This window comes from Oryx dammah, unplaced genomic scaffold (genome assembly GCF_014754425.2).
Source record: "Oryx dammah isolate SB20612 unplaced genomic scaffold, SCBI_Odam_1.1 HiC_scaffold_26, whole genome shotgun sequence".
In the NCBI taxonomy this organism is placed as follows: Eukaryota; Metazoa; Chordata; class Mammalia; order Artiodactyla; family Bovidae; genus Oryx; species Oryx dammah.
The window spans coordinates 2,557,677-2,701,855 of record NW_024070210.1 but is presented as its reverse complement, the minus strand read 5'-3'; the positions used below and the strand labels follow the sequence as shown (position 1 = coordinate 2,701,855).

The 144,179-nt window shown below is 43.2% G+C and overlaps 1 protein-coding gene across 3 annotated transcripts; it reads left to right on the top strand.

Moving 5' to 3' along the window:
- The first annotated feature begins 29,360 nt into the window (after positions 1-29,360).
- On the top strand, positions 29,361-93,913 carry TTC8 (tetratricopeptide repeat domain 8). Of its 3 annotated transcripts, XM_040227494.1 has the most exons (14): positions 29,361-29,485; positions 48,787-48,907; positions 50,206-50,269; positions 50,396-50,555; positions 50,774-50,863; positions 53,341-53,385; positions 58,724-58,809; positions 69,709-69,796; positions 72,718-72,828; positions 86,246-86,385; positions 87,695-87,869; positions 88,188-88,310; positions 91,003-91,086; positions 93,277-93,913. In XM_040227494.1, the coding sequence occupies exons 1-14, from the start codon at positions 29,384-29,386 to the stop codon at positions 93,391-93,393; spliced, it is 1,506 nt and encodes a 501-aa protein (XP_040083428.1). In that variant the 5' UTR covers positions 29,361-29,383; the 3' UTR covers positions 93,394-93,913. The 3 variants fall into 3 exon arrangements, with proteins under 3 accessions (XP_040083428.1, XP_040083430.1, XP_040083429.1); XM_040227496.1 differs by lacking the exon at positions 50,774-50,863 and having other exon boundaries at positions 29,364-29,485; XM_040227495.1 differs by lacking the exon at positions 91,003-91,086 and having other exon boundaries at positions 29,364-29,485.
- The last annotated feature ends 50,266 nt before the right edge of the window (positions 93,914-144,179 follow it).

Below are 144,179 nucleotides of genomic sequence, written 5' to 3'. Positions count from 1 at the left end.
TTCACAATAATCATCTAACAAAGCAGTGAGGAACTACAATGCAGGAAAGCTGTCAGCCCTTCATAAAATTTCCCAGCGTTCAGACATTTTAAATTCTGCTGCCCCGGGGGCTCAGACGGTAAAGCGTCTGCCTGCAATGCGGGAGACGCGGGTTCGATTCCGGGGCCGGGAAGATCCCCTGGAGAAGGAAATGGCAATCCACTCCAGCACTCTTGCCTGGAAAATCCCATGGACGGAGGAGCCTGATAGGCTACAGTCCATGGGGTCGAAAAGAGTCAGACATGACTGAGCGACTTCACTTTCAATTTTTACTATTCCTAGGTGATTAGCTATAAAACTATCAATGGAAATAATCAATATACCTATCTATACCTGGAGAAGGAAATGACAACCCACTCCAGTGTTCCTGCCTGTCTCCAGGACGGAGGAGCCTGATAGGCTACAGTCTATGGGGTCTCAGGGGTCAGACACGACTTAGCCACCAAACCAATCTATAATAGAAATAGAAAAGTTTTGAGCCAAACGGAGGACGATAGCCTGGGATACACAGATCCAAGAAGCACTTGAACTGTACTCCCCTGGACTACAGGGCTTCCCTGGGGGTTCAGCGGTAAGGAATCTGCTTGCAGTGCAGAAGATGCAGGTTCAGTCCCTGGGGTGGGAAGATCCCCTGGAGAAGAAGATGGCTACTACCCACTCCAATGGTTTTGCCAGGATAATCCCATGGACAGAGGAGCTAAGCGGGCTACTACAAAATGGAGGAGGCTTATACAGGCAAAAACTAAAATTACATAAATTGTCAGGGACTAGGATTGGCACTGGGAAGGAGTAAGGGTTCTTGGCAAGCATGGATTGATTGGGTTCAAAATGGTTGCTTGGTTACGAGGGGAGACCTTGGGAACATAGGGTTCTGGCTGGCAGTTGCTAGCAGATATTGTTTTGAGACTGATTGGCGGTGTCCTTGAAACTGATACAGTTCAGAAAATTCAAGTTCTCAGGGATGGAGGAACATATCTGAAACCACATCCACACTGGCCACCCAGCTCCACTTTGGATGCTTGAACCACAATTATTCATGTTTATTTTCAAACATTTTAATTGTGATAGAAGTCGCATAATGTAAACAATTTTAACCACAGTTAACTGTCCGGTTCAGGGGCACCAAGTACGCTCACACTGTGCAACTCCCGCCATCATCCATCTCTGGAGTTTTTTACTCTCCTGAACTGAAACTTTGTTCCCATTTAAAACTAAGTCCCTATCCCCACTCCCCACCCCTGCCTCTGGCATCTATGAATGTACTTTCTGACTCTATGAATATGACTATTCTAGTTACCTCATATAAGTGGAGTCAAATGGTGTTTGTATGCACCTACTGTATACTGAAGGGGCTCCCCTGGTGGCTCAGTGGTAAAGAATCTGCCTGCAGTGCAGAAGACCGCCTGCAATGCAGGAGACACAGATTCAATCCCTGAGTCAGGAAGAACCCCTAGAGAGGAAACAGCAACCCACTCCAGTATTCTTGCCTGGGAAATCCCATGGACAGAGGAGCCTTTCGGGCTACAGTCCATGGTTTCAAGAGAGTTGGCCACGACTTAGGGATGACTAAACCACCACCACCGTATATTGAAATGTGTTCTTAAGGTTAACTTAATATATGCCCTAAAAACAGACTGTGCCTTTTTTCCCCCGTGCCATTCATTAATCACCCATCTTATACAGAGTAGTGTATATACGGCAGTCCCAATCTCCCAGTTCACCTCCCCCCCCCCACTTTTCTCTTGGTGTCCATAAGTTTGTTCTCTACACCTCGGTCTGTTTCTGCTTTGCAAATAGGTTCGGCTGTACTATTTTTCTAGATTCCACACATATGCATTAGGTACAATATTTTTTTTTCCTTTCTGGCATACTTTATAGGACAGTCTCTATGTCCATCCACATCCCTGCAAATGGCACCGTTTTGTTCCTTTTTATGGCTGAGTAAGGAAATGGCAACCCACTCTCTTGCCTAGAGAATCCCAGGGATGGGGGAGCCTCGTGGGCCACAGTCCATGGGGTTGCAAAGAGTCAGACATGACTTAGGCAACTTAGCATGCAAGCACGAATGGTCATTCTATTTTTAGTCTTTTAAAGAACCTCCACTTTATTCTCCATAAAAAATTCTTTCCTTTAATGGTTAAAGCAGATGTACAACGCATGTTTCACTTCAGTTCAGTCACTCAGTCATGTCTGACTTTTTGTGACCCCATGAACTTCAGTATACCAGGCTTCCCTGTCCATCACCAACTCTTAGAGCCTACCCAAACTCATGTCCACTGAGTCAGTGATGCACAAAACAGACTGCTCTAGTTAGCATAAGGTTTAAGTTAAATCATATATAAGCCAGAATAATTTTTCCATACTTCAGTATGTGAAAAATATCTTCTATCAAAACTCTTGTAATGAGGGCAGCCAAAAATTAGAAGGGGAAGGTGAGCAAGCCTGGGGGAAATGTGTCACACTCAACAGCTTGTCTTTGGCTTGGGATGACAAGATCGAAGAGAAGGGGCCTGCAGAGTAGGCTTCTGACACCTGCGAAGAAGAAAGAACTCAGGCTTGAGAAGTCGCTCTGAAGACATAAAACAACCTGTGTGGGGTTCCCTGGACAAGGGCATACCCAATTTCTTTTTGTCACAAGTATTTGTTTTTTGTTTTTTTTTTTTTAAATAAGAATATGTTTCCTAACTCACTACTGAGTCCCCTGAAAATCCCTGGTGGGAAAAAGGAAGTGTCGTTGGTTATTTAAATTTAAGCAGTGAACCTAGAAAAGATGAAATATTTTGTTACGGTATACTTGTGGCACATTCATTGCTGGTTACGTGTAGTTTTTATGAGATGTAGGATGGTGAGGAATAAGATATTTTTTTCCATGTTTCAGATTTTTTCAGTACACTCTCTTATGGATCCCATGATATATATTTAAGCATCATATTAATAACAGATTTAAATAATCTTTCCATTATTATATTTTCCATTGCAATCTTTAATGACACAAGGGTGGAGTGTGAAGCGAAAACATTCTTAATTAAACAATCCTCAACTGACAACTCAAGACCAAAAGAGACAGCTGAGGCAGAAGGGTGGCTAAAGAGTAAAACATTCCTGAATAACAGAGAGAAAAAACCCAGATTAGTTCTTACCCTTACTTTTAATATAATGGTTTTACTGGTGTCACATCAGAAAGCTTAATCAACCTTTTATTGCTAGGTATGCTTTCATATCCGTACGTTTTGAAAGAATGCAAATAAGGATGCAGGAGAAAGACCCCTAAATTCTACATGTCAACAGGTGCACATTTGTTAGGCATTTTAAATTATAAGCTACAACACCTTTTGGTAATCTATATCTTGAAACTTGAGTTCCTAGTGTGGTATATTCCAGACATTTGAAATATTAAAATGCAAGCAAATTTTTTTTGTTGTTGCCTACCAATTTTAGTTACCCTCAGGTCTTTACAAAAAGAAATAAAAGACAAAGTATATAAAGCTTGGAAGGCAAAATTCATACTACTAATTCTAGCTAGCTCATTCAGCCAACTTACGGAGTATAACGATTTGATTTTTAATATGCTGTGCATAAAGTGTTTCTGTAACCATAGCTTTAACCTGTTTTATGTACAGACCCTAACATAGTGCCTGGCACTACAGTAGGTATTTCATACATATTTGTCAACCATTAAATATTAAAAAGAATACTTGTGTAGTCACAACAGAATTCCTTTTAGTTTTGTCTTTGAATAGTTGAAGCTTTTGAAAACTCGAACCTTCTTCTGATTTCCAATACTGTATTGCTAAGTCGCTTCAGTCGTGTCCAACTCTGTGCGACCCCAGAGAAAACAGCCCACCAGGCGCCCCCATCCCTGGGATTCTGTGTCAGTAAGAACTTTTTCAGTTATATGTGACCGAAACCTACTCAAAATGGCTTTAGATAAAAATGGGATTTTAATGTCAAAAAGGACTGAAAACTAGAACTGGCATCAAAGCACTTGGACCTTAGGGGCTCAAGATGCCATCAGAACCAGGTCATCAGAATAAACCCAGTTCGAATTTCTTTTGAGTTGACGCCATTGCCAGAAGGCAAGAGAGGGGCCAGCAGGTCCAGTTCTACCATCTTCTCTTAGAAATCCCCATGGGAGTTCATGCAGCTCAATACCAGCAAAATGACCCAACCAAAAAGTGGACCAAAGAACCAAATGGACATTTCTCCAGAGAAGACATGCAGATGGCTAATACACTCATGAGAAATGCTCAGGATCACTCACTATCAGAGAAATGCAAATCAAAACCACAATAAGGTACCACCTCACGCTGGTCAGAATGGCAGCCATCCAAAAGTCTACACGCAATAAATGCTGGAGAGGGTGTGGAGCAAAGGGACCCTCTTACACTGTTGGTGGGAATGCAAACTAGTACAGCCACTATGGAGAACAGTGTGGAGAGTCCTTAAAAAACTGGAAATAGAACTGCCTTATGACCTAGCAATCCCACTGCTGGGCATACACACCGAGGACACCAGAATTGAAAGAGACACGTGTACCCCAATGTTCATCGCAGCACTGTTTATAATAGCCAGGACATGGAAGCAACCTAGATGTCCATCAGCAGATGAATGGATAAGAAAGCTGTGGTACATATACACAATGGAGTATTACTCAGCCGTTAAAAAGAATACATTTGAATCAGTTCTAATGAGGTGGATGAAACTGGAGCCTATTATACAGAGTGAAGTAAGCCAGAAAGAAAAACACCAATACAGTATACTAATGCGTATATATGGAATTTAGAAAGACAGTAACAATGATCCTTTATGCAAGGCAACAAAAGAGACAGAGATGTAAAGAACAGACTTTTGGACTCTGGGAGAAGGCGAGGGTGGGAAGATTTGAGAGCACAGCGTGGAAACCTGTGTGTTACCATATGTAAAATAGATGAGCAGTGCAAGTTCAATGCATGAAGCAGGGCACTCAAAGCCTGTGTTTGGAGACAAGCCAGAGGGATGGGATGGGGAGGGAGGTGGGGGGGGTTCAGGATGGGGGACACACGTGCACCCATGGCTGATTCCTGTTGGCAAAAACCATCGCAGTATTGTAAACTAATTATCCTCCAATAAAGATAAATTTCATTTTTTGAAAAAAGACACCGCTGTGGAAAGAGTTTTTCAGCCGTTCTCCTGGAAACTCCTTGACTTCAACAGCATTGACACTGATTGGCTGCCCACCCTTGGCACCACAGAGTAGGGCTAGGTGCACTAAAACCACAGGAAGGGAGAGTAGAAGAGGCGTGATTCTTCCAAGGAAAACTGGAGTTACAGCGCTCGAATGAGAAGGAATGGATGCCAGCAGTAGCTATCCAGGGCTGACTTGGAATCTTTAATATTCTCCAACCTCTGTTTACGTAACTAAATCTGCACACAATCTAAATTAAAGCAAAAACAAAAACAGGTGTTTGCTTTAAAAAAAAATATGCAGCATTAAGACAAGACTCCTTTTAACCAGGCTGCCACCCCAATGCCCTTTTTTTTATAAGAATTCTAAAGCTAGCTGCATATTTTGGGCAAGAAAAATTACAGATTTTTCCTCCCACCAATAAACATCATCCCGAATGTCTGTTAGAGGGCACTGAAAGCCATTAAAAATGAGTATGTTATTCAAACAAAAAAAGCTGCAAGCCAAACTATCCTCTTCTACATATCTATACACCTTGCTATTGAGTCTTTTTCTGTATTAGAAACATCAGTATACTCCCTGGCAGTATTCCACGCTGTCGAGTTGGAAAGCTAGGTGGTTTTCTTTGGTTCTTCAACTGTTTCTCTTCTCCCATAAGCAGTTAGCAAGTCCTTTTGACTATTTTTGGAAATATCCCTGAACTGCCTCCCTGTCTCTGTAGCCACACCCTCCCGAACTCCGTTCGCCATAGTTCGGTTCAGCCTCTACTTGTCTTTCCCCTAGATTCTGCAACACGAGTAATCTGTGAAGATCATGTCTGAGCATGTTACTCTCCTGTGTCAAGAAATTTTCCAGAAGCAATGGGGGCCTCTTGAGTCTTAATATATTCTTATCATTTGACTCAATAACTTCTCATTCAGTTATCTGTCATACTGTAATAATTTAAAAGGTAGATCAAGATTCATGCACCAAAACATTTACGATGGCCTAATTTACAACAATAAAAATCCGGAAACCTAACTGTTCGACCTCAGGGAAACTTTAAGTAAATTGATTCGACTCATGTGAAAATATAAAACCATTGAAAATTAGGTTTCAAAATTCATTTTGGCAACATCAGAAATTTCCCTTAATATCAAAAAATGTTTAATCTAGTTACAAAGAAGTGTGTATATAGAATGAGCCCAGTTATGAAATATATTAAAGACTGGAACAAAAGATACCAAGTATTAACAGTTTATGATACAGTGGGTGATTTGTACACTTTTATTGGTGTATTCATATGTATACATTTATTGGTGTATTTATTGGTGATACAACTCCAATATTCTAAGTTCTTTTTAAAAATAGAGACTTTTACCCCTCAATTCCTCATGGGAAGAGAATGATATTTGTTTGGGAAAAGATACTCAAATGGGTGCTTGGCACAGAAAATGAGACCCCACAGGAGCTGAATGTTGCAGAACTCTTCCGCGTGAGGAGCGAGAAGCGATTTCTTGCTCCAGGAAGACGACGGAGTGGAGTCACAGAGGCAGGAAGCTGCGAGTTTTGCCGTGCCACCCTCTCCAAAGCCTCTCAGATCTTAAAAGTTTCCAAATACAGAAAGTGTTCGTTTTTCTTCTTAATGGAAGCTAGAGAAGCAGGGCTTCTTTTCTGGGTTGATGTCGTCAGAACCAGCGCTCCATGGAGAGAATTATAAAGTCTCTGGCAGGGAGCAGGGGAAGCCCAGGATGGTGCGCAAATGGTGGACGTGGGGGTTCAGCCCTCGAAAAGCCTCCAAGTGGTAGGGAAGTCCCAGCTGATACGACAGTTACACACACCAATTGCTACTGTAATTAGGAAGAAGTAAGGACAGTCAGTTCAACAAACACTGGGTAGTTTCCAGTGGGCTCCAGAAAAAAGGACCACCTCCTCCCTGGGACACATGAAGCCTCTGGCCTGCTTGCCACAGCCATCTTCAGTCACTTCCTTCCTACCTTGACCTAGCCCTACCATCCAACCATACTAGACTCCAGTCTTTCCCAAAATGAACCAGACAGTTCCCAAACTCCACGCACCCATGTGTCATTCACGATGTATGTAATATCAACTCTCGTTGGCCTGGCAAACTCCTGAACATTTGAGGTCCAGCTCAAATGTACCATCTTCTTATGGGTTGAACTGTGTCCCCCCAAATTATATGTTGAAGTCCTAATCCCCAGTACCTAAGAATGTGACCTCATTTGGAAATAGAATCATTGCAGATGTAATTAGTTAAGATGAAGTCACACTGGAATAGGGTGGGATGCTAGTCCAGTATGACTGGTGTCTTTATCTTAAAAAGGATGTTTAAAAAAAGACAAATACCACATGGTCTCACTTAAATGTGGAATCTAATAGAAATGATGCAAATGAACTTATTTGTAAAACAGAAACTGGTTCGCAGACCTCAAAATCAAACTTATGGTTACCAAAGAGGAAATGTGGGGGAAAGTGATAAATGAGGAGGTTGAGACTGACACATATACACTGCTGTAAATAAAATAAAGATCTACTGTACAGCACAGGGAACTCGACTCCACGTTCTGTAATGACTTATAAGGGGAAAGAATCTGAAAAAGAAGAGAGATATATAGCTATAGATAGATATAGTGGATCGGCCAAAAAGTTTGTTGGTTAATACAAAATAAATAGGTTTAAAAAAAAAAAGTTTGGGTTTTTCTGTAACATCTTACAGAAAACCCAAATGAACTTTTTTGGCCAATGTATGTATCTGATTGACTTTGCTGTGCACCAGTAACTAACACAACTTTGTGAGTCAACTATAGTCCAACAAAAATTAGAAAGGGAGATCCGGACCCAGGCACTCACACAGGGAAAATGTCACGTAAAGATGAAAGCAGAGATTTACACACCAAGGAAGGATCACCGCAGCCACTAGAAGCTTGGAGAAAGGTGCAGAACGCACCCCTCCCTCATGGCCCTCAGAGAGAACCAGGCCTAGCAACACTTTGATCTTGAACTTCTTGCCTTCAGAACTATGAGACAATAAGTTGCTATTGTTTAAGCCGCTTGGTTTGTGTAACTTTGTTTCAGCGAACCAGACAAACCAATACACACCACTTCTCTATGGTTTGCTGTGACATCCCCGCCCACTCTTCAGAAGTAATCAGCTTTGGTTTATGTCCCTAGTACATTTTGTAAAATCATACATATTTCTATAGTAGCACTAATCATATTGAATTTGGGGGAATCGTTTATTTATGCTTCTAGAATATGTATCCCCGAGAGCATATTTTTTTGCCTGTTTAACCTTTTACAATCTGTAGTCCTTCCTTTTTACTTAGCCACTACCTTAGCCTGGATTCTCAAAAAATACTGAGGCAAAGACTGAGGCGTGGCTGTCTGACAAGCCAGGGTAGTGAGGGAGAGGAAAAGAAAGTGAGGTAAGGAAAGCTGTGAGACGGTGTGTGGTGCACGAGTGCCTGGCTGCAGCCACACAGCAGATGCGCCCACCGGGCGCACAGAGTTCCCCTTAATGGGCTGCAAGGGCAAAATGTGGCCCGGAGTGGCCTCTGGGAAGGCGAAAGGGAGGGGGGAATTTACATGTCCAGGCCCCCTCCCGTCTCCTCTTTGGCACTGGTGAAAGACAACCCATAGTGAGGTGGAGTTTATGCCCACACTTCCAGGGTGCATCATCCCGTTTCTCCATGATCTCCGAGCCACTGGCTCCTGGAGCCTCGATTCCCACAGGCTCATACACAGGGCCATGTAGTAACCACACACACACTCACACATGCGTACGTAGTAAGCTGCATCACAGGAGAAGAACCTCTGCAAAAGTCAGGGAACCTACATCATTTATAACGGGCAGTAAGCCCTTTTTCCAGTGGTCATGTATGGATGTGAGAGTTGGACTGTGAAGAAGGCTGAGCGCCGAAGAATTGATGCTTTTGAACTGTGGTGTTGGGGAAGACTCTTGAGAGTTCCTTGGACTGCAAGGAGATCCAACCAGTCCATTCTGAAGGAGATCAGCCCTGGGATTTCTTTGGAAGAAATGATGCTAAAGCTGAAATGCCAATACTTTGGCCATCTCATGCGAAGAGTTGACTCATTGGAAAAGACTGATGCTGGGAGGGATTGGGGGCAGGAGGAGAAGGGGATGACAGAGGATGAGATGGCTGGATGGCATCACTGACTCGATGGATGTGAGTCTGAGTGAACTCCGGGAGTTGGTGATGGACAGGGAGGCCTGGTGTGCTGCGATTCATGGGGTGGCAAAGAGTCGGACACGACTGAGCGACTGAACTGAACAGAACTGAACTGAAGCCCATTTGACTTTTGCCCTGAAGGGAGATATCATGTTTATTATACTGGACAAGAAATAGACTTTTGCTCCAAAGGGAGACACTAACTTTATCTTCCAAGGTTGTTTGCTACACAAACATCCTTGAGAAGACAGTCTGGAACAAAGGCCAAGTCAGTGCTTCTGTAGACAAGATGTGTGGAAACACAGGAGACCCTGGAGCATTGTTTCCGAACACAGATCAAACAGGCAGCTGCCCGATGCTTATTTCCTGAGTGGAAATGCTACCAAACTGGGATCAACATGTAAAATACATTTCCGCAGCAACTGCATGTTATGCAATATCACAATACAAAACAATATTGTCAAAGACAAAGCTGTTCAGTAGTCAAAGCTGTGAGGACAGTGTATATTTAGCAGTACTATTGCAATAGGGGTGAGGGTCTGCTGTGAGCTGAACTCAACTTCCCTGAAACAAAGGGCTGGAGACTTTTAAAAGTCTGGGTGTGTTTAGGGAAAGGCACTGCAGGAGGATTAAGGGGCCTTTCTGTGACTGAGACACCTGGAGGTGTTCATGGGAGTGTATCCAGAGGACAAATAAACTCTCCTATCCTCATGACAGGAGGCAGTGGTGCAAGTTGAGGCAAGTTAGGTCTTCACCCACTTAGCTGTTACTGTATTGAATTTTAGAAAATTGTTTACTCATGCATATGCAGGGACTGAGGGTGAGAGACTTATCTCCCTGGATGTTTGAAATTCAAAGAGACAGCTCTCAAGTTCTTGATGAAACAGTTTCGGATGGTAGATTTACATCTCAAAGGGCAAAGAAAGGATTTATCACCGCAGGCATTCTCTAGTAAACTCTAGGAGCGAGTTCAGGAATCTATCACCAGTTTTGGGCTGGAACAAACAGTAAATTCTCCTGGACGCATGGAACTTTCTCAGGCAAGCGTTTTAAGAGGGGCTGGGGTCCTTCCCAGGTGGTGCTCAGTTCAGTTCAGTTCAGTCACTCAGTCGTGTCTGATTCTTTGTGACCCCATGGACTGTAGCATGCCAGGCTTCCCTGTCCATCACCAACTCCTGAAGCTTGCTCAAACTCATGTCCATCGAATCAGTGATGCCATCCAACCATCTCATCCTCTGTCGTCCCCTTCTCCTCCCACCTTCAATCTTTCCCAGCATCAGGGTCTTTACTAGTGAGTCAGTTCTTCACATCAGGTGGCCAAAGTATTGGAGTTTCAGCATCAGCATCAGTCCTTTGGACGAATATTCAGAACTGATTTGCTTTAGGATGGACTGGTTTGACCTCCTTGCAGTCCAAGGGACTCTCAAGAGTCTTCTCCAGCACCTCAGTTCAAAACCATCAATTCTTTGGCACAAGGCTTTCTTTATGGTCCACTCTCACATCCATACATGACCACTGGAAAAGCCATAGCCTTGACTAGACGGACCTTTGTGGGCAAAGTAATGTCTCTGCTTTTAATATGCTATCTAGGTTGGTCATAATTTTCTTCCAAGGAGCAAGCGTCTTTGAATTTCATGGCTGCAGTCACCATCTGCAGTGATTTTGGACCTCCCAAAAATCAAGTCTCTCACGATTTTCACAATTTCCCAATCTATTTGCCGTGAAGTGATGGGAGCAGATGCCATGATCTTAGTTTTTTGAGTGTTGAGTTTCAAGTCAGCTTTTCACACTCCTCTTTCACTTTCATCGAGAGGCTCTTTAGTCCATTTTCTGCCATAAGGGTGGTGTCATCTGCATATCTGAGGTTATTGCTATTTCTCCCGTCAATCTTGATTCCAGCTTGTATTTCACCCAGCCCAGCATTTCTCATGATCGACTCTGCATATAAGTTAAATAAGCAGGATGACAATATACAGCCTTGACGCACTCCTTTTCCTATTCGGAACCAGTCTGTTGTTCCATATCCAGTTCTAACTGTTGCTTCTTGACCTGCATACAGACTTCTCAGGAGGCAGGTCAGGTGGTCTGGTATTCCCATCTCTTTCAGAATTTTCCACAGTTTATTGTGATCCACACAGTCAAAGGCTTTGGCATAGTCAATAAAGTGGAAATAGATGTTGTTCTGAAACTCTCTTGCTTTCTCTATGATCCAATGGATGTTGGCAATTTGATCTCTGGTTCCTCTGCCTTTTCTAAAACCAGCTTGAACATCTGGAAGTTCATGGTTCACGTATTGCTGAAGCCTGGCTTGGAGAATTTTGAGCATTACTTTGCTAGTGTGTGAGATGAGTGTAATTGTTCGGTATTTTGAACATTCTTTGGCATTGCCTTTCTTTGGGATTGGAATGAAAACTGACCTCTTCCAGTCCTGTGGCCACTGCTGAGTTTTCCAAATTTGCTGGCATATTGAGTGCAGCACTTTCACAGCATCATCTTTCAGGATTTGAAATAGCTCAACTGGAATGCCATCACCTCCACTAGCTTTGTTCGTAGTGATGCTTCCTAAGGCCCACTTGACTTCACATTCCAGGATGTCTGGCTCTAGATGAGTGATTACACCATCATGATTATTTGAGTCGTGAAGATCTTTTTTGTATCGTTCTTCTGTGTATTCTTGCCACCTCTTCTTAATATCTTCTGCTTAGATCCATACCATTTCTGTCCTTTATTGAGCCCGTCTTAGCATGAAATATTCCCTTGGTATCTCTAATTTTCTTGAAGAGATCTCTAGTCTTTCCCATTCTATTGTTTGCCTCTATTTCTTTGCATTGATCACTGAGGAAGACTTTCTTATGTCTCCTTGCTATTTAGAACTCTGCATTCAGATGGGTATATCTTTCCTTTTCTCCTTTGCCTTTAGCTTCTCTTCTTTCCTCAGTTATTTGTAAGGCCTCCTCAGACAGCCATTAAGCCTTTTTGCATTTTTTTTCTTGGGGATGGTCTAGATTCCTGTCTCCTGTAGAATGTCACGAGCCTTGTCCCTAGTTCTTCAGGCACTCTGTCAGATCTAATCCCTTGAATTTGTCATTTCCATTATATAATGGTAAGGGATTTAATTTAGATCATACCGGAATGGTCTGGAGGTATTCCCTACTTTCTTCAATTTCAGTCTGAATTTGGCAATAAGAAGTTCATGATCTGAGCCACAGTCAGCTCCTGGTCTTGTTTTTGCTAACTGTATAGAGCTTCTCCATCTTTGGCTGCAAAGAATATAATCAATCTGATTTCGGTGTTGACCATCTGGTGATGTCCATGTGTAGAGTCTTCTCTTGTGTTGTTAGAAGAGGGTGTTTGCTATGACCAGTGCGTTCTTTTAACCAGACTCTGTTAGCCTTTGCCCTGCTTCATTCTGTACTCCAAGGCCAAATGTGCCTGTTACCCCAGGTGTCTCTTGACTTCCTACTTTTGCATTCTCTTCCCCCATAATGAAAAGGACATCTTTTTGGGGTGTTAGTTCTAGAAGGTCTTCATAGAACCCTTCAACTTCAGCTTCTTCAGCATTACTGGTCGGGGCATAGACTTGGATTACTGTGATATTGAATGATTTGCCTTGGAATTGAACAGAGACCATTCTGTCGTTTTTGAGATTGCATCCAAGTACTGCATTTCGGACTCTTTTGTTGACTATGAGGTGCCGGGGTCCAGCCCCAGTGGATCCAGGGTAATTCAAAGGTGGGGACGGAATCGTCGTCCTGGAAAAAACTTATTTAATTACAGATATAGAGGGAGATTAGAAACAGATAGTGTAGTAGGAGAATTAGTGGAGAAAAGAGGCTGAATAACTGGTTTACACGGAATACCAATCACCACCTACGTAGGCCACAGGCGTCTTTCCATTCTCCCGAAGAAGAGGAGGCACTGAGGCCTCCCCCGTCTGATCTCAGAAGCCCAGGCAGAATCAGCAGGCTTGGTGAGTCCCCACATTTCAGATGGGAATTCAGCCAGGAAAGCGGGGACCAAGAAAGGAACAACACGGGGGAGTCAGTCTTTCCAGAAACTGATCCGATATCTTTATTTTTCAGGTTTGTTTATATACCTACTTGTTATACATAGGGATGAATACAGAGTCACGCGGGGGTCAGCAGACCTGACCCTTGTCACAATCAGGTGCTTCATATAAAATTATACAGAGGTCTTATGAGTTTCATCATCTTGTGGCCATGAGGTCTGCTGACATTTTATGGCCCTTTCTGATACCGGTCAGTTAATCAGAAAACTTATTTTTCCAGGGGTGATTTTTTCTTAAATCAGGCGCCACTCTCCAAATAAAGTTGCATTCCTATAGGGTGAGGGTGTAGTGAGTTACAATCAAGAAAGGAATTTACTTAACCTAAGGTTTAACATGATTAATCTTAAAGGTTAATACTTATTTCTCTTATATGCTAGTTATATTCATTATAAGGGCAGGAATATAGAGATTTAGCAGCAAATATTGGCTCAACAAATGTTCCCCTTAAGATCTATTTTGTCTTAAGATAGTGATAAAGTTACATTTTTACATAGCATAGTGATTTATAGTGATTTATAACAAAGTACAGTGATCTATAACAAAAGAGAAGATTCATTAACTCAAAAAGTCTAGTATTGCTAAAATCAAAAAACTACTATATTTCCTTTCCTATATTTCAAATACATTGATTAATATATTCCCAGGTGCCTAAGGATATGGAGGCCTGATGGCAATCATTGACTCATCAATGAAAAAAGCCCTATGCTGATACTCCAAACTCTCTGTGCTGTTTATGGTTGAGAGGCTGTCACACAAGCTAGTCTGTCAGCAGAGAGGTTTGACCTGAGACATCCTTGTCAGACCCAGGGCAGGAAATTAGCAGTAATTATCGGCACGACAAATGAAAAAACCCTTCACCAATATAATTTCTAATCAACCCACTATACTATACTAATAATTTTCTAACTTCTCAAGAGAGCCTGTATTTAGAAAGTTTTAAAGCATCTCATGCCTCTTAAGGTTGGGAGGCTGTAAACAATCACATGCGGCCGGACGAGCCTGATCAGGCAGGCCAGAGAACCTTCAGAGTTCGTAAGTTGAAACACTCTTATCACGCCCAGGAATTTTTATTAACTGGAGCTGCAAGTTAACTCCTTCTCTGAGAGAAATGGTTATGGGGGAGAGCTCCCCGTAAAGTACTCTGGTTTTGGGGGTAGATGCTCGGGAACAGGGGGTTTCCTGAGGCTTGATCACGCCTTTGCGTATGCCAAGCTTCCTTCCTCATGACCTTTGCCATGGGCGGAGTTCCTCACGCTGGCTCCCAATATCAAGGACTACTCTACTTCTTCTAAGGGATTCTTGCCCACAGTAGTAGATATAATGGTCATCTGACTTAAATTCATCCATTTCAGTCCATTTTAGTTCACTGATTTCTAAAATGTCAATGTTTAGTCTTGTCATCTTCTGTTTGACCACTTCCAATTTGCTTTGATTCATGGACCTAACATTCCAGGTTCCTTTGCAATATTGTTCTTTACACCATCGGACTTTAATTCCATCACCAGTGACATCCACCACTGAGCACTGTTTTCGCTTTGGCTTCATTCTTTCTGGAGCTATTTCTCTGCTCTTCTCCAGTCGCATATTGGGCACCTACTGACCTGGGGACTTCATCTTCCAGTGTCCTATCTTTTTGCCTTTTCATACTGTTCATGGGGTTCTCAGGGCAAGAATACTGAAGTGTTTGCCATTCCCTTCCCGAGTGGAACTTATGGTTCAGAGGGTAAAGCATCTGCCTGTAGTTCAGGAGACCTGAGTTTGATCCCTGGGTCAGGAAGATCCCCTGGAGAAGGAAATGGCAACCCACTCCAGTACTCTTGCTTGGAGAATCTCAAGAACGGAGGAGCCTGGTGGGCTACAGTCCATGGAGTCACAAAGAGTCAGACATGACTGAGCAACTTCACTTTCACTTTCTTTTCTCCAGTGGACCACGTTTTGTCAGAACTCTCCACCATGATCCGTCCGTCTTGGGTGGTCCTACATGGCGTGGCTTATAGTTTCAATGAGTTAGACAAGGCTGTGGTCCATGTGGTCAGTTTGATTAGTTTTCTGTGATTGTGGTTTTCATTCTTTCCCCCCTCTGACAGATAAGGATAAGAGGCTAATGGAAGCTTCCTGATGGGAGAGACCACTGTGGGAAAAACTGGGCCTTGTTCTGATGGGCGGGGCCATGCTCAGTAAACCTTTAATCCTACTTTCTGTTGTGGGCGGGGCTGTGTTCCTCCCTGTTGTTTGACCTGAGACCAAACTATGGTGGAGGTGATGAAGATAATGGCGACCTCCTTTAACAGGTCACGTGCACACCCTGGCATACTCAGTGCCCCCAGCCCTGCAGCAGCCACGGCCCACCCACACCCTGCCGGAGACTGCTGGACGCTGCTGGGCAAGTCAGGGTCAGTCTCTGGTCGGGGAACTGCTCCCTTCTCCTGGGTCAGGTGGTGCTAGTGGTAAAGAATCTGCCTGCCAGTGCAGGGGACGCAAGAGGCATGGGTTTGATCCCTGGGTCCAGAAGATCCCCGGAGCAGGGAGTGCCATCCCACTCCAATACACTTGCCTGGAAATTCATGGGAGGAGTCTGATGGGCTATAGTCCATGGGGCCACAGAGACATAACTGAGCATGAACACACATTCTGGGGCCCCTTTATTCATATGGCCTCAGCTGCTAGAGACAAGCTAGAGTTTGTGACGCTTTGTTGGCGGCACCTCGAGGTATGCAGGACCTCAGTTCTCTGATCAGGGATCAAAACTGTGCTGGACCACCAGGGAAATCCTCCTGGAGTTTGTCAGGTCTGTGAATGCGTAGGTTTGCATGGAATTACTAACAGCCTAGGATTCTGCAGTTTTCAGTACAGCAGTTGCATAGCTAGCTACCAGGAAGAAGTACGAAGCATATCTCGACATCAGTCTAACAACAGAAAACACGAGAATTTTTTGTTTGATGAACTTTTAACAAAACACTTTCAGGACGATAAATACTTCTATTTGGAGAGGTCATTGTAAATGCTTGCACAGATACTGAAGACCTTCGTACATACTGTAGTAGCAATTACTCTGTAATTATTGTTGACTTGTCTCAAGTTGCTTCATGTTCCTAGTGCCTTCTAATACGTCACCCAAAATTCTACTATTCGAAAGCATGCCAAAGAAAGAAAAAGCTTAAGAACCACCACCACAATCATAAATAGAGCAAATAAATCAATAAATAAATCAAACATAAATAGAGCACCCACGTGTGAACACTGGGCTTGGTTATATGAGGGAGTAATCAAGGAAAATGAACTCAGAGTCTGTGCTTTGAAGAATTTACGTTCAAGAGAAGAAAACAAGATAAAGCCATAAGGACCTTTAACAACAAGTAAAAAGTGGAACTTCCTCGGTAGTCCAGTGGTTAGGATTTTCTGCTTTTAATACAAGAGGGTTTGATTCCTGCTTGGGGAGCTACCATGCCACGCAGCACAGCTAAAAAATAAAATATAAAATAGCGATAAGAATAACAAAATAATTTTTAAAAGAAATATTTTTAAAAATAAAAACAAGTGAATTATAGATACATATTTTAATATAATTAAGTGCCATATCTAAAAAATTACAAAAGAATTATAGGATAAACATACTCATCAAATGAGACTTTATTAAATTCTACCCTTCATTAACAACTACTACATTTAACAGATGGATGTAGGGAAGATAAAGAAAAGCAGATTTATCATAGGTTGTTCAAAAAAGCAAACTTAGGTGCAAAGTATTAAGTCTTAAGCTAATTTTAATATAGGAGGACATTTCTTAGGTAAATACAGCCTGTTATATCAGTTTTAGAATCAGTAGATATGATCATGGAAGCTAAGAGAAGATAAAACTGGGATGTATAAAAGACAGGACAGTAATAAAATGCCGTATATATTTTAAATTTAGAAAGTTTACTATACTGGGAAAAGTATTTTGGTCAACAAATGCGACACCATGTATAAGTAAAATCTTAACATTGCACCTCCACTTCAAGGATTAGTGATCTTGAAACTGAAGCATTAGAAAGTGTCCGAAATGAAGCATGAAGAGAAAGAACAGTAGAGAAGAGAACGGAGAATGTAAGAGCTGTGAGGCAATATCAAATTGTTGGGCATGCATGAAATTGGAGTCTTATAAGGAAAAAGGCAATGGCACCCCACTCCAGTACTCTTGCCTGGAAAATCCCATGGACGGAGGAGCCTGGTAGGCTGCAGTCCATGGGGTCACGAAGAGTCAGACACGACTGAATGACTTCACTTTCACTTTTCACTTTCATGCATTGGAGAAGGAAGTGGCAACCCACTCCAGTGTTCTTGCCTGGAGAATCCCAGGGACGGGGAGCCTGGTGGGCTGCTGTCTATGGGGTCACACAGAGTCGGACACGACTGAAGTGACTTAGCAGCAGCAGAAGGAAAAAAGAGCGAAAACAGGGATGAAGACTCATTTGAAGAAACAATTTTCATAATTAATGAAAAATTACAAACTGTCTATCCAAGAAACTCAGAGAATCTCAAGAAGAGTATTAGAACTTACACACACGTACTCCTGGACATATCACAGACAAACGACCAAAAAGAGAAAAGGCAAAGAGAAAATTTCTGGAAAAAAATGACCTTCAGAAGAACAAAGATCCTAAAGAGTCCACCCCCCAAAACTACCAGAGCTAATAAGTGAATTTAGAAGAGTTACATAAACAAGGTCAATACCTCAGCATTCTTTTTTACTAATGGCTATTGTAATTCAACAGAGAAGGCTATGGCACCCCACTCCAGTACTTTTGCCTGGAAAATCCCATGGGCAGAGGAGCCTGGTGGGCTGCAGTCCATGGGGTCACGAAGAGTCAGACATGACTGAGCGACTTCACTTTCACTTTTCACTTTCATGCATTGGAGAAGGAAGTGGCAACCCACTCCAGTGTTCTTGCCTGGAGAATCCCAGGGATGGTGGAGCCTGGTGGGCTGCCGTCTATGGGTCACACAGAGTCCGACACGACTGAATCGACTTAGCAGCAGCAGCATTGCAATTCAAAAAGGGTTTGTTAAACTTCTTTGATGAAACATTAAAAGCAATGTGCAAGCAAATAGTCAACTTTGCAGAGGCATAATTCCTCTAAGACACTATAAAAGTTTTCAGTTCAGTTCAGTTCAGTCGCTCAGTCATGTCCGACTCTTTGCGACCCCATGAATCACAGTACGCCAGGCCTCCCCGTCCATCACCAACTCCCGGAGTTCACTCAGACTCACGTCCATCCAGTCAGTGATGCCATCCAGCCATCTCATTCTCTGTCGTCCCCTTCTCCTCCTGCCCCCAATCCCTCCCAGCATCAGACTCTTTTCCAATAAGTCAAATCTTCGCATGAGGTGGCCAAAGTACTGGAGTTTCAGCTTTAGCATCATTCCTTCCAAAGAACACCCAGGGCTGATCTCCTTTAGGATGGACCGGTTGGACCTCCTTGCAGTCCAAGGGACTCTCAAGAGTCTTCTCCAACACCACAGTTCAAAAGCATCAATTCTTCGGCACTCAGCCTTCTTCACAGTCCAACTCTCACATCCGTACATGACAACTGGAAAAACCATAGCCTTGACTAGACAGACCTTAGTCGGCAAAGTAATGTCTCTGCTTTTCAATATACTATCTAGGATGGTCATAACTTTTCTTCCAAGGAGTAAGTGTCTTTTAATTTCATGGCTGCAATCACCATCTGCAGTGATTTTGGAGCCCAAAAAAATAAAGTCTGACACTGTTTCCACTGTTTCCCCATCTATTTCCCATGAAGTGATGGGACCAGATGCCATGATCTTCATTTTCTGAATGTTGAGCTTTAAGCCAACTTTTTCACTCTCTACTTTCACTTTCATCAAGAGGCTTTTTAGTTCCTCTTCACTTTCTCCCATAAGGGTGGTGTCATCTGCATATCTGAGGTTATTGATATTTCTTCTGGCAATCTTGATTCCAGCTTGTGCTTCTTCCAGTCCAGCATTTCTCATGATGTACTCTGCACAGAAGTTAAATAAGCAGGGTGACAATATACAGCCTTGACGTACTCCTTTTCCTATTTGGAACCAGTCTGTTGTTCCATGTCCAGTTCTAATTGTTGCTTGTTGCTTCCTGACCTGCATATAGGTTTCTCAAGAGGCAGGTCAGGTGGTCTGGTATTCCCATCTCTTTTAGAATTTTCCACAGTTTATTGTGATCCACACAGTCAAAGGCTTTGGTATAGTCAATAAAGCAGAAATAGATGTTTTTCTGGAACTCTCTTGCTTTTTCCATGATCCAGCGGATGTTGGCAATTTGATCTCTGGTTCCTCTGCCTTTTCTAAAAACCAACTTGAAATCTGGATGACAATAATAATGATTTAAAGCAGTATTTCTCATTCTGGGGCCTTTGGATCATGAGAAGCCTGTGAAAGTAATACAATTTCAATTATAGAAAGGCAATTGTATACTTTCCAGCACAAGCTAAAATATCAGCTCATTTTGAACTAGTCCTCACCTTGTATACAATGGTTACTTAATTTCAATGTGAAGTTTTTGTGTTCTTCTGATTTTTAATTTTAACCTTGAGATAATTTTAGACGGTTAGAAATGATTAAAGAATTTCTGTATATTTTAACCTTTACCCATATTCCTGATGCCCTGAATATTAGCACTTATATTTTTCCTTACCATTCTCTCTCCCCGTATGTGTGTATGGAAATATGTATATACACATACAGGTATATATATATGCATATGTGTGTGTGTAAACTCTCTCAGAGTAATTTGCAGACATAATTCCCTTTTTTAGTGTGTATTGTTTTCCAAAATGACATTCTCTTCCATAATTATAGGATAATTATTAAAATCACCAAATAAACATTGATACAATATTATTGTTTAAACTATGAATCTTATTTGAATTTTGCCTATTGTCCAATTAATAGCCTTTATAGGAAAATTTTTAGAATCTGACCCAGGATTCTATTTACATGCTGTATTAAATTTTCAAGTCTCTTCAAATCAAATCTCTTTGAAATCTCATCTTGACACTGTGAAGAATACAGATCATTTATTTTGCTCCGTTGGTTTTATCTGATGTTTTCTCTTTACTAGATTCAGGTTATACATTTTTGGGAGTAAAACAAAAAACAATGTTGTATCCATCTCAGTACATAGTATGCAGAGGAAAAATGCTAACTATGTGTTTCATTACTGGTTAACTTTGATGGCTTGGTTAAGGTGGTGCCTGCTGGGTTTCTCCTCTTTAAAGTTACAATTAATTAATTCCCAAGATATTAGTATCTTGGGAATACTAAAGAAATTTTAACATAAAATGTTTATTCATAAGCATTGACAAATAAATAGAAAACTAATAACTATAGTTTGGTACACATAATTTCTCAAGGCATGCCTTTGATGAGGGGTGATTGGGGGGGTAATAAAAAGATTACACACTATTGCCTTAGAATGTTATTTTAATCTTTGATTAACAAATGCTTGTGGCAACATCTTTAGTCTGTTTATGATGTTTATTAAATTCTGTAGAGCATTCTCTATGAATGCTCAGAATAAAAATCTCATTCATAGTAATCAACTTTGTTCAAAGGACAATCAGCTAATCTGTTACAGGTTGAAAAATTTTTTAAAAGGTCACAATGAAGTATTTTGAATACTTGCACATCTTAAAAGACATTTATTCCTGCAAATTAATTTTTGTTGCTGAAAGGTTGTTTTTTTAATCCTTTTGTATTAAATTTTTAAAAATCAGGCAATATGCAGGACTGTAAATAAAAATTTGGCTATAAAAAGTAACCATTAAGAATATCTGATCGTTTCTGTTGACAAATATTTCAACAGGGTTCACACAGCGGAAGCTGTAGAGTCACAGGAGTTTTAGACGTCGACAGGGTAAACAGGCTCATTGAATTCATCATTCAGTGAGTCCTTTTTTGTTTTTCCCTTTCTTTCCTGAGCAGGTCTGTGAAGAGGAAACTTTTTATGTTGTTGTTTTTTCTGATTGGAGGATGACAGCTTTACCATGCTGTGTTGGTTTCCGCCATACATCACCAGGAATCCGTGGTGAACGTATACACGCCCGCACCTCCCCGGGCCTCCGTCCCACTCTACACCTCTAGGTCGTCACAAAGCACGTGGCTGAGCTCCCTGCTACAAGGCTGCGAAGAAATTTCAAGTTACAACTTGAAAAAGTTTAACAGTTACTCAGAGCATTAGCCTAAAAGCGGGGCTTCCCAGGCGGCTCAGCTGTAAAGAATGGAACACACCAGCCGCAGCCTAAAGAAACGGGCCCAGACTAGAGCCCAGGGTGTGCAGCAGTGTTGAAGCTGTTGTTCAGTTGCTCAGTCGTGTCTATTTTTTGACCCCACGGACTGAAGCCCGCCAAGCTGCTCTGCCCATGGGATTCTCCAGGCAAGAAGACTGGAGTGGCTTGCCATTCCCTTCTCCCGGGGATCTTCCGGACCCGGGGATCAAGCCCCTGTCTCATGCATTGCAGGCGGATTCTTCATCACAGAGCCACCTGGGAAGCCCAGGGTTAAATTTGGGATATGAAAAATGTTGTGTAAGGTAGGGCCACAAGTATCCTCTAAAGGAATGTTAAAATTTAGTGAGTAGAAAGAGTTTAAGCTGGGCCTAAATTTTGGTAGGTAGATGACTCGTAAAGGAGGAGGGGGACATTCCTGGAGCGAGTAAGGCTGTTAAAAAGAATAGAGGTGCACGTGGCGTGGAGACTGGAAGGGTGATACTAAATTTTTAAATTTATATTGTAAAATTAGTACATTGATTTTCACTAGAAAAATTGAAGATATATTAAGGGCGTGCTCTTTTTCTCCTCGAAAGCTAAGTTTCTAAAAGTGAGATAAAAAAAAAAAAAAAGTAAAAGTGAGATCAAAGGTTTTTTGTATTTCAATCTTTAGATTATTTTCTAAAGAAATTGTCAGAATCCCCAATAAGCCTACAGGGCATGAAAGGGTTTCTTTGTATTCTAACCAACACAATTTTTTATCTTTCTAACTTTTCCTAACCTACTGAGTGAAAAATAAGTGCTGCTTTTCATGTTTATTTCTCTGATTAATAGGGAGGTGGATCGACTCCAAATATGTTTATATAAATGTTATTCTTAGTTTCTTTTGTTTTATAGGAGTTTAAAATGGGTTTTATAGTCAAATAAGCCTACCTTTTCAATGGCAACTTTTGGGTTTTGGGGTCTGTTTGGTAAAGATTCCTTCTACCCAAGATTAAAAAAAAAAAAAAGTCTTCCTAACTTTTTTTCTTTTACTTTTGGAGTTTGTTTTAACCAAGAGATCTTTATTTTCGTACACTGGTGAGTTGACTCATTTTTTCCCCAAACGGAAAGCTAACTATCCCCTACACAATCTGCCAGAAAGGCTATCTTTTCCTTACTGTTTTGAAATACCACGTTTGTCATATGTTAAGCTGTCACATATCTGTAACCATATCTGGCTTCTCTATTCTATTCCATTGATCTCTTTGTGAACCTGTTCAGATACCTCCTTGCTGTGATTACTATAGCTTTATTGTAGGATTTTGATGTCTTGTAAGGCAAATCCCCCCTTATAATTATTCTTTCTCACTTTTAGGGGTGGGAAGATACTCTTCCTGATGATTGTCAGATTCAACTATTCTAGTTATTAAAAAAACACAGAATTTACAGGGTAATTTGAAGAGAACTGAAACATCAGTATCTGATCTTTCAATCTAGGACCAGGGTATTTATGTATGTTTCTTTTTTTATATGACTTTCAGTAACATTTAGTAGTGTCATTCATGTGGGAGTTAGCGACGTCTTGCTAGTTAGTATAAGTAGATGTCCAAAATCTAACTATGGGAGACAAAGAAATGATGATGAAGGTATTAGTGTTTGTCAGCTTTGCTGCGGTAACAAATGATCCAAACGTCTCAGTAACTCTCAGCAATCACCTTTCCTTCTGGTTCACGTTGCACGTTGGCAGTTGTGCAGAGCTGTGGCTTGGCTGCGCTTGGCTCCATCCATCTTTTCATCCTAAAACTCAGGCTGAAGAAGCAGAGGAGAAAAAGCAAGAGACAACCATAAAGGCTCTAGAAGATTCTGTGGTTTTTTTCTGCTCATAATCCATTGACCACGGCAAGTCATGTGGCCAATTCCAATGTCAATGGGGCCAGGGCAGTCACGTGGTGGGTGGATGTTTAACCTTCCTGTAGAGGAGGGGATAAGTGGATAACCGGGGACATAACACAGTCTGCCACAGTATCCTCAGGAAAAGGAATTATGTAAGGGAATTCAAAACTCTATACTTGCTTAAAACTTTGGAACGTCCAGAGTAAAGTGGAAAATTTTTCAGAATATGAGGGAGGGAAAAGGGGAACGCCAGGAAGTATAAATATGGGACTTTCACGAGAAGACAAAAATATGTTCCACTGTGCAGGGAAAAGTTAACCCTCACTGTTCGACCTTCTCAGGTTCCACCAGGGATTCAGGGATGGGCGGTCAGGCTGGGAATGAGAGTGGGTGTGCCGGGCAGACGATTCCTCTGGATTCCCTTTCATCGCCTTTCTCTCCAATTCCATCTGGGAAGGACGCCATAGGGTAGCACTCTGTTACTGACTCTAACAGGGCCAAGGCCAGGCATTGTGAAGAGATTGGAATAAAGGTGCAGAAATTCTTGAGATGACTGTTTTATGTTTGGTTTGATGATAAGGTATTATGTTCAGTTAAATAATCTATACTACCAAGTCTTAACATTTATCAAGATGCTAATTAATAGTTAGATCTTAAAACTTAAATAGTAAACCAGAACTTGCATTACTCAGTATAATATTATTGGAAGGAAAGCTATTTATTCAGATTTTTTTTTTTTTTTGAGCCCGTATTATGTCCAAACACTATTCTAGGCACTGAGGATGCAGTCAGCTTTCTACTTTTGGTGCTTGCTTTCTGGGGAAGCGTGGGTAAGGGTAGAGAGAGAGGTAAATATATATAATATATTTAAATTATATCAGGTGGTTACAGATGCTACGGAGAAAAAAGTGGCAGGGAAAGGAGATGGGAATGGTTTTCAGGGAGGACCTCTTTAATCAAGTGATATATCAGTGGGGAGTTTATGAACGGACAGAGTGATGGAGGTGGCTACCTCGAGGCAGAGTGTGGCTGTCAGCAAACACTACCCTAAGCCCAGACAAGCACCAGCAAGGAGGCCGGTGAACCGAGTAAGCGAGTCAGAGGGGCTGAGATACGGCCGGAGAAGCCGGCAGGAGCTAGGACCTGCAGGACCTTCAGATCTTGGTAGAGAGTTTGGATGGTGGCGTTAGAGCCTTTCAGAACTTATTATTTTTTTAAAGAGCAGTACTCTAGCCAAATCAAAGATACTGCCTTACTCACTGCCCTTCTGTCGTAAGTGTACCTAAGTGTCCTTGTGGTAGACCAAAGTAGCAAGCAGGGATGTAAGAATACAGTGCATATCACACTTTGAAAACCACTACTTTCAGGTTGCATTTAAACTTTTTATACCAGGATTCCTTGTATATACATGCCATATGATAGGTAGATTTTGGTTCGATCAAAATGCCATTATTTTAGCTAAAAAAAGAGACTAGGTTTATTTTTCTTTTTATTTAAAAAGGATCCTCATGACCCCTTCCCAGTGAGTAGAAATAAGGCACTCTTTCAGATCATGTTCAATTGAATGAGGATGAGATGGAGCCAGAAGTGGTTGTCACATAAATAGAATTTATACCAACAGAGTTCTAAGCTTACTTCAATTGTTGAAATTAATTCGTTTTCAGACTTCAGAATCTGATTTTCAGAGTACAAGAAGCTTGATGGAAAAAGCAATTGAATGCAATCAGCCTCTCTTTATGTGCTTAGTTTAAACCTGTTTAGGCTGTCGTGTGTGATATGAATCAGACTCGATAAACGTTCCTAAGAACACCTAGAGGCTCTCCTTCAGGGATGTGTAATTGCCTGTGAAATTCAGACTGAAACAGGCAAATGTAGAATAAAAGGGAACGTTGAACCATTGTATTTTCACGTTTCTGAGTCTTTGGCCAAAATACCAGGTGACGACTTCATTGGAGAGTCACGAGAGAGAAGAAAATGGGTCTTGGCCGATGGTCAGTTATTTGAGGTCAATGTAAGGTAGCTCATGTACAGAAATTGAGAGGCATTTTATTATTTTCAGAGAAGTCACTAGTTTTACAGCGTTTTTCAACTTGGACATTATAATGGTAATAACAGAGTGAGAAGAGAATACATCCCATCAATTTAGGAAAAATTATTGTTCAAGTATTTGAAATGCCAGTAATATTTGGTTGTGACTAACTTTATGGCATAAAATAGCTTTTCTGTGAATAAAGGCTTACATAGGCTTGAAGACTTGAGAAAATGTGAAGATTTATAAAGAGAGCTATAGTAATTAAAGCTGTGATATACTTTCTTAAATATTGACCTTCATATCACTAGCCTTGAATAGACAGTCCAGAAACAGCATTCATTCTATGCTATAATTTGCAATACAATTAAGGTAGCATTCAAAAATCACTGAATCTGGAATACAAAATACACATTAAAAAAAAAAAACACACCAAGAGCTTTCCTGCATAACAAAATTTTCTAGAAAGACAGTTATCTGCATTTGGCAAATAATAACTTTGGCTCTGCCCTTCCAATAACCAAATGTATTATGATGTTCATGGCATTGACTATAATTTTCTGCACAATCTTAAATAATAGTGGTGCTAGCCTGTCTTGTCCCACATTCTAATGGAGATGTGTCTAAGGTTGTACTGTGGAGTGTGGTTTAAGATAGGATACTCTGACAAGCCAAGGGGACTTCCTGGTGGCTCAGATGGTAAAGAATCTGCCTGCAATGCAGGAGACATGGGACCTCTGAGTTGGGAAGATCCCCTGGAGAAGGGAACACCGACTCATTCCAGTATTCTTGCCCGGACAAGACCATGGACAGAGGAGCCTGGCAAGCTATAGTCTATGGGACTCCAAAGAGTCGGCCACGACTGAGCAACTAACACTTCCACTTTCACAACATGCTAAGGGAAAATCCTTATATTGCCAGTTTGTGGTGGTGGTTTGGTTGCTTAGTCATGTCGAACCTTGTCATCTTATGGTGGGTAGACCTCCAGGCTCCTCTATCCAAGTTTACCAAGAGCTATAACTTTCTCTCCCTTCCATGAGAGAGGAGAGTCTTTGCTACATCCGCATAGTTTAGAAAGTGTCTGGTACAGGTGGGCACTCAATAAATGCTTGGTGAGTACAAAGAAGTTATTAAGAGGATTGAGTTAAGAAGGTATGTGATGTGTCTATAAAATTATCTGGAAAAGTTTGAGATCTTAAGAATAATTTATCTAACAATATTGGAATTATACATATATTAAAGTTGTATTAGAAAAATGTAGGTTCCTTCTTTGTGTCATATGAGCCATCGGTTCAGTTTAGTCACTCAGCTGTGACCGACTCTTTGTGACCCCATGGACTGCAGCACGCCAGGCCTCTCTGTCCATCACCAACTCCTGGAGCTTGCTCAAACTCATGTCCATTGAGTCTGTGATGCTATCCAACCATTTCACCCTCTGTCGACCCCTTCTCCTGCCTTCAATCTTTCCCAGCAACAGGGTCTTTTCCAATGAATCAGTTCTTTGCATCAGGTGGCCAAAATATTGGAGTTTCAGCTTCAGTATAAGTCCCTCCAATGAATATTCAGGATTGATTTCTTTTAGGATTGACTGGTTTGATCTTGCAGTCCAAGGGATCTAGTTTCCTCACCAGCTATTGAACCAGGGTGCCCTGTATTAGGAGTACGGAATCTTAGCCACTGGACTGCCAGGGAAGTTCCCATATGAGCCATAGTAATGTCCTTAACGGCAGGGAAACCTGAGTGAAGAGGATACAGGAACTCTCTGTATTATCTTTGTAACTTTTCCATGAATCTGAATGTATCCTAAGGAAAAATTGAAGGTGGGAGGAGAAGGAGATGACAGAGGATGAGATGGTTGGATGGCATCACCGACTCAATGGACATGAGTTTGAGTAAACTCCAGGAGTTGTTGATGGACAGGGAGGCCTGGTGCACAGCAGTCCATGGGGTCGAAAAGAATCAGACATGACTGAGTGACTGAACTGAACTGAGTGTTTAGAAAATCTGTCTAATATGAAACAGGGGTTGGGAATCAGTTCTATAGAAACCACTTACATTGCACCAGAAAAAAAAGTGCCCCATGAAATATTGAGTCCAACTGCCAATTCCAGCATGCACAGCCCTAAAAACCTGAACCCTAGAAGCAACGGGCTGCTGCTTTGGAACAGGCTACATTTCTAGAAGCACTTCCAGGGAAACAAAAATGGAGTAATTGCAGTAAACATAACTGGAATAATCACAGTTCTGATAATTAATTGCCTCTAAGATACAGAAATTCAAGAAAGACTGCTTAGTAAAGGAGAAAAAACTACGCACAACCCATTTCTGAGTTTAGAAAGGTGTCATTTTGATATATATGAAAGGTATATATATCTGGATTCAATATAATGTCATTGTGGTACCCTTGTGATTTGAGAAAATTATCATTTATCTTTGCTAAAAGCTGTTGTCAGTTTGCTTTTGATCTCTAAAGGAGATTTAGACCTGATCAGAAAGTTCTTCAATGTTGAGTTACTATTTCTTCTCCTGCCTCACCCACTGTGGTAGGAAGAAGGCAAGGAAAAAAGATCCCCTGGCTCTACATAATGAAGTTAACCTGGATTTAGCTTGATCTCACGTCTCTTTTCCTAATTATTAAAGATATTTGTCATCTGTGTAAATCTCCAGAGGAAAGTTAGAACTGTATAAAGAAATCACTGTGCACAAGTGAACATTTGACAAACAAGTGCTTGGAAATGGCGTTTCTAAAAGCTCCTTAAAAAAACTTATTTTTTGCTTACATTATTTTGTTCAGTAAAAATATCTGATTTATAAATCCAGAACCCCAAGGCATCTTCAAGTTAACAAATGGTATTAGCAGTTTGTAATGATCCAGGTAACAATCCAGCTCCTTAACTCCATGTGACAGCACATTAATAATTTCTCTGGGCCTATCTCAGTTTCTCATCTGTAAAATGAAGGATTTGAGAATATACTGAATACATTTGAGAATAAGCCGTTCTCAATGTACCTTTTCATTGGGACACAGAGACTCGGCGAGAAGGACTTAAGAGAAACAGACTGGAGTGTTTGCGGATTTAGGGCTTGGAGTTCCGGTGGGTGGGATGGTGCTGAAGAAAGGTGTCCCCTGTGTTTCTGAAGTCGGAGGGGTAAGTGACAGGGGTATAGGAATGTCTGAAGTGGAAGAGCAGCACGGCTACTGCTGGAGGACCAGCTCCCGGGACTTTTCTGGCACTGGCGGAGGACGCGCGTTCGGTTGCTAGGCAACCGGGGGTCCTCGGGGCGGGTGGAGGACCCCAGTAGAGGTGTCTCAGTCAGTGCCTGCCCGCTTGGGTGCGGTACCGGCCTCGAAACGAACGAAGTAGGTCGCCTTTTCAAAGGTGCACAGTTTCTGGAGCCAAGGCTTGGCGAGCCCCAGAGCCGAGCTCCGCCCGCGGCGCGTTTCCCTGTCCCAGTCCTCGGGCGCGAGGCGGGGCGCCTTTCGGGCGAGGCCCCCGCCGCCGAGCGTTGCTGGGCGGGACCGGACGCCGCCGCCCGCGCCCCCCGCGCCCCCCGCCCGCCCCGGCCGGCCCGAGCCCCCCGCGCTCCTCACGGCCGCCTCAGTCCCGGCGCCCCCAGCGCCTGCCGCCGGCCCGAGCACTGCGCTCGCTGGCCCGTCCCCCACCAGCCCGCAGCACCCCTCGCCCGCCGGGCCCGCGCCCCGCACCCGCCCTGGCCCCTGGCCCCGGCCCCGGCCCCGCGCCCCCGCCCGCGGGCGCGCCGGGCTCGGACATGGAGCCGCTGCTCCTGGCCTGGAGCTACTTCAGGCGCAGGAGGTTCCAGCTCTGCGCTGATCTGTGCACGCAGATGCTGGAGAAGTCCCCTTGTGACCAGGTACCGGCCGGACCCCGCCGGGCCTGCGGGTCTTGGCAAGAGGGCTCCGGGGGCTCCCCGGGACCCCACCGGGAGGGGGCAGCAGGGAGGAGGACGCAGGGCGAGGGTGACCCTGTGGTCAGCACGGACGCGTGGAGCCCAGATCCTCCGGGACCGCGGCCGCGCCCTCCGCTAACTTCAGCTGCTGAAAGACAACAGCTAGGAGACCACCCTCAGATGTCGCTGAAAAGATGATGAACTCTGTTAGGTCCTGTATTCTTGCGTATCAGTTCAGTCCAGTCGCTTAGTCGTGTCCGACTCTTTGCGACCCCATGGACTGCAGCACGTCAGGCCTCCCTGTCCATCCCCAACTCCCGGAGCTTATTCACACTCAGGTCCATCGAGTCGGTGATGCATAGATTCTTGCGTAGAGGTGGGCTTTTAAGCTCGCTGCCTGTTACCTCTTAATTTCCAAAACAGTTAATGTATAAACTTAAAAATCTGTAACTCCCCGCCCCACCCCACCCCCGAATGTAATAGCTGCCTTTTTTTCTTTTGGATCAAACGTATAATCCTTCCAGTTCCTCTTTAAGATGGTTGTCCAAAAGTGGGGAGCTTTGGATTCTGGGCCTTGAGTGCAGCTTGAGGCAAACAATTCAAGTTAGGGGAATGAGAACCTAGGAAGGGAAAAGATACATTTATTATTAGGAGGGTGGGGTGAGAAAAATAATCCCTCTAAAAGAAGGAGATGATGGCATTGATTGTAGTTTACTCTTAAGTAAAGTACAGTGTTAAATAAGTGAGTGAAAACGGTTATATGCCGCTTGTGAGAGGGGCACCACTGCGGTGGTCAGGTAGTTCTGGAGGAGGCCAGAAAAGGAGAAAAGTGCCTCTAGTAAATGCGAAATGTGCGTATGGAGCTCGAGTTCCCCAGCTTTTCCTCTAGTGGTGTTGGCTTGGGGATGTTAGAGAAAAAAGGAAAATTGATAAGAGTTACATTCACGAAGTGTGGGTTGTTGCTCCGCTCTGCCTTAGCTCCTAGCAAGTGGATAGTGGATAGCCTGTCAGGGAGAATAGTTTGGCCTTCAGACAGACAGCCCATCTCCCTTAGAACAATCTTCCTTAGTGGGAATGCTAAACTAGGTTCTCTTTGGGTTAGTTCCTATTGGTTAATAAGACTCTTATTTCCATAGGCAAGCATTTTTCCGAGTGTGTTTCTTGGCACAAGTCGTCCCAGAAATACTGCTAAAAAAAAAAAAAAAGATTCCACCCTCAGGTTTGTTTGGGAACCATGACAAAATATGGACCCCTTTACAGTTTGTACAACCAGAGTTTGTTACACACCAGTGATGTACCAGACATTGTTTTTCCGTTGAGTCAGGGTAGTTTCCATTCTGCAGAACAGTCCCCGGAGGAAGAAAATTTCCTCATTAAATGCATTTGGGAAACGTATGTTCCCTACTTAGAGATTCATACTAAAGGCTCTGAGAATTTCTGCAAAAAGGAACTTAACTTTGCCTGATTTTGATGACTACAATAGTTATGAAACTTAATTGACCACTGATTCCTTTTGATTCCTTTTGTGGCTGTGGGTGAGGGTCAGATCACCCTAGAGAGAAATGTGTTATAGGCAAAGCAGCAGTGTTTTCTATTAATAGTTAAGACACTGTAATCTTTATAAAAACCATTTTTGTGTTAGTTTTCAGGTGTTAGAGTGAAGTGGTTCATATATATATATATATTCATATATATATTTTTTTCAGCTTCTTTCCTATATAGCTTGTTATAAGATATTGAATATAGTTCCCTGTGCTATATGGAAGGTCTTTGTTGGTTCTTTATCTGTAGCAGTGGGTATATGTTACTGCCTAAATCCTGACTTATCCAACTCCCAGCCCACTTTCCCCTTTGGTAACCATAGTTTGCTTTCTGTGTCTGTCGTCTTAATGGTGTAGTCACAGTGACATTCAGTATTGCAATTCAGGTTTCGTTTGTGCTGGGCACTGTGGTTAGGTCTTTAGTGTTGAGTGACCTTTTATAGAGTGCTTATTACTTGCCAGGGATTAATTCTATAAATTATGTGTATTTCTTTGCTGAGAATAGCCTTGCAAAGTAGGTAACAAATCGCTAACATTTATTGAGTATCCATTGAGCCTCTGTCAGGCTTGATTTGGAGGGTTTTCTGTTATCTCATTTAATCCTCAGCTAGTTTAGGAAGTTGGCGCTATTTGCACCATTTTGCAGGTTGAGCCCAGTGAAGCACAAGGTGAAACAATTGTCTGAGGTTACAGAGCCGGTAAGCCTGTTTCCTTTGTCTATACGATGCAGCTTCTTTGGTGCTTATGGAACCTCATTTTTCAAAATCCATGTCTCCAGACTTTTCCTAGTACATTTTCTCACCTACTGTTCCTTTTTTCAAGATTTTGGCTAAACGGTAAGGAAGTTGACATACCTGTGTACTTGGGTTAAGGGCTCTGAGAAGTCCGGAAGGAAGGTAACCTGCCTAATTTTGATTAAGGCAGCATTCTAAAACTTATTTGTCGCCTGGTTTCTTGTTTGGGGGAGAGGTACAAATTTTTCCCGGGGAGGTGTTGTCACTTTGGGAACGCATAGGCAAAATCTTGGCGTTGTTATTGGTTAAGACCCAGCTGTAGAGGAGACCGTGACTCCTTTCCTCGTACCTAGGGAGAACAGGATGAAGAAATTAAGAACTTCCTTTAAAATCTCCTGAATTGAGAGCTAAACCAGTAATAACTGGAATCTCTTCACTTGGTCTCTTATGTGGGTTCCTTTAGGCTTTGCTGGCCCTCTTGGAAAATTAAGACTCGTTACCAGGAATGTTTAGTGGTTCTAATTTTGATAATGGCAACGGAGAAAAGGAGAGACAACCTCATGCTGGGAAATAGCGCTGTTGTCTTCGGTTAACCGTCTGGCGTGGTTTACATCGTTATGGCAGAAGGTCTTGTTACTTCTTGTTACTTCTTGCCACTGTCCTGTTCGTTGTAGATTTGAGATAATGCTTCAAAATGTGCTGTGAGTGGAAGTGTTAGTCGCTCAGTTGTGTCTGACTCTTTGGGACCCATGGACTGTAGCCCACCAGTTTCCTCTGCCCGTGGAATTTCCCAGGCAAGAATACCGGTGTGGGATGCCACACCCTCCTTCAAGGGATCTTCCCGCCCCAGGGGTCGAACCCAGGTCTCCTGCCATTGCTGGCAGATTGCTTACCATCGGAGCCACTGAGAAAGCTTGGTGACACATAATTTTAATATCCTAGAAATGTTTTTAAAAATGTGATTCTTTGCTCCTGATTTTTTGTTATGAGCAGCGGTTGATATGTTTAGCTGCTATGAGTGTCGGAGATGGCCTGGGAGAATCAGTACCAGATTCTGAGATTGAGGACGTGCTTTTCCTCTCGAATCCTTTTGTTATGCCGAGGTGGTTTATTTCTTTATTTGTGTTGTCAGAACGGTGAGCAGCTCTTTGCCGGGAACAGAAGTTTGAAGATGATGTTACCTTACCTACCTGGCCCTCGGATGCCCGGCTTGGGCCTCTGTAGAGTTGGCACGGCTCACTGCTGCTGGTTATCCTTGAGCCGGCCTTTCAGTGCCGAGCTCTCTCTCTCTGCGCTTTCCTTAGCCTGGATTTGTGCGTGTTGTATCCAATTGTTGCTTTGTTTTGGAAATATGTTCCAGTATGATTTTCCCCACGCTTAAAGAAGCCGTGCTTTTTCTTCTTAATTAAAAAGAATTTCAATATTTATGTTAGAGTGCTGATGGAATTAATGAAGAGCTTTAGGAAGCTTAAGGAGGTTTTCCTATGATTAAAAGCCCCCAAATTCTTCTTTCCTCTTAGCATGTGAGTCCGGGATGGCAGGTCTGTGTGGGATGGCAAGGCGTCTGGCACACGGGTGCCCTCATTACTGATTAATATTTGCTGAATGAGTGCAGCAGTCACATCCACAGGCGCATTGGGAGGGTGTTCTTTATGTGTGCCGGCTTCCGCTCTGTTTACCAGGATCCCCCTAGTTGTCTGATGGCCTCTGCCGCTGCCTGCCCCTATCTTAATTCTCGGCACCATAGGTTCTTTTTATCTTTTTTCCTTAATACTTATTTTTACTTCTTTAATTATTTGGCTGCATCGAGTCTCAGTTGCGGCACATGGGATCTAGTTTCCCGACCAGGGATCGAACCGAGGCCCCCTACATCGGGAGCTTGGAGCCTTAGCCACCGGACCACCAGGGAAGCCCCACCGTAGTTTCTTTAAATGGATTCACCTTTCAAATAAGTGTGATTGCATTGTGGGGCATTCTTACTTCCTTTCTTGTTTCAAGGAGGAATTTTTTTTTTTAAACCAGTTGAGCAGTTTCTTCCTGGATCCTTCCAGGAGAGTATTTCTGGTAGTAATTATCATCACTGGTATTTCTTATGACGCTCTTGTTGTTCCACTGGAGGAAGTTTGGAGACTGGCAGTCAATGAAGAGCTAACAGAAATACATGATCAGAGCAGAAGCAGATGGTCCTCAGCCCGCAGTTAGCTGGTTTATCTTCACATGTCTCTTTAGCCTCATGGGCTTTGGTTGGTTGTTTTTTGAGGCATCTGTATTTTAGACTATCTTTCCCCTGCAGCTCTTTGAAGTACCATTTCTATGCCACCCAGCTGATTTCAGTACAAACGAGTGACTCTGAGTGCCTGGCCACATGGAAGAGAAAGGAAATGAAACTCTTTCTCCTGAGTGCTGAATGGATTCATTTTTGCTCTTGCTTTTTTTTTCCCCTCCCAGAACAAAAATAGCTTTTGTTTTTTATGTTAATTTTCACTTTTTAGCTTTGCTTATTTTTCTCCCAGATGAGGAAAACCTCTCTAAAGTGATTTGCTCTTTGTTAATCTTTTTATAAGCTGGTCCAGGGAGCTTCATGAAGATAACATTTCAGTCGTTGATACATTATTAACCTTGGGAGATGAAGCCCACCTCTAAGACTATTTCTTCTACATTTAGTTCTCCTTTAAGAGATAACATTTTGGCGTCATATCAAAAATAATGAGTACTTTGTACTTTTTATTAGGGCTTTCCACGTACTCAGTGGTAAAGATTCCACCTGCCAATGCAGGAGACATGGGTTCGATCCCTGGTTCAGGAATATCCCCTGGAGGAGGAAATGGCAACCCACTCCAGTATTCCCGCCTGTGAAATCCCGTGGACAGAGGAGCCTGGTGGGCTAAGGTTCATGGGGTCACAACGAGTTGGACACGACTGAGCGGCTGAGCGCACCCTTTCTACTAGGATGTGTGAATTTTAGTTTGATTCTTGCCAATGTCAGAGTAGTCAGGTTGGCTGGAGAGAGCGGTATGATATGCTATGGACTAGCTTGTTTCCTTAGAGTAAAACGTTTGTATTTGGGTACAGAAGGCCTGACGGGTAGGTTGAAGATGATAACGTGATGTTTGGCAGTGTGGAAGGGCTCCTGAAAAAGATGGATTCTGAACTGCTTTTCCAGATGCAGAGTGGTAAGGGATAAGTATGAAGGACTAAGGTGCTGACCAGTTAAGAATAAAGGACAACCGATGAATTCATCAGAGTTTTCCCATTTGGCAAAACACAGTAAGAACAATCAGTTCATAGAAAAGTGTTGTCTTTTTTGAGAGTTTTTTCTAAATCGTAACTGGGAAAGTGGTTAAAAGTTGTAAGATATAAAAAAGAGAAATGCAGAATGGCCTTCTGTGCAGCAGTATGACCTAGAGGGGATGCTTGCATTCACAGCTCATGTCGGTCATCCTGATTAGTCGCTTAATCTGATTACTGTTCTTTGTGTTCCATATGTCAGATTCATGGTTTTAAAAAAAAGCGGCCCCAATTTTAGCTCCAGTATAATTTACCAGTTCATGAAACATACAGGGTTTTCAGGTGGTGTGTGTTTTTTTTTTTTTAAAGATAATATACTTTTCTTAATGGGGTAGATTTCCAATAAATTTTTAAAGCACTAGAATCAGTGATTCTGGGAGTGGGAGGGTGAGCTGTGTATCAGAATGGGGGTAATTCACATTTTCCTTCCCCACCACCAATCTCTGCTTATAACGAGAGATGTTGCAGCGGAGAGTTACGACTGTAAATGGTCTGAATGTGGAGAAAAGGCCGGAAGCCGCTGGCTTAGATGAACGGTAGGGAAGCAGGGGTCCCCAGTGAGATGTATGTTAGTAGTTGGTTGAGACAAGGATCTGGTGCTGCAAGCCAAATAAACATCTTTCTGTGTGATTACCTAATTTATTTCCTCACTGGGGCCATGGAGACTTACAGCCAGACAATCTTTTGATTCGAGACACTGCAGAGCAGTTCACTTTGCTGAATTTTACAGATACATTCCCACTTGGCTCCCTGGTCACTAAACCTCGCTAAACCTTCTGAAATCCGTCATTTCTTTCTCACATTCTTTCCCTTCCTGTTATTGCTAAATTCTGAGTCATGACCCCGTGGTTTATGAGCAGAGCTGGTTGGACTCATTAGCCAGAGTAAGTATTGATGGCAATTAGGAAGTCACATTCAGAACTAGCTGGAGATTTTAATTCCCTAAAGTAATAGCAACAACCTAGGGAAAGCTGTACCCTCGGGAGGAAGGAAGCCTGCTGCTGTGAATTGAGGTTTATGCTCATCAGTTTGTGCTGGTTCTAGGCAGTGCCCCTCTATTCTCTGTCTTCTTACTCACTCACTTCAAAGGAGATTCAAAGGGAAGTTTTGATTTGATGCGCCATAATTGGGAGTCAGTTCTGAGTTCTGAAGAAGGAAGTAATAGCTGGATGCTTTGCTGCTCATTAGATACATGTTTTTATAAGGAAATTCTGTGTGGTTGATACTTGTTGAAAGTGCTACTACTTTATACCTCATGAACTAAGACAGTGTATGTAAAAGAACTCTGAAAATTATGAAATGGTCTTTAAGGTGCCGGGTTTTATTTTTAAAGCTCTCCTGTAAAGTAGGCACTAGGGCTCTTGAGTTGAGAGGGGGATGGGGCCATGGAGGTGGCCTGACTTGTTCAAGGTCCTGCAGCTGAGTGGCCCCCTGGGGGGTCAAGCCCAGGTCTTCTGACGCTGGCGCTGCTGCTTTCTGCTCATCTGTGCTGATGCCCCTGGGAATAATCCACTAGACCAGGTGAACCTAACTTGTGGTTCCTCATGTGCGTGGGTTAATTTAAATCATAAAACTATAATTGACAGAGACCCAAAGGTCAAGGTCTCAGTGATTTAAAAAGAGTTTTGCCCTATCTCTAGATTAAAATATCCTGACTCTTTCCCTGTGTTGTCCTGCCATTCGTGATGGGTCTGCAGACCAGCCTTGGTCTTCCAGACCCTACAGCAGTCTGCCTTCCAGCCTTGCTAAGATCTCAATACAAACCTAAGTGCATGCTCTTGACTGAGAGTGTCTAGGCTCAAATCTTCCCTGTACACTTTGATCTCTGAGTTTCCTCATCCATCAAATGGCCATGTTAATATGCCTGTCTCAGAGGACTGTTGTGCGGGCTGAGTTCATCAACACTTGTAAATGAGCTCTTTTTGTCTCTATATAGCTAGAGATAGGGAGAAGGAGATGGCAACCCACTCCTGTATTCTTGCCTAGAGACTTCTATGGACAGAGGAGCCTGGTGGGCTGCTGTCCATAGGGTCGCACAGAGTCGGCTGCAACTGAAGTGACTTAGCATGCATGCATGCATTGGAGAAGGAAATTGCAACCCACTCCAGTTTCTTGCCTGGAGAATCCTAGGGATGGAGGAGCCTGGTGGGCTGCCGTCTATGGGGTCGCAGAGAATCAGACACGACTGAAGCGATTTAGCAGCAGCAGCTAGAGATATTTGCAGGCAGGATTCCGCCATTTGTATTTTTCTTAAAGGATTGTTGGTAATCTGGAAAACATCTATGAGGAAAGTGTTCAGTGAAATGGTGATAAAATGATGAATGTAGTTCATAGGTCATTGGCGCTCAGCAAACTTCCAGAATCATCTCTCTCTTCTCTGATCTGCTGGTCTCTCTCGTTGTGCTTCTCTCGTCCCTCTAAGTCATCGATAATTGGTTCAGGCTTGAGCATAGCATTTACCACATTGTACTGTAATCTATTTAATTATGTGCCTTCCCCCATAGAAAGTTTTCAGTGCCTGTCCAGGGAAGCCAGGAGAATGTGGTGGAATTAATGTCTTCTCTGCCTCCCTTGTGGTTCAGCCTCGTCTCCATCTTCAGCCACATCACCTGGACCAGCTCTGCGCCTGTCCAGCCTCTGATTTTCTTCTCCTTTCGTGTCATTTCCCCAATGTCCTTTACTCATATAGGAAGTCGTCCTTGTGATCCCCAGAGACACAGAGACCGAGGAGGCCTTCATCAGTGAGCAGAGGGCGCAGGCTGGGCTGCTGGTGTCAGTTTGGGCCGCTGGAGGAATCTTTGTGCCCGTGGCCGAATAGCAGGATCCCACATTTATTTCCTCTCTGTGGCCCTTTTTCCTTTAACTTTTCTTTTCCTTGTCAGACGTTGTCTGCAATCACCTCTAGTGAACATTTTTACCCCTTTCTGTACGGAACTTATCTTGTACCTCTCCTTCACTTTATCTTTCAATCCTGCCTTGTTATATCCAGCTCGTTTTTTATCTCCAAGGTAGACTGGCAAGAATGAGCTCTGGCTTCTTTGTGAGCCCTTGAGCAAATTACATGACATCTCTGAATTTGTTTCCTTATCTGTAAAATGGATAATAACACTTACCCGCCTCCCTGAGATGGTTGTTGTGGGACTCAAATGAGATAATGGGTCATTTAGACATGTACACCAATAAATGAAAGGAAGAACAGAGGGGTTATTTCTTCTGTCATCTCACTGCCTGTATTGGTATCTTTCTCTAAACATGGACTGTGAGATCTAGGAGATCTGTTCTTTTTCCAGCTCTTTCTTATGCACACTGGCATTCAGTTCAGTCGCACAGTCGTGTCCGACTCTTTGTCGCCCCATGGACTGCAGCACGCCAGGCTTCCCTGTGCTTCACTGTCTCCCGGTGTCTGCTCAAACTCATGTCCATCGAGTCGGTGATGCCATCCAACCATCTCACCCTCTGTCGTCCCCTTCTCCTCCCGCCTTCAGTCTTCCCCAGCATCAGGGTCTTTCCCAGTGAGTCAGTTCTTCGCATCAGGTGTCCAAAGTGTTGGAGTATGAAACAGTGTGAAAGGCACTGGCATTGAAAAACTGCAGTTGCTGTGTCTTATAAGTTGCTGTTTTGTGTTTGGTTCAGCTAATTGGCAGAGTTAGTTGCTCAGTCGTGCCCGACTCTGCGACCCCATGGGCGGTAGCCCACCAGGCTCTTCTGTCCATGGAATTCTCCGGGCAAGAATACTGGAGTAGGTTGTCATTTCCTTCTCCAGGGGATCTTCCTGACCCAAGGATCGCACCAAGGTCTCCTGCGTCGCAGGTAGATTCTTTACCATCTGAGCCACCAGGGCCTCACTGGACTCTCCCTTTCTGGCTTAGTTTAGCATTTTCCTCTCATGTTGCTGTGGCGTGTCATGCTAAAGAAATTGCTTATCCTTGCCTGGTGACCAGATGGTTTACATATTGCTTCCACACATATTCTTAAACAAATATTTTAGGGTATTCTTTTTGGATTTTAGAACTGTAGAAAGCAAGGATCTTTTTTTTCCCTTTCTTCCCTTTTTCTGTTTCTTAGTAACTTTCCTAGTAAAACATGCTGCAGACTGAGTGTTCAGAGGTTGCTGACTATAAACATGTGAGTGTAGATCTTTTATAAATAAATTTGTTATGAATCTGTTTTTTTTTAAACCAGTGGACTTCCATTTAATTTGGGATAGGAAAAACCCAGAGTTTATCAGCACCTAGCACCAATAAATATTACATAGTCTGTTTACAAACATTTCTCAGAGGATATTACAGTCAGAATTAATTTTTTATCTTCAATCACTAATCCCATTATGTTTATGCAGAGCAGAAGGGTTTATAGTATGTGGATTTTCCTCCTCCCCAAGTGATTAAAGTCTGAATGTTTTAACCACCACCAACTTATTTTTGAATATAAAAAAAAATTTCCTTGGTATAGTTGTAAAATTATTTTTAATTCCTGAGATACTGCGACTTCATAAATACATAGCTATCTTCTCTGTGCTCTAAGTGAGGTTGGAGTAATTAGAATTTTCTGATAATAGAAAACTTAGCACTCTTCCCTGGATATTAGTTATACAGAAGTCTTGAGTGCACTTTTGGGGAAGGATTAGAGTTAATGTTTGGGTTGCTATTGAATGATTTTTAGTCTGCCTACAAATACTCGGTTAATCATTAAGACTTTTTATTTTAGAAACTGTGTTATCCTAAAGATGTTTACTACCTTCTTAATGCTTTCCAGGAACCAGATCCTGCACTGCCAGTGTCTCAGGTAAAGGTTTAGCTGCAATCTTTAGTTTAGAGAATGGTTTAATTACTAACTATTACTTAGTAGTTGCTATAGATTAGTAAGTTTGCTGCCTATCTACTGTGCTGTTATGAAATTAGCTAAATCTACCAGGCATTCTGTACCTTTGTACATAAACTATTATATTTCCAATACTTTTGTGTCTATAGGTGTAAAACTAGGTGAAGACTTGGAGCTTAAATAGAAATAACCAATACTGACCCGGAGGATGAGATACAAAGGAGGGGGCCAGGGGAGCCAGGGGCTTAGAAGGGGAGCCAGAGCATCTGCAGGGCCAGGAGCATCCGGAAAGACTGCGGTGGACGGGATTGTCGGTCCTGAGTGAGGAGGAGGCTGACTCTGCTTGGAAAGATCTTGTCTTTAGAGAGAGCTGCCTGCCACCCTGAGGAGGAAAGGAGGACTCGGCCAGACAGCCACATCTCCCAAAGCAGCTTTGTTAGAAGGGGAGAGGCAGCCAGAAAGAGCTGCCGACTGGGTGAGTCGGTGGGTGGGTCAGAAGGGAACCGAGGAAGACGAAGCCTGGGTCAGGGGGGCTCCTGGCCAGTGAAGTTTTTAGCCCAAGAGGGTATCTAGTAAGTCTGGGAATAAGGAGAGGGGATGAGAGAGCTGTAAATCAGAGAACTTAAATATTACCAGGTGTTTGCCCTGCCAAGCAAGAGAAAACTCTTTTTTAGGTAAATAAACAGTTTGAATCTCATGGGGTTCAAATGTGTAGTCATCAGACCTTTATTGAAGGAGGACTGTGTGGTATCAAACAAAGATGGTAAATAGGTTAAACTGTAGAACTCTCTTCTTTAAAAGGATGACATTTGTCATTAGAATATTCATTATAGTTTCTGTATTGATAGATGTGCAAAACTATTTTTTTGCATAATATATGTACAAGTCGTAAGAAGGACCTAAAGTGTGATAAGCAGAGTAAGTAATGTGCCTTTTGTTTTCAGTAATTTTGCAAGATTTTGATTAAAATTAAGATTAAATTAAAACATCAACAATTTGCATTGTTGGTCTGGTTTTAAAACTTTGCATGGAATTTGAAAGTTTCAAAACCAGCACAAGGACTTCGTGAAGGACCTACATTTGGTATGTCCTGTCCTGTTCCTGTTGACTTAATTGGACCATGATCTAAAAGAATCAGAAGGGAGCAGGGCTGACTGGATTATTTTGAGCTCACCATTCAGACTTTGCGCTCTCTCAGGTATTAACCACTTCAAAGTAAATAAGGCTTTACAATAACAACTCTACATTTTGTGCCTGAGTTTTCATTCTCATAGAGTAGGCAGTGTCAATTGTTACTGATTCTCGTGATGTCTAAGTGAGGTTAGACAGACCATTCTTTTGGTGGCTTTATTCTAAGAATAACTTGGGAGAATTGTTTGTCACCAGCCTTAGGCCTTACATGGCTTTGCGTTCTGTTTGAAGAGGAACAGAACAATTTAAACATGTTTTACTCAGTCAGTAGAGTTTTAACCTTTCCATTTGTCTATTTTTATCACTAAAATTGGGTTAACTTCCCAGAAGGTAGTACAAGTAAGTCAATATTTTCCTGATGTTAGCAGGCAGATATTTGCCTCTAGAGTAATGTCCTATAGACTCACTCAGTAGGTGAATGAGTTGGGATTATGTTTCACAGATAAAAAAGGAAATTGATGTGATAATTACTCATTTATCAAGGAGAATCTCTGTTTTTCTATGAAAAAACTCCTCAGCATTATTATTTTATCAATTTCACAGTACTTCCAATTTATCATCAGTATTCAAAATTATTTGCATAAACCACACGACCCTGTCATTTATTAACAAGTGTATTTGATAAAAACAATTTGCAATTTTGTTTAGAGTCTAGTGGCAGTGTAGGATTACCAATTTGCTTTGTTATACATTTTATTTCACCAATTAGTTTTGAACTTAAAAATTTAAACAGGCAGAGGAATTTAGGGTTGTAAGGAGGCTTTCCTCCAAAATAAGATGTTTTCATTAAAATTCCAAGAATTGTTCCTGTTGCCCAGAGCAATTCCTTGAATACAATCTGATGTTTAATCAAGCAGTGATATGTATGATTTTCAAGGGTATTTTTGTCACGATAGAAGTAAAGTTAGGAATATTATATTCTCAAATACTGATAAAATTTAAAATTAAATAATTGTGTAAGATTTTATTGCAGATATTTAAATATCAAGAATTCACATGATTATTTCTACTTAAGAGTGAGATTTTAGAAATTGAAACATATGAATCTATTTACTTTTTTGAAAAAATGAATTCTTATGGAACATAATTAAAAAAAATAAATCTTCCTATTTGGCTTCTGAAGCATACATTCATTTGGTGAGGAGGGGAATAGTGGATTTACTTTCCTATCCTGATATTAAAAAAAGCTGCCCTTCCTTAATATTTGAGTTTAGGAGGAGGATGGAAGTCAAGAAGCCTGATGGACTGGACTCTGAGGTGACAGTATGGGTATGAAAATGGTTTTACAAAGTATGTGCATTGATAATTAATTAATATCCAACTGTCTAAATGATACTATACTAATAAAAGCTTGACTTTTAGAAAGTTAATTTAACTAGGTTTCCAAATCATATGTAAGTCCCCTACACACGAGCCTTCGGGTTGTGAACCTGCAGACATGCCATCAGACGCATGGGTTCGGTCGCGTGAGCGTGAGTGACGCTGCGTGAGCATGAGTGACGTCAGCGTGAGTGACGCTGCGTGAGCGTGAGTGACGTCAGCGTGAGTGACGCTGCATGAGCGTGAGTGACGTCGGCGTGAGTGAGGCTGCGTGAACGTGAGTGACGTCGGCGTGAGTGACGCTGCGTGAGCGACGCTGCGTGAGCGTGAGTGACGTCGGCGTGAGTGACGTCGGCGTGAGTGAGGCTGCGCTGCCGTGGCTCCCGCCCTGACGGGCCTTCGGGTCCGCCCTCTCCCACGTCTTTCTCCGCCGGCGGTAACCCCACTCGCTTGTTTACTCGATGGCGGCCCCTGAGTGCCAGCTGCTGTACTACCGTCCTTTCCAAGGTCCTGTACTGTAAGATTAAAGCTGTTCTGTGTTTTTTTTTTTTTACGTGTTATTTGTGTGAAAAGCATCATAAAGCTACATAACAGCGCAGTATTCTATAGCGGTTGTGTTAGCTGGGTACCTAGGCTAACTTTGTTGGACGTAGGAACAAATTGGACCTCTGTGCTCTTGGGACTAAACTCGTTCGTCCGTAGGAGACTCCCTGTCCTCCTGAAACTTTACTAGCTCCTCCTCCTCAGAGGGGAAGTCCACACCCCTCTCCGGGGCAGACAGGGTCCCGCGTTTGCCCCTGACTCTCTCTCCAGCTTCTTCCCAAGCAGCTTCTCAGCCGAGCCCCGCCGTTTAGTCTCTCCAGATCAGCTCCAAAGTGGAGCTTCCTCCTCCTCCTCACGTCCCCTGGCACTCGCTCTCCTGTCTTCGCCTGGGTGCCGAAGTCTTCACCTTTCCCTCCACCCCAAGGCCTCCGGTCCCATCACTTCATGGCAAATAGATGGGGAAACAGTGGCAGACTTCGTTTTGGGGGCTCGAAAATCACTGCAGATGGTGACTATAGCCATGACATTGAAAGACACTTGCTCCTTGGAAGAGAAGTTATGACCAACCTAGACAGCATATTCAAAAGCAGAGACATTACTTTGCCAACAAAGGCCCGTCTAGTCAATGCTGTGGTTTTTCCAGTAGTTACGTATGGATGTGAGAGTTGGACTATAAAGAAAGCTGAGCACCAAAGAATTGATGCTTTTGAACTGTGGTGTTGGAGAAGACTTGAGAATCTCTTGGACTGCAAGGAGATCCAACCAGTCCATCCTAAAGGAAATCAAGCCTGGGTGTTCATTGGAAGGACTGATGTTGAAGCTGAAGCTCCAATATTTTGGCCACCTGATGTGAACAACGAACTCATTTGAAAAGACCCTGATGGTGGGAAAGACTGAAGGCAGGAGGAGAGGGTGACAACGGAGGATGAGGTGGTTGGATGGCATCACCGACTCAATGGACATGAGTTTGAGTAAACTCTGGGAGTTGGTGATGGACAGGGAGGCCTGTCCTGGAGCGATTCATGGGGTCGCAAAGAGTCGGACGTGACTGAGTGAACTGAACTGACAAGGCATTTGGGTGCCTTTCTCTGCTATGTTCCAGATTTTTGTTTTTACACCCTTCCTGTAACACTGATATCAATAACCTCAGATATGCAGATGACACCACCCTTATGGCAGAAAGTGAAGAGGAACTAAAGAGCCTCTTGATGAAAGAGAAAGAGGAGAGTGAAAAAGTTGGCTTCAAGTTCAACATTCAGAAAACGAAGATCATGGCATCTGGTCCCATCACTTCATGGGAAATAGATGGGGAAACAGTGGAAACAGTGTCAGACTTTATTGTTTTGGGCTCCAGAGTCACTGCAGATGGTGATTGCAGCCATGAAATTAAAAGATGCTCACTCCTTGGAAGAAAAGTTATGACCAACCTAGATAGCATATTAAAAAGCATCATATTACTTTGCAGCTATAACAAGATAGAATATTACTTTGCCAACAAAGGTCTGTCTACTCAAGGCTATGGTTTTCCCAGTGGTCATGTATGGATGTGAGAGTTGGACTATAAAGAAAGCTGAGTGCAGAAGAATTGATGCTTTTGAACTGTGGTGTTGGAGAAGACTCTTGAGAATCCCTTGGACTGCAAGGAGATCCAACCAGTCCATCCTGAAGGAGATCAGTCCTGGGTGTTCATTGGAAGGACTGATGATGAAGCTGAAACTCCAGTATTTTGGCCACCTCATGTGAAGAGTTGACTCATTGGAAAAGACTTTGATGCTGGGAGGGATTATGGGTAGGAGGAGAAGGGGACGACAGAGGATGAGATGGTTGGATGGCATCACCAACTCAATGGACATGAGTTTGAATGAACTCCGGGAGTTGGTGATGGACAGGGAGGCCTGGCATGCTGTGATTCATGGGGTTGCAAAGAGTCGGACACGACTGGGCGACTGACCTGAACTGAACTGTAACACTGAAATTCTTAGAAGCTAGAACCTGGGCTGTGTCTTACCCAGCTCTGTTCTCAGGACCTGGGGTGCAGTGTGTGCCCCCTGGGAATGTGAGAAGGAACCAGTGAGGCCCATGTCTTGCTTTCCTGTGTGAACAAAAAGTGCCGCAGTCCTTCCTGTCCGCCAGAGGGTTCAGAGCAAAGAATACCCTTTTGAAAAAAAGCCTTCTGATACTTGCAGGGCAGCATAAACTGTGAGGACTTAAAGATAAATCAGGATTACTTACTTTCATTCTCAAAGTTAAACCGTAAGTCCAAGCCATTGACAACTTCTGTGACCCCTGAGGACAGCTGTATAGATCTGGCAGTTTTCCTCATATTTTTTGTGAGTGAAAATCTCAGGTTTCTACCCTTTGGTGGCTCTCACAGTCAGATGCAGCTCCAACTGAAACTGACTTTTTCTAAGAAACAAATCAGTTCTTTGGGCCCATGTTCTGCCCATTCAGTTGTGCTGAATTTGCACATAACATTTGAAATATTTTATTCTAAGTTGTTTGATAAGAATGCAGTAAACCTCAGCCAGAAAAGTACAAGCCCCACATCCCACAATCTAGTCAAATGTAATTTCACTCGAGGAGCCTAAATATGTTGTGAAGTCAGCCTTCTTTGTTCCCATTAAAACGAAAGCCTGAGGACTTTCTTTTATTCTTTAAAAATTAAAAAAAATAGACATTCTAGTTAATTCAGCCCACAGGAGGAGCTCTGCTTTCTGATTCTTGTAAAACTATTTCTCATGTCGCACATTCGCCACGTGTCGCGTGCTCCTTGGTCCTGTCGTTTAATCCAGTAGGTGTTACATTCAGGGAAATTAGGATCCATGTTTTAATGTGCTTGTGTTTCCTTCTCAGAACCTATAGCGCAACGCTATGTAATGAGGTCCTCCGTCAGTACAGGCTGATGACTGAGCTCATCTCGAGAGCTTGATAAGCCCTTTGGACATCTTATTACCTCTGTCTGTTCCTCTCTGTCCCTTTGTCCACCTGCAGCATGCTTCATAGCCCAGTTCCTAGGGCGATGAGGACTAACCTCTCTCCTTGCTGCTACCTCCTCTCCACTTTATTTATTTATTTATTTATTTGCAAAATAGATAATATGGTATTTATTTCTTAGCAATAGAAGAATGCAATGTTTTTTCAATATACTGTTTCATCTAAAACCTGTGATATCTATCTTCTTACCTATCTATCTAGAATTTTACTGTAATAAATTTCATTAGCTGAAAATTAATTTTTACATGATAAAATAGAAGTTAAAAAACCATGACATTATATAAGTGAGGATATGATAAGATTTATAAAGTCTTTTGGTCTCTTTATACTTTTGATGAACTTAGTACAAGGTATATCTATAAAGGCAAAGTATAGATTAAGTAAAACAATTAAGTTTGTTATGTATGTGATAAAGAACAAAATTTAAATTACGAAATAATGGTAAACGCAGGTAGTTGGAAGAGAAATTATTCTAAGTCACAAGAACTGGAAAGTAAAAGTTTCTGAAAACTTAAAGTGTACTAGTCAAGAAATAGCATCATGAGAAAAAAAATCAAATCATCTCCAAGTTCATTGAATATATTGCCACGGATATAAAAAACACGTCTTTGAATACCGAAAACTCTGAGCATTAAATTACTATTTGATTTTAACTCACTAGTGCTTTCACATCATGCTTATTTTTAATGCTAGCACCTTAATCCCTATTTAAGGGATCATTTAAATTTTTTCCTGAAGATAAGCAGTGATCTTGTGATTTGGGTTTTTTTTGAAGTATAATTGACCTACATCACTAGGTTATTTCCTAGTGATTCATAGTGAATCAATAGCATAGTGATTCAATATTTCTGTACCTTACAAAATGATCATAAGAAGCCTACTTACCATCTATCATGGTGCAACGTTATTACAATATTATTGACTATGTTCCCTCATGGTGTACGTTTCATCCCCATGACTATTTTTTTTATAACTCTGTTTTGTGTTTGTTCACTTGTTTTGTTTTTTTAGGATCCACATATAAATCATCTGGTATTTGTTTTTTTCTATGTGACTTGTTTCACTTAGTATAATACTCTCTAGGTCCATCCATGATGTTGCAAATGGTAAGATTACATTCTTTATTCCTTTGTCTATTGATGGACACTTAAGTTGCAATGATGTCTTTACTATTGTGAATAATGCTACAATAAAACATAGGGTTGCAGGTATCTTTTCAGGTTAGTGTTTTTTTTTCCTTTGGAAAATAAATCTGGGATTTTTAAACATCAGGTTCACTGAGGAATAACTTACAAAGAGTTAGGTTCACTCTTTTAGGTATACAGCTCCAAGAATTTTGATAAATATATATAAATATATAACTGCCACCACAATCAAGATGTTGAACGTTTCCATCATCCCATAAAATTCCCTTACACCTCTTTGAAGGAATCCCTTTTGCCCCTCTCATGGCTGCTGCTGCTGCTGCTAAGTCGCTTCAGTCGTGTCCGACTCTGTGTGACCCCATAGACGGCAGCCCACCAGGCTCCGCTGTCCCTGGGAGTCTCCAGGCAAGAACACTGGAGTGGGTTGCCATTTCCTTCTCCATATTTTTTCTTCTAAAAAATTTTTCCTCTCCACTTGACAGTTGGTCCTGTACTGCTGCTTCAAGGGTGCGCTTCTCCCCACAAGCACCAAGCTTTACTGCTCTCTGCTTCTATTGGGGCAGAAAGGCAAACTTTTCTGTTCAAGCAGTTTTAAATGTTTAATAAATGTTTGGGCTTATCCTGGTGGCTCAGACGGTAAAGAATCTTCTCACAGTACAGGAGACCCGGGTTCGATCCCTGGGTCAGGAAGATCCTCTGGAGGATGGCATGGCAACCCACTACAGTATTCTTGCCTGGAGAATCCCATGGACAGAGGAGCCTGGTGGGCTACAGTCCATGGGGGCACCAAAGAGTCGGACACGACTGAGCGACTTTCACTTTTCTTTTGAGGCAGAAAGATAAACTTTTCTGTTCAAGCAGTTTTAAATGTTTAATAAGGTATTCAGTTGTGCACAGCTTTACATCTAATTTCTCAAGGTAAAGCAAAGATGGTAAGATATTTTCTAGACTCCTTAATTATCTTTTCCATTTTTTTTTCTTCCACTCTAGCAGGGTTTCTACTGACTAGATCACAAAGCAACTGAGATTGTGTTGATTAGTTACTAAAAAGTGGCAAAAATTGATCTTAGTTCAAGTCAACAGTTTTGAAACAGCTATTGTGTACAAAAACCATAGGGGTTAAGGAAAATTCAAAGTGAACAAGGTAAAAAAGCTTGTGTTCTGGGGGAAGGGAGGGCAAACAGACGCCCAGGGAATTACAGTGTTTGTCAAATGTGGTACATACATAATAACATAAGTATAAAGAGGGCTGCTTTATGAGTAAGATAAGAGGGAAGTAGGTTTAGAGTTCAACCATCAGGAAAGTTTTCGTGAAGGACTTGGCTCTGGAGGGGGAAGACAGAACACTGTGGTTTAGCTTTATTTATTTGTTCTCAAGGTACTATTCTAGTAAAACTTTCTATAAAGCTCTTCTTTCACTTATAAAAAGGCGTGTTAGAAGAGCGCTAGGCAGTCGCCACACTGTTGTGTCCTAGGTGGTTGATACATATAGGTTGTTTCTTGGTTAATAATGAATGACCCTGTCTTCTTGTATTAGTTTCTAGACATAGCCCTTTAAATCAGTATTATGCACTGTGTGGTAAATATGCTTGATAAAAATTAGATAATGATAAAGGATGGTTAGCTTTTCAGGCTTTGCACTACTTCCAGTGTGAGTTGATATGCTTTATCTTATCCACGCTTATTAGGCAGCCTGGATTTTGAAAGCACGAGCACTGACTGAAATGGTGTACGTGGATGAAATTGACGTAGATCAGGAAGGAATCGCAGAAATGATACTGGATGAGAATGCTATTGCTCAAGTTCCCCGTAAGTATTGATTTTTCAGTTAAGTAAATGAAATGCCATTAGGAGGCGGAAAATGCTTTCTATATACTTTTTTTTTTGGTAATAAAAATAAGACATAATATACATGAAACGTGTATATGTGAAAAAATATTAGCTCAAGTAAATGGCCTCTATTCTGCCTAAATAGTACGAAAGCACAATTCAATTATATTATCTCAAAGTATGAGATTGATGTATAACTATTTTTCAATAGAAATTATACGTTTTAAAAATGTTTTATAAAAATGCATTCAGTCTGATCTAATATAATGAAAGATTGTTTATCCAAGAGTCTGTAAAACACAGGAAAGCATCCAAACAACAGAAGTGTTCTAAAAGGACTTTTAAAAGTTGACCATTTGAAAGCATCACTTGCTTGTAGTAACTGAAGATGCTTTGCTGTGATGCATGATGTGGGGTGGTGGAGTGAGTGAGTGGCTTGGCAGAGGATGCCCATCACGACTGTCACAGTGGCCTAGCCCAAGCCTGCCAGTGTGCTGCTGTGAATGGCATTGGGGGATTACCATGACATATGGTGGTCTTGCTGGTAATTTCTTAGTTGTGACAGTGGTCAGTCATTTATACATGTTTGGAAGGTAATAGCTGTTTTAAAGTGTCTCTTTTCCCTATCATGTGGTCTTTTGGAGTTAAAATATCTAAATTCTAGATATTGGGGGTAAATGATCTTTTCCTGGGAGAAGTTTCTGTGAAAAATAAACTATGAGTATGCTGCTGAGTCACTTCAGTCATGTCCGGCTCCATGCGACCCTGTGGACTTCAGCCCACTAGGCTTCTCTGTCCATGGGCTTCTCCAGGCAAGAATGTTGGAGTAGGTTGCTATTTCCTTCTCCAGGGGATCTTCCCAACCCAGGGATCGAAGCTGGGTCTCTTACGTCTTACCTTCTTTGTCAGGCGGGATCTGTACCACGAGCGCCACCTGGGAGTGTAGAACTCTCATTTTGATGCGTCAGAGCTTTGGAGCCTGTCTTGTCTTGAGTGTGAATGCTGGCTCTGCTAACAGGTTGACCTGTTTACCTAAGTCTCTAAGCCTTTGCTAAATGGGTTAGTACTATCTACCGTACAGAATTAGTGTGAAGATTAAATGTGATAGCAAAAGTAACTTAGGTACTCAATAAATATTAATCAAACACATTTTACTAGGTTCAGTTCTTGTTATTAAGGTCTTTTCCGTCAGGCCAGCGCACTCGTGAAAATTGCGTTAGCGGGCAGTTTTTACAGATTAATAACATATGCGCTGAGCTTGCCATCTGATCTCCTAGGCCCTGGAACATCTCTGAAACCCCCTGGGACTAATCAGAGAGGAGGGCCCAGCCCCGCTGCCAGGTACGTCGGTACACTCCTGTTTCCTTCCCCACCCCCTCCACCACCGCTGCTAGATACCGACCAGACTGTGTGAGAGCCTTCCTTTCTTGATCTTCGTCGGACACTAACGATTTACAGTCTTCGCAGGCCGATCACTCAAGCTGGAAGGCCCATTACAGGTTTCCTGAGGCCCAGCACACAAAGTGAAAGGCCAGGCACTATGGAGCAGGCCATCAGAACGCCGAGGACCGCCTATACCGCCCGCCCCATCTCCAGCTCGTCCGGGAGATTTGTCAGGCTGGGAACGGTAAGTTCTGGCAGCTGCACCGAAGCCTTGGATGACCAAAGTAATTTATGTAATGTTACATCATTTTCCACTCTTTTTATAGTAGGGAATTATATGGAGGATTTTTGAAGGTGATTCTTTTTTACCTGTGTGGGCTTTATAATTTTATGCACATTAAATTCAATTCTTGTTTCAGGAGAAGGTTTCAGTCTTTCTTGTTCTGTCATTTCTCCCTACAGGCCTCCACGCTTACAAGTCCTGATGGACCTTTTATAAATTTATCTAGACTGAATTTAGCAAAATATGCCCAGAAACCTAAATTGGCAAAGGTATGTACTTAAAGTTATTTTATGTTATGAAGTGATGTTGCGAGTGAAAGTGAAAGTCGCTTCGCTCAGTCGTGTCCGACTCTTTGCAGCCCCATGCACTACGCAGTCCGTAATTCTCCAGGCAGAGCACTGGGGTGGGCAGCCTTTCCCTTCTCCAGCAGATCTTCCCAACCCAGAGACTGAACCCAGGTCTCCCGCTTTGCAGACGGATTCTTTACCAGTTGAGCCACAAGGACACCCCAAGAATACTGGAGTGGGTATAGCCTATCTATCCCTTCTCCAGCAGATCTTCCTGGCCCAGGAATCGAACCAGGGTCTCCTGCATTGCAGGTGGATTCTTTACCAACTGAGCTGTGAGGGACTTATCATAATAGCATTGCAGGAAATGGATAAAAATTTGTGAAGAAAAAAGACTTTGACTTGATTGAAATGGAAATGTTTAATTACTCTGATATCTAAACTTTATTTCTTAAGGAAAGTCAATCAGAAATAAAGCATATATACTATCATAATAGGAAGTTTGTTTTCTCCTAATAAAGAATAGCAATTCATAACAAAGGAAGCAGATACACAGCACCATCTTTGGGTAATGACATTTAGGGTGTGTCATCTGTATGTGTGTGTATTTTTCTTTTTTAGCTTGGACTATTCTCAGAAAAATAATTTTCTATTCTCGTAGGATTTTAGAACTATCAAAAAGAAGATAGAAAAATGTTCTTTTTCTTATTGGTAATTAATCCAGCATCTCAATAAAGATTACTTAAGCCAGACAATGACAAGCCAACTAACTATTAAATTCTTTTCTAAATTAAAGAGGAAGAGTGATAGAAAGAGAGAGAGAAGAGGGAGGGGGAGGAAAAGAAAGAAGGATGTTCCTGACCTTTCCAGTAGAAAAGAATTTGAAGGTGAGCATAGAATAATACAGAGCCAGGAGCAGTTAGCTTCCAGAAACTGGTATAAGCCTAGCTCAGGTTTTTAGCTGTAATTCTGTGAATTCTGTGCATGAGTGCTGAGCTCGTTCCTATTATCAGTTCTACTGGCGTTTAACATTTACTAAATGTTAAACATTCTAGGGACTTTCCTTGTGGCTCAGCTGGTAAAGAATCTGCCTGCAAAGCGGGAGACCTGGGTTCGATCCCTGGGTTGGGAAGATCCCCTGGAGAAGGGAAAAGCTACCCACTCCAGTGTTCTGCCTGGAGAATTCCATAGACTGCATAGTCCATGGGGTCACAAAGAGTTGGACACAACTGAGCGACTTTCACACCCAAACATTCTAGGGAAGGCAAAAAAGAACTCTAGCCATACAGACTTGAAACTTAAGTCAGAAAAAGGAATGCTAGCTGGTAAACAGGAAATCAGACAGTGACAATGCCGATGACGTTTTTCTTCATTCCTTATTTGGTAGTGGCCTAGTCAACTTGATTTAGCAGAGTCATGAAGTTTTACTTATTTCTTTTACCTTTATGAGGAATATCAGATTATTTATGTTTTCAGGCCATTTATTAGAGGTGGCTCATTGCTGTTTTCTAACCAGGGATTGTAGTCAGTGGAGGCATTTTCCTCAATTAAATTAGGATGCTTCTAGGACAGACCTGGTTTATGTTATGAAATTCAAACTGAACTAGATTTTGCACTAATTTAATGTGTTGTGGAAATAATGCCAAGTTTCTCTGTCTTTGGTCTCCAACTTGCCTTGACTTAACTTCTCAGGACATGAACTGTACTCATAACTTTTTAAAAAATAACTGAACAAATGGAGAATTAGGAGTAGATTTTTTTTAAAGAGGGCTTTATCTTGATTTATTCCTTTTTTGGTTGCTTCCAAGTGATCTCTTTTAATAACCTTAATATCTTCCGGGGGTAGAAGTGTACACTTTGCAAGTGTAAAATAATGGTATTTATGGATAAATGTAGTACCACCAAGAGGCAGTCCAGTAGATGCTTATTTATCCAGGTGAGTTGGGGGCAGTATTAGAATAATGGTTCTCAGCCTTGCTGCACATAGAGACATCTGCATATTAGGAAAAACATCTTACTTTGCAGTTAAACTCTACTTTGTTTCAGAAAGAGCTTCCAGATTTTCCCATGTCTGAGATGTCATTATTAATATCATAATTACTGTATAATACATGCAATTTTATGACAGTCCTAAGGTTGGTCTTTTCATTTGTTTCTTTCTGATAAAATAGCATGTGTAATATGAAAAAAAAACCCGTTGAGCCTTCCAGTTCGTATTCTTGAACTTTGCAGTTCATATTTTTAAAAACAGGCATCAGTTAAGTAGCCTTGTTTTAACATGAGTGATTGTAACAAATGCATGGATATACCCTATACTTATAAATTCCAGGCACTTTAGAGGACTTTGTTATTTTGGTTCAATCCAGCTGCTGTCAAAATAGCCTTTGGGTTTTGCTATAACAATAGAGCACCTTCGTTAAAATAAAATGTAATGTATTTTTTGTATTTTTGTTTCACAGGCTCTGTTTGAGTATATCTTTCATCATGAAAATGATGTTAAGACTGTAAGTTTTGAATTTGCACTATTTTTTAATGTAAATTTTCTGATTTGGGGGATTTCGATTTGGAAATGTCCTATTTATTACCTTATAAACAGCTGGAATTAAAAATTGGAGAATTACTCATACTTTCAAATCCACTGTTTGTTTCAGTAGGAAAGTTTGTATAACTGTAGAAGTAGTAAGACTTGTGCCTGATCCATGGAGTAATCGATCTCCATTAAAGGGCAAGGTATGGGTAATTGAGAATGCTGCATAATGTGTTTTCATTAAAGTTTATTTTTTGTACTAATAGCATGGTGGATCCATTTTCTTTTTTGGTTTGTATAGTGATTATAAGTTTACTGACACCTGTATTGGACTTCCCTGGTGGCATAGTGGTAAAGAATCTGCTTATTAATGCAGTATTTCTGGGGTTTTTTGGTAAAGTTCCCATCTCTTCCCTTCAACATTTTGTGATAGAAAATTTCAAACATGTGCAGATAGAATGTATAATGAGAGTATAATGAACCTGCATCAATCATCATCCAAATTCAACAGCAATCAAGAATCAATCATCTTGGTAGCCTTTTAACAGAGAATTTTAAGGTTACGTGCATATGACTTCTCCATGTGTGGTAATTGTTACATGCTAATATGCAAACGAGTAGTAACTTCACAGATTTTGTCAGATCAAATGTAGTTAATTCTACAGTGTCTAATGATAGTATTTTCTGTCATTCTTTTAGTCACAGAAAAAGCTTTATACCTATGTATTAAGTATGCAGGGAGACAAAAACATTTTTCTCAGTTGTGTTTTCTATGTGTCAACCATTATGCTATATAAAAATACATTTTTTCCTGCCTCTGTAAGCCATGTAATCTAGCTGAGGAAATAAAATTAACACAATGAAACAGTTAGAAAGGTAATTGCCAGGTTGTGATATTATTACCAGATATCAAGGGGAAAAATCAGGGGATGATATTAGTAAAAATCCAGTAAGATTTTTTTTGGAAAGGGAGGGAGAAAATGTAAAAGAAGCGTAAAAACATGAAGAGGATATGGAAAGAGAAATAAAAAAGCCATATCCTAAATAGTGGGAGCATTTTGAGGCATTGTCAGAAAGAAGTGACAAAATGTGATCCTGGATTTGGTGTGGCAGACAAAGGAGAGAGCCAGGTCAGACCTGCCTCCTGAAGATGCTGTGAGAGCCGTTGTTTTACTAACGGACATGGGATTGTTAGGGAAGGAGGTTAGAGTGTAAAGAAGCTGAATAACTCACTGGAAGGCATTTTCAGTTTGAAATTGTGAAAGCCGATCCAAGTGGAGATGCCGCTGCATGTATCAGAAGCTGTTCCCCTAAAATGTAGATGAGAGCCTGGGCCAGATATACTGAGTGTGGTAGTTATCTGTAAGGAAGTGATGGTGGGTGTGGTCACATAGAGAAAAGAGAAACTAAGGCTGGAATGACTGAGAAACCAGGCTGCTGCTGCTGCTGCTAAGTCGCTTCAGCCGTGTCCAACTCTGTGCAACCCCATAGACAGCCCACCAGGCTCCCCCATCCCTGGGATTCTCCAGGAAAGAACACTGGAGTGGGTTGCCATTTCCTTCTCCAATGCATGAGAGTGAAAAGTGAAAGTGAAGTTGCTTAGTCATATCTGATTCCTAGCGACCCCATGGACAGCAGCCTACTAGGCTCCTCTGTCCATGGGATTTGCCAGGCAAGAGTACTGGAGTGGGTTGCCATTGCCTTCACGTTGCTGTAAATAAAAGTAAGTGCAGTACATGTCATTTTCACTTAATATAAAGCTGGTCAGAGCATTATAAGGTGATACATGAAGTCACATAGTTATATTGTCATTAAAAAGAAACATTCAAATACCATCCCCTTTTATAAATGAGTAAATGTTTGTAATTATTAGATCATAGATTTCTTGACTTGTTGAAGATTGATTGATTTATTGCAGAGATGTTTATTCTTTCTTCCTACACATTCTGAGCTACCACAGTGTGCCAGGCACTGTTCCAGGCCCTGAGACTACAGGGTGAAGCAAAATCTCTGCTCTTTAGGAAATTACGTTCTGGTTGGGCAAGGAATGGAGACAGTTAGCAAATTAAAAAAATAGATAAAATGTCATGGGATAAGTAGTATAAAAATAAAGCAGGGAAACCAGGGAAGGGGATAGATAATGACATGGAGGATGGTGTTATTTTAGATGAAGTAGAAGGCGGCTGCTTCCCTGGTGGCTCAGATGGTAAAGCATCTGCCTGCAATGTGGGAGGCCCAGGTTCGATCCCTGGGTTGGGAAGACCCTCCTGGAGAAGGAAATGGCAACCCACTCCAGTATTATTGCCTGGAAAAATCCCATGGATGGAGGAGCCTGCTGCGCTACAGTCCATGGGGTCTCAAAGAGTCGGACACAACTGAGCAACTTCACTGTCACTTAGAAGGCGGTTGATAAAGTTCACTTCGAAAAGACATATAAACAGAGGCCTGAAGGAAGGAAGACGAGCCAGATGGTTCCGTGGAAGAAGAGCACGTTAAGTCAGAAAGACTGACTGCAGAGGCCCTGGGTATCAGCATCCTTGGATCGTTTAAGGAACGTTGAGGAGGCCAGTGTGGCTGGAGTGAAGTCTAAGGGGGGTAGGTTGTAGGCGTTGGGTTCAGGAAACTGACAGATCGCACGCTGGTTATGGGTCATGATGATGCCGTCCTTGTTAATAGCTTCATCTTGAGTATGCTCTGCATCTTGGCATTTACATAATAGTGAGAAAAGGAGCTACACGGAAAAACCATTCGGTTGATAGAAAAATGCGTTTCTGCTTTTGGGTTCTTAATAAGTCTCTCTCTTCCTCTCCCTTTCTGGGGCAATGTTGGCAATATTGACAGAACTGAAGTGGCATGTGGATTGGTGATTCTGGGGTCTTTATTTCCATAAGCTGTTTAATTTCATCATGCTGACGTCACAGCTCTCACAATAGTGAATGCAAGACTGTCTGTTTAAACTTGGGTCGTTGGGGGCCCTGTTTCCAACTGTTACTTAGCAGAGTCTCTGGGACACCGAGTTGGACGTATTCATAAGTGTTTTGCTGTCTAGATCTGCCGAGGCTCCCTGTTCAGAGGGACTTTTATAAACTTATTTATAACCTTGTAGGTCTTTATTTAGAAGCTAGATATTGGATTGATTCGTTCATTCAAAGATCCGAAAATACAGGTATCTAGTCATTTATTTTAAAAAGTTGGCAAAGACTTTAAGGAAATATAGCTTTAAAATTTAAAAATGTTAATAGCTTTTAATTGTGCATCTTATTACGATGACAGTTTTGTTTGATTCCTAAGCTATTTTCAGCATAAATCAGAAGTAAAGAATGAAATTAATTCTTGAAGGTCTCAACAGCATGGCACCATTCGAGAACAGCAAAGATGTGTAAGAAGCGGGCGCCTGTTCTCAGGGGATGCAGGGTCCATTTGAAATCATAATGGTGGTTTTGTCTAGTGCAGCCTCAGTCATCAAATGAAGAGCGATCATTAACATGTAATTTTTGCCATTTTTATTCTATATCTGTAATTCATATTAATTTCCTTGACTGGCTTAGACAAATATGTGGGCATGTGAGTCCTATATGGGAACCATATCTGAAAGCAAAATCAACAGCCTGTAGTCAGCACTAAATCTAATCTTGGAAAATTAGAATATGTGAAAAAAATTTAGAATGACATATTTTTATGAAAAATAGAATGTTACATTAAGTCTGAAAGTGAATCTGATCTGTTTGCTTTAACAGGTCTAAAAGATTAAGTTAAAAGGAATATGATTCAGATATTTACAATGTACTCCTGAACTGAGCTGATTGAAATACGGTTTTCTGGTATTTCTAGAGATAATGATAATTGAAATGATGCCTTTTTTCCCCTCATTTTTCACTTCCACTTTTATCTCTGGATTCTTTTTAATTTCCATAGCTTTCAAGTAGAGATGTTGATTTTTCAAGTCCATTAGAACCTCAGCGTGTGACACCATTCCTTTATAAATAGTTTGCATATTTAGAAGTCTCCCCTGGAGTGAGGGAAGATGGGGAACACAAGGAAAGTTATTAATTTTGCAGCAGGAGCTTCAAGGAACTCTTTTGGCGTTCATTTCAGATAAGAGTTAATATGAAGAAATGAACAATAATACGGGATACATTCTGAGATTATGGGCTTCCCTGGTGGCTCAGATGGTAAAGAATCTGCCTGCAATGCGGGAGACCTGGGTTCGATCCCTGGGTTGGGAAGACTCCCTGGAGAAGGGAACAGCTACCCACTCCAGTATTCTGGCCTGGAGAATTCCATGGACAAGAATTCCATGGACAGAGGAGCCTGGCAGGCTACAGTCCATGGGGTCACAAAGAGTTGGATATGACTGAGGGACTTTGATTTCCCTTCTGATATTATAGAACTGAAAATATAAGAGTTACTGTAACTGAGCTATTGGATATTGTGATGATGTTAACACTGACTAAAGAATAAAAGGTTTTCAATCTTAATAGAAAGGATACTAAGTATTATAAAAAATTAGAATTTTTTTAAAACTAATAACCAAATCTTTACATGAGCTTCAGATTCCTGTGAACTATACATTTGTATAAAGATTGATTTGCTTCCTCTCTATCCAGATGGTTTCTGCTTTTGGGGTGTAGAATCCTAATTCTTAATTAGGTATTTTTGTCTGATCTTGAATAATCACTAGAAGGGACAAACTAGAAGACATTAGAGAGAAAGGGGTGAGCACACAGAAAATGCGGAAGCAGTTAGCTCTTTCTCAGTCCATCGCAGGCAAAGCCTGACCTTTAGGATTCCTGGAACGTAAGGTGATGTCAGAATAACGGAACAATGATTGTTAAAGATGGTAGTCACCAATCCAGCTCTTCTTCATGACCGTTTTTAAACCTTTTTCTGTCTCCATACTTGATCTTTCCCTGTTTCTCGACCTCTGTCTTTAAAGTGGGGCCTGCACTTGGGCCTACTTTACACAGTAAAGGCTTGACTGCCACTAAGTTTGGAAGCATTTTGGTGGGGTAAAACCTTACAAGTTTTTAATACCAGTTTTGTACCTTGTATATTAAAGCTGTATTCAGATAGACTGTACATCTGCTTCCCTTTGATCAGTGTTTCCTTCTCATCTGCTGTCAGCCCTCTGGTCTGGAACTGATTATTTAGGGAAAATTGGTGGGGCCATCTGGAGACATGAGCAACTCGAGTTTCTGTCTGATTTCTAATGCATGTTTTGATTGATGCTAATTATATGGTTTATTTCATTATTTATTGTTTCTGCTTATTGTCAGAAGAGAAAATCCTAATTGAAAATGAATTGTTTTTCAAAGGCTTTGGATTTGGCTGCCCTTTCCACGGAACATTCTCAGTACAAGGACTGGTGGTGGAAAGTGCAGATTGGAAAATGTTACTACAGGTAAAATTCAGATTCTTTTCAAAGGCTGAGAAACGGCAACATATTTTAGGGCCTCAAATCCAGTAACTCTTTCTGGGGGATGGATTTCCTCATGAAGAAGTGAGCAAGGTGTTGCTGGCTTACTTGAGAGAGCATTTGCTTATCAATCACGTGATGGCTTCCCGCAAGTGGTAAAGAATCCGCCTGCCAGTGCAGGAGACTCAAGAGACACGTGTTCGATCCCTGGGTTGGGAAGATCCCCTGGAGTAGGAAATGGCAACTCATTCCAGTATCCTTGCCTGGAAAATTCCATAGACTGAGGAGCCTGGAGGGCTACAGTCCATGGGGCCACAGAGAGTTGGACACGACTGAGTGACTGGCTACACACATACGTGAAGGCACTAAGACACTGTTAGAATAGTGAAATTTTAGACCTGGGAAGGAGAAGCTTTGAGACCATCACACGCTTTTCAGATGAAGAAGCCAAGGCCAGAGAAACTGATTTGTATCGGGAACCAGTTAGTAACAGACCTGGGATTAGAATCGAGTCTGTTGGTTCTCTGCTCCTCTTGACTCTCACGTCTTTATTTCTTCTTCTGCCTCACATCTGTAAAGTGCTTTACAGTTAAGAGAGAACTGGTCCATACATCACCTTATCTCAGTTAAATCTTACAGCATTTTGGAGGTAGTTGCTATTAGTAGCCCTTTGTCCAGATGAGAAAACGTGAGCCTCAGAAGGATAAAGTGACTTTCCCAACTCCATGTAGCCTATAAGTGGCAGAACTAGACTTTGAGCTCAGCTTTCTGATGCCAGTTCTTTTACTGTCTGCACAATCTCATAGTGTTTCCCTAGGATCTGGACATTCTTACAGTAGTTCACGTAACCTTTAAACACATTTTTAAGCCAGTTGAGAGATCAAAAAAGTTATAATGAATATTATGAATATTACACAACAACTGGTAAACAGGATCTGAAATGATTGCTTAATACCGACATGCACTTGGAGCATTTGAAAAATAGAAACAAAAGAATAGTTATATTTTATAAAGATAAATGTATCTTATTCAGAAACAAGGTAGACTAGTCACTGTGAACATCATTCAATAGTTACTAACTTCAGTTACTGAACGCTGAGGAAAAGGAAATATAAGTAGAATTAAAAGGATGCTTATTTTTCTACTGTTGAAATTAAGACTGTTTTCCACTTAGATATTTCACATAGAACTCTGAAGTATTTTTTCCTACTGTTAGATTGAGGAAGTATTTTCTGCTAAAAGGTAGTTTTGGATCATTATAACATTACGCTCTTATGAATATAATTTCTGAGGACAAGCTTGGAATCTTGAGATTCTAAGCAAACCTCTCAGAAATCTGTAATAATGAAAGAAAAGCATAACTTGATTCCTTCTTTCCTTCATGTAAGGTGGTATTTAAATGAATGTACTTTGTTATGTTAATTATTATTCTTCTCTGTTTCCTTGATTGCTTCTCATCTTCATGTATTGAGCATTCATTCATTTCTTCATTCACTCACAGTAAAATGTTTAATGAGAAGCTCCTTTAAACGGTTTACAGCTGAACGGAAGAGAGAGAACAGGAATCATTTGCAAATGTGGTTCCCGTTCTGATAGAAGCAAGTGCAGGACGCAGGGGGAGCCCAGAGGAAGAGCCCCTTCCTCTCGGTGACAGTCAGGGAAGGGTGCCAGCGGGAGCACCCAGGGTGACGTTGCTCTCTCTGCTCCTGACAGTTAAGTCCTCCTGGTTCTCCCCGCGCAGTGGCTTTCAAGTTGCTCCCTTACCAGCCACCACCCCCCCCGCCAGTGCCCCGTCCCTGGCTTTTCCTGTCATTTGTTTGAATTGCTACGTTAATTTCTTACCTAGGTTTTCTGCCTCCATTTTCTTGTCTGATCAATCCTTCCTAGTACTACTGTCAGAGTGACTGTTGCAAATATTCTGTGGCTGATCTCCATTGCCTGTAAAATGAGATCTGTATTTTACCTGTGGCATCCACGAGCCTGTCCAAGTCTATAGCTTTGCCCACGTTTCTCACTTCTTGCATTCTGTCTCGTGTTTTGCTTTTTGGTTAAACCTAATGACTCAGCATTCCCCTGACATGCTGGGGACTTGCCTTCTTGTGTGCTTGTGTGGATAGTTTGTGTCCGTCAGAGAGGTCCCTTCATCCCCACCCCACCCTATCTCACTATCGAAATCCTGCCCATTCCTGCCTCGCTGGAACTTAGTTTGTTCCTCCTTTGTGCTCTCAAAGTACTTTTTTTTCTCATTGGCCATAATACAATTAGATCTCTTTTAAAATATGTTTTGTTTCAATCTTAATTGGTGCCTTCAGTACACAGTTGGTATCTTCATTTTTGCAGCTCCTTAACATCATTAAATGCATATGCAGTTGGTCCTTGACAATGTTTATTGAATTAAATTGGAGAAAAAAACTTGGCAGTTGGTGGAGATTATCTCTGGACTCTGACTCTTTGATATTGTCCTATGTTTATGAACTTGACTGATATTTTTATTATTCCTAGATGTTCTTTATACATGGCGCCCACTCAATTTCCTTTGCACAAGAACCCATGTGGTGAATTCCTTTTTGATAGGATCAGAGGAAATGATCTCTTAAGGGTATAGTAATAAAACACATGACTCATCCTTCTTTCCTTTCTTTGGTTTCCAGGTACTTCAGTAGCTCTGATTGCTTGTTGGTTTTTTAATTTCTTTATTCTTCATTGTTTTTTCTAAAATCTAGTTCTGTTTTCATATTTTTTATATGTATCTTTTTATTGTAATCCCTATAAAATTATTTTTTGCAAGAGACATCTTATTAGTTAAAAATATACAAACTAAATTGGTGTTCATGGAATTCAGTGATTCAACTTCAGCCTTGTGTTTAAGACTTAAACGTTCAGTTGAAACTCTGTATAAATATGCTGTTCTTTCAGAACTTCAGTGTTCTCTGATAACCTTTTATGAACATTCCTTGTAAAAGTTGCAGGGCTTTTGAAGCAGTAGGGGCTTCTACCACATCATACATCTGCTAACTTTAGGCCAGATTGTGGGGTCACTTTAGCTTCTTTTTCCCACATTGTCCAGCATCTCTTTGGGTATAGTTACACCAGTGCTTGAGGTTTATGTTAGGAAAAAAGGACACAGCCGTTCTTTAAAGCCTTTAAATGAAAATAACATAATGGACTATATTGTATACTGTTTTGTCTTTATTTCATAAATAAAAGCATTATGATAAAGTGCCTAAGTAGCTCTCACATGTCTGGGATTAGTAGTTATGAGAAAGCCCCACAGATCTATTAAGGACAGGCTGAAGTGGGCTTTAGCAATTGATTTCATGGTTAATAAAATGTTCCCTGGGCAGAATTGGGTGTTGACATCAGGACAGTTGTATTTAAGCAAGGAACAAATCTCAGATTCATAGACTAGGACAATCAGTATTAGATACAAAAAAGGGGAAAGAAAATGTTGTGGAATAATAAAATGGTATAGCTGTATTACTCAAGTGGCAGTTAACTGTTTACCTTAAAATTGTTTAGAGTTTAAAAATGGGCTTATGCAGAGTCAAAAAAGGTAACTTGAAACAAGTGAAAATTGGAATTACAACACATCAAAACTTACGGAATTCAGCAAAAGCTGCATCCTAAGAGAGAAGTTCTGAGCAATAAATGCCTATTCAAGAAACAAGAAAATTCTCAAATAAGCAACCTAACTTCACACCTCAAGTAACTAGAAAAAGAAGAACAGATAAAGCTCAAAGTTAGTGGAAGGAAGGAAATAACAAAGATCAGAATAGAAATAAATGAAATAGGAACATGAGAAGGATCATGACTATGAGTAAGTGGGATTTATTCCAGGAATGTAAGGATGGTTCAGTATATGCAAATCAATGTAATATATCACATTAACAAAATGAAGTATAAAAATCATCTGATTATCTCAATAGATGTAGAGAGAGCATTTGACAAAGTCCAACATCCATTTATGATAAAAAAAACTCCTAACAAAGTGGGTGTAGAAGGAATGTACCTCCACACAGTAAAGGCCATGAATGACAAGCCTGCAGCTGAAGTCACACTCACTGGTGTTGAAAGCTTTTGCTCTGTAAGATGAAGGGTAAGATAAGGATGCCCACTGGCTCCGTTTTTACTCAACATACTATTGGAAGTCCTAGCCAGAGGAGTTAGGCAAGAAGAAGAAATAAAAGGCATCCACATCAGAAAAGAAGTAAAACCGTTTCTGTTTATAGTGGATGTGATGCTATATATAGAATATCCTAAAGACTCCACCACAAAACTGTTGGAAATAATAAGTGAATTCAGTAAACTTGCAGGATACAAAATCTGTTGCTTTCTATACATTAATAACGAGAGCAGTTCTCCTGGGTTCCCTTACCCTCCTGCTCTCCACCCGGGCGCCCTTTCCCAATAAAATCTCTCGCTTTGTCAGCACATGTGTCTCCTCGGACAATTCATTTCCGAGTGTTAGACAAAAGCCCAGTTTCGGGCCCTGGAAGGGGTCTGCCTTCCTGCAACAAATGGTGACTCTGGTGGGGACTCTTCTTCGCTGAGACTGACATCCTGACCACTCAGGGTACTCAGGGGCCAGCTTGCCTGCCAATGGACCAGACCCGGCAGCCGCAACTGGGACCCTTTTATCCCTGGTCTCCTGACACGGACAACTGGCCAGAGTGCCCCAACCGGTAAGGAACAAGAGACTTTATTGACCTTTCTCCTTAACCCTTCCTATTCCCCGTTTTTCTAGTCCCCTGGTCCTGGACGCAGGAATCTGGTCTAAGGGCCCTCAGCCTGAGCTGAGGATTGGAAACTGATCACCTCCTCTTGGCAGAGAACTTAAATTCTGGTTCTGGTCTGCTCTGATTTCTGGTAGGGCCAAGTTCCAGTCCTTCCTTCTCTGGAGGTCCAGGGGAAAGTCTCATAATGCCGGGGTATCTGTAGGTGGCAAGAGACATCTTTAAGGCCACCCCTTTCGCCCCCCTCTCCTGCCTCCTCCCCCTTCTTTGAACCTGGCTTCCTTTCCTCCCTTGAAATCTTTGATGTTAGTACTTGGATCTGAAGTTCTGTGTCTGTATAGGAGGTTTTCTGAGAGACTGTATTCTTGTATTTAATGGCTTCCCTGGTGGTGCACAGGTTAAAGCATCTGCCTGCAATGTGAGAGATGTGGGTTTGATCCCTGGGTTGGGAAGATCCCCTGGAGAAGGAAATGGCAACCCACTCCAGTATTCTTGCCTGGAGAATCCCATGGATGTAGGAGCTTGGTGGGCTACAGTCCACAGGTCACAAAGAGTGAGACTGAGCGACTTCACTTTCACTTACGTAAATAACAAAGAAGTTAAGAAAACAGGCCCATTTACAATTCCATCAAAAAATGAAACACCTAGGAATAAATTTAACCAAAGAGTTGAAAATACCTGTACACCAAAAACTGTAAGATATTAATGAAAGAAACTGATGAAGGCGCAACTAAATTGAAAGATATTTCACATTCTTGGATTAGAAAAATTATTATTATTAAAATGCCCATAGTGCCTGAAGCAATCTACAGATTCAGTGCAATCACTATCAAAATTATAGTGGCATTTTTCACAGAAGTAGAGCAAGCAGTTCTAAAACTTGTATGGAACCACAGCAGACCCCAAAGAGCCAAAACAATCTTGAGAAAGAAAAACAAAGCAAGAGGCATTACATTTCCTGATTTCAAACCAAATTACAGAGCTATAGGGACCAAAACATCACTACGAACAAAGCTAGTGGAGGTGATGGAATTGCAGTTGAGCTATTTCAAATCCTGAAAGATGATGCTATGAAAGTGCTGCACTCAATATGCCAGCAAATTTGGAAAACTCAGCAGTGGCCACAGGACTGGAAAAGGTCAGTTTTCATTCCAGTCCCAAAGAAAGGCAATGCCAAAGAATGCTCAAACTACCACACAATTGCACTCATCTCACACGCTAGTAAAGTAATGCTCAACATTCTCCAAGCCAGGCTTCAGCAATACGTGAACCATGAACTTCTGATGTTCAAGCTGGTTTTAGAAAAGGCAGAGGAACCAGAGATCAAATTGCCAGCATCTGCTGGATCATAGAAAAATCAAGAGAATTCCAGAAAAACATCTGCTTTATTGACTATGCCAAAGCCTTTTTGTGTAGATCACAATCAACTGTGGAAAATTCTGAAGGAGATGGGAATACCAGACCACCTGACCTGCCTCTTGAGAAACCTATATGCAGGTCAGGAAGCAACAGTTAGAACTGGATATGGAACAACAGACTGGTTCCAAATAGGAAAAGGAGTATGTCAAGGCTGTATATTGTCACCCTGCTTATTTAACTTCTATGCAGAGTACATCATGAGAAACATTGGGCTGGAAGAAGCACAAGCTGGAATCAAGATTGCCAGGAGAAATATCAATAACCTCAGATATGCAGATGACACCACCCTTATGGGAGAAAGTGAAGAGGAATTAAAAAGCCTCTTGATGAAAGTAAAAGTTCAGTTCAGTTCAGTCGCTCAGTTGTGTCCGACTCTTTACGACCCCATGAATCGCAGCACGCCAGGCCTCCCTGTCCATCACCAACTCCCGGAGTTTACCCAGACTCATGTCCATCAAGTCCGTGATGCCATCCAGCCATCTCATCCTCGGTCGTCCCCTTCTCCTCCTGCCCCCAATCCCTCCCAGCATCAGAGTCTTTTCCAGTGAGTCAACTCTTCGCATGAGGTGGCCAAAGTACTGGAGTTTCAGCTTTAGCATCATTCCTTGCAAAGAAATCCCAGGGTTGATCTCCTTCAGAATGGACTGGTTGGATCTCCTTGCAGTCCAAGGGACTCTCAACAGTCTTCTCCAACACCACAGTTCAAAAGCATCAATTCTTCGGCGCTCAGCCTTCTTCACAGTCCAACTCTCACAGCCATACATGACCACAGGAAAAACCATAGCCTTGACTAGATGGACCTTAGTCGGCAAAGTAATGTCTCTGCTTTTGAATATACTCTCTAGGTTGGTCATCACTTTTCTTCCAAGGAGCAAGCATCTTTTAATTTCATGGCTGCAGTCACCATCTGCAGTCATTTTGGAGCCCCCCAAAATAAAGTCTGACACTGTTTCTACTGTTTCCCCATCTATTTCCCATGAAGTGATGGGACCGGATGCCATGATCTTTGTTTTCTGAATGTTGAGTTTTAAGCCAACTTTTTCACTCTCCTCTTTCACTTTCATCAAGAGACTTTGTAGCTCCTTTTCACTTTCTGCGATAAGGGTGGTGTCATCTGCATATCTGAGGTTATTGATATTTCTCCCGGCAATCTTGATTCCAGCTTGTGTTTCTTCCAGTCCAGCGTTTCTCATGATGTACTCTGCATAGAAGTTAAATAAGCAGGGTGACAATATACAGCCTTGACATACTCCTTTTCCTATTTGGAACCAGTCTGTTGTTCCATGTCCAGTTCTAACTGCTGCTTCCTGACCTGCATACAGATTTCTCAAGAGGCAGGTTACAAGCTCAACATTCAGAAAACGAAGATCATGGCAACTGGTCCCATCACTTCATGGGAAATGGATGGGGAAACAGTGGAAACAGTGTCAGACTTTATTTTCTTGGACTCCAGAGTCACTGCAGATGGTGATTGTAGTCATGAAATTAAAAGACGGTTACTCCTTGGAAGGAAAGTTATGACCAACCTAAACAGTGTATTAAAATGCAGAGACATTACTTTGTCAACAAAGGTCCGTCTAGTCAAGGCTATGGTTTTTCCTGTGGTCATGTATGGATGTGAGAGTTGGACTGTGAAGAAAGCTGAGCGTCGAAGAATTGATGCTTTTGAACTGTGGTGTTGGAGAAGACTCCTGAGAGTCCCTTGGACTGCAAGGAGATCCAACCAGTCCATTCTAAAGGAGATCAGTCCTGGGTGTTCATTGGAAGGACTGATGTTGAACCTGAAACTCCAGTACTTTGGCCACTTCATGTGAAGAGTTAACTCACTGGAGAAGACCCTGATGCTGGGAGGGATTGGGGGCAGGAGGAGAAGGGGATGACAGAGGATGAGATGGCTGGATAGCATCACTGACTCGATGGACATGAGTTTGGGTAAACTCCGGCAGTTGGTGATGGACAGGGAGGCCTGGCGTGCTGCAATTCATGGGGTGGCAAAGAATCGGACATGACTGAGCAACTGATTAAAACATATATCAAGAATTCATGAAATTTAACAGAAAATAAAACGAGCAATCTCATTAAAAAATGGGCAGAGGCTCTGAAAAGCCTTTTTTTCTAAAAAAGACATACAGAGGCCCAACATGAAAAGGTGCTCCACATCACTAATCCTCAGGGAAACACAAGTCAAAACCACAGTGAGATTGTCATCTTAACGTCTGTTAGAATGACTATTATTGAGAAGATTAGAAATCACAAGTGTTGGTAGGATGTGAGGGAAAGAGAGCCCTCATGAACTGTTGATGAAAATGTAAATTAGTGTAGCCACAGGGAAAACAGTATGGAGGTTCCTGAAAACATTAAAAATGTGCTTTAAATTAAAATTTTAAATTAATTAAATTTTAAAATTAATTTTAAGTTAATTAAAAATTGCTGTACCCTGTGCTTCAGCAATCCTTGTTCTGGATATCTGTCTGAATAAATGAAAACACTGACTTGAATAAAAGATATCCTCATCACCATGTTCACTGCAGCATTAATAGCCAAGATATGGAGACAGTCTAAAGCCCGTGAAATCTTGCTGTTCGAGATGGCATGGATGGGCTTGGAGGGCATTATGCTAAGTAAACTAAGTCTCATAGAGAAAGACAAATATCTTATGATCTCCCTTATATGAGGAATCTAAAAAAAAAAAAGTTAACAAAGTTCATAGATACAGAGAACAGATTTGTAGTTGCCTGAGGTTGAGACTAGAGGTGGGCAGATTGGTAGAGGGAGTCAAAAGGTTCAAATGTCAGTTATAAAATAAGTAAGTTGTGGGAATGTCACATAGAGCCATGGTTAATAATGCTGTATTGTGTGTGCGAAATTTTCTAACAAAGTAAAACTTAAAGGTTCTTATCACAAGAAAAAATTCTGTAACGGAGTATGGTGATGGATGTTAATTAGACTTATTGTGGTCATCTGGCAATATATACAAATATCAGATGATTATGTTACATGCCTGAAGTTGATATAATGTTGTATGGCAATTATATTGAGTTGGCCAAAAAGTTCCTTCTGTTTTTTAAATTAAAAACAAAAGACATATTTTTCATTTTCACCAAGAACTTTATTCACCATTCTGTTCCACTACCTTCTGCCAGTTTTCAGGCATAATTCCATCTTCTCAAAACTTTTTATTTTTTTGAGCAAAGAACTATTTCAGATGTCTGTTACAATCTCCCAGGGGACTGAAATTTTTTTCCATTAAGAGAATTTTGTAAAGACCAAAATAAAAGGGAATCTGAAGGTGGAATGTCTGGTGAATATGGCAGAGAAATCAGAACTACTCAGCCACGCTGTAACAATTTTTGCCTGGTCATCAAACGTGGTCTTGCACAATCTTGATGGAAGACTGCGTTTTCTGTTGACTAATTCCAGACGCTTTTTGTCGAGTGCTGCTTTTAGTTGGTCTAACTGGGAGCAGTACTTGTTGGAATTAATCGTTAGGTTTTCCAGAAACAGCTCATAATAGAGGACTCCTTTCCAATCCCAGCGTATCCACAAGATCAGCTTCTTTGGATGAAGACCGGCCTTTGGTGTGGTTGGTGGTGGTACATTTCACTCGCCCCACAATCTCTATCATTCCACACAATTGTACAGTATCCACTTTTCATCACCTGCCACAATTTGTTTTAAAAATGGAGCATTTCCCTTATGTGTAAGTAGAGAAACGCATCAGAAATCCAGTCAAGAAGATTTTTTTCTGCTCAACTTATGTGGAACCCAAACATCAAAATGATTAGCATACCACACTGGTGTAAAAGATTTTCAGCACTTGGTTTAGATATTTTGAGCATGCCAGCTATCTCCTGCATGGTATAACATAGATTGTTCTCCATGGATGTCTCAGTTTGATCGCTGTCAACTTCAACAGGTCTATGTGACCGTGGAGCGACCATGGAGCACGGTCCAGTGAGAAATCTCCAGCACGTAACTTCACAAACCACTTTGACTCATTTGATCAGTTGCAGTACCTTCTCCATACACTGCTTTTTTTTTTTTTTTTTTGCATTTCAGTTACATTTTTTTTATCTTTCTTGAGATAATAAAGCATAGTATTCTGAAAATGTTGCTTTTTTTCCTTCTATCTTCAGTGTTAAAATGACTACACAAAAATTCAACAGTTTTAATGTTTTTTTTTTTAAGGCACACTGATATGACTGCTGTCACAATACAACCTAACAAAACTGTTTTGAATGAAGTTAAAGACTATTAAGCACTACTAGAACCATCTTAATGAAAAAAAAAAACAAAACTGAATGAACCTTTTGGCCAACCCAGTACCTCAGTTTTTAAAAACGGGCTTTTATCTCTAAGTAGAAGATGTTTTTCAAAGAAATGTCATCTTCAGTTCTTCCAATAAAATGGAGGCTCTGAGCATTTCTTGAGGTCATGTGACATGTCAGCTGACACAAGCAATTTGGTTGGTGACTCACTGACATCCTGCTGTGATTAGGCTTCAGACAGACTCTACACCCCATTTAAGTGTTCAGACAGTGAATATGGGAATGCCAGCATCTTTTTCCTAAACTGTATGAATATGCATGTGTGCATATAACATCGCCTTCTTGCTACATGCTTATTCTTAACAGATGCAATTTTTCTCTAATTCATATCCTCAGAGTATGAATGAATGCTGGTCGTATTTGTTTTAAATCGAATGTCTAATTTTTAAAATGGTTGTTCTTAGGTTAGGATTGTATCGAGAAGCAGAGAAACAGTTTAAATCAGCCCTGAAGCAGCAGGAAATGGTAGATACATTTCTCTACTTGGCAAAAGTAAGTATTCTTAGATTGAGTGGAATTTGTCTTCTCTGGATAAATGTTTAAATTCCAGCCAGCGCATGGGGAGAGTTGCAAGTTTCTTTAAGAACAGTTGGCAAGTTAATGTGTTCGGACTTAACTTTTTTTTTTTTAACGGTAAGGGAAAAGGTAAGAACATTCGGAGGATAACCATCTCAGGAAAAATCGGTTGCCAGGGAAAGTAAGACAGCCTCTTTGAAATATTGCCTTAGATTGGAAGAACATGCTACAGGCTTACTGTCCCCAGGGGTCACAAGCCCCAGAGAGGTGTTTTTCTACAACACATTTGTTTCTCATGTCAGCAGAGTATAGAGAACAGGATTGTTTTTATGTAGGTCCTTCACTTTTTGGCTCCGCCATTATAACAAAAACAGTATTTCCTCTTTATTGGGCACCTACTCAGTGTAAGGCATTTTATCAAGTCTTTTCCACATGTAATTTAATTAAACTTTTTTAGCAACACTGCAAAGCGGATTTTAACATTTCCTTTGTGCTGTTGAGGAAAAGGAGACTTAAGAGAATAAGAGCAGATTCTCAGTCTCACTTGCCCAGGGGTTTCCCTGGTGGCTCAGCAGTGAAGAATCCGCCTGTCATTGCTAGAGACTCAGGAGATGGGGGTTCAGTCCCTGAGTCGGGAAGATCCCCTGGAGATGGAAATGGCAACTCACTCCAGTATTCTTGCCAGGAAAATCCCATGGACAGAGGAGCCTGGCGGGCTACAGTCCATGGAGTCACAGAAAAGTCAGACACGACTGAGAGACTAAACAACAACAATTCAGCCCAGGACTTTCTGATTCTAGAGCCGCCTGAGTGCCACCCACAGCCACGACAGAAGTGAAGGGCCACCTGTAATTTTCAGTGTTGGATTAGTGACGACTTTACCCTCACCAAGGCTACTTTAAAAGAAGCATTTGATGAAGTGGTGGTTAGGATATCATTTTGTATTAATATTTCTTTAAGAATTTCTTAAATTTAAAAAGTGTTGTAAAGGAGGCTGAAAAGAAGATAAGACAGAAAAGGAAGTGTGTCTGCTGCTGCTGCTGCTAAGTCGCCTCAGTCGTGTCCGACTCTGTGCGGCCCCGTAGACGGCAGCCCACCAGGCTCCCCTGTCCATGGGATTCTCCAGGCAAGAACACTGGAGTGGCTTGCCATTTCCTTCTCCAAAAAGAAGTGCTGCTGCTGCTGCTGCTAAGTTGCTTCAGTCGTGTCCGACTGTGTGGCCCGATAGACGGCAGCCCACCAGGCTCCCCCATCCCTGGGATTCTCCAGGCAAGAACACTGGAGTGGGTTGCTATTTCCTTCTCCAATACATGAAAGTGGAAAACAAAAGTGAAGTTGCTCAGTTGTCGGACCCCTAGCAACCCCACGGACTGCAGCCCACCAGGCTCCTCGGTCCATGGGATTTTCCAGGCAAGAGCACTGGAGTGTGGTGCCATTGCCTTCTCCAAAGGAAGTGCTACTACGTTCTAAATATGGTATTAATGTTAGCATACCAACAGAATCAAATGGAAGTTCTGCCATATAAACTTACTGTGCTAACTTAGTATGTTTATAGTAGTTTTTAAAAAATGTTTGAAGCTAATATCCAAGTGTCTTTATACATTATATGTTAAATTCTAAAAAGGTTCTAAACATCACAGTAAAGTTTTCTGACAGCTTGAAATTATAATTCAGGTTACAGTATTTGACTATTATCTTCTTAATTGATAATTACTTGCCATGTGGTTAAAAATGTACTTTTTCTTTTAACTATTGTTAAATAAATACATGGTTTGATTATTTTTTCATAAATTAATTTAACTCTATTGTTGCCTATGTGACTATATAGGGTTACGATTTACTTTTTTTTTTAATATGTGAAGGATTTATTGCTAAGTAGAGACCAAGCAGATTTTAGGAACCACATTATCTCTTATAATTTAAGCTTGTTAATTTAAGAATTATTAAATATTTTATATTACTTCACATATGGAATTATTTTTATTATATTTTAAAAAGCAATTCAGAAGCATGTAAGGTAAAAATTGAAAAGTTTTCATCCATACCCTTTCCTCTAGTCTCATTATTTATCAGTAAACACTGCAGGCAGTTTTGTGTGTCTCCATTTGGGCTTCTTCAAAGCACAGTCTAAATGTTTAGGAAGAAACGGAGGATCCAAGATCATGAAGGGAAAAAAAATGTCATAATCTTATGTTTCTATACATAGAACTGTAGTTCTCCTTCTAGAAATTCCTAATAGGTTATGGTTTATCCACGCTGAATGTTCTCATTGCTACAAGTGGCGGAAACTGTTAAATGGGAGTATCGAGTGCTAACCCTCTCAACTCCCTGACCCTCTACCCTACACATGTGGTTCCTTCTATTTCTCAGGGTCCTTCTCCCCAACCACCCCTCCAGAGGCTTCCCCAGCTGCTCCTTCTCAGACTTTCCCATGGGGCATGCCCTCTTTCTCCAGCATCTTCAAAAGCAGCCTCACAATTGGTCCTTCGTGCCCGCCTGTAGACACACTTATATCTGTTCCATCCTAAAAAAGATTTTCCCTTGATCCTCTGTTTTTTAAAAATAAATTTATTTTACTTGGAGGATAATTGTGTTATAGCATGTGATAGTTTTTGGCGTACATCAGCATCCTTTTCTAGTTACTCTCTAGTCTGTGTGACAGTAGTAAGCCCACAATAAGTGTTTGCTGAAGGAATAAATGAATAAATGTGTCACATACAGCATGAGGAGATAAAACTATAACATCATTATTGGAAATTAATCCTACACATTTCTGAAAAATGTTTACTGTAATATCTAGGAGATAATTTGTTACTAAGCAATAATTTTAAATTTGTCATAACAAATACTGTTATTTTAAGAAGCAGTGCTTTTGTTAAAGTGTATCCTGGTTTTAGGTTTACATCTCATTGGATCAACCCATGACTGCTTTAAATCTTTTCAAACAAGGCTTAGACAAGTTTCCAGGAGAGGTAACTCTACTTTGTGGAATTGCCAGGATCTATGAGGTAAGGTTCCTATCTTTCAAAAAGTTGATATAAGATTGAGGTTATATGCTACTTAAGTAAGTTCATACATAGTCCCTTGGGGTCTTATAAAATGTAACAGTTTGCAAAATTATGATTGTTGGCCATTGATTTACCAACAGAGGAAGAGATTTAGGTGTATACATTAAACAAACTTCAGTTTTTATGATGAAGTATTTCAAACACACAGAAGGCTATAGAGAATGGTATGAGATAGGAATTCGAATTAGTTCTTCCTTCGGCATGGCCGGCTGCCCCGGCACATTAACTGATCCTTCTCTCAGGTCTGTAATGTCAAGCAGCAGGTTGTTTTCTGTGTATATGGTAGATATGTTTTGGCTTTGCTATTCTGTTCTGTTGGTCTGCTTGTCTATCCTTACACCAATATTATACCATCTCAGCTCCTGTAGCTTTATTATACTTACTCTTTGGGAGGGCGCTTTGTTCATCTTCATTAGGAATGTCTTGGCTATTTTGGACTTTTGCTTATTCTAATAAATTTTAGAGCCATTTTTGTCAAATTTCATGAAAAGCCCCATTGAGTTGTTCTCCCTGCTGCCTAATTAAGATAGCTCCATAATAATTCTTGATATCAGGTTGGGAAAATTCTACCACCTGTTCTTCACGGTTGGTTATTCTTGGCCCTTTGCTCTTCCACATTAAAAAACCCTGTCGGCATGTGGCTTGGAATTGCATTGAATGCAAGAATGATGGGGGTGGAGGGCCTGCCTGTCTTCCCACTGGGGATCATGATGTAACTCTCCATTTACTTAGGTCTTTTTGTTGTTGTTGTCTTTCAATGAATATCTTGTAATTATCTTCATGAATGTTTTGTTGAGAGTCCCCAAAACCACTGTGAGGTTCAGTGATTTAGGTCTCAGGACTCGGCACACAGTTGTACTCATAGCCACAATTTTTTGTAGCAAAATCAGTAAAGGGAAAAGGCATGTGGGGCAAAGTTCAGAGGAAACCAGACACAGGCTTTCCAGAATTCCCCTGCCACCCACCCAGACCCCTGGTGGAGTCACAGAGGACACATTTGATTCTTCCTGCAAGGTGTGGCAACATGTGTGAAGCACTGTCTGCCAGGGAAGCTCATCAGAGACCTGGTATCCATCACATAAAGAAGGCTGAGTGCTGAAGAACTGATGCTTTTGAACTGTGGTGCTGCAGAAGACTTGAGAGGCCCTTGGACTGCAAGGAGATCAAACCAGTCCATCCTAAAGGGAATCAGCCCTGAATATTCACTAGAAGGGCTGATACTGAAGCTCCACCTGATGTGAAGACCTGACTCATTGCAAAAGTCCCTGATGCTGAGAAAGATTGTGGCAGGAGGAGAAAGGGATGACAGAGGATGAGAAGGTAGGGTGGCATCACCACCTCAATGGACATGAGTTTGAGCAAACTCCAGGAGATAGTGAAGAACAGGGAAGCCTGGTGTGCTGCAGTTCTTGGCGTCTCAGACAGTCGGACACGACCTAGCAACTGAACAACAACAACGATCTGTTGCCGGGTCCGGCCATAGAGGGCGGCACTGCCTGCCTCTCATGTACCAGGACCCCAGACTCCAAGAGGTGAAGCAGGTGCTCGTCCACTACATGCACTGCACTTTGTACGGTTCAGGTGTAGCGAGCCGCGCCATCATCTGGGGGAAGTTTAGATAAGGGTAGGGCACTAGCTGGGCTTCCCAGGTGGCGCCAACGGTGAAGAATCCGTGTGCCAATGCAGGAGACGGAAGAGACGCGGGTTCAATCCCTGGGTCGGGAAGATCCCATGGAGGAGGGCATGACGACCCAGTCTACGTTCTTGCCCGGAAGATCCCATGGACTGAGGAGCCTGTTGGGCTGTAGTCCATAGGGTTGCAAAGAGTCAGACACGATTGAAGCGACTTAGCACTCACGCACGCACACACACAAGCCAAGTTCTAAGTTACTCACCAAGGGCGAGCCTTTCACAGGCCTTTCTAAGAGTAGCAGTCCCAGGCTTACTATGTAAACTCTTTTCTGCACAGATGTATTTGTAGGTAAAATTGTGAATGAACTGCTTTTTTTTTTCTCTTGTGTTTCCTATGGTCATTTCTGGTGAGTTGGAATGTATTAATTTATGTTGATTTGATACTAAAACTTGGCTAAATAGACTTTTTAATAACATCATAGATTCTCTTAGATTTTCTAAGTAAAACTATCATCATATGTGAATGTAGACAGTTTTATCTCTTAATTTCAATTATTTTACTTAAAAAACCTTACTGTCTAGGGCTTCCAATACAGTATTGAACAGAAGCATCTTTCTTCTCTTTTAAATTCCTTGAAATGCTCGATATGATCTTTTAAAATTATTTTGTTAGAAAAAAGAATGGAAAGTATTAATAGTTGCCATACCTGAGTAGTAGTGTGTGAATGGTTTTTATTTTCCAGATTTTATGTAATCAACATGTATTACTTGTAATATGAAAACAACAACCCTTAAATTGTTTAGAAATAGCTTTACCTTGTGAAATGTAATTTTGATAAGCATATAAATAGAAACCTTTGACCATTGTCTAAAAAAGCAATGCAGAGTTCCAAAGAATAGCAAGAAGAGATAAGAAAGCCTTCCTCAGCGATCAGTGCAAAGAAATAGAGGAAAACAACAGAATGGGAAGGACTAGCGATCTCTTCAAGAAAATTAGAGATACCAAGGGAACATTTCATGCAAAGATGGGCTCGATAAAGGACAGAAATGGTATGGACCTAACAGAAGCAGAAGATATTAAGAAGAGGTAGCAAGAATACACTGTACAAAAAAGATCTTCATGACTCAGATAATCATAATGGTATGATCACTCACCTAGAGCCAGACATCCTGGAATGTGAAGTCAAGTGGGCCTTAGAAAGCATTACTACGAACAAAATTGTGGAGGTGATGGAATTCCAGTTGAGCTATTTCAAATCCTGAAAGATGATGCTGTGAAAGTGCTGCACTCAATATGCCAGCAAATTTGGAAAACTCAGCAGTGGCCACAGGACTGGAAGAGGTCAGTTTTCATTCCAATCCCAAAGAAAGGCAATGCCAAAGAATGCTCAAACTACCACACAATTGCACTCATCTCACATGCTGGTAAAGTAATGCTCAAAATTCTCCAAGCCAGGCTTCAGCAATACATGAACCATGAACTTCCTGATGTTCAAGCTGGTTTTAGAAAAGGCAGAGGAAGCAGGTATCATAATTGCCAACATCTGCTGGATCATGGAAAAAGCAAGAGAGTTCCAGAAAAACATCTATTTCTGCTTTATTGACTATGCCAAAGCCTTTGACTGTGTGGATCACAAGAGACTGTGGAAAATCCTGAAAGAGATGGGAATACCAGACCACCTGACCTGCCTCTTGAGAAATCTATATGCAGGTCAGGAAGCAACAGTTAGAACTGGACATGGAACAACAGACTGATTCCAAATAGGACAAGGAGTATGTCAAGGCTATATATTGTCATCCTGCTTATTTAACTTCTATGGAGAGTGCATCATGAGAAACGCTGGGCTGGGTGAAGTACAAGCTGGAATCAAGATTGCTGGGAGAAATAGCAATAACCTCAGATATGCAGATGACACCACCCTTATGGCAGCAAATGAAGAGGAACTAAAAATCCTCTTGATAAAAGTGAAAGAGGAGAGTGAAAAAGTTGGCTTCAAGCTCATCATTCAGAAAACGAAGATCATGGCATCCAGTCCCATCACTTCATGGGAAATAGGTAGGGAAACAGTGGAAACAGTGGCAAACTTTATTTTGGGGGGCTCCAAAATCACTGCAGATGGTGACTGCAGCCATGAAATTAAAAGACGCTTACTCCTTGGAAGAAAAGTTATGACCAACCTGGATAGCATATTGAAAAGCAGAGACATTACTTTGCCAACAAAGGTCCGTCTAATCGAGGCTATGGTTTTTTCAGTAGTCATGTATGGATGTGAGAGTTGGACTGTCAAGAAAGCTGAGTGCCGAAGAATTGATGCTTTTGAACTGAGGTGTTGGAGAAGACTCTTGAGAGTCCCTTGGACTGCAAGGAGATCCAACCAGTCCATTCTGAAGGAGATCATCCCTAGGTGTTCTTTGGAAGGAATGATGCTAAAGCTGAAACTCCAGTACTTTGGCCACCTCATGTGAAGAGTTGACTCATTGGAAAAGACTCTGATGCTGGGAGGGATTGGGGGCAGGAGGAGAAGGGGACAACAGAGGATGAGATGGCTGGATGGCATCACTGACTCGAAGGATGTGAGTTTGAGTGAACTCAGGGATTTGGTGATGGACAGGGAGGCCTGGCGTGCTGCGATTCTTGGGGTCACAGAGAGTCAGACACGACTGAGCGACTGAACTGAACTGAACTGAAAAGAGCAGTGTCAGTATCTCTCTCTCTCTAGTTGTATGACCTTAAATTGAACATGGACAAAATTTTGACCAAGAAGCTTAGGAAGGAAATAAAATAGAATCCATTTTGAAAGCTGTGAAATTTATAGTGGTGACTGTCTTGATGTGGTTGGAATTGTTTGTGCGTTTTGTTCCTTTTGCCCTTCTCAGGTAGGAGCTGCTGTTATGAGGAACTGGTAGGAAGGATTCCTTCCATGCTCTCATTACAGTGATCGTTGCTATGGCTGGGACAGGGAGTGGGCCTGGAGTGGATTCTTTTAATCAGCTGCCTTCTTCCTTCCCCTGCTGTGGGTCTGGCCAGGACTTGGAGGAGCACATTCTTTTGTAAGGGTGACAGGGGAAGGCTTTGAATTTTTACTCGAAGAAAGAAGTGAAAAGAGAGCATCCTAGTTTTGAGGACGATGTCGTGTACAAACAGGGTGTCCGAGGGCTGAGCACAGACTGGGAACAGCTGTATGCAGCGTTTCCCCTTGAATTTGCATGGTTAATTTCACTTACGGCAAAGTCTGCCTTACAAAGGTTTCCCCCGTGTTCCTTTTCTCTTTCTGTGACAGTGGATTGAGGGTGAGTTAGTAAAGTTTGGGTCTTAGCCTTGGAGCTTACGTAGCATATGCCTGTAGGAATTTTGTACGTATATCATACTTTTCTCTGGAGGGATTCTTTTCCTTTATGTTCTTTTTTTTTCAAATCACTTTCATTTTGATCTTCTTTGTTTTAAATGAACATGTTGTGCTGCCTGTTATTTATTGCTTGTTGTGTACAGAATCTTGTTTTAAATGATGTATCCTTGCTAAATTTATTTGGTTGTGGTTTTACTTTTTCTTGGGGCCTTTTGTTTATTCATTTGAAGGGTAGGCTTTTATTTGAACTATTCTGTGGTAAAAGGTTCAAATAAAGGCCGGTATTGCTTCCCTGGTGGCTCAGATGGTAACGAATCCGCCTGCAGTGCTGGAGACCTGGGTTTGATCCCTGGGTTGGGAAGATCCCCTGGAGGAGGGCATGGCAACCCACTCCAGTATTATTGCCTAGAGAATTCAATGGACAGAGGAGCCTGGCGGGTTACAGTTCAAAGAGTCGCAGAGTTGGACACGACTGAGTGTCTAAGCACAGCACACTGCAAATGTTAAAAGGTGTTTGAAACTGAATAATTACCCTAGGAAATATTGTTCTCATGGTCCCTGAACTTTACTTTGTGTAGAAATGACTTTGGGAGTGTTTGAGTGCCGGGGTCCTGCCCCAGTGGATCCAGGGAATTTGAAGTGGGGACGGAGTCGGTGATTAGGAAAGAATTATTTAATTAGAGATACAAAGAGAGATTAGGAAAGAATGGTGTAGTGGAGAAAATAGAGGAGAAAAGAGGCTGAAATTCCTTGGTTTACATAGAAAGCCAATAAAGTTCTGAAACAAGGAACTTGCACCGTCTATGTAGGCCACAGACGCCCGCTTGAATAGCGGGTGGTGCCCCACCTCGGGCTCCCTCTTGCGTGGGTCTTAGAAGCCCAGGCAAATAAGTAGACATGGTGAGCCTCTATGCTCCAGATGGGAATTTAGCCTGAAAAGGAAGAATAAGAAAAGAACAACATGGGGGAGCCAAGCATTGGTGCAAGACCCACAGCTTTATTTTCAAAGGCAGCTTATATACCCCAAGTTATACATAATGAAATAATGGAATATGCAGAGTTATGCAGGGGCAGCAGTCCTGACCCTTATTGAGACCAGGCTTTCTTTTTGCATACCTTCCCATATACAAAAGGTTTTAGGTGGTTTTATATCATCTTCTGGCCAGGGGGCCTGTTAACATTTTTACGGTTCTTTTCCTAGATAAATGTCTATCAACCAGAAAACTCATTTTCCCTTAAAGTGTTTTTTCTTTAATCTGCATTACCCTCAAAGTACTAAATAAAGTTACATTCCTGTAGAACAAAGGTGCAGTGAGTTATAACAAAGAAAGTACTTAACTCAAAGGTCTAATGTTGCTAATGCCAGGGCTATTACCTGTTTTTTTCTACATACCAACTATATCAACAAATAAAATATATGAAAACTTGGCAGCAAATATTGGCTCAACAATGAAACCCTTATTCAGTTCTATTCTAATGATTTTGACTCCTCGGAAGCCCCTACATTCCTAGGATGTTTTAAGCTTCCTGTGCCTCTCACAGTTGGGAGGCCGCAAACAATCACATGCGTAGCTGTAAGAGTCCAGACAAACCTGTCAGGCAGGCTAGAAAGCCATCAGAGGGGTTTTTGGATTGAAACACTCTTATTATGCCTAGGAGACTTACTACCTAAAAGCTATAAATTAACTTTTTCCAGAAAAAAGTGGTGGGGGGACAGCCCCCTGTTAATGTCAGAAGAGTAGGTGGAAAGCATAACACAGTAAAGCAGGCAGACTGCGGTTTTGGGGGTAGATGCTTGAGAAAATCCAGGGGGACCCTTGAGGCCTGATCCCACCTTTGCGTTTGTCACGCCCCTTTCCTCATGACCTTTGCCACGGGCAGGATTCCCCATGCTGGCTCCCGGTAGTTTGAGAGTGAGGCCCATCTTCCTCCTCCTGACTCACATGTCCTGGAAAGTGGGATACAGGCTTTTGTCTGCTGAGCAAGCTCACAAGGTGATTCTGATATATAACAGAGTTTGAGAATCATAGCAAAATTCACTTCCCTAAGTTACTTACAGTTTTGTTTTAAATAACTAAAACCCAGTGTTGATATTCTGTTCAGTTCAATTGCTCAGTTGTGTCTGACTCTTTGTGGCCCCATGGACTGCAGCACGTCAGGCCTGCCTGTCCGTCACCAACTCCCAGAGTTGACTCAAACTCATGTCCATTGAGTCAGTGATGCCATCCAACCATCTCATCCTCTGTTGTCCTCTTCTCCTCCTGCCTTCAATCTTTCCCAGCATCAGGGTCTTTTCAAATGAGTCAGTTCTTTAATTTAACTCAGATGATATTCTGAAGATTAGTTCAAAAAATAACCCCTAATAACGACTGTAATAATCACGTAAATGATGGTTGAAGTGATATTTGTGTGTTTGAAAATATTATTTTAAATCTACATTCATAAAATTTATTCTTGAGCTGCTATAAGTAGTTCTAATGCTGGAATAGATTAAAGAAAGCACAGAAATAGAATCTGTATGTATTCATACATATGAAAATTTATGTGATAAAGACGGTCTATTAAACCAACTGGATTATTGGATTGTTTAATAACTTCAAAATAGAGCTGGATGAGTAATGATTTCTTATACTGAAAGAACACATTGCTGGGACTTCCCTGGAGATCCCGTGGCTAAGACTCCATGCTCCCAATGCAGGGGGCCCGCGTTTGATCCCTGGTCAGGGAACTAGATTCCACATGCCTCCACTGAAGAGCTCAGGTGCCACAACCAAAGACTGCATATCACAAGGAAGACCTGGGGCAGCCAAATAAATAAATACTAAAAAAAAAAAAAAAAAAAAAGGAACCCATTGCTACCAGGTGACTTGAAGATTTAAAACCATGAATGTTCCAGAAGAAAATACAGATGAATTATTTATATAAACTTGGATTGGGGGAGACCGTTCTAAACATGATATTAGTTCAGAAAGCCATAATAGAAAAAAATTGATCAATATGAGAACATAAAGGTTAAATTTTCTATACTGTAAAATCAAAAATACAAATGAAATCAAACCCTAACAAAACAGGTAAAAATATCAAACAGGGAACACATTTGCCAAACCTGGGACAGGGGAAAAAGGCCACTTTTACTGTCTTCACTTTATATGTTGCTCAACAATTGCTGGGTTTCAGGTGGTCTGTAGATTGATGGGAGAATTACACACCGACACGTAAATGTGCATATCCACGCTTATAAATTCTCATTTTGGTCAAGAACATAAACATGGAAACCGCAACAGCTATTTCCTCAGAGCACTGGTGGGGGTAAAACCATGGTTTGGCCCTTGTCCTTGCAGCCCACACAGTGACGGTGGCCCCTCTCCGTGCAAGCAGTCGCTCCAGAGCTGAGACAGAAGCCAAACTTCAGCCGCAGTTCAGCAGCACCTCCGCCCTCTCGTCCTGGTGCTGGTTGACACACGTCTGCAAGGACTCAAGCAAACCACCTGTGCTTTCCCCGTGAAGGGAATGTTCACAAATGCATGGCTTTCCTGGGTTGTGAGTGGAAGTCTGCGTCAGCACGCATCCATTGTGTCAGGGAGGAGAAAGCAGGCAGTGCCCAGACCTTGGAGCCACAGCTGCGTCTCCAGCTCTCCTGAGCCCGGAGGGTGGTTCCCTACCCAAACTCACACACACAAACCAACGAAAAGAGCATGAGAGCTGGGATAGCAAAACTGATGAAAGGCATGAATCCACAGTTTGCAGGAAAAGAAACGTGTAGTGTGTTGAGTGTCTAACCTCAGTAATAATTATGGAAACGAAAATTGAAACAACAGTGTCACTTTTTATTTAAAGATGACTTAAGTTTCATGGCATTTAAGGTTGTCAAGGGTGTAGAGGAACAAATGTCACATATGAACATTATTGATGGGAGCATATACTGGTACAACCCATTTGGAGGCTATTTGCAGTTACTTATGAGATTTTTAAATGTACATTTAAGTTTATTTAATATCAGCACATATTTTATAATAACAACTTTGAAAAACTTCATATAAGGTTGCCAAAGACATGCTGTGTGTCTGTTCATTAGCTCAGTCGTGTCCAGCACTCTTGCAAGCCCATCGACTGCAGCCCACCAGGCTCCTCTGTCCATGGGACTCTCCAGGCAAGAGTACTGGAGTGGATTGCCATGTCCTTCTTCAGATTTTCCTGACCCAGGGATCGAACCCTCATCTCCTACACTGGCAGGGAGATATTCTTCACCACTAAGCCGGTGGGGAAGCCCCAAAGACATGTGAGTTTCAGTCTAAAATTCCTAGAGATTACATAAATTAAGTCCATGACCTTCAATCAAGTATGCAGACATTCTAAGGCATTTTTTAAAAACTGGAGTATAATTATTTGTAGAAGTGTCTTAATTTCAGGTATGCAGAGTGGAAACAGACCTACAGACATAGGAGACAAACTTAATGGTTACCAGAGGGGAGAGGGAGTGGTGTGGGTGACAGGTTAGGAGTACGAGGTTAACAGATACTAACTTCTAAGGTAATTTTGTAGAACCAAAAGCCTTGAAACAACTGACCACTCAGGCTGGAGTCTTCTTTGAATTGGGTGTTACCACCTGTGGCAGACTGAATTTTCTGCCTCCCTACCCATGCACATTCTTATGTTGAAGCTCACCCCCCTGTGGAGGCTATCTAGAGGCAGGGCCTTGGGGAGATAATTAAGGTTAGATGAGCTCATGAGGGTGGGCCCTTGTGATGGGATTGAGGTGAGGTGAAGTCGCTCAGTCATGTCTGTGTCCGACTCTGCGACCCTGTGGACTGTAACCTACTAGGCTTCTCTGTCCATGGGATTCTCCAGGCAAGAATACTGGATTGGATTGCCATTTCCTTCTCCAGGGGATCTTCCCGACCCAGGGATCGAACCCGGGTCTCCCGCATTGGAGGCAGACGCTTTAACCTCTGAGCCACCAGGGAAGCATTCAAAGCAAGATTAGGTGAGATTAGTGCCCCTATAAGGCAAGACACCATTCCTGCCCCGCAAGTAGGTTCTAATGAACCATTTTCTGGATTCCATATATATGTGTTAATATATGAGATTTGTTTTTCTGACTTACTTCACTCTGTATAACAGGCTCTAGGTTTATATACCTCACTAGAAGTGACTCAAACTTGTTCTTTTTTATGCTGAGTAATACTCCATTGTGTGTATATATATACACACACACACACATACCGCAGATGTAGAGAATGGACTGTGGACGCAGTGGGGAGGGAGAGAGTGGGACGAATCCGGAGGTGGCATCAACATTTATACACTACCACGTGTAAAGTGGGTAGCTGGTGAGAGGTTGCTGTACGACACAGGAAGCCGAGCCTGAGGCTCTGTGATGACCTAGAGGGCTGGGATGAGGGGAGGGGCGGAAGGTTTGGGAGGGAGGGGACAGATATATAATTATGGCTGATTCGTGTTGTTGTATGGCCAAAACCAACACAACATTGTAAAAATATTTTTTGAAAGACCCCAGAAAGCACTTGAGTGCTTTCTCGTTCTCTGTCTCTCTCTCTCATGCAAGGATGGTGAGAAGGTGACCCTCTGTAGCCAGGAAGAAAGTCCTCACTAAAGCGCTGTGATGTCAGCTCTGTGACCTTGAGGGCAGAAGTTTCTGTTGTCTAGGCCGCTCAGCCCGTGGTGTTCCGTTACGGCAGCCTGAGTAGATGAGTACACCTCGTTTGGCGCCTGTGATGCTGAATGAAGCCCTGCGCTTTGCTGTCTGAATGTCCTCTTTGGAAAAAAGCCTATTCAGGTCTTCTGTCTGTTTTTTAATTGGATTATTTGTTTTTTGATATTGTGTTGTATGAGCTGTTTATGTATTTTGGATACTAACCACTCCTGAGTCATGTAATTTGCATATATTTTCACCCATTCATTAGGTTGTTTCATTCTGTCAATGGTTTTCTTTGCTGTGCAGAAGCTTTTCAGTCTAGGTCCCGTTTGGTTATTTTTGCTTTCTTTCCTTTGCTTTAGGAGACAGATCCAGAAAAAGTAGTGTTGTGATATATGTCAGAGAGTGTCCTGCCTGTGTTTTCTTCCAGGAGTTTTACAGTTTCTGGTCTTACGTTTTGGTCTTTAGTCTGTTTTGAGTTGCAGCCAGCAGGGGCTGCTCGTCATCACTGTGTACAGGCTCCTCCCACGGTGGCTTCTCTTGCTGTGGAGCACAGGCCCCTGGCATGTGGGCTCAGTGATGGTGACACACGGGCTTAGTTGCCCTGAAGCATGTGGAATCTTCCCAGACCAGGGATCGACCCCCTGTCCTCTGTATAAGTAGGCAGAGTCTTAACCGCTGGACCACCAGTGGTTAAATCCTTGACTTTATTTTTGAATATAGTGTGAGAAAATTTTCCAACTTCATTCTTTTACATGTAGCGCAGCAGTTATTGAAGACACTGTCTTTTCTCCATTGTATATTCTTGCCTCCTTTGTGGTAGATTAATTGACCATAATAAGTATGTGGTTTTATTTCTGGGCTCTCTGTTCCAATGATCTATTAATATATGTCTCTTTTTGTGCCAGCACCATACTGTTTTGATTATTGTAGCTTTGTAGTGCAGTCTCAAATCAGGAAGCTCGATTCCTCCAGCTCCTTCTTCTTTCTTCATATTGTTTTGACTATTCAGGGTCTTTCTTGTCTCCATATAAATTTTAAAATTATTTGTTCCAGTTCTGTGAAAAATGCCATTGCTATTTTGATAGAGATTGAATTGAATCTATAGATTGGTTTAGTCATTTTAACTATATTGATTCTTCGAATATAAGGATATGCTGTATCTTTCCATCTGTTTGTTTTGTCTTCAGTTTCTTTCATTAATGTCTTAAAGTTTTCCAAGTATAGGTCTTTTACCTCCTAAGGTAGGTTTATTCCTAGTATTTTGTTCTTTTTTATGTGATGGTAAATAGGATTTTCCTTAATTTCTCTTTCTGATAGTTTGTTGTTAATGCATAGAAATGCAACAGATTTCTATATATACTTTTTTATCCTGAAGTGTTACCAACTTCATTGATGAGCTCCGGTAGTTTTCTAGTGGTATCTTTAGGCATTTCTATTTATAATATCCTGTCATCTGTAAATAATGATAGTTTTACTTCTTCCTTTCCAATTTGGATTCCTTTTATTTCTTTTTCTTGTCTGGTTGCTGTGGCTAGGACTTCCAATACTAAGTTGAATAAAAGTGGTGAGAGTGGGCCTCCTTGTCTTATTCCTGATCTTAGAAAAAATGCAGAAATCCTCAACAAAATATTAACTAACTGAATCCAATAACACATTAAAAGGATCATACACCATCATCAAGTGGGATTTATCTCAGGGATGCAAGGATTTTTCAGTATTTGCAGATCAATCAATGTGATATCCATATTTACAAATTGAAGAATAAAAACCATATCTCAATAGATGCAGAAAAGCTTTTGAGAAAATTCAACATCCATTTATGATAAGAATTCTCCAGAAAGAGGTCGTAGAGGGATCATACCTCAACATAATAAAGTCCACATATGACAGACCCACAGCTGACATCAGACTTAATGATGAAAAGCTGAAAGGCTTTCCTCTAAGACGGGAAGTGTCCACGTGCTTATCTTCCTACCAGATGTAACCTCCTCGAGGACAGTGCCGCCGTCTTTCTGTGTCCAAGGGGGATTGGTCCCAGGATACCAATGTGGCAGAGTATTTGCATATAACCTGCCCACATCTATCTGTATACTTCACTTATTTAAAAATTTTTATCTGTCTGTGTTGGGTTAGTTACTTCATGTGGGACCTTTCATTGTGGTGCGTGGGCTCTCTTGTTGCAGCACATGGGCGTTGTTGCTCCACAGCCTGTGGGGTCTTAGTTCCCCAACCAGGAACTGAACCTGCATTCCCTGCATTGCAAGGAGGACTCAGCCCCTGGACCTCTGGGAAGTCCCCACGTGTATACTTTAAATCACCTCTAGATAGCTTATGATGCCTAATGCAATACTAATGCTATGTAAATAGCTGGAGATGTGAAATAAATGGTATATAAAGAATTTCCAGTGCATCAAATTCAAGTTTTTCTTTTTGGAACTTTCTGGAATTTTTTTTTCTAAATATTTTTGATCTGTGGCAGACCGAACTCATGAATGCGAAACTACAGATGGGAGGGTGCAGTGGGGTGGTGACTATAATTTTATCTTTTTGTTCACATTGTGACCCCAGGACCTAGAACAGAGTCTGGCTGTGGTAGGCTCTTAATAAATACTGGATTGGAAAAAATACTGAACTGAATAAAATAATGTAAACCAGTCATCATTGTAACAATTTCTTGTTGAGTATTAATACAGTATTGCTCTTCCCTCTTGATGGAGACTAGGAGATGAACAATATTTCATCAGCCACTGAATACTACAAAGAGGTTTTGAAACAAGACAATACTCATGTGGAAGCCATTGCGTGCATTGGAAGCAACCACTTCTACTCTGATCAGCCAGAAGTAGCTCTCCGGTTTTACAGGTACACTACGTTCAATTTGTAAAACTGCTTTCCTGTGAAATAGTGATGCAAAAAGTGATAAAGACGGAACAAAGGTGCAGGGAAACAATGTATGGGCCATGTCTATATGAGACCAAAAATTCAAGCACCCGGATATTTTATGACTATTGAAGCTATTTCTAAATAATTTGGAAATGCAGAAGTAGTTAGCATCTTGCAGAAACACACCTGGATAAATGCCTACTTTTAACACCATGTCGGTGTATGTGAATTGGCCATTTTGTCATCAACCAATAACAACAGTTACTAGAAGCTTCCACGTCACGGCCTCCATTAATACTGCTGTACATAGTGTCAAAACCTTAAAGGTAAAATGATAATGTGATTTGTAAAGAGCAGTGGACCCCAGGCTCTAAAGTTGTGAGGAGGACCTTAAAACAGAATCCCACAAATATGTTTGCAAAATCTATATAAGTTATTTTCACTGGTTCTTTGAGCACATACTTATTTTATGCTATAGATGGTTCCTGAGATTAATTTTTTAAATTATGACTTCCTCTTAAGCCCTTGGGTAATAATCAGGGAGATAACTGGCAGCTGACAGGAGTTCTTTCTAAGTATATGTTGGAGCACAAAAGGCAATAATGTGAATGCCAGCCTGTGTCCACACAGCTGTCTCTACTCCCCTACCCCTGAAGTGGGCCATGGGTTCCTCGGGGCAGCTGGGGTGATTTTCACATGCTTGTCTGAACTCTCTCATCCTTCGGGATTAATGATGAATAGAAGCAAAATAGGGTTCTTGAGCTGCAGTGTGAAAGCTAAATGGGGAACATCGGGATCCCCTGACAGTCTTGTCTTCCTGAGTAGAAGCTCACTGGCGGTCACTGGATGTAGCTGAACCACACAACACAACCAGAATCCAACTCAGCCGAAACCTTGGGAGGCTAAACAAAGGTCTCGAACTCGGTTAGAAGGGCTTAGAAATTTCCCTTCCGAGCCCCAAAGTTGCATGAGGCCAAAGTGTGTAGGGGTTTTACTTTATGTGACTATTTATTTATTATTTTGATACTATAGCAAAGCTTTTTTGGGGAAAAAAAGTTAGATAAGTTATTTCTGACTTTGCCTCTGGACCCATTTCTCATGACTGGAACCATTACAAAAGGCATGCTTTTGAATTCGCTTTAAACTCTTTTTCATTTACTATAATACTTTCTGTTCTTTGGAGGGTATTAAAAACATATAAAATGAATTCACTTCTAACTTTGTAAAAAATATGTCAATATCTGTAAAGTTGATCTGACACCAGAGTGTGTGTGTTCTTTTCAAAAAGGCGACTCCTCCAGATGGGTGTTTACAACTGCCAGCTTTTTAACAACCTGGGGCTATGTTGCTTCTTCGCCCAGCAGTACGATATGACTCTGACCTCGTTTGAACGTGCCCTTTCTCTGGCTGAAAATGAAGAAGAGGTAGCTGACGTCTGGTACAACTTGGGACACGTCGCTGTGGTACGTTGTTTCCCTGGTAGAGTTTCTGTTCTAGAAAAGGTAGGCACACGTTAGTCTTGAAGAAATTTTCACGTACTGGAAATCCAGGTTTGGTTACAGTCCTTGTACCAATTTATAGAGATTGCTGGAAGTCACCCAAACTCATTTTACATCCCCAGGTTAATCCCCTTATGTACAAGTCATAGCTGACTCCTGTGTCTGTCCGGACATGTCGTTTTCTCTGCGGTGGCAGGAGAGATGTGTATGGGGCGAGGAGGTCAGAGGGGTGGGAGGAAGTGGCTGGATTTGTGTGTGCAAGTTTGCGCTCTTCTCTTACAGGGAATAGGGGACACAAACCTGGCCCACCAGTGCTTCCGGCTGGCTCTGGTGAGCAACAACCACCACGCAGAGGCCTACAACAACCTGGCCGTGCTGGAGATGCGGAGGGGCCACGTGGAGCAGGTCAGCCAGCCCCGCGGGCCACGGACAGCCTGCTGGCTTCCCAGAGCAGCAGCCACATGCAGCTGTCTTCACATGTGACAGTCTCAGAACGAGCTCTGGGGTCTGACTGCCCAGGGTTTGAGTCCCAGTATTGGCAGCGTGCCCTTGGACAAGTCATTTAACCTTTCCGTGTCCAAAACAGAACGCTTGAGTTTATTAGGGCAAAACTGCACCTCCCCATTCTGTCCTATGGTTGTGAACTGTTCCACCATTCACAGCCCCTCAACCGCCACCCCGCTGCTCAGGCCCGCATCCTAGGACCACCCCCTACACATCCTAGGACCCCCTCCCACCGCCCCCAGAAACTTCTCTTTTCCAACTGCCCCTTCCCCGCCATCCCCTGCCTCCAGTGAGCCCCGTCCGTTCGTGCCATCCTCCACTCTCTGCCCCCCGCCCCCTCCTCCAGGCTGCTGCCGTCTCCGCCTGGATGAGCACAGGCGTCTCCCAGGTGTGGTCTTTGTTTCCACTCCGTCAGCAAGGAAGTGCACCCTGTAGTGTATTTTCCTCAGGACAGCCTTAGGGTATGTTTTTAAAACAAGATTATTTCATCACTGCTTTGCTTAGCATCCTCCAAAGGCTCCTCCTTGCAACTCGGAATATGTGAGTATTGAACTTCAAACCTTAGCCTTCAGGGCCCCACGTTGTCTGGCCTCCGGGGCCAGCCTCAGACCATGCTTTGCCACCAGTCCTTCCCCCCGCCCCCGGCCGTCAGACGCGTGAGCTGCTGGCTGCTGGGCGGGCCTGTTCCTACTGAGGGGCCTTTGGACTAGACTTCTTTCAGATCCGACAGGGACCCTTTTCTTTTTATCGTTCGGGTCTTCGCTTAATTACCACCTCTTCAGAAAGGCCCACTTGACCGTCAGTCTAAAGGAGCCCTCACTATCGTCTCCTGGTGTTTTCTCCTTCCCAGTCCTTGGCGTTTTATCAGATATTTTCAGTCTGTGTGTGTAGAATGCAGAATGCTAGCTGTGTGAAAGCAGGGACCTTCTCTGTCTTCTAACTGCTGTATTTTCAACATCAGAACCATTGCCCAGCACTGGGGAGGTGTTTAGTGTGGGTAGAATGAGCGGATGATAAATAAAATAGTCATCACAGCAGCTGACCTGGAGGGGTTCTTGTGAAGGTGAGCTGCTTGTGCATGTAAAGCGCTTGGAATAGTAAAGTCACGTGATAGATGCTTAATACATTATATTTTGTTGTTATCATTTACCTAGTGGGAAGTTTAAAAGCTAAATACACTCATACCATATTAATGACAATCAAGATAAATAGCTGTTCCATTCCCTGTATTAGAGATGATGAAACAGACTAGAGGAGGGTAAGTAACTAACCAAGGTCACAGACCCTGTGTGCAGCACGCCAGGACAGTAACCTCCAGCCTGGCCTCCGAAGCGTGTTGCTAAACCTGAGAAAACAAGCAAAGAGACCTCAGTGGATGCTGCCTTTGCTTTACAACATTTTCCCAAAGCGAGTAAAGTGGCTGTGTATTTTGTAAACAAAAGCTAACTGCTCTGAAGTGGGAACTTGTTCCGTCATGGAACTTTGTATCCATTTGAAGCAGGCGCTTTTTATGATTTTCTCTGTTTCCATGTTGGTGATTTTCTTTCCCTCCTACTTATTGTCGTTTCTATAGTATGCAGTTGATTTGAAATGTTTCGGTGAAAGGTCTCACTATTATTAAAAATTATACTTCAGTTCCCCTGGAGAAGGACACGGCAGCCCACTCCAGTATTCTTGCCTGGAAAATCCCATGGACAGAGGAGCCTGGCAGGCTGTGGTCCGTGGGGTCGCAAAGAGTCGGACACAACTGAGCACACACACACATGCTTCAGTTAAAAAACTAGCAAATCATAAAATTAATACCTACCATCTCATATAAGCTATTATTTTTGTTTAAAAAAATATTTAAGAATTTGTCCTCGGGGTCATATGTCGAAGCTGAGCTACACGTTGAAAGGCTGTTTCGGTCGTCTAGGAGTGCTGAGTTTGTGGTCTTAACAGTGAGTGTACAGGCTACTCGTGTCACTCCGTGGCCTCTGCAGCGAGTGATCCTTTGAGCCTGCAGGCGACAAAACATGATGTGAGTTTTGTCTTTCCGAGTGCTTTAGCGAGCGGAAAGCTTGTCATTTTCGGTTGCCTTCAGTTGTCATTTTCAGGTCAGCAGTATAATAAGTGCTTGCTCGTTGTCGTCCAGCGCAGAACGTGGCAACCTGAATTTGCAGTGATTTTTGATGGCTTTGGTTGTTGCCTTAGAGAAGGTAGTTGAAAGCCTACTAAATCAATCAACAGCAACAAAAACTAGATTGATAAGACTGTTTTTTTTTTAGCATTGAGAGGACTATATTTTGAGTTGTACATCATATTGAAATATAAACTATAAGAACAGTGGTTCTCACGTAACTTTTCAATTCTGTTCTTTTCTCCATATTTTGAAGCATTTTATTTTTAATATAATTTTGACAAGATATAAGTAGTTAAGTGTATATCTGTAAATTGTATTTCACAGAAATTCATCCATGTTTATCACAGAATCATGTTTTTTAAAGTCCTTTCCTAGTTAAAGTATTCTTCTATGAAAAAAAAAAATCACCAGTATAGTGCTAATATATGCTCACATGCCTTTGGTCTCTCTCCTGTTATCTTTTCTAAACAGGCAAAAGCACTGCTACAGACTGCATCGTCTTTAGCACCCCGTATGTACGAGCCACATTTCAATTTTGCAACAATTTCTGATAAGGTATTCTTTCTTTATCAGTTTATCATCTGACCTATTTGCTTTCTTCTTTTGTGTGTGTGTTTTCTTCCTTGGTTTTAAAAACTGTACAGATAAATAAGGACATTCTAACGATAACTTCCTGAGAGAAATGGTTTTTTAAACACTTGATTATTTATGCATATGTCTTCATTTTAAGGGAACGTTTAATACACTTTATTTATCACTGAATATTAGCTAAGCTTAATACCATTATGGATTGCAGAAGAATTATTTTATGTTTTAAAAGATGACATTTAATCATTGAAAAACTGCTCATTAACTCCTGGTTTGGGGAGGATTTAGTAATTAGTGTTTTTTTATAGGGAAATCCTGTTTTATCATTCATAGATCATATAGTCACCAAGTCTAGCATGATGCTATAAAATTAGGGATGCTAGTGAAAGCTGTTTCAGCAATGAACAATATAGGAAAGAAGCAACTGTTGATACTGTGTTACAAGTCAGTTAACATCCAAGAGCTAAAAGAAATTGTGTGTCCTTTTACAATAAGAAGAAAGAAAGAAAAGTCATCTAATAACTTTTACTTGCAAGACTTCCTTTAACATGGAAGATGAGTTTTGAGGATAAGAAATGGCTAAAAATATTTGCTGATGTAAAGACTCTTTCTTTATAGACCCACAAAGTTATAAAATTCATTTTTCATAACATGAATGTGAGCTCATTCGTTCTCTTGTGTTTTGAAAATAAAATACGGTAGTTTTTTTTTTTATAAATTGTCATTTTTGAGAGCTTGTTAAGTGCTAGTCACTGTTCCGGGTACTCTCCACACCTCTAATTCTCTCAACAATCCTGCAATGTAGGTAACCCTTACCTTCCCTATGCATTTTTTCATACAGCTGATGTTCCACTTGTTGAACTTGTATGAACAGCTGCTACATACCAGGTGCTGCTGTAGGCACAGAAGATGTTAGTAGTGAATGAATCAGGCAGAAACTTCTGCCTCATGCAGCTTACATTCTAACGGAAGCCAAGGCTTTGGAACTTAAAAGACTTCTCTGGAGCTCCATGGCAGTGGCAGATTCAGAATTCATACCCAGCTCCCACGTGTTTCCCAATGCACTGTGCTGCCACTGGGCATCTGGGGGCTTAGATGGTGAAGAATCTGCCTGCAGCGCAGGAGACCCTGGTTCGATCCTGGGGTCAGGAAGATCCCTTGGAGGAGGGAATGGCTACCCACTCCAGTATTCTTGCCTGGGAAATCCCACGGACAGAGGAGCCTGGTGGGTTACAGTCCATGGGGTCGCAAAGACTCGGACACAACTGAGCAAATAAGTATGCACGCACTTGCTGCCAGTTAGTTAAACCACAAAGAAGCCTTGATTACTTTCTTTCAGGAGTGTTATTAAATTTTAATATTTAATGCAAATGGAATATTTCTGTTAGCAAAAGTCTGCACTTCCATAAGAGAAAGTACAATGTTAAAAAGAAATGCTATGATTTAAAAAAGAAAAGTTTTCAGTTCATATGTGTGTTACAAAAAAACTACCAGAAGTGAATGATCTGTATTTGTGTGTGTGTGTGTGCACACACTGCAAAGCTCTCTCCTGTTAGAAGTGTATACATGAATCAAGGTACATTCAGATGGCTTCAGATACTGTATGTGTTTTTCTTTGGGACTGGATTTTAACAAAAAGTTTATTGAAAATCAAAGATAACCTTAATGAATTTTAAAAACTAGATATCTTCCCAACATTACTGTTAGCAACCTTTTAAAAGCTCCCAGAGCATGTTATTATATCTTAAATACAATAGTTTTTACTTAAGTTTCCTGTCTTAAGAGACATTACCCTAACCAATACGTATCATTGTCTGTGGTAAATTACAGACTGAACTGAGTTGGCTGTTTTAGCATGCAGATGTTAATTTATTTTTATGAGACTATCAGTGACAGGAAAAGAAAACAGGTTTATGAGTTCATAACTAGAGAACTGTAATGGAGCAGAAATTATTTACATGGTTGGTTATTTTTCTCATAGTTTTTCAAGACTGAATTGTAATCTCGGTGAAGAAATTTTATATTGAAGTAACAGAGTCAAGCAATTTGCCTTTGGTTTCTACATTTTGCAGATACTATGTTTTTTTTTTTTAATTCATTTCTTTTTTTTTCTGGTTCTCATTCTGTGGTCTTATTCTGGTCTGCTATTCCTTACAGATTGGAGATCTACAGAGGAGTTATGCTGCTGCTAAGAAGTCTGAAGCAGCATTTCCAGATCATGTGGACACTCAACACTTAATTAAGCAGTTAAAGCAGCAATTTGCTATGCTCTGATTTTTCCTCAGTTAAATATATTCATATATATATATATATATATGTATTTAGGGAAAAAGTAGTATTGTATATATATTTGTAATACAAACCTGTGCTTGATATTAGTGAAGGTGATGTAGCGGGATTTAAACCAGAAGGTTTAAAACTGTATAATAATTTTATAAGATAATATCATAAAAGACAAGATTTAATCTCTTGTAAGCAGACTGTGAACTCTCCCACGGTATATGGTAGATGTTTGTTTACAATGTTTACAAAACATTTTCATGAATTTCTTCAAATTCTTAAAAATACACATTGTTAATGTCCTTTAGTTGGCCATTAGCTAGCATGTAGCTTAAGAGGTGTGAAATCTTCCTTTAAAGTTGCACTTTTATGGCTAAAACTTATATACTTACCCTTGGTACAGACTTCAGAAATTAAAGGTTGTATTTCAAACTATTTTTTATGAAATGCTTTGTGAGACATTCTACATTTTCTTATATATTATGCTTTAAATAAATGTGTATAAAACACCATCCTTCTGTTGCTTTTCATGAGTTTTTGTTTCAGTCATCTCAGATGAAACATGTTTTCCAGAAGTCCAGAAATGAAGTCTTAGAAATCAAGTCCTTATCCTAATTTTATTTTAAATGATATACTGTCAATTTTGCTTTTTCCTAAGAAGCTATTTATGGGATATCATGTTGTCAGTCTAAGACTATCAGGATTAGGAGTGGAGTCATAGGCCACAAGTCCCGCATGGTCAGCCCCAAGAAGGTTACGGGGGATCCAGTACCATGAGTGGTAACATCCTAGGAAGGCTCGCTCTCCAGTGTTTCCTGGACCGCTCATTGACGGCTTCTCACAAGGAAGTGCGTTCAAGGCGCGGGGCTGCTCACGGTCCTGCTTTGGGCTTTGGGATCTGTCCATGGTACTTCTCATGGTTTTAACTTTGTGAAAACCGTTTCACAGGTATTTGTTTCTGTTTCGTTGATATAAATTGTACTGCTTAGCTGATGGAACACAAAAGGTGTGAATGCAGAGAATAAGATTGTTAGAGGCTGGAAGTAACTTCAGAGAATGTGTTGATGAATCTTGTGGGGAGGAGGCCAGGCCCCGCATCACACCTGACCCTGCCCTTCAGGCTGGAACTTCCCCTGGTTCTCCATGAGAGGCTACCTGCTGGGGTCCAGCCCCGGTTGGATCCATAGATATCCAAAGTGTGATGGCATTGGCAACTTGAGAGAGAGAGATAAAGAGATAAGGAAAGAATTCTGCAGTTAAGAAAATAGAGGAGAGAAAGAGGCTGATATTCCTTTGTTTATGCAGAAAGCCAATAAAGCCTCAGCACGGGACTTGCACTGTTCACTTAGGCCACAGGTGCCCTCTCAAATCGCGGAAGGTGCCCCACCTTGGGCACCCTCTCAAGTGAGTCTTAGAAGCCCGGGCAGAGAAGTGAACTCAGAGGGCCCCTGCACTCCAGGGAGTCAGCCTGAAAAGGAAAGAGAAAGAGAGAACGAAAGAAAGAATGACACGGGGAGACCAAACTTCGGTGAGCAAGGCCCGCAGCTTTATTTTCAAAAGGAGCTTTTATACCTTAAGTTGTACGTAGAGAATAATGGAAGATGCAGAATCATGCAGGGTCAGCAGCCCTGACCCTTATCGAGACCAGGCTTTCCTTCTGCATGCCTATCTGTACATACAGGTCTTAGGTGATTTACATCATCTTCTGGCCAGGAGGCCTGCTAACATTTTACGACTCTTTCTTCTGATAAAGGTTAGTTAACCAGAAAGCTTATTTTCTCTAAAAGTGTTTTTTCTAAAGTCAGGCGCCATTCTCCAAAAGCACTAGATAAAAGTTGCATTCCTATAGGGCAAAGGTGCAGTGAGCTATAACAGGGAAAGAATTTATTAACTCAATGTTTAGTGTTGTTAATATCAAGGCCACTACTTATATTTCTATATATCAACTGTGTTAATTAATGCACACAATATGAAAACTTGGCAGCAAACATTGGCTCAGCAATGAGACCCTTCACCAGTATCATTCTAATAATTTTAACTCCTCAAAAGGCTTTATTTAAGCTTCCTGTGCCTCTTGCAGTTGGGAGGCTATAAACAATCACAAGCGTAGTTGTAAAAGTCCAGATAAATCTGTCAGGTAAGTTAGAGAGCCATCAGAGGGGTTTGAATTGAAACACTCCTATTATGCCCAGGAGATTTATTAACTAGAGCTTTAAGCTGATTTTCTTCAGAGAAAGGTGGTCGGGGATAGCCCCCCCGTTGGTGTCAGAGGAGTTGGTGAAAGGCATAATATAGTAAACAGTAGACAGATTCTAGTTTTGAGGTAGATGTTCGAGCAGGCCCAGGGAGTCCCTTGAGTCCTGAAGCCTTGCTTGTCAGGTCTCCTTTGCATGACTTTGTCATGGGTGGGATCTCCTGTGCTGGCTCCCGGCAGCTACCGCTTGTTGGGCTTGCGAGAAATTCCTCAAGCACTGTCAAATTTCCTAGCACTGTATTCAGTATTTAGGTTCAAATTTTATATTGTGAATTGTTTTCTTAGTTAATTTAAAATAAGAACTAGTAACAGTGGCTAGCATTTACCAAGGATGTTGTGTGTACCGAGCACTGCTCAAGCCCTGGGTAAGGAGTGACATTTCATCCCCATTGCAGTCCTGTGAAACGCTGTTATTCCCATTCTTCTTGTGAGAAATATGAAGTGCAGAACAATCAAAGAGCTTGCGCAAGTTGTCAAGCTCAGTAAGTGGCAGAGCTGGGATTCAAATGCACGTTTACTCTAGTTAATAACATACCCGGGAGGCAGGTGTACATTATTTGTAAAGAAATGGGTATAAGGCAGACCACAGACTTGCATGTGGCCTCTGAGTACGTGTATTTTAACTACTGCATCAAATCTCTTAGTGTCTCTTCTCTAAATAAAGCTATCATTTAAAATGAATGTTATATGCATTAGTAAAATTGAATAATAAGGGGATATTAACCACTGTGATGAACAGTATTGCATAGGAACCTGGAATGTTAGGTCCATGAATCAAGGTAAATTGAACGTTATCAAGCAGGAGATGGTGAGAATAAACATTGACATCTTAGGAAGCAGTGAACTAAAATGGACAGGAATGGGCAAATTTAATTCAGATGACCATTATACCTACTACTGTGGGCAAGAATCCCACAGAAGAAATGGAGTAGCTGTCATAATCAGCAGAAGAGTCCAAAATGCAGTAGTTGGGTGCAACCTTACAGATGATAGGATGACCCTGGTTCATTTCCAAGGCAAGTCATTCAGCATCACAGCAACCCAAGTCTATGTCCCTACCACCGATGCCAATATCAGTTCTGTGAAGACCTAAAAGACCTCCTGGAACTAACACCAAAAATAGATGTTCTATTCATCACTGGGGCTGGAATGCAAAAGTAGGAAGTCAAGAGATACCTGGAGTAACAAGCAAGTTTGGCCTTGGAGAATAAAATGAAGTGAAGCAAAGTCTAACTGAATCTTCCAAGATAATGCATTGGTCATAGAAAATGCCCTTTTTTTTAAACAACATAAGACTTCACACACGGACATCACCAAATGGCCAATACCAAAATCAATTTGATTACATTCTTTGTAGCCAAAGATGGAGAAGCTGTTTACAGTCAGCAAAAACAAGATCTGGAACTGACTATGGCTTGGATCATCAGCCTCTCATAGAAAAATTCAGGCTTAAACTAAAGAAACGGGGAAACCACTAGGCCAGCCAGGTACAACTTAAATCTCCTATGAATATGCCGTGAAGGTAATGAATAGATTCAAGGAATTAGAGCTTATAAACAGTGTGCCTGAAGGTCTATGGAGGGGGGTCTGCAGTATTGTACAGGAGACAGCAAACCATCCCAGAGAAAAAAGAAAAGCAGGAAGGTGATGTGGTTATCTGAGGAGGCCTTACAAACAGCTAAGGAAAGAAGAGAACCAAAAAAAAGCAAGGGAGAAAGGGAAAGATACATCCAACTAAATGCAGATTTCCAAAGGACAGCAGGGAGATACAAGAAGGTCTTCTTCAGTGACCAGTGTGTAAAACTAGAAGACAACAGAAGGGGAAAGACTAGAGATGTCTTCAGGAAAATTGGAGATACCAAGGCGACATTTTGCCCAAAGATGGGCACAATAAAGGACATAAAAGGTAGAGACCTAGTAGACACTGACGAGATCAAGAAGAGATGGAAAGAATACATGGAAGAGCTGTATGAAAACGTCCAGATGAGCTGATGACTGTGAGGGTGCAGTCAGCCACCCAGAGCCAGATATTCTGGAGAGCAAAGTCTAGTGGGCCCTAGGAAGCACTGCTGTTAAAGCTAGTGGATGCGGTGGAATTCCAGTAGAACTATTCAAAATCTTAAAGGATGATGCCGTCAAGGTGTTGCATTCAATATGTGAGCAAACTTGGAAGACCTAGGTGTGGCCTCGGGACTGCAAAAGGTCAATCCTCATCCCAGTTCCCAAGAACACTAGTACTAAAGAATGTGCCTACCATTGAACAGTCACACTCATCTCCCATGCTAGCAAGGTCACGCTTAAAATCTTGCATGCTAGCCTTTAGCATTACATGAACTGAGAACTTCCAGATGTCCAAGCTGGAGTTAGAAAAGAGGAGCCAGAGGTTAATTGCCGACATTCACTGGATCATAGAGAAAGCTAGGGAATTCCAGAAAAACATCTACTTCTGTTTCATCGACTATGTCAAAGCCTTTGAGTGTGTGGAACATAATAAACTGTGGAAAGCTGTTAAAGAGGTGGGAATACCAGACCATCTGCATGTCTCTTGAGAAACCTGTATGCAGGTCAAGAAGCAGCGGTTAGAACCCTGTATAGAACAACTGATTGGTTCAACATTGAGAAAGGAGTATGACAGGGCCGTCCACTGTCACCCCGTTTGTTTAACCTATGCACTGAGCACATCATGAGAAATGCCAGGCTGGATGAATTACAAGCTGGAATCGACAGACAGCCTCAGATATGCAGATGATACCACTCTAATGGCAGAAAGTGAAGAGGAACTAAAGAGTCTCTTGATGAGGGTGAAGGAGGAGAGTGAAAGAGCAGGCTTACAACTAAGTATTAAAAAACCTAAGAGCATGGCTTCCGGCACCATTACTGCATGGCAAACAGAGGCGGGAAATGGGGAAGCAGTGACAGATTCCGTCTTCTCCGGCTCCCAAATCGCTGCAGATGCTGACTGCAGACCTGAAATTGAAGACAGTTGCTTCTTGGCAGGAAGGCTATGACAAACCTAGACAGTGTGTTGAAAAGCAGAGATATTACTCGGTGACAAAAGTCTGTATAGTCAAGGCATGGTCTTCCCGGTGGTCACATACATTTGTGAGAGCTGGACTGTAAAGAAGGCAGAGCACCAAAGAATTGATGCCTTTGAATTGTGGTGCTGGAGAAGACTCCTGAGAGTCCCTTGGACTGCAAGGAGATCAAACCAGTCAGTCTTAAGGGAGATCAACCCTGAATACTCAATGGAAGGACTCATGCTGAAGCTGAAACTCCAGTATTTTAGTTTTTGGATGTGAACAGCTGACTCATTGGAAAAGTCCCTGATGCTGGGAAAAACTGAGGGCAGAAGAAGAAGGCGTCAGAGGATGAGGTGGCTGGATGGCATCACCGACGCAATGGATATGAACTTGGGCAAACTTTGGGAGATGGTGAGGGACTGGGAGGCCTGATGTGCTGCAGTCCATGGGGTCACAAAGAGACACGACTGGGTGACTGAACAACAAATTAACACAGCAAAAAATGAACGCGTCAGTATTCCTGAAGTGATACAGAGAGATTTTTTGTCTTGAATTTATGTTAATTCAATGTGAACACCAATGCAAAGAATGACTCAGGATGGCTAAGGGCAGAATGATGACATAACACTGCACCAGGGGTTACATACATCTTTGTAACAAAATTACCTCTGGGCTGCACAACTTCTGGCTTCCATGCCAACACTGCTATATAAGGAAGGTTAACAACTGTCCTCTACCACGATGAAAAACGTGTCCAATCCATGTATAAATTGTTCCGCCAAAATTAACATTATTGAGCTTCCAGCTGATGAAAATGAGATATGGCAAGAAGACTGCCTGCACTGAACGATGGCTGAAGTTACAAATCCTTCCTTTTCAGTGGGTCCCGTCTGAACCAGTCCCTGTGGCCCTGCGGCTCTGTTATTCTAACTGGTGTTCGCCAGGATCAGAGCGCCCATCGGGATATAATTTATGACCTAGAGATAGGAAAATTAATAAAGATAGCTCATTACTTTTAATGTACCACCAACTATTTATTAAAATGAGGGATTTCTATTAAGAGCTTTCAACTGGGATTGATTTTAAGCATTCAGAAAAACAGCAAAGATTTTAGAACTGATGCAAGAGGACTCAACCTTGGGAAAAAATGAATGCAGATATTAGGAGAAATGCCACTCCCGGATAGTTTCAAATTCTAGGGAACAGGTGGATTGAAATGGTCCATAGAGATGTTCCAGAGTCTCAGAATGGTTACCTAGGCTCAGATATCAGGGGGAAAGTTTATCAGTTTGAAAATAACTGCAGTTTTACATCCTTCCATGTTGATGGCATTAGTCCTATTTTTGGCTGACGAAAAATTTAACATTTTTGAGAGATGCTGCCATTTTACTTCCTTGATATTAAAGCCCAACTCTTGAGATTAAAGAATAAGGATTAAAGATGAAATTATAATCGTGAAGAAGTCAGTTGATAAAGAATCTGCCTGCAAGGCAGGAGACCTTGGTTTGATTCCTGGGTAGGGAAGATCCACTGGAAAGGGGCAGGCTACCCACTCCAGTATTCCTGGGCTTCCCTGGTGACTCAGCTGGAGTCTTATTTCTTACAGTGTGGACAATATTTCTTATAATGTGATAAAATGTGAATAAAGGACTATATTTCTTATAATGTGATCCTTTCCCTTACCTGAATCCTGACTGATAAGGAGGAATTGATTGGTATAATGTAAATAGCACTAGTGACAAAGAACCTGCCCGCCAAGGCAGCTGACAGAAGAGACTCAGGTTTGATTCCTGGGTCAGAAAGATCCCCTGGAGGAGGCATGGGAACCCACTCCAGTATTCTGGCCCGGAGAATCTCACGGACAGAGGAGCCTGGTGGGCTGCTGTCCACAGGGTCATAAACAGCTGGACACAATTGAGGTACTTAGCAGAGAACGCAGCACAGATGAGAGGAACTCTTGCAGAAAGCACCCACGCTATCTTAGTGAAGAAAAAGTCACGCTTAGATGTTGGGAAGAACAATCTTTCCTGTTTTTTTTTTTTTTTTACTTTATTTTACTTTACAATACTGTATTGGTTTTGCCATATATTGACATGAATCTGCCACGGGTGTACATGAATTCCCAATCTTGAACCCCTCTCCCACCCCATATCATCTCTCTGGATCATCCCCGTGCACCAGCCCCAAGCATCCTGTATCCTGTGTCAAACATAGACTGGTGATTCGTTTCTTGCATGATAGTATACATGTTTCAGTGCCATTCTCCCAAATCATCCCACCCTCTCCCTCTCCCTCAGTGTCCAAAAGTCCGTTCTATACATCTGTGTTTCTTTTGCTGTCTCGCATACAGGGCTATCATTACCATCTTTATAAATTCCATATATATGTGTTAGTATACTGTACTGGTGTTTTTCTTTCTGGCTTACTTCACTCTGTATAATCGGCTCCAGTTTCATCCACCTCATTAGAACTGATTCAAGGGTGTTCTTTTTAATGGCTGAGTAATACTCCATTGTGTATATGTACCACAGCTTTCTTATCCATTCGTCTGCTGATGGACATCTGGGTTGCTTCCATGTCCTGGCTATTATAGACAATGCTGCAATGAACATTGGGGTACACGTGTCTCTTTCAATTCTGGTTTCCTCGGAGAAGATAGACCCTCTTCCAGTGTTTGAAACTCAAGTTTCAAATGCTGGGTGCCAGCATTTTCTTTCTACTGAAATGTTTCTCTCATTCCCTGTTTAAAAAAAGAAAAACCAGTGACTTTAAGCCTGTCCCTTTACAGCACTACCTTCCTCCCTCTGTCAGAACATCTTCAAAGGGCAGATGATGGTTGTTGCCTGCTTCCCCATCGTCCCTGTGTTTCCTGACCCTCTTCAGTCTGGCTTCAACTCCCACCCCTACTAAGCAGCTCTCGCTGAGGTCACTAATGACTCTCATTAGCCACTCCAGATTTTTTTTTTCTTTTACAGTTATTTATTTTTTATTGGAGTGTAATTGCTCTACAATTTCATGTCCATTTCTGCTCTGCAACGTGAATCAGCTGCGTGGATACATATATCCCCTCCCTCCTGCATCTCCGTCCCACCTCACCGCCCCCACCCCACCCACCTAAGTCATCACAGAGCGACTAGCTGAGCTCCCTGTGCTATACAGCAGCTCCCCACCAGCTTCCTATTTCACACATCGTTGCTGTGGTTGTTGAGTCACTTAAGTCACGTCTGAATCTCTGAGAGCCCATGGACTGCAGCATGCCAGGCTTCCCTGTCCTTCCCAGTCCAGGCTTCCCAGTCTTTCAGTATCTCCTGGAGTTTACTCAAATTCATGTCCATTGAGTCGGTGATGCTAACCATCTCATCCTCTGCCACCCTCATCTCCTTTTGTCTTCAATCTTTCCCAGCATCAGGGTCTTTTCCAATGAGTCAGCTCTTCACATCAGGCAGCCAAAGAATTGGTACTTCCGCAACAGTCCTTCCAATGGATATTCTGGGTTGATTTCCTTTAGGACGGACTGGTTGCATCTTGTTGGGGATTCTTGTGGCTTGTGAAGTTGCCCAGTCGTGTCTGACTCTTTGTAACCCAAGGACTGTAGCCCACCAGGGTCCTCTGTCCATGGAATTTTCCAAGCAAGAGTACTGGAGTGGGTTGCCATTTCCTTCTCCAAAGGATCTTCCCAACCCAGGGATCGAACCTGGGTGTCCCGCATTGCAGGCAGATGCTTTACCATCTGAGCCATCAGGAAGCTTTGGGGATTCTGATGTCCCCTAAATTTTGAATGATTTGATCTCAGTTTGCACATGGTGGTGTATATATGTCAATCCTAGACAAGTACTGAGAGCAAATGGACAAATCCCTGCATGAAGGATCAGTAGAATTTTGACAGTCAGAGAGGAGAGAGAGGCTGTGGTGAGACATCCCAGGCAGGGCCTTGGGGGCCGTGAGAATGTGAACTTGGCTGGATGGGAGCTGGGCAGTAGCATCCTGGTCATGAGAGCTGGGTTTGAGGCTCAGGAAGGACCAGAATGTAGAAGGCTTTGAATCGCAAGTTAAGGAGTTTAAGTTTCACTGGAGGGTTGTAAAGTAAGCAGGTATTTTGTAGGGATTGATCTGGAGACAATGTTTAGGATCAGTTGGAGAATATCGAGTCAGATGTAGATTTTATTTATTTATTTTGGATATAGATTTTAAATCAAGTTTTCTAGGAAGAGTGTGAAAATGAATATATTTACACTAAATAATAGATACAACTTTCTCAGCTGCCCCAGATATGCCACCGATCAGAAAGTTCACGCCACACTTCTGCTTGGTTTCACCCTTTCCTCTTTCCCATCTGTGCCCCAAAGCAGAAAAAATGGCCTAGTCACAGCTCGTGCAAAGAACACTGCATATCACAGATGGTGCTTCATTAATTACACATTTCAACAAATAGTTTTCTTGACAAGATTTCTGTCTTTTCACCAAAGTGGGTCTATGAGTTAAGTGACATTTTTGTACTTCATGAGATAGGAATTTGGAGGAAAGAAAAATATTAATACTGAGTACAATTTTCTCCACTACAATCTTTGTTTCAACTAGTGTCTGTGGCTAGGCTGTTGGGACTTTGATGTCCCCTAAATTTTGAGAACCACCTTGCTACATGTTTTCTAAGAGTATTTTCACCACTAAATTCCTCAAAAGATGCAAACCATGGAATCCGATGCTGTAAAGAGCAATATTGCATAGGAACCTGGAATGTCAGGTCCATGAATCAAGGCAAATTGGAAGTGGTCAAACAGGAGATGGCAAGAGTGAACGTCGACATTCTAGGAATCAGTGAACTAAAATGGACTGGAATGGATGAATTTAACTCAGATGACCATTACATCTACTACTGCGGGCAGGAATCCCTCAGAAGAAATGGAGTAGCCATCATGGTCAACAAAAGAGTCCGAAATGCAGTACTTGGATGCAATCTCAAAAACGACAGAATGATCTCTGTTTGTCTCCAAGGCAAACCATTCAATATCACAGTTATCCAAGTCTATGCCCCAACCAGTAACGCTGAAGAAGCTGAAGTTGAACGGTTTTATGAAGACCTACAAGACCTTTTAGAACTAACACCCAAAAAAGATGTCCTTTTCATTATAGGGGACTGGAATGCAAAAGTAGGAAGTCAAGAAACACCTGGAGTAACAGGCAAATTTGGCCTTGGAATGCGGAATGAAGCAGGGCAAAGACTAATAGAGTTTTGCCAAGAAAATGCACTGGTCATAGCAAACACCCTCTTTCAACAACACAAGAGAAGACTCTACACATGGACATCATCAGATGGTCAACACCAAAATCAGATTGATTATATTCTTTGCAGCCAAAGATGGAGAAACTCTATACAGTTAACAAAAACAAGACTGGGAGCTGACTGTGTCTCAGATCATGAACTCCTTATTACCAAATTCAGACTCAAATTGAAGAAAGTAGGGAAAACCACTAGACCATTCAGGTATGACCTAAATCAAATTCCTTATGATTATACAGTGGAAGTGAGAAATAGATTTAAGGGCCTAGATCTGATAGATAGAGTGCCTGATGAACTATGGAACAAGGTTCGTGACATTGTACAGGAGACAAGGATCAAGACCCTCCCCATGGAAATGAAATGCCAAAAAGCAAAATGGCTGTCTGGGGAGGGCTTACAAATAGCTGTGAGAAGAAGAGAAGTGAAAAGCAAAGGAGAAAAGGAAAGATATAAGCATCTGAATGCAGAGTTCCAAAGAATAGCAAGAAGATATAAAGCCTTCTTCAGCGATCAATGCAAAGAAATAGATAAAAAGAACAGAATGGGAAAGACTAGGCATCTCTTCCAGAAAATTAGAGATACCAAGGGAATATTTCATGCAAAGATAGGCTCGATAAAGGACAGAAATGGTATGGACTTAACAGAAGCAGAAGATATTAAGAAGAGGTGGCAAGAATACACAGAAGAACTGTACAAAAAAGATCTTCACGACCCAGATAATCATGATGATGTGATCACTAATCTAGAGCCAGACATCTTGGAAAGTGAAGTCAAGTAGGCCTTAGAAAGCATCACTATGAACAAAGCTAGTGGAGGTGATGGAATTCCAGTTGAGCTGTTTCAAATCCTGAAAGATGATGCTGTGAAAGTGCTGCACTCAATATGCTAGCAAATTTGGAAAACTCAGCAGTGGCCACAGGACTGGAAAAGGTCCGTTTTCATTCTAATCCCAAAGAAAAGCAATGCCAAAGAATGCTCAAACTACCACACAATTGCACTCATCTCACATGCTAATAAAGTAATGCTCAAAATTCTCCAAGCCAGGCTTCAGCAATAAGTGAACTATGAACTCCCTGATGTTCAAGCTGGTTTTAGAAAAGGCAGAGGAACCAGAGATCAAATTGCCAACATCTGCTGGATCATGGAAAAATCAAGAGTGTTCCAGAAAAACATCTATTTCTGCTTTATTGACTATGCCAAAGCCTTTGACTGTGTGGATCACAAGAAACTGTGGAAAATTCTGAAAGAGATGGGAATACCAGACCACCTAACCTGCCTCTTGAGAAACCTGTATGCAGGTCAGGAAGCAACAGTTAGAACTGGACATGGAACAACAGACTGGTTCCAAATAGGAAAAGGAGTATGTCAAGGCTGTATAATGTCACCCTGCTTATTTAACTTACATGCAGAGTACATCATGAGAAATGCTGGACTGGAAGAAACACAAGCTGGAATCAAGATTGCCGGGAGAAATATCAATCACCTCAGATATGCAGATGACACCATCCTTATGGCAGAAAGTGAAGAGGAACTAAAAAGCCTCTTGATGAAAGTGAAAGAGGCGAATGAAAAAGTTGGCTTAAAGCTCAACATTCAGAAAATGAAGATCATGGCATCCGGTCCCATCACTTCATGGGAAATAGATGGGGAAACAGTAGAAACAGTGTCAGACTTTATTTTGGGGGGCTCCAAAATGACTGCAGATGGTGACTGCAGCCATGAAATTAAAAGACGCTTACTCCTTGGAAGAAAAGTTATGACCAACCTAGATAGTATATTCAAAAGTAGAGATATTACTTTGCTGACTAAGGTCCATCTAGTCAAGGCTATGGTTTTTCCTGTGGTCATGTATGGATGTGAGAGTTGGACTGTGAAGAAGGCTGAGCGCCGAAGAATTGATGCTTTTGAACTGTGGTGTTGGAGAAGACTCTTGAGAGTCCCTTGGACTGCAAGGAGATCCAACCAGTCCATTCTGAAGGAGATCAACCCTGGGATTTCTTTGGAAGGAATGATGCTAAAGCTGAAGCTCCAATACTTTGGCCACCTCATGTGAAGATTTGACTCCTTGAAAAAGACTCTGATGCTGGGAGGGATTGGAGGCAGGAGGAGAAGGGGACGACCGAGGATGAGATGGCTGGATGGCATCACGGGCTCAATGGACGTGAGTCTGAGTGAACTCTGGGAGTTGGTGATGGACAGGGAAGCCTGGCGTGCTGCGATTCATGGGGTCGCAAAGAGTCGGACACGACTGAGCAACTGAACTGAACTGATGGAAGAGCCCTCAAGGAGAAATGTGTGTGTTACTTGCCCAGTCGTGTCTCACTCTTTGTGACCCCATCGACTGTAGCCCACCAGGCTCCTCTGCCCATGGGATGCTTCAGGCCAGAATACTGGAGTGGGTTGCCATGCCCTCCTCCAGGGGACCTTTCGGACCCAGAGATCGAACCCACATGTCTCTCGCATTGCAGGCAGATTCTTTACCGCCGAGCCACTGGGGCAGCCCTCAAGATGAAACAGATAACCTGAATAGCCCTGTATCTATGAAAGAGTCTACCTGTTAATACAATTTGAATACAGTGCCAATGGGAGGTGTCCCAGATCCCTTGAGAGAGGGCTTTAAATTGAAGGATTCAGGCCATCTTTTGAGACCCTCATGTAATGCCTGTGAACAGAGGTGGAGAGAAAGGACATCCAAATAACAAGTAATCATATTACTACTGTTAGTATATATTAAGTGCCTGCTGCTTGTAATCTTTGCAACTCTACACAATTATGATTCCCATTCTCCTGGTGACAACCTCAGAAAGGTTACATCATTTTCCAAGGTTACTAGATAGTGAAAAAGCATAGCTGGGAATCACAGCGTCTGGACATGCTATCTTCCTTCAACCAGTTAAGAATAGGCAAGCTAGCAAAAGTAGAAGACCAAGTGGTAGCTCTCGACGAGTTTGAGAAATGAGATGGGACGGAAACACATGGGTCACAAACAATGAGATATCGCCTGTCAGAACGGGTACTGACGTTCCCACAGGTTCTATAGGTCATGACCTTGTCTGATCCTTTCAGCAACGCTATGGGGCTAGCGACCCAGCAGTTCATATCCCCGTCCTCTAAATGAGAAAAACAAAATCCCGAGAGAGAAACTGATCCATCTACAGTCACCTAGGTGCCAAGAGACACATTAAGGGGCTTAACAACAGGTCTTCGAATCCCTTCTACACCATATATTTCCACTTTCCCAACCGCACAGCCTTTGAATAGCAGAGAGAGGAACTGAAAGACAAAATTGCATGTGTTAAACTTTCCAGGCAAAGGAGAGCTGTGTTTAGAAACAGTTGCTCAGACAGTTCTGAGCACGGCTTTAGATACGTCACACTGAGTAAGCATGGACGACGTCCACCACTTCCGAGAGAAGCAGCAGAAGATTCCAAACGGCTCTGACAGAGGAGGGTTGTGTTCCCAGCCCCGCATCCAGACCTGTGCAAGCTCACAGCGGGCTTCCTGTGGTTTTAGAATCCCTGCTAAGGCTTCGATCAGAAAAAAATGTCTGAAGAGCTTAGATTGAAGAGCACCTGTGTTGCTAGCACTGAGCTGTGTTCTGGTCCTGATTTCCCAACACAAGGCTTCCTGGTTTCCTATCCGTGAAGCTCATTGGCAAGCAGCTTTTCCAGGTGTTACAGCAACTCTCAATAGGAGGAGGAGGGGAGGTGCCTGGGCTGAGAAAATCCGAGTCCAGGTCACCACCCAGGAGGTCCATCGCAAGCAGGACATTTGCAACTGGAGTCTCCCTTTGAAACAGTGGACGCAGAGATGACCATACTAAGTGAAGTAAATCAGACAAACACCGTGTGACATCGCTCACATGTGGGCTCTAAAAAGGAGACACAGATGACCTTCTTTACAAGACAGAAAGGGACGCACAGAGGCAGGAAACAACGCAGCTACTGAAGGGAAAGCGGAGGGGAAGGGACAAGTTAGGAGTTTGGGATTAGCAGACATACACTACTACACACAAAATAGACCGACAGGCTGAGAGGCCGGCAGCGAGGCTGTCTGTGGAATTCAGAAGGCGGTTCCAGGGAACGTGGCTCAGCACGTATCACATACTGCAAATGATCAAGTCTGTGCCCGGGAGCCGTTTCTCAGGGGTGGGGCCGGAGTTTGAAGGGCGTCTGTCGGAAGACATTCCCCAACCGACTATCGACAAGTGCCACGTCCCCAGCTCTGTCCAGCTTCGGGTTACAGTTTGGATTGTTGTGCTGTATATAAAGGGGAAGGATGCTGAGAGCGAGGGGTGGTGCGTGCATGGCGCGGGATGCTGAGAGCGAGGGGGACAGTGTGGGGGGGCGGGAGGAACAAGCGAGGTGTCTGTGCTGCCTTTCTCTCAAGTTTGCTGCGAACATAAAACTGATTTAAAAAGTAAAGTCTTGAAAAAATGAACAGGGACCTCCTGCATATTCAATATCTTGTCATGACCTGTAATGTAAAAGGAGTTGAAAAAATGTATATTTATAGGTGCAGGTGTAGCTTATATCTGGGCTTCCCTGGTGGCTCAGACAGTAAAGAATCTGCCTGCAATGCGGGACACCCAGGTTCGATCCCTGGGTCGGGAAGATCTCCTGGAGGAGGGCGTGGCCAGCCACTCCAGTCTTCTTGGGTGGAGAATCCCCATGGACAGAGGAGCCTGGCGGGCTGCAGTCCCTGGGGTGGCAAAGAGTCGGACACGACTGAGGGACTAAGTACAGCACAGCCTAGCTTATATCTATACATCCACACTTGAGTATATAGATAAATAGCCGAATCACTTTGCTGTACACCTGAGACATTGTAAATCAACCATATTAAAAAAAAAAAAAAAAGTCACCTGGATTTTGCCATTAACCCCAAAGCAAATCTGTATTTGTTTTAAGATAAAAATAATACATTCCTCACTTCTTCACATAAAGCAGCTGTTCAGGGCAAAGGTCTGTAATTTGGCCCACATTCTCCCCAGCAGTTGCCGTTGTTACTCTATCGTTCTATCTCTAGTTTTGTGTAGAAGAACCAAGTGACTGAAGTCTGCCTTGCTTAACGCCTTGCCCTCCCCACCTCTCCCTCTGGCTCGCCCAGCCTGCTTCCCATTCTCAGGGCTCAGGATTCTGTCCTGTCCTGCTCAGCTGCATCTCCTGTTCTGGACCTTTATGTCCCTTCACCCAAATTTGCCCAGTTCTATGTTGCCAACAAAGGTCCATCTAGTCAAGGCTATGGTTTTTCCAGTAATCATGTATGGATGTGAGAGTTGGAGTATAAAGAAAGCTGAGCACCGAAGAATTGATGCTTTTGAACTGAGGTGTTGGAGAAGACTCTTGAGAGTCCCTTGGACTGCAAGGAGGTCCAACCAGTCCATCCTAAAGGAGATCAGTCCTGAGTGTTCCTTGGAAGGACAGATGCTAAAGCTGAAACTCCAATACTTTGGCCACTGGATGCAAAGAACTGACTCATTAGAAAAGACCCTGATGCTGGGATAGATTGAAGGCAGGAGGAGAAGGGGATGAGATGGTTGGATGGCATCACTGACGCGATGGACATGAGTTTGGGTAAGCTCCAGGAGTTGGTGATGGACAGGGAGGCCTGGCATGCTGTAGTCCGTGGGGTGCAGAGTTGGACACGACTGAGCGACTGAACTGAACTGAGCTGAAGTTTCTGTCTAATGTGAACACTTTTATGTGTTTCCTCCTCCTAAGGAAAATACTGTGGTTTCCCATGGGATTTCAGGCATCATGGCAGACTTCCATGAGCTATCTGGGGCCCAGAAGAACTCCATGGCATCCCTCAGCTCACAGGCTGACAGCAGCTGTTTTAGTGAAGAGCAAGCCTGACTCTGTATTGGATGTTTCTTTTACTTTAACCTTTGTATTCTGTTGCTTTTGTTACAAGTTCATCACTAAAAGGATGTTGCCTATAGCTTAAGGTACAAGTACTGGCCCAACTCTGGGAACGCTGCCTCCCATGTGTGAGAGTTAAGCTAAAATACCTTTGTTCAGCTCGCAAGAAAATCCTGACCAGAAGTTTGAATGGCTGTGAAGAGCTGCAAGAAAGAAGAAGCTAACACAGCCCCTCTGGAGTCCAGCCAGAACCAGGAAGGATTTGCAATAGCTTATCGTCCTTTGTATTTACCTCCTCACCTCGCAGCTTCTTTGGTCTAGAACAGAAGCTAGCCTCCCAGCCTGGGCCAGATGGTTCTTTGGGACACCAGTCCAGCATCTTCTCCATCTGCTTGCTCCTCCTTGCCCCAGCAACTCGTCTCCCATTCAGTGAGCGGTACAAGCCTGGATAACTAAGCACAGCCTACTCAGCGGGATACTGCTCTTCCAAATCCCAAAGCCGTTAGAGTAGCTGGTGAAGTTAGAGCAGAAAGCCAGGAGGCGTTAGAATCTAGGCATTTATATAGACTTCTGGGGTTTCACCACGGTATTGCTTAGGGCTATCCTCTGTGGGGTCTAAGTTTCAAATCCGACGAAGGGGTACGACAAAAGGGACAGAAGGACTCAAAGGACCAGCCCACACCATGCTGGCCTCCAGACTCCCAGGAGGACAGGACGTGGTGGCTGCACTTAGTCTATCCTTCGGGTAAAGCACGGCTCACTGGGGTTGGAATCTGTTTCTAGCACGTCCTGTTAAAATGCTCAGGACCTACTCTCCCCTGAGTAAAAGTGTTAATTACAGTTTCAAAGCTGTGAACGCAGCACAGAGTTTTTGGAAGGCAGTGGGAGGGTGAGTAAGTGTTTGGAGACACTTTCTGTGCTGGCTTCGCTCACACACCCATTTCTGCCCACATGGTGCCATACAGATTATACCTTTGGGGTGCTGTGGGGTGGTTTCTTTGTGCATTCGTGTGTGTGTGTGTGTGGATGTGGGTGTATATAGTGGAGGACATCATATTCTTTTTTTTTTTTTATTGCAAGTTAATCTCATCTTGAGAGTTATGCTGAAGGTGCCATTTGGGAAATCAGAATTTTCTATTTGCTTTTAATACAGAGATAATCTTTGTGGTCATGGGACCTCTCATTAGTGGCATCAGTCAGCCACATGAAAGAGGCGTGTCTGTTCTGTATCCAAAGACACTATTAAAACAGCATGACCTTGCCCCCACCCCCGACTGCTTCAGCTGGGGGGGACCAGGAGTAGCAAATTCACTGGCTGGCTCTCTCCAACGGTGATGTGAACTGAAAAGGCAGAGAAGAGTTAGGGTTGCCCTTGAGGAGAGTCAGAGAATATTCCCTTTAGCTTCTCTCTACTGGTCTGGAAGTCTCATAATCTCTTTCTGTGTCTTTAGTAGTTATTCTTAGTATTGAGACTTACTCAATTTAAGTCTATTTTAAATTTAATATTTCCACCCTTTCCCTGAATAATTCAAAATCCTTTTATCTTACATGGCAACATATTACGAGTATTAGGTTGGCCAAAAAGCTCACTGGGGATTTTCCGAAGCTGTAATAAGAAAACCCGAATGAACTTTTTGGAACCCACCCCCCAAATTTGAATCTCACTTTCTATCTCTATCTCTTTCTCTATCTCTTCTCAAAAGAGTCATTTGTTACTATCGTTGTTAATGCTTGCCCAGATATATCTATGTGATGATGACCAGTTTCTTTGTTCACAGTTCTTGTGATTTGTGGCATATAAATTTTCAGGGAGACTTACCTTACAGTTGGTATGTGTTCCATGAACAGAAAAATATCTATTCTCTAGATAGGAGATAATCAGACTTTTTCTCTAATATACAAATCATTTTTATATTAAACATTTATCTTACTTTATTATTCAATGTATCTCTGCTCACACTGCCTTTTTTATCTATTAAATTTGTCATATTTTTACAAAATTATTTTAATTGGAGGATATTTACAATACTGTGGACTTTTTACAATAGTGTGATGGTTTTTGCCATCCACCAGCATGAATTGGCCACAGGTATACCTGTGTCTCCTGCACCCTGAACCCCCTCCCCGCCGCTCCCCACCCCATCCCTCTGGGCTGTTCCAGAGCACTGGCTTTGGGTGCCCTGCTTCATGCACCAAACTCGCGCTGCTCATCTCTCTACATATGGTAATACACATGTTTCAAGGCTGGTCTCTCAAATCATCCCACCTTCGCCTTCTCCCACTCAGTCCGAAAGTCTGTTCTTCACATCTGCGTCTCCTTTGCAGCCCTGCATATAGGATCGTTGGTACCATCTTTCTAAATCCCATATATATATATATACATATACAATATTTGTCTTTCTCTTTCTGACTTACTTCACTCTGTATAATAGGCTCCAGGTTCATCCACCTCATTAGAACTGACTCAAATGTGCTCCTTTTTATAGCTGAATAATATCCCCTGTGTATATGTACCATAATTTCCTTATCCACTCGTCTGCTGATGGACATCTAGGTTGCTTCCATGTCCTAGCTATTGTAAACTGTGCCGCAGTGAACACTGAGGTACACGTGTCTCTTTCAATTCTGGTTTCCTTGGGGGGTGGAGGTGGGGGGGGGTGTATGCCCAGCAGGGGGCTTCCCCGGAGGCTCAGATGGTAAAGCATCTGCCTGCAATGTGGGAGACCGGGGTTTGATCCCTGGATTGGGAAGATCCCCTGGAGGAGGAAATGGCAACCCACTCTGTATTCTTGCCTGGAGAATCTCGTGGATGGAGGAGCCCGGTAGGCTACAGCCCATGGGGTGGCAAAGAGTCGGACGTGACTGAGCGACTTCCCTTTTCTATGCCCAGCAGTGGGATTGTTGGGTCGTATGGCAGTTCTGTTCCCAGGTTTTTAAGGAATCTCCACAGCGTTGTCCACAGTGGCTGCACCAGTCTGCATTCCCACCAACAGGGTAAGAGGGTTCCCTGTTCTGCACAGCCTCTCCAGCGTTCACTGTTTGTAGACTTTTCTGACCGGGGTGAGATGATACCTCACTGTGGTTTTGATTGGCATTTCTCTCATAGTGAGTGGTGGTGAGCATCTTTCCATGTGTTTATTATTTGTCAGATTCTTGACAGCATCGTATCTGATAGCCCCCATAGTATCTAAACCCCCTGTCTCACGGGGTTTAGATCTGGGTCTTCAATAAGATTGTGTCTGTCTACATCCCATGTATCTAGCTCAGTGCTTGTCTGCTGAGCCAGTGTGGGCTTGACCTCTTTCCTTCTCTTTCTTCTCCTTTCACAGTGATCTAAGATTATAACGCCGATGGTATCGCGTACAAGATGCAGAGCAATATTGTCTCACCTTAATATAATTTTATCTGGGGAATCCCACAGTGCTGGAAGCGAGAAGTTCAAAGCCAAGTTCTCAGCAGGGCCATGCTCTCTCTGACAGCCTCTTCCTGGGTTGTTAGCTGCTCTTGGCATTCCTTGGCTTGTGCCCGCATCATCCTAGTCTCTGCCTTCCTCATCACATAGCCTCCTTCCCTAGGTGTCTATATGTGCCCTCTCCTCTTACAAGGACACCTATTATTGGATTTAGGGCCCACTCTGATACAGTATGACCTCATCTTAACTTATTGCACCTGTAAAGACCCTATTTCCAAATTTCTGAGGTTCTGGATGGACATAAATATTTGGAGGACACTATTTAACCCATCAGAAGGAAGGTCTTTTGAACCTCAAGTGCTATGGGAAATAAATGTCTGTTCTTTATGTCACTCAGTGTATAGTATGTTATTATAGCAGCTCAAGATGACTAAGACAGCCTTGTAAGCCCAGTCGCTCAGTCATGCAACCCCATGGACTGAGCCCACTAGGGTCCTCTGCCCATGAGATTCTCCAGGCAGGAATACTGGAGTGGGCAGCCGTTCCCTTCCAAGGCATCTTCCAGACCCAGGGATCAAGCCCAGGTCTCCCACATTATAGGCAGATTCTTTACCATCTGAGCCACCAGGGAAGCCTTCTTATCCCTATATATATATATATATATATATATATATATATATAAATACAGACACACACACATATAGCCAGAGTTTTATTATAAGCTTGTTTTTCTATTATTTCAAACAACTTTCTTCATTTGACTTCATTCTCTAAGGCAAAACAAAAGGAAAAAAAAAAACAAAATGGAGTTTGAAAACTAAAACTCAAGTCCAAATACTCAAAAGCAAAGAAATGACAAACAAATAAAACCTGAATGACAAAGATAATTGAACCCTAGTGAACCTGTTTCATTATAATTGGCATAATAAAGCTCTAGTAAATTTAACGTGGGTAGTTCTGAACATTTGTGGACGTAAACAACAGGAACAGAGACTCTCTTAGATCATTTCAACCAAAAATTTCATGATTTTTTAAAATTAATTATTTTGGATGATAATTGCTTTACAATGTTGTCTTGCTTTCTGCTATACAACAGCACGCATCGCCCATAAGTATAGATATACCCCCTCACTCTTGAGCCTTCTTCCCACCCCTGTCCCATCCGTCTGTGTCATCACAGAGCCCCAAGCTGAGCTTCCTGCGCTATATACAACCCCTGCTGCTGCTGCTGCTGCTGCTAAGCCGCTTCAGTCGTGTCCGACTCTGTGTGACCCCATAGACGGCAGCCCAGCAGGCTCCCCCGTCCCTGGGATTCTCCAGGCAAGAACACTGGAGTGGGGTGCCATTGCCTTCTCCGATATACAACTCCACACTGGCTATTGATTTTTCACATGGAAATGCATGCATGTCAGTGCTCAGCTCATCCCACCCTGCTCTTCCCACATGTCTGTTCCCTACACCTGTATCTCTATTCCTGCCCAGCAAATAGGTTCATCAGTTCCATTAAAATTCCAAGATTCTTTTCTTTTTTTGCTGTTTGAAATCCTTCATTTTATCTATAAATTATAACTGACCCATAAGGTTATTCTTTTTCAGGGGATAATTAGCCACAGATTTAGTTCCGTTCCAACAATTAATTCAATTCCATCCATTTCTCTGTAGCCCAATATAACCATACATGTAAAGATTTTACATCTTCCACAGTAAAATGTATAGGCATATCCCCGTAAGGCAAAGTAGCAAAAGTTTTCATAAAATCTATATTACTTCTTATTGCAGCTGCCCTGGAGACTTGGAGATATAAAAACCCATTTCTTATGCAATCTCAACATCAAGTTAGGAGATTGAACTTTCAAATGAGAATGCACGTCTTTGCCCAAAAATCATTATTGCAAGGTTTCTGAAAAAATAATGTCTATTTTCATATGAACCAGACTAGAATTAACTTTTTTTTTTTGCCTGCTTGTGCATATGTTTGATATTCAGGGGTTAGTGGTTTCATATTAGTTATTTGTTCATAAGTGTTCTAACCATCCCTGCATAAAGAAAATATACATGAGGAAACTGAGGTTCTGTAACTAACCCAAGGGCACACTCTTAAATAGCAGACCCTACTGAAGCCACGGGTTTCCCATCTGCCTGCCAAGCAGGAGATGTGAGTTCTATCCCTGGGTCAGGAAAATCCCCTGGAGAAGGAAATGGCAACCCACTCCAGGATTCTTGCCTGGAGAATCCCGTGGACAGAGGAGCCTGTGTCCACGAGGTCACAGAGAGTCGGACACGAGTTAGTGACTAGCAACAATGACTACTGCAGGCACCCTTTCTGCCCTCAGGTCGCCTGGCACTCACTGGCATGCCACATGTGCTGACGGAGGCTAGCCCACCTCATAGGGCAGCTTTGGAAGTACCGTGCCTCTCGCAGTATGCTGCAAAGACTATAGGGGAAAAAATCCGTTTGGGGAGAGGGTGCTTTTTAAAAACACAAATTCCTGGGCCCTATATCCATCTTTCCTGAATCAGATTCTGGGGAATAAACGGTCCTAGGAATAAACATTTTAGACATGCTCTGTAGCTGATGTTTAGACTTACGAAGCGGTAGGATTGTTTTTAGAAGGGACATTGACTCACAGCTGAGTTATCACCATAGCAACCGAAGAACCCATGACCTGAACCATATTCCACACGCTTTCGTGTTTACTGTCTTCTACGCTAAATGATAGATCAGAGAGAAAGGAAGCCACCAAGATCTGGCCAGCAAGTCATCATTTATTCATTAACAGAGCTCCAAGTCCAGAAAGCTGCCTGACATGACAACTTCTCTCTCTTGGTTACGGTCCCCTCCAGACAGTCGAGTGACAGGGTCATGGATCCCCTTCAACAGAGTGAGATGTGCTTGCCCCAGGGTGCCCTCTTCAGAGACACCCCGTCATTCTGCCAGCCTGGCCAACCTGTGACATGGGGGGTCACCCCCAAGGGACCCGCTGTGTGCTAATTCTATCCCAATCCCTCACCTCACAAGCACTCATGAATCAGACGGCACGTCAGAGAGAGAAGTAAAAGGCACTCAGAATAGTTTAGGAGGAGAAGGAATGGGCCTTTTAGAACGCCAGAATCAAAGCATGAGAAAGGAGGGGGAAAAAAGAGAGAGAATATGAATGTTCCAACTTGCACTTTCGGAGGTTGTCTGCAGCTCACTCCTGAGAAAGCAGCTTGGAACAGAGCTCCGGTGATGGGCCTCTGGTTGCCATGGCAATTCCTCAGCTGCGTGCAGCTCCTGATGTGTTGCCGATTTCCCTACAGAAGTGCACACGCGGTCAGCAGAGGACGACGTGGAGTGCCTGCCCCAGACTCCTGGGGACAGAGTTGGTCTCTGCCTGTCACATGATCCCAATGTCTTTAAAATTCACTCCATGCCTTAAAATATCAGTGCTTGCTTTGACGTGAAGTAAAATGAGGCAGTCTGGAGCTTTGGCATGTAGAAATCGAGTTTTATTTCGACATAACTCAACTTAGTTATGATTATCCTTTATCCCAGTGGGGTGGTGGGAAAACTTAATGTCTTCTGGGACCACTTCGCTTTCTTAGGGTTGTATGGAGGTTAGGGTGGGGGGCTGGGTTCCCTGTTGTCAGGCGTGGGGAGGGGACATCTGGGCACGCAGGAGGTCACTGAGACTCGGTTCCTTTCTGTCCTACCTCTCTCTGCTGCTCTGCTGACTCTCTGAGAGGCCGTTTGTGGTCCTTTCTGCACGGATACAGCACCCAGGCATCCTGCTCAGGGGCCCGTAAAAGGCAAGACACAGACTTCACTTCCCGGAGCTCACCAGACTCTTCACTCTCATCACTCTTCCAGGCCCCTCAAAAATTTTTCTAGTACATGGGCGGGAGATCTCCTTCTCCCTTTCGAGTAATCTCCAAATGTTTTGTCTACACTCTACCCTTTCTATTACCAAAGGCTTAGAGTTTTAGAAACTCAGGAAGACTTCCTCTATTTTCTGCCCAGCTGTATTTCTCCCTTGAGACATCTATTCATTTATTGAGCACCTCTTCTGCTCAATTCGTGTCTGACTCTTTGCGACCCCATGGACCGCGGCCCTCCAGGCTCCTCTGTCCGTGGGATTCTCCAGGCAAGAATCCTGGAGTGGGTTGCCATGCCCTTCTCCAGGGGATCTCCCTGACCCAGAGGTGGAACCCTCGTCTCCTGCATTGGCAGGCAGATTCTCTACCACAGAGCCACCTTATTGAGCATCCATTGCTCTACATTAAATACTGTTCTAGGCTATGAGGATATAGTCGCGGAAGAAATATGCAAAGTACTTGTGAGTGTGGGGCTTATTGTGTTCAAGAAGGGGAGACAGACAATAATGAATAAATGTGGACTTTCCTGGTGGTCCAGTGGGGAAGAATCTGCCTGCCAACGCAGAGGACACCAGTTTTACCCCTGGTCCGGGAGGATCCCACACGCCTTGGGGCGACTAGGCCCGTACACCAGAGCTACTGAGCCTGCGTAGTCTAGAGCCCAGGCTCCGGGTAGAGACTACTCCCTGCTCGCCGCACCTAGAGAATGCCCTCGTGTAGCCGTGCAGATCCCAACACAGCCAAAACCAAGTGAAAAAAAAAAAAAAAACAACAACAAATGACCTGACTTGGGTTTAAAAAGAATCTCTCTGGCTGCTGTGATGAGAAGAGACCATAGAGGATAAGACTGCTTAGAAAACTGTTACAAGACCCAAGGTGTGAGACGGACCAGCAAGTCACAAGAAATGGTCAGAAATGGGGTCTGACGTCGTTCACCTCCACCGTCACCTGCTTTTTTGTGGTGTTCACTAAATTTCTCCTTTTCCTCCACTGCTTGAGGCAGCTGTCAAACCCATGTTTTATGCATAACATGTGATCGGTTTTCCAGGAGCTCTTCTTCCTGACAAGCAGAACCCCTTTCAGGGATGGTGCCAGCCAGCATTTATGCCCCTCCCGGTAACGTGAGTCGTTGTGAAAGACGCTGTCTGGTAACTTGATGTGGCAAATGGCCTCACACCTTGATTCACATAATCTGAAGTTTTTCAAATCCTGAAAGAATATTTACCAATTAAGTACCACCAACCTGCCCTTTTTTTTAAAAAAAGAAAAAGGAATTCAATTTCTATCTTCTGTAGCAATTCATGTCTTCTAACAGCTATATAACAGCCCAACTTTTTTATCTCTGGGGGCCTTCTGTGACTTTTTTAAAAAATTTTATTCTATTTATTATTTTTGGCTGCCCTGGGTCTTCGCTGCTTGCGCGGGTTTTCTCTAGTCACAGCCGGCGGGGCTGCCCTCTAGCTGCGGGGCTGCCCTCTAGCTGCAGGCTGCAGGCTCCTTGCTCCGGCGGCGTCTCGCTACAGAATATGCGCTCTTGAACCCGGGCTCGGTAGTTACGATGGACAGGCTCAGTTGCCTCGCAGCATGTGGGATCTTGCCAGACCCTGGATTGAACGTGTCTCCTGTGTTGGCAGGCAGATTCTTAACCACTGGCCCACCACGGAAGTCCCACCTATGACCTTTGAATTACATCTCAGCTATTTCTTGTGCACCTATCAGTATCCTTTGCCTACAACTATTAATACTTGGATATTATCGCTCTGGTTTAACCTACAGGAATATAGGCAGTATCGGAGCAGGATGGGCTGGCATCTGATTACCATTTCAGGGGCTGCTTTTTGTTAACATTCATTCTGAATACAGGAATTCCTGCTCAGGAGCCTTTTAAAGTATAGCTGCAAATCATATATCCTTGGAAGAAAGCTTACCAGCTTACTGTCACTGCTTCGAGCTCTTCAGGTAACAGTCAAATATCCTGGGTTTTGTTTTGTTTGTTTTTTGTCTTATTTTGTGAATCTCTTTATTAGGTGCTGGAACAGTCAGGGTTCCTGGCTGCGTGTAATTGAAATGGCGGCTTGGTCGCCAAGTCATGTCCAACTCCTTGTGACCCTGTGGACTGTGGCCCACCAGGCCTGTCCATGGGATTCTCCAGGGAATATAATTGAAATAACACAAGTTAACTTGAGTGGACAGTGCATGTATCAGAAGGAGGTGAGATCACAGAAAGGGAGAGAAGGCCGGAGAACCAGGCTCCAAGGGCAGGCAGGAGCCTGGCAGGAAAAGGGAGGGAGAAGGCCAGTGCAATGGACAGAAAGTTTGTGTCCTCCCCCAGAGTCATACGCTGAGCTCTAATCCCTGTGTATTTGGAGATGGGGTTTTGGGGGATGATTCATTTATGAGAATGGAGTCCTCATGGATCAGATTAGTTCTGTAAAAGAGGCCGCAGAGAGCTCTCCAGCCCCTGTTCTGCCATGGAATGTTGCAACCAGAAGTCAGCAGTCTGCAGTCTGGAAGAAGGGTCTCACCAGTGAAAGGTTGTTGTTGAATCATGACACCAGGATTCTTGGCCCCCGGAGGAGAAGAATTCAATCCGGGGCCAGAGACGAGGCTTGATCGCTCAGAGCTTTTGTGTAATAAAGTTTTATTAAAGTATAAAGGAGATAGAGAAAGCTTCTGACATAGGCATCAGAAGGGGGTAGAAAGAGTACCCGCTTGTTAGTATTAGCAATGAAATTATATACTCTCCAGTAAATCCAAAGAATGTCTGGAGATTGTAAAGACCTCACCAGACCTACTCCCATAATTTACATTTTAAGATAACAGAATTAGCCAGAAGGTTTAATCCAGAGACTGTCCTCAGGCAGAATACATTGTTATATAATCCTTGTAAAGAGCAGGTCTACTCCCATAATTTACAGAATTAGCCAGAAAGTTTAATCCAGAGACTGTCCTCAGGCATAATACATTGTTGTTATATAATCCTAAGGAATGTAGAGAAGGAAAAGAAGTTTATCCTTTCTTCCTCCTTGAGAATTCCAGACCCCTCTCTCCTTGGGAACCCCTAGACTTCTTATCAACCTGCCTAGGAAATGACTCTCTCACCAGAATCCAACCATTTAAAAAAAATTTCAACAGCCAATCTGTCACCAAATCCTTTGTTGTTGTTGTTGTTGAGTTGCTCAGTTGTGTCCGAGTCTTTGTGACCCCATGGACCGCAGCATGCCAGGCCTCCCTGTCCCTCACGGACTCCAGGAGCTTGCTCAAACTCATGTCCATTGAGTTGGTGATGCCATCCAACCATCTTATCCTCTGTCGACCCCTTCTCCTCCTGCCTTCAATCTTTCCCAGCATCAGGGTCTTTTCCAATGAGTTGGCTCTTCACATCAGGTGGCCAAAGTATTGGAGTTTCAGCTTCGGCATCAGTCTTTCCAATGAATATTTAGAACTGATTTCCTTTAGGATTGACTGGTTTGATCTCCTTGCTGTTCAAGGTGCTCTCAAGAGTCTTCTCAGCACCACAGTTTAAAAGCATCAATTCTTCAGTGCTCAGCCTTCTTTATGGTCCAACTCTCACATCTGTACATGATTACTGGAAAAGCCACAGCTTTGACTATACAGACCTTTGCTGGCAGAGTGATGTCTCTGCTTCTTAATATGCCGTCTAGGTTTCAAGATGTCTCTTGGAATGTATTAATGCATATATGTGGAACCTAGAAAAATGGTATAGATGAACCTATTTGCAGGGCAGGAATGGAGATACAGGTATAAAGAATGGACATGTGGACCCAAGATTGAGAGCGGAAGCAGGGGTGGGATGAATTAAGAGATTAGGATGGACATACATACACTCTCATGTGTGAAATAGAAAGCCCACAGGGGCCTATCTCCTGCCGTCTGCTCAAACTCATGGCCACTGAGTCGGGGATGCCATCCAACCACCTCATCCTCTGTCGCCCCCTTCTCCTCTTGCCCTCAGTTTTTCCCAGCATCAGGGTCTTTTCCTGGTGCTGGGAAAGAGTAGCGCTTGGCTTGGTGTTCTGTATGACCTAGAGGGGTGGGTGGGAGGGAGGTCCAAGAGGGCGGGGCTACGCGTATACATATTGCTGATCTGCTCCGGTGTACAGCAGGAACTGGGCCTCCCCAGGGGCTCAGCGGTAAAGGATCTGTCTGCAAAGCAGGAGACACCAGTTCAGTCCCTGAGTTGGGGAAGAGCCCCTCGAGGAGGGCATGGCAACCCACTCCAGTATTCTTGCCTGGAGAATTTTACAGAAAGAGGAGACTGGTGGGCTGCCGTCCAAAGGGTTACGTGACTGACGCCACTGAGCACACACACACAGGCCCAGCAGAAACTAACAAAACATTTTAAGGCAACTATAACACTCCAGTTAAAAAAGATTAACATGGTAAACACAATCTCTTGGCTCCTTATTTCTCCTCGTGAATGACACTGTCTTGGTTTAGACCCTAGGATATAGTGTCTGGGATTTGTTGGGCTCCGAATTCGTCTCCTCGATTCCAGCTTCTCCTGCTCCAATGCCTCTCACATAGTGTTTATCAAGCCCATATAGTGGCACAGCTTTTTAAAGGTGCTTCTAACACATCTAGCTCGAGGTGTCCAGTCTGAGGGCAAGTCCCCTCTGCTTCTATTGTCCTGATCTCCACGGGAGATCAGTAGGCCGCCTTCTCCTTGCGTCATAACCCAGCGATCGTGCCTCGCTTCCCGCGGGACTCAGCTCCGGCTCCTCCGCAAGGCCCGAGGACCCCCTTGCCCTCTGTCTGCCTGCATTCGGCCTCTCGCGCAGAGTGTCAAGCTGTTTCATTCCTCAGTGCTCGTTACGTTCGCCCTTCTATGCTCTCAGAATAGAATACCTGTCCCTGGCTTCCTTCTTTGCAAACGTTTACTGACCTTTAAGATTGAACTCACTCATTCCGTCCATAACTATTAAGCACCTAATGTGCGCCACCCGGCGTCCCGGGAGCTGGTCAAACAAGATTTCTGCTGGTGTATCAGAGGCAGAAGACCAACAATTAACTGGAAACAAATACGTGAATAACTGCCAATAACAGTGAGTACTCTCAAAGAAACAGAGCGGGGGGGGGGGGGGGGGGCGGGGCGGGGGGGGCGGCCCTTTACCCTGGCTCTCTTGGAGGAAGTGCCGTGTGATCTGAAATCTAAATGGGAGCAAGAACTAGCCACACAAAGGTCAGGGGAGAAGGTCACTGCGGGCAGAGGGAACAGCAAGTGCCAAGGCCCCGAGGCAGGGAAAGCCAGTGCGTTCGCGGAGCAGAGAGACGCCTGGAGGGGCGGGACGGGTTGAATGGGGGAGACCCCGGATCATACCATTTCTTACAAGCTATGGAAAGGAGTTTAGGTTTTTTGCTTCCCACATCGAAACTTACCTGGCTTTCTGTCACTACCTTTTTTTTTTTTTTTAATGTTTTCTTATTTATTGTTTGGCTGCACTGGCTCTTTGCTGTGTCGAGGGAGCTTTCGTTGTGACACGGATTCTTTAGTTGTGGTGTGGGGCCTCCGCTGGCTGCAGAACGTGGACTTGGCTGTTCTGTGGCAGGTGGGCTCTTCGTTCCGCAACCAGGGGTGGAACCCACGTCCCCTGCACGGCAAGGCAGAGCTTAACCACTGGACCACCAGGGAAGGCCCCACTGAGTCTTTAAGCACTGTGACTTGATCCTCAGTGACTGTGACCCTGCGGAGGCGGGGCTTGTGGCACTGTGGAGGCGGAGCTTGTGGCACTGTGGAGGCGGGGCTTGTGACACTGTGGAGGCGGGGCTTGTGACACTGTGGAGGCGGAGCTTGTGGCACTGTGGAGGCGGGGCTTGGGCACTGTGGAGGCGGGGCTTGTGGCACTGTGGAGGCGGGGCTTGTGGCACTGCAGAGGCGGGGCTTGTCACCAGGCACTGTCATCTCAACTTCCCTTGTGGCTCTTGGGTCATTGTTTCCTGTATTCTTAGAAAATGAAATAAACTCGGTTTCTTTGTTGAAAATGGCAGCAGATTAAGGAGAAAATATAAATGAAAAGTGAATGAGGATCTGTGCAGGAACCCTGTGGTTCTCAGTGAACACATTGTCCATATTTCCAAATTTGAGAAGGTCAAAGATCTGCAGATACTGTCTTCCCGACTGTCAAAGGCCTACTCGACTGTGACTTACCATCCTTAATATCATCCAGCTGGCTATTTTTTCAGCTAAGTAATTAGCTCCTTTGGGCTTCCCAGGTGGCTCGGTGGTAAAGAATCCACCTGCCAGTGCAGGAGCCCCAGGAGATGGGCGTTTGATCCCTGGGTCGGGAAGATGCCCTGGAGGAGGGCATGGCCACCCGCCCCAGGATTCTTGCCTGGAGAATCCCACGGACAGAGCAGCCTGGTGGGCTACAGTCCATGGGGTCACAAAGAGTTGGACACGACTGAGCTAATAACACACGTATACTATACACACATACACACACACACACTTGACCATCCACACTGTGGGAGAACTACCCCGTGACATAAATCTCTCCCCACCAATTCGCACAGAAGCCAGCCTGTCTTTCTCAGCCTCCCTGGAAGCTAGGGTACAGCCTGTGGTCCTGACTTTCTACAATCATTCACCCACGGAACACTTGAAATTGGAAGAAAGCAATGTGAGTAATCAGTTGCTTCCCAGAATCCAGTTTTCGGAGAACGGGGGGCGGGGGGGGGTCGAGGTGTCCACCTATTTAAAACAGAGGGAGACGGATGTCCCTGGTGGTCCAGTGGTTTAAGACTCAACGCTTTCACTGCAGGGGCTTGATCCCTGGTCAGGAACTAAGATCCTGCATGCTATGGGGTATGGCCATAAAATAAAATTAAAAACAAAAACCAAAACAACCAGAGGGAGAGGGCTGGCACCCAGAACCTGGGCTCAGCAGAGGACCACGGATCTGTATCCCCTGACCATCTTTTCCAGAGCTGCCCGGCAGCGTGACTCACACATTCATAAACTTTCAGTCTGACTCTGGCCCTCCAGGAATTTCTGTAAGTGACCTCATATCCTTTAATGCGTTCCTTTTTCAGTGTAAACTGATAGAATGCCTTCTGTTTTTCTCAACTGAGAACTCTGACTGATGCAGGCAGGGTGGAGGAAGCAGGGACATGTTCAGTGAAGTGTTAGTGTTGCAAATGAATTAGGAATTAAAAACAAAACCCCTGTAAGTTATGATTTAAGTCAATGGTGGGGGGATGATGGCTGATTTATCAAAATCCAATTTGCTCACACACTCTTGGAGAGCAGAGCTATCAAAATAATATTGCTGTTAAGCAGAAGTCAGGTTATTTGGCAACTAGAAGCTTGTAAAGACATTTGGGCTGTAAAATACCCCAGTAGGATGCTGCGTAAGCATGTAAAATAAAGCTCTTAATACCTCTCACTTACACGTATAGTGGCACACTGCTTGATGGTATTATATTCTGTCCCAGTGTGAGCTGTCTCCTTTTCACCCTCAGAGCCCCAAGCGTGTGTAATGCCGTGGGAGTGTTTCTACATTCAGTTCCTGGCGACTGATGGGGACGTTTTGAAATACTTGGCAGAAATGGTATTCTTGTATAGTAAGTCTCCTACATATGAGTGAGTTCTGTTCTGAGAGCATGTTCGTGAATCCTAAAATACACAAACTTCACCATTTTTTGGAAAACAGCAAAATCTAGGCACAACGATGTAACATGCACGAAGTTCGGCATCCAGTTAAAAATTAGTCACCGATATCATAGGTCATCCCATATATGTGGAACCTAAAAAGAAACGATACAAATGAACTTACTTACAAAACAGAAAGAGACTCACAGACTTAGAGAACGAACTGAAGGTTGCCGACGCGAGGTACCGTCAGGGAGTCTGGGAAGGTCATGCACACGCTGCTGTGTTCAAAATGGAAACCGACAAGCACCTGTGGTATGTGCCAGCCTGGATGGGAGGGGGGTTTGGAGGAGAGTGGGTACATGTATATGTATGGCTGAGTCCCTTCGCTGTTCATCTGAAACTATCTCAATACTGCTAATCAGCTATATCCTAATACAAAATAAAAAGTTTAAAGTTTGAAAAAAGAAAAACTAGTCAACACATTAACAACGAGGAAAAGGTGAGCCATACCCAGGAGAAAAATCAATCAAGTGGAACAGGCCCAGATGTGACAAAGGTAATAGAATTAGCAGATAATGACTTTACAAAAGAGCAGTTATAAACACAAGTCCCTACATAGAAATGAGTTCCGTCCTGAGCTCACTTGTCAGTCCAGTTTTGTTAGTTCAATCCAACAATTCAGCCTAGGTCCTGACCACAATCGGCTATAGAGTACTGGACTGTAATGGGTTAATAATACTTTCCACCTTTTAAAAAGTTTAACATACTTTTGTGTTGTTTTACATTTAAAAAAAGCTCAAAAATAACCATTTTTAATCTTACAGTACAGAACCTTGGAAAGGCCAGTAGCGCAGTAGCGCAGCTGGCACACGGGGGCTGGCGCCGAGTGAACAGTCAGGAAGAAGGAGACTGGAGGAGGGGCGGGTGGGAGCCGGCGGAGCTGAAGGGTGGGCCGCGACGGGGACGGGTGCGTGTGGTGTCACTCACGCCTGCGCGGATGACGCAGGTTTGCTTCCTTGCTGGATTCAGTTCTGTCTACCCTCTTGAAAAAGATGACCCAGTGACGTCTGCGTAGTGGCTCTGTTTCGCTTGTCGTAGATGACACGGTAGCAGCCGATCGCATTCTAAACTGCTGCTGCAGTCTTCGTTACCGTTCTACGTTCGGGTCCTGGGCCTCAAAAACTCTCATTGCCTCCTCGAATAAAGAACATCCCCTTGGAGACAGTTTCAGAAGGGTAGGTGTTAGCGCTTCTCCAAATGTTTGGTAGAATTCACCTTAGAAGCCGACTGAGCTGGACTTTTGTTTGCTGGGAGTTTTTAAACCACAGTTTCCAGTTTAGGACTTGTGATGGGTCTGTTCGTATTTTCTATCTCTTCCTGGTTCAGAGCTGGGAGAACGTACCTTTCTAAGAATTTGTCCGTTTCTTCCAGGTTGTCTGTTTTATTGGCATAGAGTTGCGTGTAGCAGTCTTTTATGATCCTTTGTATTTTTGTGGTGTCAGTTGTAACTTCTTTTTCATTTCTAATTTTATTGATTTAAGCCCTCTCCCTTTCTTTCTTGATGAGTCTGGCTAAAGGGCTATCAATTTTGTTTATCTTTTCAAAGAACCAGCTTTTAGTTGCATTGATTTTTCTATTGCTTCTTTAGACTCTATTCCATTTATTTCTGCTCTGATCTTTGTGATTTCTTTCCTCCTACCAGCTTCTGGCTCTGCCTTTGCTTCTTTTCATAGTTGTGTTAGGTGTGAGGTTAGGTTGTTTATTTCGGATTTTTCTTGTTTGTAAGATTGTCACAATGATCCCTGCCTTGTCAACCTTATTGAATTGCAATAGGATTTAAACAAGATAATTAAAAGATTTTAAAAACCAGGAACCATTAAAGAAATGGATGATACATATTTTTTAACACTATGTAGTTTATTTATTTTTTTAAAATTGGTTAACTTTAATTGGAAGCTAATTACTTTACAATATAGTGATGGTTTTCGCCATACATCGACTTGAGTCAGCCACGGTGCACATGCGTCCTCCCCTCCTGAAATAGATGATAGTTATTTTTACCAGTCAGGGTTATCAGTCAGAAGGCAGAAAACCCCTCTAGGTCTTTAGATGGAGAGAAATTTTACAGAGGAATTAGGTCACAAGATGTTTGGGAGGTCTGGGGGAGCAGAAAGCAGTAGGCATGATGCTCTCTTGAGTCCAAAAAATGCAGAAATCTCCTGCTGCCCCTGAAGGGGTGCCCGTGTTCCTGGCGTTTCTGCTGGGTAGCCACCAGCAGGGCCACCAAAGGAATGGCGGCTACCTCCCTCTCTCCTCCTCACCTTGGTGAATCCTTCTTGCCAGTCAGTGGAAACAAAAGGAATTTTTCTGCTTTTGCTGAGGAGAGCTTATGAAGGTGGTTAAGGACCACAGATGATGTGTTTTTGCTTTAAATTAATTTTTATTGGCGTACTGTTGCTTTACAATGTTGTGCTAGTCTCTGCTGTCCAGCAGAGTGGATCGGCAACATGCATGTATCTTTTTTGGATTTCCGTCCGCTTTAGGTCAGAGCACTGAGCAGGGTTCTGTGAGCGATACAGTAGGCCCTCGTTAGTTACCTGCTTTATACATCGTAGTCCATATATGCCAACCGCACCCCCGCCGTCTCCCTCTTGATGTCCATACGTTTGCTCTCTGCGTTGAGCACAGATGATGTTCAATCCAAGCACAATGTTTAACCCAGCTTTTCTCCTCTGTGCCAGGGCCCTGTTACAAAACCAGTGTCCCTCTGGCTCCTGCTCCTTCCATGCTTATGGGTCTTTTGCTTGCTCTAAAGTACCCTCCTGGGTCTTCTGGAGTGTTTCCGAGTGCTGCTAAATATCATCTTTCAGCCGATGGGGTCTTCTCTGGGGCTCTGCTTCACAGTACCTGCCCTGGGGGGTTCTGAGGCTGGTCCTCCCCTGGCCTTCCTATTGGCTCTGCTGCTAAAGGGTCTGGCACCCTTGAAAGCTCAAGGGCCGCCATGCATGGCTGTGCCTGCCGCTCAGGCTGCCGCCGCCATCGACTGCAGGAGCTCCCGGTTCCTCCACGACGCGGTGCTGCACGGGACGGCATCAGCTGCGGGAGCTCTGCCGTAGCAAGGTGCCACCGCCACCGTCTGCTGAAGCTGGTGCCGGGTCTCCACCCAACACTGCCGGTCATCGGTTCCATCCTCCACACACGCTGTGGCTGTCACAGCAGCAAGCTCCCACCCACACCACACTCTGCCTCTTTATTCTGGAGGTAGCCATGTTCGTTGCCCTGAACTTATTGCCACACATGACCCCGTTCCCATACGACACAGAACTTTTTTGTTTGAAAATAGCACTCCTTTAGTATTCTGGGTTTTTAAAAATTAAATATAATCTCTCTTTTTATCGAAGTAGTCCATGAATACGGGTCTATTTATTTATTCATTTTATTTCCTGGTCGAGCAGCAGGGCATGTGGGATGTTAGTTCCCCAACAAGGGATCAAACTCGCACCCCCTTCAGTGGAAGGGTGGTCTTAACCACTGAATCACCAGGGAAGTCCCGGTACTCTTTGCTTCTGAAGTTCACTACTCATCTTTGCCTAAGGACTGGCCCACGGCACAGAACACAATGCCCATTCACTTGCTCATTCCTTTGGGCAGCAAATGTTTATTGAGGCCTGACATTGCCAGCCCCATTCTAGGCTCTAGAGATAAAGCAGCCAATAAGTCAAACAGAATTTTGGCCCTTGTTGAGCTCATAGTCAGGTTGGAGGTTGACAATAAAGACAGACCTCAGACAATAATTTTATAATGTTATCAGGGGGCGATGAATGTCATATCAGAATAGGGAAGGCAATGATGTGTGTGTGTGTGTGTGTGTGTGTGTGTGATATTTCAGCAGTGGTTAGGGAAGACCTCCATGTAAGGTGACTTTTGAGCTCTGCCTTTGCTATGGAATGACTGAATATCTGCATCCCACGTGCCCACCCAATTCATATGTTGAAGCCCTAGGCCCCAGTGAGATGGTATTTGGAGGTGAGACCTTTGGGAAGTGATTAGATCATGAGGATTGAGCCCTCATAAGTGGGATTAGTGCCCTTATAAAGGAGGTGCCAGAGAGATAATCTCTCTCTCTCAGCCATATGTTGTTAATGTTCAGTTGCTAAGCCGTGTCCAACTCTCTGTGACCCCATGAACTGCAGCACTCCAGACTTTCCTGTCCTTCACTGTCTCCCAGAGATTGCTCAAACTCATTTCCATTGAGTCAGTGATGCCATCAAACAATCTCGTCCTCTGTCATCCCCTTCTCCTTTTGCCCTCAATCTTTCCCAGCATCAGGGTCTTTTCTAACGAGTCAGTTCTTCGCATCAGGTGGCCAAAATATTGGAGCTTCAGCTTCAGCATAAATCCTTCCAATGAATATTCAGTGTTGATTTCCTTTAGGTTGGACTGGTTTGATCTCCTTGCAGTCCCAGGGACTCTCAAGAGTCTTCTACAACACCATGGTTCAAAAGCATCAGTTCTTTGGTGTTCAGCCTTCTTTATGGTTCAACTCTCACATCTGCACATTACCACTGGAAAAGCCACAGCTTTGACTATATGGACCTTTGTTGGCAAAGTGATGTCTCTGCTTTTTAATATGTCCTCAACCATATGAGGACACAGAAACACAGCAGCAGTCTGCAAACCAGGAAGGGGTTGCATCAGACACTGAATCTGCATCTGGATCTTGGACTTCCCAGACTCTGGAATTGTGAGAAATAAATGTCTGCTATTTAAGCCTCCCAGTCCGTGGCAGTCTTATCACAGCTGCCTGAGCTGCCTGAGACAGCTATTAACTGTTGCCAGTGATGCTGTTTCTGTCCACACGGAATCATCTCAGTGACCCTTTAGCAGCCAGTCCTCGGGATGCTGCTGACACAATACCCCTTTGGTCAAATAGAATATTAGACAAGCACAACCACAGCTCCAATAATTAGCGTATTCTGATCATCTCCTATGTGCCAGACACTGTTCTCTGCTTTGCATATGTGATCTAACTTAATCCTTATCTTAGTTCTCTGTGGAAAGTACTAATATTTCTCTTTCATGATAGGAAAATGGAGACAGAGATGGAGTTCCTAGTTGACATGCTATGTCTGGATCAACTTTAAGTGGACCACCTTATAAAGACATTTTCCCCTCTGTAGCACTAATACCTCCTTACAAGCACGCTGATTCACCTGAGTTGGCTGTCTTAGTTAATTAGGCTATTAGAAACCAAACTGCACTGTGAAAAAGTGCAGCCTCCATTCGGGTGCCGACTCATTGAAAAATTGGCCTTTCTAGGCTGTAATCATGAGAGAAAGAGCCCATAATTGATCCAAACAGAATAAAGGAGCAGGAGAATGATTCGAGGGCCAAGGGGCCGGGGAAGGGTCATCCATGGGTCGTACCCTTTTCAGAGGGGCTTCTTATTTTTTAATTCTCTTGAACCCTTTTAATTTGGTTATTTATTTTTGGCTGTGCTGGGTTTCCATTCCTGTGCACGGGCTTTCTCTAGTTGCAGGGAGCTGGGGCTTCTCTTCGCTGCGGTACACGGGCTTTCCAGAGGCGCTTCTTTCCCTTGTCTCCTAACATCTCAGCCAGGGGTAGCCCCCAGTCCTCGGGAGCTGCCTCCAGCCTTGTGGTCCCTTCACTGAAGCCCCGGGATGCAGGGGGTTAGGGAAGAACTCACATCCAGCGCTGGTGTGAGTGGGTGATCCTGGGGCTGCTGAAACTGTAGGATGAATCACAGTGGGCGTTTCCCTACTCTCCGTCTCTGCATCCAGGACTTCAAACCAAAGCAAAGGAGGCCGCCCTGAATGTCAAGGTCAGCCTTCAGAGGAAACAGCGAAGTGTAGAACAACAGGAGCGGAGGCGGCAGTCTGCTACGAGGCGTTTCCCACTGCAATTCCGCGGAGCTGGTAACCTCAGTCCCTGATGTACTTTCTCTAAAAGAAAGAAAATACAGCTGAAGCAAAGCTGGCCAGGGGCTGCGACACCCGGAGCTTCTGTCGAGGCCCCAAACGACTTTCGCATCGCACTCAATTCCCCACCCCGCCCCCAGTTCCGGGCAGAGGTGCCTGTCGCCTAGCGCTTGGTGTTCCCCACTTCCAGTGTGTTCTGTCACGGCTATGGCCCACCGAGGACAGTTGCAGCTGGCTTTGTATATAGAAATAAATCCTGAACAACAAAAGGACTACTTTTTCTGCTTAAAAGCCAGTCTGGCGTTGCACCTCACCGTGTCTTAGCTCCTCCTCCCGCCTTCCAAAAAGGAAGCCCAGTTTTCCTTTCTCACCTCTGCCCATTTTTGGTTTTCAGTTTAAGATCCAGAGAAGAAATGAATTCAACTGGCTTGAACACCAAACGCAAAGAACACTTGCAGGCAGGTGAGCGTCCAGTACCACCTATCTGTAGGGGTGGGGTGCGTGCGGGTGTTGGGTCGCGTCTCACCGTCTCCCTGGTGTCTGTCCAGACTGGGATCTCTCTGTCTTAAACCAGGAAGTGGTGTCTTTGAAGCACTCAGTGTCATCTGAACCACGTTGTCTTTGGCTGCTTCTCCTATACGTCGTAGGGTAGGGTCTCCCTCAGAGAAGGGGGGCGAGCTTCCCAGGTCAGATTCCACAGTAGGTAACACAGAGAAAGAGGCATCTGGGGCTTCAAAGTAAGACTCTTCCAAATGAGTCCTAAATTATACTGGGAACCAGACGATCTGCCCACAATCTCCACACCCAGCCGTGAGCCAGGAAGTGTTTACCAGCTGGCTCTCTGGGGGCAGGGTGCCAACTGCCGGGGTGTCGATAGTCCACCGAGGGCAGCTGCGAGGAAGGTCACTGAGTGCAAGTCGAGAAAGATGGCGGCCATTGGCTCCTGTGAGTCACTGTGGCCTTGGCACACCATCAGTGTTCTACGGTCGACGCCGGGAGGGCAGGGGAACTTCAGCTCTCAACTCTAACGAAAGCCGTGGCGAGACCCAGAGAAGTGGTTTGGGGACACACACCTTGAGAAGATGGGCAGAGATCAGTTTCTCTGCATGAAAAAAAAAAAAAAAGCAGAGACATTGGGGAATGTCTCTGTAGTGGGTGGCCAGGAAGAGAAAGACTTAAGAAGAAGTATATGGGATATTTGGGCGGTGTTAGGGTGGGAGGCAGATAAAATCCTATTTGCCATTTACGACTTGTGTAATTGAAAAGTGAAAAAGAAAATTAATATTAAAAGTGCTCTTTGCTATGTAACATAAGCCTCCCTTTACCATCCTTTAAGAAACCTTCAGTAAAATCTTCAGATTAATTCTTCACTTATAGTTATCTGAGTAGTTGTGCTTTGGGAAGACAGAATGAAGTGCTTGGCTCCTCTGTGATGCCGCCATAGAACAGATTGCCTATTTATGGGACAGCAGCCATGCCTGGAGAATCCCAGGGACGGGGGAGCCTGGTGGGCTGCCATCTATGGGGTTGCACAGAGTCGGACACAACTGGAGTGACTTAGCAGCAGCAGCAGCAATCATGTCTAAGTCCATCTGATAAGGATCTCTTACATTTTCTCAAATAATCACTAGACGGTAAGTTCCATGAGAGCAAGAATTTGGTCATTTTGCTCACCTGGGTATCATTGTCTGGCCTGTGGAACGGGCTCACTGTGTACTGAGTGTTGTGAACCGCTCTCTAGCATCTCTGTGACGCTCTGACACAGCAAAGTGCAATAGGCCTCTCGGCAGTGGCGGCCATGTCCCCTGTGCTGTTCAACATGGGGGCCATCAGCCACGGGTGGCTACCGACCCCTGAGATATTGCTACTGCAATCAACTGGATTTGAAATTAATTTAAAGTTAAGTCGAAGTGGCCACACATGGCCAGTGGCTATCATAATGGGCAGCACAGCAAACAGCCTGTGACTCAAGTTGCCGTCTATGGACCAGCAGCTTTGGCGTGACCGGGGAGCTTGTGGGAAATTCAGAATCTCAGGCTCCACCCCTGAACTACAGAATCAGAATCTGTTTTCCATTCCCAGAGATGTGTGTGTGCGTGCTAAGTCATTTCAGTCGTGTCCGACTCTGTGTGACGCTATGGACTGTAGCCCGCCAGGCTCCTCTGTCCGTGGGATATTGGAGTGGGCTGCCGTGCCCTCCTCCAGGGGAGCTTCCTGACCAGGGACAGAACCCGCGTCTCTTAGGGCTCCTGCACTGGCAGGCGGGTTCTTTACCCCTAGCGCCACCTGGGAAGCACTGTGTCTGTGTACATTCATCCTTGTCTGAGAAAGTGAAAGTCGCTCAGTCATGTCTGACCCTTTGAGACCCCATGAATCCATACAGTCCATGGAATTCTCTCGGCCAGAATGTGGGAGTGGGTAGCCTTTCCCTTCTCCAGGAAGCTCTGCTCTAAAATGAGCATTTTCACAAGACTTGACTTCATTTGAGTCTCACAGAAAGTCTGGATTATGGTTGTCACTCTCCCTGCTTTATAGATGACATAGTCAAGCCTCTGAAAGGTTATGTGATTTGCTCAAAACCACAAAATGGAACAGAGAACCTGGGTTCCAAGCCCAGCATTTCTTCTCTTTTGTTCTCTGTACTGTTGGGATGGGAGCAGCAAGTGAGCTCCAGGCAGGCTTAGGACCGCTGCTTCTTCCAGCACCATTCTTAAGTGGCGTAAGATTGCAGCACTTTACTGCTGGAAATGTGAGCTCAAGAGTAGGTGATGCTGGAGAGGGGCTGTGGAACGACATGGACTCAGAAGGGAGGGGAGGGAATTCTCTATCAGCGTCTAGTCTCTCCCTCAGGGCAGTTGAGTGAGGAGGAGCTAAGACATGGTGAGGTGCAACGCCAGGCTGGCTTTTAAGCAGAAAAAGTAGTCCTTTTGTTGTTCAGGATTTATTTCTATATACAAAGCCAGCTGCAACTATCTGTTTTTCTTTTGTTTGTTATTTCATCATGTGAAAAGGTTGGAGAGATGTTTTTTTTTAAACAATCTGTAGATTAACTATTGATTGGTTTGTTTAAACTTTCCAAAGGAAATCTTTAAGAGTAAGGGCAAGGGGAGTCCCTCCAGGATGGCTGAAGGTGAGATAAAAAGATGGAGAGAAATTAACAGTGGTTTCAAATACGAACCCCGAATCAAAAGAAATTCACAAGGACCGAGATGCTAAATTATGACTTGTTTTGTTGTCTAGCAGGTGCTCATGGAAGCATCTCTCTGTAAGAAGCTTCAGGTTCATATTAAATAAATGCAGACATGTAATTAAAGGTGGTTCCTGAGTGTCCTCAGTGAAGTTAAGGAGTCCGGTCTGCAGTCTGTACGTGCCGGCCAGTCACTGAATTGTCACTGTGGTCGCATTCCTCCTCAGATGAATTCAGTTCCCATCCTACACTATTTCATTGGCCTCATCTCTGTAGACCTCACAGCCTCAAGTGAGGGGCCATGCTACAAAAAGCGGCTAAAATTAAACGTGTGTACATACTCCTGGCTAGCTAACCAGTAGTGAGAAAGAATAAGAACAGGAACAAATAAGTAAACAAATGAACAAAAGGAAAATAATAATGGTTCAGGGTTGTCAACCATGCCTTGAAATGAGAAGCACTGCCTCCTCCCGGCCCACCCACCCCATGACCTGATTCGTCTCTGTTTCTTGGGTTGGAGGATGGTTACTCCTTCACATAGACTCCTGAGCCAGGAGCCCTGACATCACTGTGGATTCCTCTCTGGAGGCATTCTTGACTCATCTCTCTCTCACCCTTCACATGTAATTGATCATCAGTTCTCATGAACTCTAGCTTTGAAGTAACTCCATGATATCATTTCTATTCTTAGTCATGGGTCACATCTTTATCATGTTACCTGGAATTCTGCCTCCTAACCACTCCCTCCCAACTCTGCCTTTAGAATGGCTACCCACTCCAGTGTTCTTGCCTGGAGAATGCCATGGCCAGAGGGGCCTGCAGGGCTACAGTCCATGGAGTCGCAAAGAGGCAGACACCACCGAGCGACTAACACTTTCACTTATCAATCTACTATTTCTGCAGAAAGAGAAAGCGAATTCCCAAGGATAATTCAACAATAATCTCTATTTCCATCATCCAGAATTGTCATATGTGCATCGAGTCTTTTCTAAAATTATGTCGCAGTTCTAGATAACATTCCCTTTATTCACGAACTCCTGTTTGCAGCCTTCTTTTCTGCTTGTCCAGAGGCAGTCACCCTAGTAAGTTTGGTGTATATGGTAGACTGTATTATTTTTTCCATAATAATTTGTTGCCGCCTCATCTTGTGTTTTTCTTGGAGGTGGGACACAACCCATCACAGGCCAACAGAGCCTGGCCAACCTGCAGCCCTTGTGCAATGTGAGTGAGAGTAAACATTCGTTCTTGTAACCCACTAAGATACTGGGGTTATTTGTTATGCAGCAAAAAAAACATGACATCCAAAATACTTACGCAGGTGAAAGTTTACGCCTCTTGCTGTACACACGTGTATCCACAGCCATGTGTGACTCTGTATGGTACGTGCTCCAAGTTTACACAGATGGTTGCATTCGAGATATATTTTTCTGTATCTTGCTTTTTACACTCAAGATCTGTTTTGGATAGTTCTCCATGTGGATGTGTACCGATCTAGGTTATTTGCTTTAACAACTGTCAGAGAAATGTTTCTAAACCACAGATTTGGAGCTGCCACTTCTTTGCCTGCAAGGGCTGACAGCTGACGGCAGTCACCATAGCACGGGGAGCAGCTGGACTATAAGCCCTCGAGGAAAGCAAACAAGCGATACATCAGAGCGACTACCCGTGCAGTGGGGTCCACGCTTCCTGCCTTCCGCAGCTCAGGGGGCCTCCTTCCAGACAGAAGCTTAGAGAGGAAGGTGAGGAAGGCAGGCCAGGGCCCCTGCTCTTGCATCTGGTCCTAGAACCATGACTGGCATTCATCATCTCTCTGCCATCCATCCCAGTTTCCTCTCACCCTCTGCCAGCACCCCAGCTGCTCTGATGGCTTGTCTAGTGGTTTGACTCAGATTTGCATCCTGAGGGGTCTGTGTCCCTGGTCACCTTGCCCTTTGTAGGCTGGGCTTGCTGCACTTGTGTATTTACTGTCCAAATGGTACAGGTGGCTAGAGGTGCTCCTGTGGGTCACCTTGGCCCCAAACCCATTCCTCCTGGTCCCCGTGGCATGGCGGCAACCCAAGTTGGTTTTGCACTGAAAAAGGAAGTGAAACCCAGGAGGCTAATTCTAAAACATTTCCTGACTCCACCCTCAGATGACTAGTCCATTGATTTGATTTCCTTTCCATTAATCAAACTAGGCTTATTTTAAAATTTTGATTATGATTGCGTTATCAGTTCAGTTCACTTCAGTCACTCAGCTGTGTCCAACTCTTTGCAACCCCATGGACTGCAGCACTCCAGGCCTCTTTGTCCATCACCAACTCCTGGAGTTTACTCAAACTCATTGTCCATTGAGTCGGTGATGCCATCCAACCATCTCATCCTCTGTCATCCCCTTCTCCTCCTGCCTTCAATCTTTCCCAGCATCAGGGTCTCTTTCAATGAGTCATCTCTTCACATCAGGTGACCAAAGTATTGGAGTTTCAGCCTCATCATCAGCCCTTCCAAGGAACACCCAGGACTGATCTCCTTTAGGATGCACTGGTTGGATCTCCTTGCAGTCCAAGGGGCTCTCAAGAGTCTTCTCCAACACCACAGTTCAAAAGCATCAATTCTTTGGTGCTCAGCTTTCTGTTTAGTCCAACTTTCACATCCATACATGACTACTGGAAAAATCATAGCCTTGACTAGACGGAACTTTGTTGGCAAAGTAATGTCTCTGCTTTTTAATATGCTGTCTAGGGTGGTCATAGCTTTTCTTCCAAGGAACAAGCATCTTTGAATTTCATGGCTGAAGTCACCATCTGCAGGGATTTTGGAGCCCAGAAAAATAAAGTCTGCCACTGTTTCCATTGTTTCTTCATCTATTTGCCATGAAGTGATGGGACTGGATGCCATGATCTTAGTTTTCTGAATGTTGAGCTTTAAGCCAACTTTTTCACTCTTTCTCTTTCACTGTCATCAAGAGGCTCTTTAGTTCTTCTTTGCTTTCTGCCATAAGGGTGGTGTTTTATATGTCTATAAAAATATAAGTGTTTATATGCATATGTGCATCTATACATATCAGGGGCTATAGAAAAATAAAAAGGATACCACAAAAATCACCCACAATACCATCATCCAGAGGGAAATATTGCTATCTTTTGATATTTTTCTTTGTAGTTTCTTTCTCTATATATTTCTTTGATTTTTCTAAAATGAAAGCTACAGGTATGTATATATAAATTATTATCCTGCCTCTTTAAATAAATTGAATAGTATATCATGACTATTTCCCAACCCTTTTGTCTTTACACTGTATTCAAAAAAGGGCAAAAGAATCAGACTGATTGTGATTACTTCTCAATAGCATTCTCAAAGTAGTTTTTATGATAAGAACTGGCTGACTTTGAAGAATTAGAACAAAACAATTTCTCTTAGAAGGCAAAAAGCAGCATGCATAATATACAGCATATTTAATAGTGACTACCAAGATAATAAATGTATTATATTAGTTAACAGTCATATTATGAGCTCAGTATATGTTTTTAAGAATTTTTTTTTAATGTGGACCTTTTTAAGTCATTGAATTTGTTACATGATTGCTTCTGTATTATGTTTTGGGGTTTGGTCACGAGGCCTGTGGGATCTCAGCTCCCTGACCAGGCATCAAACCCACGCCCCCTGCTTTGGGAGGCAAAGCCTTAACCCCGGGACCACCGGGGGAGCCCCTGAGCGCAGCATGTATTATGGGCCACACACCTAGAACCCTGAACCAAAGTTCAAATCCAGACATCCTGCCTTCAAGCCCCACACTCATGTCTACGAAAAGCGGTTAAGACAAGTTTGTGGGGGGAGACAAAAGCCCAGGAAACAGGAGGAAGTCCAGCTGAGCCCGGGAATCGTGAAGACGGGGCCGGGCCGGAGCGTCCGTCGGGCTGGGCAGCTGCCTCCAGAGGGCTCTGCTGAGGTCCTGGGACCTCTGACCTGCAGATGAGTGGGAGAGGATGTGCAGCACCTCAGCCCAGGACCTGGAGCCCCAGGGAAACTCAGGGAGGCAGCCCTGGCTCGGGAAGGAGAGAGCCCCAGGCACAAGAGACGTGGAGGAGGGAGGTGGTTGGGGAAGGAGAGAGATGGGGGCTAGAATTCAGGCAGTGGGGATCCCCTTTCCTTCTCCTCCCCACCCACCTCCCACTCTGGGTTACCCTGCCTCATTGTAACAAGAAGCAGGAGGCTTGTTTAAAAAAAAAAAAAAAAAGGGAGATTTAAACCGCCATACACAACAGGAGTGACTAAACACACTCACCGAAAGACGTGTGCCAGAAAGTTCCTAGCAGTCCTGTTCAAAGGGCCCCAAGCTGGAAACTACAAAGGTCCATGCAGCAGGATGCATGGATAAAGTGTGGTATAATCACGCTGTGGGAAACCACACAGCAGCGAGAACGACAAACCAAACTGCACACAGCAATCAGGCGGCCGAATCTTGCAAACCCGGTGTCAAGGGGAAAAAAGACACAGGACCGTGCATTCAGTAAGAGTCCAGTCATGCAAATTATCAAAACAGTCCAAGCTCTTCTGTGCCCCTGGAAGTAAGGTGGGGGTGGTGACTAGCAGGGTCACGACGAGGCTTCTAATCTTTATATTTTAAATTTGGAGTGCACGTTGTGTTTGTGCATTCTGCTTATTTCATCTAAAACTCAAACACAGGCTTATTAGATTAAAAAAATAAGAAAAGAAGAAGGAGCGGAAAAAAATGACCAAGAGCAGCAATGGCAATAGGCTAACCCAAATCATTATGATGGAAACTTTTAATTTCACACAACTTCCATCTATAGGTAGAAAATAGTACACTTTTGGCATGTATTTCTATACAGTTATCCCCCCACCCCCCAACCCCCAAAGCATCCTAGCCCAGTGATCATAAGAGAATCAGCAAAGAAGTTTCAGGCTCTCAAATAATTCATGATTGTTCCAACCTGCTTCGGAAGATTCACAGCTCTGGGCTGCAGGGCATGGTTCCAACGAGCTTTGAAGTCCTATTGCATTATTTCTATGTAATGCAAATTGACAAGGTCTCTAAATTAGGCAACTAACTAGAAAATGAGGTCTGAAAGCCTGCTTTATTAGCAGCCAGGGACCCGGTCTGAAAGATTTATCTGTTTGTGGTCAGGGCAGGGGTGGAGAGAACGTTTTCTACACAGGGACCCGGGGAGACAGGAGGAATGGAGGAGGGGGAGAGCAAATGGAGAAGCCAGCGGGTAGGTCTGGAGGTTGCCCATTTTTCTAGGCTTTATTTGGCAAATATTTATAGAGCCCTTTCTTTGCGCCAAGCACTAACTACGCACTCTGTGAACAAAGACTCGTTTAACCCTTACAACAAACGTGTGAGGTGGGTGCTCTTAGCACCGTCCTGGTTTTTAAGCTGAGGAAGCCGAAGCACCGGGAGGTTAAACGACAATCAGAAGAGCACACAGCTGCCGGGCGGCAGAGCCAGAGTCCACATCCAGCCATGCCGCTTATCCCGAGAATGGCGCACGGCTTGAGGGTGACGACTCCGCTTTTCCTCGCCGGCGTCCCCGTCCCCTGCTGCCGGGCCCACTACCTGCGCGCTGTGCTTCCGAGATTGCTCTGAAGCCACACTCTCCCTTCGTTCCCCACGCCGGCGCGGCTTTCACGCGCTGTACTGTCGATGCCTAAACTTCCACCATTTACGTGCTCTGTAAGCGGGGCTGCCCCGGTGGCTCAGATGGTAAGAAATCTGCCTGCAGTGCAGCAGACCCGGGTTCAATCCCTGGGTCGGGAAGATCCCCTGGAGAAGGGAACTGGCAACCCACTCCAGTATTCTTGCCTGGAGAATCCCCGTGGACAGAGGAGCCCGGCGGGCTACGGTCCATGGGGTCACAAAGAGTCAGACAGGACAGAGCAACGTTCACTTTCTGCCTCCCCCATGCTCCTTATAAAACTGCAGCTGCTCTTGCAGGACGTCTGTGAACCGAGATCTGACTGAAGCTTCCCCCAGTTCTCTGAGAAGGGGCGAGCTGAGCGCGCTGAGGGCTAGCGGGGTGAGAGGATACCCAGCCAGGTGGGGTCTGCGTGCCAGATCCGCTAACCTCAGTGTTCCGCCTCAGCACAGCAGGTCTGTGGCTGTCCAGGGCACATCTCTTTATCCATCCACCCATTTCCCACGTTTGATCCTTGCTCTAAGTGGTGTGCGGGGTATAATGGCTTTATAACCCTCAGTACCCTGTAGGTGTTGGTCATGTTTTAACTCGCAGAACTCCTCTCATGTGATCCTAAAGGGTCACTCTTATTATCCCCAGGTATCACCGAAGAAAGCTGGGTTCAGAACGTTTCTGAACTTCCCAGGGTCACTGGGTCTATGTTTAGCAGGAATCAGGACCAGACCTGCAATTCATCCCAGGGGAGTAGCTGAGGGAAAAAAGGGGGAATTACTCAACTAGTACTTTTGTTTGTTTGTTTATTTATTTGTTTTCATTGTCATAAAGTATGAATAACATGCCTAACAACAGGCGGCTCAGGTGGTAAAGAATCTGCCTGCAGTGCAGGAGACTTGGGTTCAATCCCTGGGTTGGGAAGATCCCCTGGAGAAGGGAATGGTGACCCACTGCACTATTCCAGCCTGTGAATTCCATGGACAGAGGAGCCTGGTGGGCTATAGTCCCTGGAGTGGCAGAACTGGACACAACTGAGAGACTAACACACAGGCCCAGAACATAAAATGTAACATCTTAATAATTTCTCAAAAAATACTTACGTATTGTTTATTCTCTGTTTTATATTTTATTTTATATATTTATTTTTTGGCCACACCTCACAGCACGTGGAACTTTCTTGACCAGGAATTGAACTTGTAGCCCCCAACCTTAACCCCCCTCTCGTGCAGTGGAAGCCGGAGTCTTAACCACTGGACTGCCGGGGAAGTCCCTTAATGACTTTTGAGTGTCCGGTTCAGTAGTCTTAGGTACCTTGACACTGCTGGGCAAGCCAACTCCAAATTCTTTTTAGCTTGAAAAATGGAAATTCTGTGCCCACTGAGCAGCAACTCCCCGTTCTCTTCCTCCGCATCCCCTGAAAGCCCCACGGCACTGTCTGTCTCTGGACTGGGCGCCTCTAGGACTCCGTGTAAGTAGGGTCACAGTGTGTGTGTCTCCATCGCTGCCTTCCTTCACTCAGCACGGTGTCCTTCCTCAGGGCTCATCCGTGCCGTAGCGAGGGCAGGATGCCTTTCCTTTCTAAGGCTGAACGGTGCTCTGTCGTGTGTAAGGACCACACTTCACTTCTCCTTCTGTCTGTTGGTGAGCACTTGGGTTGCTTTCAGTTCAGTTCAATGGCTCAGTTGTGTCCAACTCTTTGAGACCCCATGAATCGCAGCACGCCAGGCCTCCCTGTCCATCACCAACTCCCGGAGTTCACCCAAACTCATGTCCATTGAGTCAGTGATGCCATCCTGCCATCTCATCCTCTGTCATCCCCTTCTCCTGCCCGCACCAGGGTATTTTCCAATGAGCCAACTCTTCGCATGAGGTGGCCAAAGTATTGGAGTCTCAGTCTCAGCATCAGTCCTTCCAATGAACACCCAAGACTGATCTCCTTTAGGATGGACTGGTTGGATCTCCTTGCAGTCCAAGGGACTCTCAAGAGTCTTCTCCAACACCACAGTTCAAAAGCATCAATTCTTTGGTGCTCAGCTTTCTTCACAGTCCAACTCTCACATCCATACATGACCACTGGAAAAACCACATCCTTGACTAGACGGACCTTTGTTGACAAAGTAATGTCTCTGCTTTTTATTTATTTATTTTTTAACCTCTGCTTTTTAATATGCTGACAGACCTTTGTTGGCAAAGTAATATCTCTGCTTTTCAATATGCTATCTAGATTGGTCATAACTTTCCTTCCAAGGAGTAAGCATCTTTTAATTTCATGGCTGCAGTCACCATCTGCAGTGATTTTGGAGCCAAAAACATAAAGTCTGACACTGTGTCCACTGTTTCCCCATCTATTTCCCATGAAGTGATGGGACCAGATGCCATGATCTTCGTTTTCTGAATGTTGAGCTTTAAACCAACTTTTTCACTCTCTTCTTTCACTTTCATCAAGAGGCTTTTTAGCTCCTCTTCACTTTCTGCCATAAGGGTGGTGTCATCTGCATATCTGAGGTTATTGATATTTCTCCTGGCAATCTTGATTCCAGCTTGTGCTTCTTCCAGCCCAGCGTTTTTCATGATGTACTCTGCATGTAAGTTAAATAAGCAGGGTGACAATATTCAGCCTTGATGTACTCCTTTTTCTATTTGGAACCAGTCTGTTGTTCCATGTCCAGTTCTAACTGTTGCTTCCTGACCTGCATATAGGTTTCTCAAGAGGCAGGTCAGGTGGTCTGGTATTCCCATCTCTCTCAGAATTTTCCACAGTTTATTGTGATCCACACAGTCAAAAGATTAGCTTTACCTGTTGGCAATTTCGAGTAGCATTGCTATGAACATGGGTGTAGAAATATCTGAGTCCCTGCTCTCTATTCTTTTGGATCAACAAGTGTTTTTAAAATCAAGTATGAACATGAAGATTATTAAGCCTGTGAAGAGACCTTAGAGAAAGTGTTGTGAAAGCCGAGATCTGGTGATAAGAGGGTGCGTGAGTGTTTGGGGGCCAGGCTATAGGACCCAAGGAGGTGTGGTCAGAGCAAGGGTCCTTCCTTGTGTGCGTGCTGGTGACCCCATCCTCCACCCCAGCCCGGGACTTTATCCTCCAGGCCTGGCTAATGCCTCTCTCACAGTTCAGCGCCCTCTGTTCTGAGTGACTTGTCCAGCTGAAGATCTGGTCAGGACACCAGATGCCGCCCCGGACACCTTGGCTGCAGTCTAGTCCAGAGGACCAATCCTTGATCACCTGTTTCGAGTCCCAAGTGGCTGATCCGTTGCATCCAGCCTGGTCCCCAGACACGGTCCACTGTTGGGTGTGATGTTTACTGAGGTGGCAGTCCCTCAGTGAAACCACCACAGAGCTCAGGGTCCAGATTAGCGGTACCCAAGGGCCACCGTCCAAGTGAACGTTGTAGTAGGGCAGAACGTTGGAAACGACTAGCCCTTAAATGGCAAGAGGAAGAGAAAGAAAAGAAGGCTTTGACCTAGCCCTGTGCTGTCTGTAACGGGCACGCGTTAAGAGTCCCGTTAGGCCCATCTGATCTCAAACACAAACTCTCTCATTGTGTACGTGAGCCAGCGTCACTTTTTCCATTTCTATCTTGGCTGCTTAGCCTGGCAGGGAGAAAATCGCCTTTTTCACCATCACAGACTTAATAGAGAGGCTTGGAGTCAAGGAGCAGGCTGGCACGGTGGGGAGGGAGAGGGCTGAGCGTGGACGGCTCACCAGCATATGCAAAAACCCCCAAGCGCCCATCCTCCCAAGAGCCAGGGATGCTGGGACTTTATAAACCCTCTACTCATTCGCCTGGACGCATGAATGTGGGCTCATTTGGGTGTGGGCTTGTAGAAGGCAGGAATCACAGCCATTTGTCCTTTTCATCTTGGGCAGACTTTTTCATCTTATCTCATGACAAGACCCAAGCTTTGTGGCATCTCTGTAGCACCTCAGCATGGCAAATGGCCCCAGAAAGGACAGTCTATAAGGGGTTTCCGTTTTGGTTCAGAAGTCCCAAGTGATCCGTTCTGGTGGGTGTTTTGATCAAGGGCTGGTCTTTGATGTACAAGAGCTGCAGAACTGAGGCTGACGTTCACACTTCCTTCCCCTACAGCTCTTCTAACACCTCAAAAGTGAATCATCAAGACCCCCCTCTGCAGGCAAAGGAGAGCCTGCAAGGAGGACAAGGAACCAAGGGAGAATTGTCTGGTTACAAGGAAAAATTGTCTGGATCAAAGGAATGACGGTCCAAGGCTCCATCCCTCATCAGAGGATCGGGCCTTGGGTCCTCAGCCCATCTCTTTGTCTGACTGTTCCTTTATGTAGTGGAAACACAGTTCTCTGGGAACCCAGCTGTAACAATGGGCTGGAGAAGCGCTGCTCCAGGTACCATCTGTGCCACGCGGGCAGCCATGACTGCCCCCCATGAAGTCGCGGGGCTTGTTTGCAGGTTTCCCCCGCCCCGGTGTCTGTAACTCCCGTTAGTCTTCCAAGGTGATACTTGGAGGTTGGTGATCTGCCATGTCCAGAATGAGTGTTTATCACCATCTCTCCTCGAGCAAAACAAAATAACACTCAGGTCAGAGGGAGACAGAACCTCTGCGGAAAGTGAGATTTAAATAAAAATCGGAAATAGATACTTTGAGAAAGGGCACTTTATTTTTAGGAAAGAAAAGGAATTAGGAGAAGATAATGGTTGCCATGGTGACAGCAGGGCGCTGCGTATATTCTATAGGC

Bases quoted from the DNA above. Each gene is read 5' to 3' on its own strand.
- TTC8 (XM_040227494.1), top strand. From the start codon at position 29,384: ATGGAGCCGCTGCTCCTGGCCTGGAGCTACTTCAGGCGCAGGAGGTTC. The intron at 48,908-50,205 runs GTAAGTATTGAT...CTGATCTCCTAG, and splicing joins TGCTATTGCTCAAGTTCCCC to GCCCTGGAACATCTCTGAAA. The intron at 58,810-69,708 runs GTAAAATTCAGA...GGTTGTTCTTAG, and splicing joins ATTGGAAAATGTTACTACAG to GTTAGGATTGTATCGAGAAG.